The following is a 144,179-nucleotide window of genomic DNA, read 5'->3' as shown; positions in this document are numbered from 1 at the left end:
GGAAACTCATTATTTTTTGTTTGTATGTAAATTAGAGTCAGGATCAACATCCTGTTGTCTGTGAGTAACTAGGGAACATTTTCTTAATCTGCAGTTTCTTTAGAAATTGATTTACTTGTTCAAAATAGTGGTTAGCTTCTTCTGGCCATTCTTATCAATCTGTTGTAGCTATAGCTATAGTTAGAGAAACCCAGAGTAAGCTAACTTCTGTTATGTCAACTATTCGATTAGTTACCCTTGGAAAGATCTTCCATTGCATCTAATACAAATCTGATGATCAGTTGAATTAGGTTCATGGTACCCAATATGTAATCATTATTAGTACATTTAGCGCTAAGTTGTAGCATTGCTCAATTAAATCTGCCTGATTGTTCCACCTTGGATATGCTTCCCTATAAATCTGTTGTCCACTGTCGGATCAATTTAGGATAAAAGTCTTGCTACAATAAATTTTCCCCTTTCTTGAATGACTCTTATATTTAGGTTAGGTTATACTGTGGTCTATTTTTTTTTGCATGTTGAGAATTGGATACGAGATTTCTACTGACTGTTCACTTTGGATATGCTGTATTTAAATCTGTTGTCCATCGATAGAACAGTTTGTACTACTCGTCCCATTCGACATTTTTTTTATTAGAATTTATCTGAATTATGAAATTTAGCAAAGGGTTATAATAAACCTTAACTATGTATGTTGGTACCATACGTGATATATTGGTCATTAAGACAACCCCATTTACATGACTCATAATTTGCGGTTAGGTATAATCGATCGAGTCAGCTGTAAGTGTGAATAAGTTAGTCGTCGTATAGGTTATATTAAGTTTTGTATTCGAATATTGTGGTTATGGTGTTCTTGTTGACTATAATTTGGGGTTTTATAAAAATCTACTAAATCAACTGGAACACAATTTAGTCTTTAGGATATATGTCACAGAGTACTGGTCCTACGAGTTTGGACGATGTCCTACGATAGGTTAGTTTAGAGTAGTGAAGTATTTTTAGGTTAGTACTATATTTTTGCTATTTGGTTTGTTCACGCCTGTGTTGGATCCCACAGTGTGTGACTTTTCCTCTATGAATACTTTTATTGAGTATTTATAAGTACATATGAAAAAATTGTTCATACGATCAATTTTTTTTCCGAGTAATGGGGGAATGTAACGATGACTGCCATCGTTACGATAATATTATATTTATTCCTATAAGCCACCTAACAAGTATGCAACCAGTTATGCGTTCGTGCTTAGAACGGGTTACCTAAATTTGGGACCAAATACAATATAAGGTTGGTAACAAGTTGGGGAATTCTGGTCTTAGCGGGTGGCTGTACGGCTTCCGACGGAGGGGCATATCATATCGCCAGCGGAGCGGATTGTCACTTGAATTTCCAATCTCGTTGGATGAACCCATAACTTCTTCCATGGCCATTGTTTAAAGAATACTAGTTTTTGGTTAAAATATTCGTTTATAGCAGAGCAGTTTACGTTGGAAGGAATTATTATTTTGTTTTGGATTTTTGGAGTGAAAAGAAGAGTTTTGTTTCCAATATTTTTTTGAAAAGTAATGGCCATGGAAGAAAGAAGATAAGATAGGAAATTAAGTCAACCAATACTTTAGTTTGCCTTTATGGAATGAAACATTATTTTGGGGAATTCTTTTGGATGTAAATTGGATGGGTTTTTTTTTGGTTCTTTGGAATAGCAGTTGTGTTTTTTGTTGATACTGGGAAAGTACCTCCTTGTCATACCTTCCTTTGGTTGAGGATCTCCCAAGGATTGAGGGAAAACGGAGGATACCTTATTTGGCGTTCCCACCATCAGCTTCACAGGGTTTGAAGAAGCAACACGCCTACGTTGTAGCTACAGGTTTTTATAATAAAAAAATTGCATGTCATTTGTTCTAATAATATTTTTCAATTACTATTCTTTGTGTCAATAACTTAAAAATAAGCTCTCTAATGATAATATATCTTCATTTTTCATTAAAAATATAGTTAACATAGTAATATTCAACATTGTTAACAAATTTAATCTTTTCACAGTTCATACCCTTTTTAAAATAGTTGGGGATTATGACCTATGACGATGTTGTGCACAATATCTAGCGTAGATTCTCTTATTTAATAATATTTATTCCATTTGTCAGGTATTGTAGTCAGGTTGTCACCTCCGATCAGATTCGGGATTGTCAGCCAATATTAATCCTCATTCATAGTCAGTTTGTATATACATAGGTAGATCAATAATTAACTGTCTTTGTAATAAATTCAACACATTTTTTTTCTTACTGTAAAAGCTGCGTTGCAGACAGGAGCGTACTAGCCTAGTACGTCAGGAATTAGCTAGTTTGTATAAAATTGTATATAGGGGTTATAGGTATTTTTTTTCATTAAATTTGTTGGTTGTACATATATGTTTTATTTTCCTACCATTTTAATAGTATTAGTTAGGTACAGCAATATAGGTCACGTGGAGAAGAAAATATTCAATTCTTCCCTGGCGCCCTTATACGTTCTCAGTAATATCTTCTTGGTCAGTAGTTCCTTTTTTTCATTTCTTTCCTTATTTTAATTTAGTTTCTTAACACTCCAGTACTTCATTAGGTACCGTCTTATTTCGGGCGTGCAAATACGATCCTCTCCTGAGTCCACTTGATACAGTCTCTTAAATATCCAGCTAGCCTAGTTTCAGGAAACTTAAATAACTGAGTAATTACCCCTTTGAAGCTATATCTATTCTGCCATAACACAACCTCGATTTTGTTACATAATATAGCCGTCTCTGGAACTGTGTCCACACACTTTACTTGAAGCTACGGTCACTAGCTTAACGCATCTTTCAACTGCCTGTGTATGGCACGGCAAAATATCTATACTCATAACAGGCTTGAAGTCATTGCTCACATACTGTTTTATCTCTTCATAAGTCAATGTTCTTAGCAGTAGAGGGGAGTCAGTGTACTGGTGTTCCATTTGATAACTTCCTAATACTATTTAGCTTCAAAGTTTAAGTTTGGTGGTTTAAAGATTCCGAGAGAGTCACTTTCAGATATTGCTTGCTTTTCCTTCATGATAGACCTAAAGCCCAGCTCTCGGATATGGTTTGTGTCATCAGTTACCATAGCCAAAAGTAAATTTTCGGGATGGGCAAAGTAACCATTCCGTTGTAAAACGGGATCAACAACTTGAAGAAGCTCTTCTGGTGAGTACCTTGAATATTCAATGATTTTGTAATCATGTCTAGGCCCATCTGTGAATTTGTGGTTTATTTTTGAAAAAACATTTGAGAATGAATGTGACAATCTCTCTCAGATTTTCAGAAGGATTGGACACACTGATGAAGAAACCCAAAACTCGGTTTGCAGTAGTAAGCCATCTTGAATGTGACGTTGGGATAGGATCACGTACCCACTACAAAGTCTTCTGAACAGTGTCCTGACTTGATGACTTCTGATATCTCAAGCAAGTACAATTATTGGTGCTTGCTAAGAATACGCTTGTCAACTTTTGTAATCTCACAATCAATAGGATTAAAATCAATAAGTGGTAGTCTTTCACAATCAGGTAGGGCCTTTCCAATTGGTCCTGAATATCCTATTGGGCCTGTTGTATTTTCATCTAAGTGTTGGAAAAGGTGGTGGAATGGCAGTTAGTTGTAATGAAGAGGACAAATACTCCATTGTAGAGGTATTCCCACATGTATCTTTATTTGTGGCAGCGCGCGCTTCGCTGGCATTCGTCACTTTCGCCTCGTCTCTCGGTAGTCTGCTATTTTTGACGAAGCTCTGCGACCGAATTCCACTTGAATATCAAAATTGATATTATACGCTTGGATTTTAAATATATTATTGTAATTAAATTAAACTATACCATCTCTAAAAGTCGTATGATTAAATTGTACCAAACAGTCAAACTTTGAAATTTTGCAAAAACTACTAATTTTACTGATTTTGTATTAAGTTGCGCGACCGGAAGATATGAAACAAATGTATAATAAGTGCATTTATATTGATTTTACATACTTTTAGTAGTTAATTCATGGTATAGGAACGCAATTAAACCAGCTGGCCTGTTAAAACAATATATGAAAAATTCAGGTTTTTCACAATTTCTGCTAACTTCGATGGTATTGCGCGACCGGAAGACAAATTAATAAAAAAATAATAATTAGTGCTTTTTTCAAGTCTATACCAATGGCAACTTTTGTGCACTGTAGCGATCTGAAAAAAAATAAAAATTTTTTCGAACCACTCTATTACTGGTATTTTTTCGTCGACTGGTTTTGAGACTTCCTGCCAAGAAAATTCCTTCTGTTATCTTCTGTGGTATAGTTACAAAATCTCCGTAATATGTTCCGATTTCAAAATAAAATTTTTCACACCTTCTCGGTATTATTATCGTGTAAATTTCTCCCATTGATAGCATTTCCAAATCTCTTCTCATTCCTTCTACATGCAACGATAATTTTAAAGTTTCGTAATTTATTGTAGCAAAATATTGGGATATAAAATCGCTTCCAATGACTCCATCAACTTTATCTGTAAAACTTTTCATAACTTCAAATTCCTGTGTCAATGTTATCTTCTTTGAGTCATATAATATTTCTAGGTCGCACAATAAAGTTCCGCTTATGAATATAGTTTTTCCCGTAACACCTTGTAAGCTGATCCGTCTGTTTTTGTTTATGTCCGTGTAGTTATTATCTAAACATTCTTTAAATAAAACGCTGACTGTTGCGCCAGTGTTAATTAATATTTTTTTGCGTTTTCCTCGGTAATAAACATTAATATAATTTAATCCACTTGCTGTGGAATTATCTGCCTCCATTCGATGGGACACGACAAAAAATCTACTTCTTGTATTGTGCTTCTGTGTGGCTGCTCCTGGCAGGGCTGCCCATGTGGCTGCGAAATATGCTCCTGATGAATTTCTGTCGCTGGGGTTTCTACCTTGCTTCTTCTTCTTCTTCTTGACTGGCTTTACAACTCGGGGTGAGACTTCGCCGCATCCAATATGGCCCTCCATCGTCTGCGATCTTGCGCTTCGATTTGCCATTGTTGTACCCCAATCCTAGATAGATCGGTTTCAACATCATCCTTCCATCTTTTTCTGGGACGGCCCACTGATCTTCTACCGTCTGGTCTCTCGAAGAACACTGTCTTTAGCACTCTATCTTCCTCTGATCTTACTACATGACCTGCCCATCTGATCCGATTAGCTTTTATATGTCTGACGATGTTTTCAGTACCATATAGAGTCACCAATTCAGCATTGCGGCGCCTTCTCCACTCTCCTGTTAATTTATCTCTTTGAGGACCAAATATCATTCCGAGGACTTTCGTTTCAAATATCAGCAATTTATTTATTTCTCGCTGATGTAGTGTCCATGTTTCACTCCCATATGTAACAACTGGGCGAATAATTGACATGTACAGTCTTAATTTAGATTGTCTTTTCAGCAGCTTATATCTTAATAAGGATTTTAGGGAGTATAATGCTCTAGTTCCCGCAGCTATTCTTGCTGAGACCTCTTTTTCTATGTGATTGTCCTTTGTGATTACTGCTCCCAGATATTTAAACTCTTTTACTACTTCAAAGTTGTGGTCATTAATAGTTACGTTCTGCCTAACTTTTGGTCTTGGATTTTTGGTCACCAGCATATATTTCGTCTTCTCTTCATTTATTCGAAGGCCCAGGTTACCTGTTTCCTCCTCGAGCTGTGAAAACACCTCTCTTACGTCTCTTGTAGAATGAGCGACTGAATCTAGATCATCGGCAAAGGTCAACAATAGTTTTAATCCTCGATTTGCGAATCCCCCTGTTAGTTCAGACGATATTTTACTTATTGCGTATTCTAAAGCCAAATTGAATAGCAATGGTGATAAAAGGTCTCCTTGTCTAAGCCCTGATGTTATATTAAATGGCATCGATGTTCTGTTTCCTATCTTTACCTGTGCATATGAGTCTGCCACGCACATTTGAGTGAGCTGCACTAATTTTCTTGGTATTTCCATTTCTAGCATTGCTAGCCATAGTCTGCTTCTTTTTATCGAGTCATATGCTTGCTGGAAATCTACGAAGATTTGGTCTACATCTCGTTTGAATTCCCAGTTTTTTTCTAATATTTGTCGGATGGTAAAGTTTTGATCTATTGTTGACCTTCCACTTCGAAAGCCGCATTGGTAGTCGCCTAGAATATCTTCCGAATACGGAGTGAGTCTCTTTAGTAAGATAATTGATATAATCTTATACGCTGTACTAATAAGCGATATGCCTCTGTAGTTTCGGAATTGCTCTTTATTTCCCTTCTTATGTATGGGTATTATAACGCTTCCATTCCATTCTCTAGGCATTTTCTGCTGTTGCCATACTCTGAGAATAATGTCATACAATTTTTGATGTAAAACGTTTCCTCCTTTTTTTATCAATTCTCCATTTATACCATCATTTCCTGGTGCTTTGTGATCTTTAAGAGATGCTATTGCATTCTTTACTTCTTGGAGTGTTGGTGGTGGTATTTCCACATCTGCAGAATGAAATGTAGTCTCTGATTCCTCCATCTCACTTTCAATATTTAGTAAATTCCGAAAGTATTCATTCCATCTCTCTACGATTTCTACCTTGCGACCAATTATTATTATTTCTCCCTCGTTGAACGTGTCCTGTTCCTCTGTTTCTTTGAGACCTGTCTCTGTTATGATATTGTCTTATTTCGTTTCCATTTGCATTCCTATTATTATATGTCTTGTTACCTTCTTTTCTTCTGTCAAAACTATTTTTGTACCCGTTTGTTGTAATTCTTCTTCCGCCTCTATAGTTTTTATTCATGTGGTTCATTCCTGCGGTTTCCGTTCGAGTTAGCGATTCTTCGTTCTTTGCGCTTGTGATCGCTTCCGCTAAGGTGCTAAAGTTCTTGGCTGTCATTATTGTATTTATCTCGTCATTTTTTAAACCGTTAGTAAACACGCTTATTGCGATTTGTTCGTTTACTTTGGCCAGCATTTTTTCTGCATCTCTGTTTTCATCTGCTTGTGCTATTGTTAATTTTGCTATGAGGTCCTCTACACTTCTTCCAAATTTTTCTATTGACCTTTTCGCTTGTTTTGTTTTACTAAAAACTTTTCTTTAATATCGGTTATTAGTACAGCGTTTGAGACGTAACTAGTTTTCAGTTCGTAATTTTGCTGCTTGCGTTAGTTTCACTTTCAGCAAGTACTTTGTTAATTGCGGTTTTCCCTCATTATCTAAAAATTCATCATACACTTCAATTGCGTCTATGAATGCTCTAATTGATTCTTCGGTGTTCCCTATGTGAGGGATCAGGTTCCCTGCTGTGGTCAGTTCGAATTTCTCTCTCGTCTTGTCGTTGTTGTTATGTTCAACTTGTTTTTTCCGTAGTTCTGTTTGGATCTTTTTGATTTTTTCTCCAATTTTTGCAATAATATTTGCAATAAATTTGTCTTCTGCTGCCTGACAGCTGTCAACTTTGTATACTTTATGCACCGTCTTAAATTGTTCCGTGATAATTCTGAGTTTTTCCACCCATTTATCTGTGATTAGCTTATTTTTCCTTCGTTCTATAGTGTCTTTTGTGAGATTCCTATTTAATATAGTCATATCTTCCAGAATACGTTGAAATCTTTCATCGAACATAAATTTGGCTTGGCCTGACCACGTTACTCAATAGTATATGGCCTATTGTCTCGAAGTTGCAATTGCCTACTTCGTAAAGCTTTTCATTGCCGTTAAGTATATCAAATAAAACAAAATATAACATATAAAATGTTATAATAAACTATATATGTAGGACAATAACAGAATCAATAATATTGGATAACCGTCAATATTTAAAATGTGAGTAAATTAGTAAGAAAATTAAAAAAAAAAATCAAAATTTCAATATTAAAATTAAAGAAAAAGTAGTCATCAAACTTATTTCATAAGTAGTTAAACTGTATTGTATTAAAAATAAAAATGACTCACGAATATGGGCACATGTGTCTATGCGTTTGGTCCTGGAATCTGGGCGTCTAACCTCAGCATTTCCATTGGCTTAGATACTTCTTGTCGAAGCTGCTTCTTCCATTTTCGCCGGTTTCTTCCTTTCCGGTTTTCGCCGGTTTCAGTTGTCACACCTCCGCTGTTGCCTGCTTGGTTTCTGAAGAACTGTTCCTTCCTCTTTTTCTTTATTCTGGTTGTTCCCCATCTTAAGTGTAGAGCTGCCTACCTCAATCTATATGCGAATCAGAAAACTCCATTCTTTAACTTAAGGCCGGATCGCCATGTGAAGTTGGGGTTGCTAGACGAAGACACTACCCCGAAAAAACAAACTTAATCTTTTTCCATAAACTTTATTTTTATATAATTAAATGTACAATTGAATTACGTAGCACTTGAGATAGGTCGGGGTAACCCATTGCCCCGGTAACTAGATCTCCTGACTACGCGCGTGAGAGCGTAACAACAACAACACCATCTCAGGTACACGACTTTCCTATTTATTTCTGTTATATTTAAAAACAGTGCCAATATGTATGACCATATATGGTGAGGTACTATAAGTGTATTATACGTATTATAATGACGTGTGCTTTCCTTGCAGTCTTTCAAATGAGTTCAATACTTTGAATTTTGTTACTGTCATAATAAATTATAAAAATTGCAATTATAATATTATGACCTTATTTTTATAACAAAGGAATTAGGAAAATTTCGTGAGGGTTGTCGTGTACCATCACAGGACTTAATAGTGATTGAACTAAAACTCTTTACATATATGTTCCTTTAACAAAAATGCTTAGTGTTACTTGCTATGATGTAACAGATTTTATTTTAAAACAAATAAAAAAAACCTTACGAAACCACGTTTAGGCACTAAGCCTCTTCAAGAATGGGATTTATTGGGTGGGGATAAGACTCGAGTTTATGTTATGTCGCGCCTTCCTAGTCCTAGTTTCTCTTCTTTTTTTGTTCTTCTTTAACCAAGCCTACCCTTAAATTACAAGCTCTATGGATAACAAACGTTCCCAAATAAGTAATGATACCTAGGAGCTGGCATCATTGTGTAATGAGATTGGGAGACCAAAGAAACCCAGTCTACCCTTGTCCTTGAAATTTAGTGAGCCCTCTTAAGAAGTATACGAGAGTGCTCAATGTATTATTTATTAGTTGTACTATGTATATGTTTTGGTAAATTAATTTTAATTGCGAGTTATATTTGATAATGTTATTTTTGATGTGGCCCTTTTTACGGATTTTAATAAATGTACCTTTTATAAAGGATTTTGCTTGTTTTTGGGATTGTTTATTAATACGTTGTTGTTAGGTTGTTGGTAAATCAAAGTTTTAGGGTGTTCAGTAAGGTATATTCTAACTCTTAACTGTCTTAGCTTTGATTTACTCTACTTGCCTGCTAACTTTCTTGTTTAAAGTTTATTGAAATATTTAGAGTATTTTTTTTTTCGACGTGTACCCTAGTTTACGCTGATACCGACTCATTTCTTCTTCTTCCTTTAGCGCCTATTTGTTTCGAAGATTGGTAATCACTCTGGCTATAACTATTTTATTAATTTATGCTTCAAATAGATTAGTTGTTGTTGTGGAGAACCATTTCATCAGGTTCCGACTCATTTCTAGCATTTCTGCTGGATTACTGTATCTTTTCCAGCACATTACATGTCAATTTTACTCTATAACCGTAGTACGTCAAGCATTTTTCACACCCTCATTTTCACTGCATTAGCAGTTTTATTTCTTCCCTTTCTATTAGAGAGTCTCTTATCATGTTGTTAGTGCTGCAAAAACATTTACTTTAAAGGATTGCTGACTCTACTCAAACAGAGTACTCTCCCCGTACACTTATTCCCTTTTCAATGATTTTCTCCTTTTTACATACATATATTACCGTAAGCGGCAAAATAAACAGTACAGAAATGCGTATGTTAATTATTTATATGGGAAATGCGTATTGTAACGATAAGCGTTCTAATCATTACTAAATGGTATGCAACCAATTATACAGCTAGTTGTTTGAAGTGTTGCGTTGATTTTTGGTACGACTTGATGGAATATCTGGTAACATTGGAATTGTTAAGTTGACAATCTGTCAAGGAATTTCCGCCGAACGTGGTTGACAGAAGTGAAAGACTTGACTCTTTCGAAGGGTTTGGTGGAAAGAACATCTCCAATGACCGGTGATTTTAGAATATAATTTATGTTGGAAATTGTTTTAGTTAGAAGTTGTGTTTTGGTTTTTGGTGAAATTTAGGAAAGGAGTTTCGTTGGTTTTACAGGATCACGGGTCATTGGAGAAGAAGAAAAAGGAAATTGAGTCACAATGTTGGTTAATTTTTTTAATGGAAAAATACTAATTTTGGGAATTTTTTTTGACGAGTTTTGGGATTAATCTATTAATGGTTTTGGATAAATGGAATACGTGTTGATTTTACTGTGCTAGACTTGTACCTCCTTGTTGCCGACAAGCATTTCTTCCCAGGGTTGGTTAAACTGGAAATTAACTGGTCTTATCCACCGTCAGATTGACCGTCAGGTTGCGAGGATCTAGGCCTCACTCCTGGAGGAGTGACATGTTTTTTTTTGTATAATTAAATTTGCATGTCAATCCTTTTCATAATATTTTCCCAACTTTAATATTTTTTTGTCAATAACTTTTGAATAAATAACATAAATAATAATATAAATTCACTTTTCTAAAACATATTTTCACTTTCACTTTGTAATATTCATTATTTTTCGATAAATTAATCTGTTCACCGTTCGTATCATTAGTCTGAGGTTATAGACCCATCTGTATAGTTATTGTGCACAATAGACTCTGGTCTATTCCCTTGTTTCACTTATTAATTCATTTCGCTTATTAGATATTGTACTTAGGTTTATCCCTTTAGGTCAGATACGAAATAGTCAACCGATACTGTAACCAATATCAATATTATATTTTTGTTCAGGTACATAACTTGTGATTCCAAATAACTGTCTTGATCTAATTAATTAAATTTTTTGTTTTATTTTCCACGGTAAATCTCATTGTCGACAGGAGCGTACTCTTCTAGTACGGCAGATACTGGGTAGATTGTATAAATTTATATATAGAGGTATAGGTATATTTGATTAAATTTGGTTGTACATACTTATATGTTTTATTATCCTACCATTTCTAGTATCTATAAAATAAGTATTAGTTAGGTGCAGCAATATAAGTCACTCGGCGAAGCATTCATTAAATACTTCCCTGGCGCCCTCAACCGTTCTCCGTAATATCTTCTCGGTTAGTAGTTCTCTTTCTTTTCATTACTCCTTATATTAATTTATTTTCTTTAACATTCAAGTACTTCATTAGGTACAGTCTTATTAGGGCATGCAAATTGGCCTAATCCTCCCCTGAGCCCTACTGATAAAGTCTCTTAAATATCCAGCTAGCCTAGCTTCATAAAACTTTAATAACATAATTAAAATACCCCTGCAAAGATTATATCTATTCTGTTATAGTATGCCTTAAACTTGTATGTGTCATGCGACGTAACGTACGTATGTTTCCGAACTTTTTCCGCCACTTTTTAACATATTATATTATATAGTCTCACCATATTTTTGATTTTTAATGTTTTTTTTTTATTTTGCTTCATGTAATTATTCATATAAATATGCCATGCAACAAGACGATGTTGTTACATTTTTAGATTGGAAAAGGTCGCTGGTAAATACTAAAGACATTTTAATAATGTAGAACTAAGGCTACCATGTTTTTCCTTGATTCGTTTTTACGAGAATCTAGGAAATATATACATAGTAACTTTCGACAAATCCCTCAATGCCAGGAGAAGGTTAATGAAACCTGCGCGTCATCTAATATCTGGAATTTTGTTGTCTTTGGTATTTTATAGATTGAGCGATCATGACTGAGTATAAAGGGATCATCATCCAGTCTCAAAAGTTCACTGCTTTCCTGCTGAAATAAGCCTCTTCCTTGTGGTCCTTAACCCATCTATCTTGAACCGCTCTCATCGAGTTTTTATTTAGCCTTCTCAAAACGTCAGTCCATCTTGCAGATGGTCAACCTCCGCTTCTCTTGTCTTCCCTTGGTCCCCATTACAATGACCTCTTTGTCCATCACCTGCCTTCATGTTAGTCCAGCTATCCTTGGGATGGAGTCAGTCACCTTGATTCTTCTCTTGATTTATTAGTTTTTATTTTGTGTCGCAGAGTTATTCCTAACATGGATCGATCCCTTCTTCTTTGTGGACTCTCAGTTTAGTAGCTGAGGCTTTTGTTAAGGTAAGTGCTTCTGCTCCGTGTGTCAGCACTAGGAGGACACATTGATCAAATACTTTTCTCTTAAGTCATGTGAGTAGCTCACTTTTAAAAGTTTTTCTCAGTTTTCCAAATGCTGCCCACCCAAGACCGATTTTTATTTTCAGTAGGGATGGGAAAAATAGCAGTATTTGGTTTTTCCGGTTATTTTTGGTCATAAGTTACAAAATAATGAATTCATAGAAGGACTGGGGAAGTTGTTTATATAGTACGGGGTCCGTATGTTAATTCACCCTCGTGTATTTGCAGAAAACTGATATAAGCTAATATAAAAGCAACTATAAGCTAGATAGCTAGTACATATTAAATTATACTTTAAAGCTAGTATTGGCTGGACGATAAACACGGATTTGGCTAATACAGTGATGAGCGCGCTAATAACGGGCAAAATAGCGCAAAAGATGGAAAACATAATACATTGCGAAACAAAAAGAGATGAAACTAGTAGGGGTGGAAATGATCGTTATAAACGTATAAATTAACATTACAATACATAGTTTCCCACCTTTAGACGTCTGTAACAGGAGTATTTTATAAAATTCTACTGCCACAGTGACAGTTGTCGTACTTCTCTGATGCGTCTAAAGGTGGGAGACTATGTAATATAATGTTAATTTATATGTTTATAACGATTATTTCCATCTCCACTAATTTCATTTTTTTTATTTCGCAATGTATTATGTTTTCCATCTTTTGCGTTATTTTGCCGGTTATTAGCGCGCTCATCACTACATAAATCGAATGTCTTTTATCAGCGTGCCAAAATTGTGAATATGTAACTGTAAATGTAGAGCACAAAGCTAATTAATTGATTGGTTGACTTACCTGTTAAGGAGGGACAATCATAATTGTCCTATCTTACATTTCGAACATTTGTACTTATGGTAGTGGTCTTTTCGGGCCGCTGATCACAGTTTAAAGAAGCAGAAGAAGAAAAAGAAGATTATTAAGCTTCTTGACAAGTGACGACCGCGCATCACTGTTTTTTTTTATTTTATTTTTATCGCACAAGACATGGGTGGGTTCAAAAGAATCAATGGGGGGGAGCGTACAAATGTTCGAAATGTAAGATAGGACAATTATGATTGTCCCTCCTTAACAGGTAAGTCAACCAATCAATTAATTGTCCTTCACATAACATTACGAACATTTGTACTTATGGTAGGCTGTTGAAAGATTAAACAATATTGTGCGATAAATAAACAAAAGTACATTGCAATCCAAAAATGAATAGTACTTAGCAAATTTTTTTTTTTAGAAACTTTACACAAAATTTATACATATACCTAACTAACATATTAGAGCAATTATTAATTAAGATTCATGTTTATATTTTAATTATATGAGATGTGTACCTTCAACCAGGTACAAATAAAAATAATAAGAAAATTAATGATCTTACTAATATTAGTAACCTAAATATGTAATATAATTACAAAATGGATAACAAAAATAAACCAACCAAGAAGCATACAATTACATGGACTCACCAGACAATACGGTTTTGCAAAGAGTCCGTAACCTTTTGCTAGAGGTTTATTATAAAAAATATTGAATACTTGAGAATTTTCTGTCCATCTCGCCGTCTCTCTAATATCTTCTATAATCCAGTTCTAACTCCCGCTGAGGTAGATGCATGTCTGACACTATACACTTTAAAAATATTAGTGTCTATATTTTTAATTTTAAAAAATGTTATATCCATCTACTCAACGCCTGGGTAGATGTTGCTTTATACGTCTCTTTTTTTTTAGTTATAAACAAATTGTCTTCTGATTGAGGACGAATGTTTTAGAAATCTCTAAACACTCTCAACTGTGTTTTTTGTTTTAAATAGGTTGATATTTGTTTATTTACTATTATTATTATTTTTTGGGGAAGTCTTTATCGTATGTTATATCAGAATGTCAATTTTATCTTGATCCATGAAAATATTCTGAATTTTTAGTAGGTACAGGGTTTGCAACCTCTGAGCTGAAGTGAGTGCAATCAACATTACAAGTTTGTAAGTAAGATCTTTCAGGGAAAGGCTTGTGAGACGAAATAATGTTTCTAAATAAAGTAATACTGGTAGAGGGTCCCAAGTTAATTGACATTTGGGCAATTAAGGTTTGAGGTTATATATACATTTGTAAAAAAAAATTTAAAAATGTTTTTATAATTTTCTAGGATATCTTTTATCAACGCCAATGCAGCACTGTGAATGTTTATACGAGCTATAATTATAATCCTGTTCTACGATAGACTTAATAAAATTAAAATTTGATAATTCATAAGCAAAATGGTCATTATTTTATACTAAACCGTCACCATCTCCTGAAAACTGTATCATACAGATTTAGTGATTTGTTGTAATAGATGGGATGGAATCCTCAGGAATGCCTTTTCTTAAAAAAAAGCTTGCCTGACAAGAATATGGAAACCCAAAGGATGTCCTGGCTATAAAAGCCCAAAAAAGTTCTAGATTAAATTTTTATCAGGTCCATAATTTTCTTTTTGTTTGTGTAAGGTGTGGTGGTCAAAGGTTGTGTACCAAGGCTGAAAAACATAAAATTTAAATCCATGCCAATCTAGAGTTAAGGCATTGGCTTTCTCTGATCCGGGGTCAGTGTTCCAAATTACAAACCTTGCACATTTTTTTTTAGGATATGTGGCAAACATATCGATTTCTGGAATAAGAAGCTGCTGAAAAATTATAGTAACACAATTATCACTTAAAGAATACCTACTCTGTTTCTATTTTTAAAGATCTTTATTCCGAGCTAGCAAAAGCACTTTTTTTTACTGTTATAGATGCAAAAATAATTTTTAAATTCCTATTTTTACAGCATTATTAAACTTATCTGCAAATGTTGAGTACTGTACACTACCAATCTTGTTAATGCAAGACACAGCTGTTGCGTTATTTATTCCTAGCAAAATGTTACAATTCCTATATTCGTTGAAAAAAGGATTTCAAACCACTATATGCTGCTAGTAACTGAAGTACATTTATATGTAGTTGTTGTTCATGACTCCAAAAACCATGAGTTTTGTTATCAATGCAGCATACCCGCCATGCTAAAAGATATATGCATCGCAAAATATTTCAAGTTCATAATTGGATTATTTTATATTTTGCTCACTAATTGGTATGTTATTTAACCACCAATTGTAATCGTTTTTAAGTATTTAGGTATGGTCATTTTAGTGTTATAACTATTAGTTTAAGAAAGAGCAAGCTACTTTTCTTTTTTATTTATTTTTTTTTTAGTATAATTTTCCATATTTAATTTCCATAAATGGACGAACTGTTACAAACTGACCGATTAAGGCTGCAAATGATCTTATTTTACATGTACTTTTATTTTTGATGTTCTGAATACTATTAGATATTTTTTTTTGTCAGCAGGTGCAATATATATCAGGTTCGAATCAAACGTAAAACCAAGAAAAGTTATATTTTGTCTGGGTGAAAGTATACTTTTCTTTCTTTTATTTTATTTATAGTAAATCCCAAGCAGAAAAAACATAGAAAATGTTTAAACAATATTTTCTTTACATTTTAAATATGATTTTGAAATTGGTAAATGGTCATCTAAAAAATTGACAAAAGTAAAGCCTCCTCTTATTAGATTATTTAGGGCTGGTTTTAAAGTTTTTGTAAATATAAAAGCCGAGATATTATTCAAACCAAACGATAAACAGTTTAATTAATATAAAAAAGTTCTGTACTCAAATTTTAAATAATTTTTAGAATTTTAATGAACAGGAATAGCAAAATAGACAACTTTTAAATCTATTTTTGCCATAACCCTTGAAAATGAGCTTGAGGACTGACCTATTATAGTCTCCCAGCTTAAAACATGTGGCTTCTATAAAGCAATTTAATTGTTTTAAATTCAAAACAAAATCTCTGATTTCCATCCTTTTTGGGCACAAAAAACTACGAAGAAAGAAATTGTCCTTTTGTATGTGAAGAAGGAGAAATAGCTCCCTTTTCAAGTAATTTTTTTTTATAAGTCATACGATCAGTTTAAGTCTATCAGAACTATTGGTGCACTCTCTTCAGAGGGCGTTGTTTTAAATGAAATATTAAAACCTTAGACCCAACTTAAAACTTTCTTATCTGAAGTAATCCCTTTCCATATTTTAATACAGTTAGCCATATTACCCTATTAATTTTTATTGACCTTTAGTATGACATCCTGGTTGTTCTCATTTGCTTTTGGTACTGCTGTCTGTTCGATTGTTTGTATCTCGATGCTAGTAGAGGGTGATTTGATTACTGACTTTGTCCAAATCTTGGTCTGCTCAAGGTTGGATTGAAGTTTAAACGCTGCTGATTAAAGTTGCTAGATTCTGAAAGAACTCTTGATGGATGCTGAGTGGAAACAGCAGATTGGCTTTGTGGTACAGTCTTTGGATAAACAGTGGTCTTTTGTGGCTTCGTAATAGAGATGGCTTAATAAAGCTGATTTTGTATCTTTAATATTTTTGACAAAACGAAACAAAAATTTATTGTAAGTACACTTACTAACTTTGTAATATCAAGGTAGATGATAAAAATCAATGCAGAATGTGCAAAAAATAGTTAAATATATTTTATTCTATTCTAAACTTCTGGGCTATTATAAGTAACTCTGCGAAATAGGAGCGGCTCAAAATAAAGATTTTTTGTGCTACTAAAAAAAAAGTACCCTTTTCTAGTTTTATTGTTTGAGGACAAACCAAACAAAAATTTAATGTAAACAGTACTACCCTCGTAATATGAAATCTAGGCAAAATGTGCACAAAGTAGTTGAATAAATACATTTTATTGTATTCTAAACTTCTGGGCTACATTAAAGTACCTCGGAGAAATAGAAGCAGATAAAATAATCATAAAGATTGTCTGGGCTGCTAAAAAGTACCCTCTGCTGTAATTTTATTGTTTGAAGACAAACCAAACAAAAAACTTGGTGTAATTAAACTTGCTTTTAATCTTAAATCGAAGTAGAATTTACAAAAGTAGGGAAATAAATATAATTATATTGTATTCCAAACTGCTGGGCTACTCTAATATACCTCTGAGAAATAGAAGCAGATAAAATGATCATAAAGATTGTCTAGGCTACTAGAAAGTACCTCTGCTCTAGTTTTATTGTTTGAACACAAAACCAAACAAATAATTTAGTGCAAGTAAACTTGCTTGTAACGTGAAATCGAAGTAAAATTTACAAAAGCAGTTAAATTAATATATTTTGTTCTATTCTAAACTTCTGAACTACTGTAGAGTACCTCTGAAAAATAGAGGTAGGTCAAATAATCATAAAGATTTTTTGGTCTGCTTAAAAGCACCCCTGTTCTAATTTTATTGGTAAACCCTTTATTTTATTCTATTTTAAACCTTTGGGCTATAATTTTATTGCTAAACCCCTAATAATTTAGTCTGTATTACTTTGGGCTACCTTAAGTTGCCCTTATTGACACAAACAATATAAATTTTTGCATAATATCATATCTGTCGGACATTTTGCTACAAAATAAACATTAATAGGAAAATCAGTGCAGTGTGGCAACATAGCGCCTGTTACATCTCTGTGTGTTTTGACAAATACTATTGACGTTTTAAGTATTTCCAATAGGGAAGAAGGCGAGATATAGTAACTATGACAACAGAGAAAATATATTCATAACAACAAAAAAGGACTCCATGTTTGAATTTGATTAAAATTGTCATTTCGTAAATACTAAATATTTATAGTTCGATCTATTCACACATAATTTAATTTATCTAACATAAAATAATTAAAAAATATCTCATAAATAACTTGGTCTTTTGGGATAAAACGCAAAAATATCATATAAATACCTTAACTCTACCAGTTTCTGTTGCAAATTTTCATATTTCCGCCTCTTTCGGGATACATAATTATTCTCCGATGACTTTTGTGGTATTTTAAACACTTTCTAATAATTTTTATAAAACTATTTGGAAAACACTTGTGATCAGTACACGCACAGAAAAAACCGTGATGCGCGGTCGTCACTTGTCAAGAAGCTTAATAATTTTCTTTTTCTTCTTCTGCTTCTTTAAACTGTGATCAGCGGCCCGAAAAGACCACTACCATAAGTACAAATGTTCGAAATGTTATGTGAAGGACAATGATAATTAGCCAGAAAAAAAAAACAGAATGTCGACTCTACGTCAATCAAAGCACAATAAAAAGAATGATGAACTACAGCTAGCTCGGCACCATAAAACTAATGAAGAATGGATGTTTTCTGTTCTTTTTACGTTGTTAAATCTTTAATCTTGAACGAAGATATGTACAGAACATTGGACGCATTTGAGATGTTGCCATATCGGAAAGTACTTAAGATCTCGGAAGTCCTCAGTAGGGATGGCGGTTGTTGAAAAAACACTCGTTTTCGTTTACCTATACCGGTTTTTTTTGTGCCTACGGTTTAACCTGACGGTTATCAAACGCTCAAACCTTTGATAACCGTCAGGTTAAACCTTAGGTTTAAATTTGTTTGCGTTAGATAAAAAAACTTTACTAACCATCACCCAACAGCTCAATGTCAGGAATGTCCCCCTGGCCGTGAGTGAATGGATATTCAGTATGCTGTCAAATAGAACAATAAGCATAAATGTAGAAGACGTTTTGGTTAGGGGGATGGTTACGAGGGGATGTCCACAGGTGGATGTGCTATCACCACTCCTCTGGAACATAGTGTTGGATACCCTGGTCGACCAACTCAGCAAAAACGGTTTCTACACAATAGCCTATGCAGACGATATAACCGTCTTGCAAAGCGGTAAGTTTGAGAACACACTATGCGAGAGATTACATGTTGCTCTCAGACTAATAGAAACATGATGTAGGGAACACTCAATGTATACAAATCCAAAAAAGACATAGATGGTCCTCTTCACCAGAAAAAGAAGGAGCACGGGCTTAATACCTTCTAGGATTCTAAACTGCAGTCTGAACTTCTCTGAAGAGGTGAAGTGCCTTGGTATTACCCTTGACAGGAAGTTAACATGGAACGCTCACTTAGATAGTAGAGCTAAAAGAGCATGTATTGCCTATGAACAGTTTCGGCGAACGGTCTTTGACCCAGGCTGGTCGCCTGGATCTACACTACTGTCATTAGGCCAATGCGAACTTATCATTGCTTGGTTACCAAAAGTTCTACAGGTAACAGCGATCAACAAACTAAACCATATTCAACGGATGGCTTGTCTAAATGTAACAGGTGCCATGAAAACAACACCAACTACTGCAATGGAGTTGCTCATTGGCATTACCCCTTTAGACGTATATGTCAGAGAGGTGGCGCTGATGACGATGATGAGATTACGCTCAGCGGGTGCAAACCTTGATGTAGGAATGGGACAAGTGAGATGTCGTTTCTAATGGGGTGAGCTGGAGGCACTGCCCCAGCTACATGCGGGCCATGGATGCGACTAAACCTACGTTTGTCTTCGACACACCCTACAAAATCGAAACGAGGCAACATAGGGAGTCAAACGTGGGAAATGCATATTGCATCTACACCGATGGCTCCAAAACGGAAGAAAGCTCAGGATGCGGAATATACTCCAGATCACTGAACCTTAGTATAAAATGGGGTATGGGCAAAAATGCCAGCGTGGTTCAGATTGAAATGGCTGGTATCTCCATAGCCGCAAAAGAGATAATCGGGAAAGGTATAGCCGGCAAAACTATAATAATCTGCACAGACAGCAGACAAGCGCTACTAACCCTGAACAGACCACGTGTCATAAATCACGGCTACTAATGGAATGTCATGAATCACTAGGACAAGCTTCAGATGGTAACAATATCATTCTGAGGTGGGTTAAAGGACACAACGGAAATAAAGGCAACCGCATTGCTGACCAGCTAGCTAGGAAGGCAGCAGGCCTAAGATTCTTAGGACCTGGTTATCTTTTTGGCTGGTCAACTGCAACAATCGCGGAAATTGTCAAATGTCACTCCCACACGCAAACCGTGAAAAGATGGGAAGAAGGGCCATGACGTAGACTTGCCAATGTAACACTAAGGAACCTTGGGAAGTCAGCATCAGAAAAGTACTTGAGAATGACCAGAAAAACCTACGCTTGACAGTTGGTTTTTTAACTGGTCATTGTCAACTAAGAAAACACCTCCACATACTGGGGCTAGTAGACACCTATCTATGCAGGAGGTGTGAACGAAATGACGAAACTGTCGAGCATGTCCTATGTGAATGTCCGGAGTTATCGTCAATACGAGGGTATGCATTCGGCGAGCCTTGGCCTGCACCTGCCGATATAGGGGAGATGTCACCAGATGATTTGTCCACCTTCCTGGAAATGACAGGATGGATGATGAACTAAGGACGACAACCCCCTAGGAAGATATACAATGGGTTAATTGTGGCCTAAGTGCTGTGGTAATTGACTCACACTCCCTATTCTACAGATAGAGAACCTGAAGGTTATAACTGGTCAAAAAAACCGGTTATTCCAAAAACCGAAATTTGGTTTTTTTAGTCATACCCAATACCCAATAGGTTATATTTACATTGCGCTTTAGCTTCCGATACTCTATTTGAATCGATATTAGTCTTTATCAGTATAGAAATCAGTCATCAGTGTTGTCAAATCGGTTTCAGTCAGCTTAAAATTTCTCATTTGCGCGTGGGTGCGAAAAATTTTCCATTTTTTGGGTAAATTCATTATTTTTTCCACTTATCCGGTTTTTCACCGGTTATTACTTTTAAAAACCGTTTATTTTAGAGAAAAAAAAAACGGTTTTAGGTTATAACCGGTAGGATTTTCCCATCCCTAGTCCTCAGAATAATGAGGAATAACCGAGAACACCATCAAATCTCGAAAGCTACAATATTTCGGACACATTCTGAAAGATATATCCAGATATACCCTGCTACAAGCCATCCTGAACGTTTATGTATCTATTATCGCAAACTAAAGTGAAATGTATATTTAACATTCTAACATAATGGGTATCGAACAAAAAACCGAACACCGGATTTTGGAATAACCGGTTTTTTGACCGGTTATAACGGCCAAGTTAAACCGTAAGTAAAAAATACGGTATAACCGTAAACTGGTGTTTTGTAAACAACCGTCATCCCTACTTTACAGATTATTACGGCCAATCATAATTTCATGTTCTAGGTATTTATATTTATCTACATCGGTTAGGTAAACAACATAATATGATATAATATGTAGTGTGCTAAAATTAGCACATAAAATTAGCACAGTTAATATCTGGATATACGGGATACAGTTTAATACAAAATATACGTGCGTACGGCCTACGCTCGTGTAGATATTTGATACAATGTGCCGATAGTGTCGGCTGAAATTGTAACCATTTATGAAGTAGGATTTTCTCAGTTTATACCCGTTCATTCCATAACCAATTTAATGCTACAATGAACTATAATAACAGCTCGTCACGTATACTTTTTTCGATAGAATAATAATATTAAGTGATTTATGTGATCACTTTCCCAATGGCGTGGAAGAAATTTGTAATGGGCTTTTGCATACCAAATTTATTCGGCAATTTCATATCATATAAGTATTATTGTAGGGTGAGAAATTGCAGGTCTGTTTTTAGAGCTTTTATGTTGTATGACACTAAAAACTTAGTTTCGTATGGAAATAAAGTTGTAAACTTTAGTTTAGTAGTAGTTTTGATGTATCAAGAATATGTACAGGGTGTCCCCGAAAATAGTGCATTACTTTAAGGTATGGATATAGTACACAATTTAGAACTAAAAAGTCCTATGGCATTTTTTTCTAAGGTTAAGCGTTTCCAAAAATATATATTGTTCTCCATATAAGTGAATTTTCTGTTTCAGAAAATTAAATAATCTGGCAATGTCGTACAAAAACTCGTTTGTGACTTAAGAGTTTTAACATAATCGAACCCCTTGTTTGTTTACTACGATTTTAAGATTGCTGACGTCGGAAATGTACCCACCTGCAAAATAATTATTCGTTGCTTTAATAATGGGGCATTTGCCATTATCTGAATTATTTAAGGTTTTGGATTAAGGCTCGAAGTTCTACGTAAATTATTACTTTTACTTAACCTTTATCTTTTAACTAAACTAGTGTTATGCATTTATTAAGATTTAAAGGTGTTTAATGGCAAGGACTTTAACTGAATTACATAGTTTACAGTGGAAATTAAATACAACAGACAACGTTTAATAATTCTAAGTTAGTTTTTAACACTACGCTAGAACTATCAGTAATTTGTTTATTTGTGATCTAAAAACTTAACAATAATTATTATAATAATTGTTGTCGATTCCAGTTGTTAGTAATGTCATAGTTAACTGAATTATGTCGGATAGTTTCCGCAGATGTCCCCAAAAAGAAAAATCCAGTAGCTACATTGAAATCGGAACTTCGTGGTGGCCACAGAATTGGTCCATTTCTATTAATTCAACGACGGGGATAACTGGTATCCAGAAGGTTTTCCACAGGTCTGGTAAAATATACTGGAGCTCGGTCGTAAAGAAACCAAATTTCACGGAGTGTTTGTAAAGGCACGTCTTCAAGAAGTACCGGCAAAACATTTTGCAAAAAATTATGATATACCTCTCCATTTAGTATTTTGGGTAATTCATATGGTCCTTTCAAATGATTGTTAATTATTCCTGCCCATAAATTTATGCTAAATTTTCGTTGAAAATTTGTCCTACATATTAAATTAGGGTTCTCGTCACTCCATATGTGGCAATTATGATAATTATACACACCATTTCTCGTGAAACATGCTTCATCCGCGCATAACACTTTAGATGAAATTAAATTCAAATGTTCCAACCTATCTCGTAGTGATGAAAAGAATTACCTACCCTTTACAAAGTAACGGATATAATATTTGTCCAATACTCAAAGTACATACCTACCGATTCCTGGTTGTTAGGAATACTAGTTCTTTTAGTACAGAATAAAACTAATAAATTATGCGAAATATCCGGATGTCGGTAATATTAAACAATACAAATTCTTGTTTTGTTTGATGCTGAGGTTTAATATAAACAATAAAGACGCGTGAAGAAATGGATTTCGGTTTCGTTGATATTTACATTTTATTATTTTACTACTGACTATTTTTTAATTGTGATTGGTTATCTTTAGATTTTTGTATTGTACGTAGTTTCCAGATTTCAATTTGCATACCAAAACGTATTTTTGTTTTTTAATCAAACGGTTGAATTTAGAAATAAATGGTATAGGACTTTTTTGCGCTACATGGTACCTTCTACCTATACTACCTATACGTTTAAGAAACGCACTATTTCCGGGAATACCCTGTATATTGGTATTGTAAAAACAACTAAGTTACAAAGGCGGGGGCCAACTGACGAAATGTTTTATTGGTTTCATAAGAGTATACTTATCGTAATAATTACGATAAGATTAGCTACTTATTATCTTAAACACAATTCAGCGATAATCAAGTGTCTTTTCAGTACTGATTTCTGATTATTAAAAAATGACTAAGGGCCGGTTGTTCGAACGCTAATCAACAATGATCATTATCAAATATTTAATTACTATCACAACTGTCAATGTCAACTTGGGTTGGGTTGCTGAAAACCTAATTATTGATTACAATTATGAAATTAGTTAATCAATTATGTTAATAATTGTTATGTTAATTGATTAACTAATCTCATAATTATAAATAATTATGTTTTCAGCAACCCAACCAAAGTTGATATTGACAGTTGTGACAGTAATTAAATATTTCATAGTGATCATTGTTGATTAGCGTTCGAACAACCGGCCCATGTATTCTCATTTTTCGTTTGTCATTAGTTGCTATAAAAGCTATAGATCAAGATCCTAGGGCCCCAGATATATTTTCTCATAAATATGTGTAGAATAACGTAGTGTATGTATGTACGTTTATACTTTTTGTAGAAAATGTACGTTTTTTAGAGGTATTATTATTTGTAAAGAGAAAAGCCCCTCAACAGACGTTTATCAAAAATAACGCTATAACATTTTTTATCGAAAAATTACTATCTTCAATATTTTTTTTATTTAACTTAATGCCTCGACAACTTATGGCCACTGGCATCATACACTGGATTTATCCAGTCAGTTACCTAGTGTAATGTGTAGTGTGTGTTGACTAAATGTCTTGTTACTTACCAAATTCGACGTCATTGTCTTTGCAAAGAGATGCTAATTGTATCCCAACGTCTGCGGTTCCTCCGGTGAGTACCGATCCCACAAGAATAGAAACATTTTCATTTATTAATTTGTAATCAATGAAAAATTCTCCACCAAGGTGATATTCGAACTCACAATATGTAGGTCCAAAGGTAGGCGTTCTTACTATTTAGCCACAGAGGGGGCAATATTTTAAAAATTGGCCAAAATACAGAAAATTAAAATCCATGAAAAAGTATAGGTATAAAATGTTTTGCAGACAATCTACGTTTTTAAAAATTTAGCAATTATAAGTCAAAAAGCACACAAAACAGAGGCTACAATAATTGATTAAAACATGATGCTTTAAAATGTTTTGTTATCGAGAAATAACTAACTTTTATTTTCAAGATTTGTCAAATGTACAGCACAAATCAAAAGTTATAGTCCATGAGAAAATGATAATACCTGTACAATTTTTTGTAGAAAATCTTCCTTTTTGTAGTTTATGCGATCTCTGAAAGGAAAAGAAATTAAGCAGGCTGAAGATCATTAAAAAATTACGCTCTAACGTTTTTTTTTTGAGAATTTACCATTACTGATGCTTCTGTGATTTATAGTTCATCGGAGGCTATAGTTCATCAAAAACTAATATTTTTAAAAATTGGCAAAATCACAGCAGAAAATCAAAGCCTATAACGTAAAAAAATTTACAGATGATCCCAAATCCTTTTTTCAGTACGTCATTAATTTTGACGTCATATAAGGTTTTAAGAATGTTGCGAATCACTGCATGACTTTTAATTTAAATCTGACAGTTGCCAGAATATTTATATATTTGTTATATAAATATTTGCCAAAATATTAATATTTAAAATATTTTATGGAAAAAATTAATAAATATAGAATACAAACTGTAGGTACAATGTCAGAATATATGTACCCATGATATAAAATATTTATATTTAATCGTTGACAACTTTCTAACCTAGAATTACAATTGCCATTTTGTCCGTTAAAATTGTGAAACCTAGTATCACGATGGAATACTTTTGTTTCAAATTATCTTTATTCGCATCATGGATTGGTTACCTATTTAGAGTAATGTAATTGTCAACCAATTATACATCTATAAGTATAAGTAGCTTTATATGTATGAAAATACCCTTCAACGAATACATAATTTTCGAAGTTCTATGTATAATAATCACGGACGTACGTTTTTTTGTCACTTAGAGCATTGATTATAGACACGGAGTTTCCGTGTCTATAATCAATGCTTAGAGCTTAATGCGTTAGAGCGAATCCGACAAACTATAAAGCACTTAAAAAAAGGGATTGGGATGCTCTGTAGTATACAACTCTTTGTAAGAAATCCATGTATTCTATAATATATACGATTTATCACAGGAAAATCAATTCAATAGAGATTACTGTGTATAAAAATATTACAATTTAACAAATTAAGATATCAATCGAAGTAGCACAGAAAACGACAATAAATATCGTTCCCATACCACCGGATTGATAAGAGGTGGAATACTTTCTTTGGTTACAACCTCCCGAGATTTTCAAAAATTATAAATCATACAGGATGCCGAGAAAATTAAAATAAGAGAATTTAAAATAATTCACAACCAATCTGCTCAGCGTGGTAAAAGTTCCAACAAGAAAGATTCCTTAGTACTCAACAAAAGAGTAAATGAATTAAAATGTATAAACATTTTCAATTTCTTTGCAACACTAAAATGCAGGAGCTGCATAATACTCTGGTTCAGCGTTTCCCAAATGGTGGGCCGCGAGCCGGTACCGGGCCAAGGAAGCAAAATGACGGGTCGTCTCGCCATCGCATGGAAAAGGAATCCATTTACAATGGACGTAGAATGCAAGACAGGACTTCCGGATTTAGATATTGAGTCAGTAATTAAAGTATCGTGTGATAGAGCACTCAAAGATATATTTGACAAAATAACACAGATAGATTTTTGGCTGTCTTGCCTGCAAGGAGTACCCAGTTTTAACAGAAAAAGCGATAAAGTTTCTAATTCCTTTTATTACGACCTATAAGTGGGAGGCAGGGTTGTCAACACTGGTTTTCCTCAAAAATATTTCCCTTAAACGTGAAATTTTTAATTAACCAGAACAACTGCATACTTCTCATTAATAAAGTATTTGATTTTTATTTTGTTTTTTTATATTGTTGTTTGAGCTAATGATTCTTTATTAAATTATATAAAACTAATAAATATTTAAATACGTTTTCTTGTACACTTACACCAGGGTAGGCAAAAAAATTAGTGGGTCACGAAAGATAAAGACAAAAATAACCGGGCCATGGAAAAATAACTTTGGGAAACGCTGCTCTGCTTAAATCGGAGAGTACAGGAAAAGTCTATACCGGTTTCAGAGGTTTTTCCTCCTCATCAGTAGTCCCATATCCTCTTCTATCCGATTTCCCCAGGTTACGTTGGCCCTTCCGAATTCCAAAGAACGAAATGTCGCGGATGTACTAGAGCCATCTACTGAAAAACAAAGTAAGTTATCAATCGAAGTAGCAGAGAAAACGACAATAAATATCGTTCCCATACCACCAGATTGACAACAGGTGGAATACTTTCTTTGATTACAACCTCACGAGATTTTCAAAAATTATAAATCATACAGGATGCCGAGGAAATTAAGATGGGAGAATTTTTAATAATTCACAACTCATCTGCTCAGCGTGGTAAAAGTTCCAACAAGAAAGATTCCTTAGTACTCAACAAAAGAGTAAATGAATTAAAATGTAAAAACATTTTCAATTTCTTTGCCACACGAAAATTCAGCAGCTGCATAATACTCTGGTTAAATCAGAGAGTGGAGGAATAGTCTATACCGGTTACGCAGGTTTTTCCTCCTCATCAGTAGTCCCATATCCTCTTCTCTCCGATTTCCGCAGGTATCATACTTTGACCTGTTGTCAATCTGGTGGTATGGGAACGATTTTTTATTTGTCGTTTTCTTCTATTTTCTTCTATTGATAACTTACTTTGTTTTTCGGTAGATGGCTCTAGTACATCCGCGACATTTCGTTCTTTGCAATTCGGAAGGGCCCAAAGTATGATACCTGGGAAAATCGGAGAGAAGAGGATATGGGACTACCGATGGCGAGGAAAAAGCTCCGAAACCGGTATAGACTCTTCCTGCACTTTGTGATTTAACCAGAGTATTATGCAGCTGCTGCATTTTCGTGTTGCAAAGAAATTGAAAATGTTTATATACATTACAATTTAACATTTTTTATCCAGAATTTATCATTATATGTATATTTTTTATTCGTCTTAAAAAGTACAGAATTGTAGTTGTAAAATTAAAGTAAAAAAACGCTACGTAAGGTAAACTATTCTTAAAATTCAAAATATTATTTTTCAAATACTTTCCATAAAATTGTTCAACACCAGTGGCGTAGCTGACAGGCCCGCAGGGCCCGCAAGGCGGGGGGACCCGGCGTTAGGAGGGGCCCCTTAAAGCCGTCAAGCTTAATACCTCTACTTTATTTAAATTGGGGACCAAAACATATTTTCCTGATAAGCACCAAAATAGGGAATTTGGAAGGAAGTAATAAAGCGGGTAATTGACGTAACTCTTACTCTTTCCGGGTGCAATTTAGAGTTGCGTGGACAGGTTGGTAGTTTAGATGAAAGTAAATCCCAGAAAGTTAATAATTTCTGTCGGTGGTTCTTTATTAGCTAAATATTATCCTGTTTTAGCTAAATTAATTGATAAAAACAATACCTTAAACAAATTACTTGAGCTCCCAAATACAAAACGAAGTTATAAATTTGCTGGCTTGTTGGAGAACTGAAAACAAATCGATTAATTTATTTAAAAAAAATTATTTTATTCAATAATTCTTAATACCACTCAAGATACTTCAAAACACGATCAGCTTAGTTTTATTTTTCGGTATGTAAAAATATCTTGCGATGAAAATAATTTACCTTCCAAATCAGAAGTGCAGAAGGTCCTGTAAATGAAATTTTAAAATTTATACAATCAAAGCACCTTTCCGTACACAACTCTAGAGGAAAGGGGGCAATTATGAGTGGTGTATATTCATGTGTACCAAAGCGCGTAACTGACATTGAAAAAACAGTCTCCTATGTTCATTGTGCATCCTATAATCTGAACCTAGTGTTGAATGATGCCGTTGCTGGTGTATATCAGTTGTTTTTTTACGATATAATTAAGATATTGTATGTTTTTTTAGTGCAAGTATTAAAAGCTGGGATTTACTAAGTATTATGACTTTGGATTCATCGCGTTTGCCAACACGAAAAGGTTATGTGAAAACCGGTTGTTATCCAGACATGATGCTCTTATGACTTTGCGTCGAGCTTTCTGACAAGTAATGAAATCGTTAACGAAAATTTCATTGCTATCAAAAAACTATGAAAAATTAAAAGCTAATGCATTATTAGAGCACATGAATAGTTTTGAATTTGCCGTTCACATTACTATTCAATCTAAAATACTTAACTTTATTCATCGAACATCAAAACTTTTGCATTCTGAAATAACAATCCTTCAACTTTTTGAAAAAACTCGTGGATATAACCAAAAAACGGAGCACTTTTTGGGGGAAAATTAATTACAACTTTTTTAAAGTGTTTAAAAAAGGTTTATTTTTGTTTTTTTAAAAAAACTTCTAACATTAAAAGTAAGTGAGTTACGCTGAAAATACTGTTGGTCGCTTTTATTTTTTGGTAAAAAAAAAATGGCGAAAATCATCCCTTAATTAGCTTCTCAAATAAAATTAATCATTACCGCTTTACAAGTTGCTTTACTTATGTATTGTTTATATTATCTATAAGTTTCATTGGTTCAAAGTGCTCAGTTTTGAAAAAAATTGGGTTTAAAATAAAACATTTTTTTTAATTTTGAAAAAAATCGTAATTGTTTATGGAATTAACTTAAAAACAATTAGGAATACCAAAAATCTCAAAGAGTAATAAAATATACGTTTTGCTTTTCTGAATATTTTTGTTTTTTTTTTCTTGTTAGACAAAAATTGGTTATGCTATGGCTGTTCAAAATTTGCCTAAACTCGTGATTAGTTACTCGTTCAAGCCATTTTAACTACAGCTTTTTCAAAACGAAGCACTTTGAACCGATGAAACTTACAGATCATATAAATAATACATAGACAAAGTAACTTGTGAAGTGGTAATATTAAAATTTATATGTGATGCCAATTACGGGGGCCCACAAAAATTGTCGCGGGGGGGCCCGCCAATATTCAGCTACGCCACTGTTCAACACTATATTTTCAAACAAAAACAACCAGAAACAGGTAGAATTTTCCGAGAAGTTGATCTAAATCACACCTTGTGAATCCCAGAAAATGGTAAACATCATCTATCCGGCCGATTGGACAGTCTTCGCCCTCTTCAGAGCACGTTCGCGAGGTGACCTCCACTGGATCAACCGTTTCTTGGCCTCTCGTGTGTTCCAGCATAACCATGTTTTATCGTCGGTTATAAAACAACGTGAAAACTCCTTTGCATTACGCTTAAACAGCATTAGACACTGCTCTGAATTGGTCTGATGGTGGCGATTATTGGCCGGAGTGGGAAAATGCGACAACCATCGCGTCGACAGCTTTCTTATACCCAAAAGGTCATGCAGGATATGTCCCAGGCGATTTTTCGAGATGTCTACCATCTTAACTATCTCGTGCATCTTTAGTCGGCGGTCTGCCAATACAAGATCGTGGATTTCTTTTACGTTACCCTCCGTAGTAGCCGTTTTCGGAACACCTGGACGTGACTTATCAAAAACCGACGTGCAACCCCGTTGAAACTCGTTAAACCAATTTCTGAAGATCGCTGTCGAAGGAGAAGAGTAATCATACATAGCATCTAAGTGCTATTTGATTTCGCTGCAGTATTTCCCTTCCAAAAATAAGAGTCTGATCGCCGACCGATATTGCTTTTCTTTCATTTTTCTAAAATTTCAAGGCACGCCCGAGTACACATAAGGTCAAAACAAAACTACTAGTCCTATTCGGCTGAGATTTTGACAGGTCTTCTTCAAAAATGTTTTACACGATAGTGGATTTTACTTGCGATAGTAGCGCCATCGGCCGGAGAGGCTAACTTCTTATCGGACCACCCACGTAGGTTTTCTAAAGGTATCCTAAGACTAAGACAGTTAATTGGTGATCTCTGACCTAAACGATAAACTGATGATTTTTAAATGCTAAATGAAAACTGGATGAGAGATACGCAATATAGATGGTGTTGGAAAAACGAGGAAGCGGTCTATGTTTAGCAGTAGACTTTTGAGACTGGATGAAGATGAACTCACCAATATATTTTATATTACCAATGGAGATGAGTTCATCAAAGTCTCCGTTCTTGATTTATGTTTCATGCTCGTTTACCATGAAATTTGATGGTCTTGCAGTTTCTCCCACGTAGAAATTATTGCATTCACATGGTATTTTGAAGATGTAATTTTTTAATTCTTTCTTGTGAGTGTATGTGGAGTGCTTTGTTGATTTGTTGTTTTTTTTTTAATCTTGTATAATTTCTTTGTTAGCAGATTTTTTCTTCATGAAATGCATTTTCATTGGAGCAGATCCTTTGGGCTCTATCATAAATAGGAATTTGATAATTTCGTTCTTGAAATTTATGTTATAACAGCAGATCCAATAAGATGTAAATTGGAGCTGGAAAGTCAGATAATAGAACAAGTGATGGAGTTTAAATTCCTAGGCATCACACTATCTAGCTACGAAGGTCTGAAACAGAATTGCCTGAATAACACAATATGGAAAAATAAAAATATCCGAAAAGAAATGAAATGCAAAATTTACAAAACAGTCATCAGACCAATAATGACATAGGCGGCAGAAACACGACCCGACACAGAAAGGACAAAAATATTGCTTGAAACAGCGGAGATGAAAACCCTTCGAAAAATCGATGGTAAAACTCTATGGGACAGAGCAAGAAGTACAGATATACGACGGAGATGCAAGGTTGATAACATTATTAACTGGATAAGAAACAGAAAGCCGAATGACAAGAAATAGAGTAGTAAGGATAGCGAGAGACCGTTCCCCAATAGGAAGACGATCAGTGGGAAGACCACGAAAAAGGTGGAACGACAACTTACTGGAGGCACATTGAAAAAACAGATAAAGTCATGTCTATACAAAAAGAAGAAGAAGATGAAGAAAAATTTATGTTGTGGTTGAAGTGGAAATTTAAATAAATGTGTTGGTGTGGGTTACTTTTTGTAAATTTTGGTTGTATATACTGTGACTTCTTTTGTGATTAGCACACCCACACTTCTTGTTCTGAATCATTTCTTGGAGTTTTATTCCTAAACTATGCAGTTCTAAACATATGCAGATAAATAACCATCAAAGGAATAGGGTAGGTAAAAATATGCAAAACTTAAACAAGCCAAAAAAATTGACAATTTTAAGGCGACTTAGGTTTAATAAAAGAAACAACTACAATGCAATAGTAAAATTATTATTAATGTTTATAATTTAGGCATTTACATTGACAGCTAATATACACTCTCTAATAACAATAATAGGTACAATATATTTATCATTAATTTGTAAGGACAGATTTATATTTCCGAGTTTCTTGTTCCGATTGCGGATAAAACTGTGTAAAATGAAAACGCAACTTTTATTACCTAAAATTAAAAAAAAAATAATGTATACCTAACATTAATGTACTCCGCAAAACCCACTTTTTACATTCCAAAACTTTATTTTATATTAGAATGCTCTCATTTGATAAATTTCTCCTAGTTTGCTGTACAAATAATAAATGTTAGTTCATAGGTATGGTATGTCTCTTGTGACAGCTTCCATAAGCCAATTCCGTCCTAAGAGGCCGGGAATGTCTGCTTTTTCCTTAGAGCCACAGAAGATCAGGCACAGATGGAGTCACAGTTTCAGTTGGTGCGAATATTTCCTTTGGATCTGTTATCTTGATTTCTGATAAACCTTGAGGTTTTTCCTTTTAAAATGAATTAGTTAATTAGCTCCCTGCCTTCCATAAACCTCAGGCGCGGGTTTTTTTTTATCCGAGGAATTGATTGCTTAGAAGCTACTGCATGTTTTGGTGCAATACAAGAAATGCCACATATGACGTGAAAAGTGTGGTATTCGTCAATTTTATGTACGCTAAAATCAGCGTTAGCGTACACCTGCTGTGTAAAGCCCGGCAGGTCAATTTTCTGCCGATCGCCTGCGAATGCTGACACTTCCAGGCGAACAGCTCTATATAGGATGAAAAAACCCAAAGAATGAAACTATTTCAACCTATTTTCTTGAGCCGTACTTTTTGTAGAGAAAACGGCCAACCCTGCAAGGAATGGTGATACCAACTATCTGGGCCTTACTGCCGCTACAAGACTTTGAGCAAGCGCGTTGCTTATCTGGAAGTGTCAGCAATCGCAGGCGATCCGCAGAAAATTGATCAGCCGTGCTTTACACAACAGCTGTACGAAAACGCTGATTTTAACTCTTTCTATGCCAGGCCTTAATTTGCATGTTGGTCCCTCAACCGCAAAGGTTTTTTCATGCTTAGACTCCCATTGCCTTATATATACGTCGCATATAAATAAAAAAATAAATGACTAAAACATGTTCTTTAATGGGTTTTTTTAACCAACTTAAACGTTTTCTTTTCAAAAGTATTCATCAGGCAGCAAAACCAACTTGAAAAAATATAACTAACTTTTCTACGTTTTCTTTTGTGTGGTACTCCTTAACCCTCCGTTACTCGCACACGGTGTGGGAGACCGGGCCTGTAAATAAATTCCTGTAACTCTGCTTGTAGTGGGGATTTTGAATGGCTACTTCGTATTCCTCTTCAGTGGTCAATCAACTGTGGGTAAAGTCAGTTCGCAGTGTAAAAAATAGTACTGTCCTTTTGTTATTACGCAACACGGTCCCGTACACCGTGTGCGAGTATTTGTGCACCAATTTTTGTGTTTGGATCACACATCGATATTTTTAATTAGTAAGGTAATTTAAGACCTTTTCCTTATTTTCAATGTTTATAGATTAGTTTATTTATATTTATATATATAAATATAAATATATAACTTACCCAGAACCATCAGAATGAGGTTTAGGGAGATATGTGGTTTACCAACAGAACAAGTACCAGTCGTAACACCAGGAACTTCAGATCGCTGTGCTGTTTGTGATTGGAAGAAAAATAGAAAAACAAAGTTTTACTGCCAAATATGCTCAAAATATCTGTGTTTGGAACACCATTGTTCCAATGAATGTGACACCATTGTGTATTTCATGTTTTAAAAACGTTAATTAATTTTTATAACTTTTTTTGTTACTACAATTACTCTTTATTTTTAATTTTTTTGTGTATTGAATTAAGATCTAAAGTTCTTAGTAAACAAATTTAACCATATTCAATTTTTTTTCACTTCCAAAGTTTTTGTATATACATATAAATGGATAACAATGAAAATTATTAAATTTTTGATTAAAGTAATATAATGTGAACACAAACGCATATCTACAAAATTATATGATCATATATTCATTAAATAATTTAATCGTACACAATTTTGCAAAAAAAAATAATTTTAAAACACTGCTGACCCATATTTTTGGACCCGGTCTCCTGCACCGTGCGCGAGTATCCGATCACAAAAAGTTGGCGCGAGTAACGAAAGGTTAAAACATGACACTACGCAAAGGCCGACTCCGCATATTGCACACATGTATCTCGATTCGCTTCTTTTTTTCTGGTATTTTCTGTGGCTAAAAACGCTTCACCTTCTAGCAGCTACCTATAAGCGTTGCCACCAGTGCTGCAATATAGCATAGATCTAAAATATGTGAACAAATATATACGGCAATGGGTCCGCATGACCTGTCTTAGGTGCCAACATTTTGAGGCTTTGGGAACAATAATCTAACATTTTCGGACATATTTCTACGGCATTGGGACACCAATGAGTCTAAAATTTTATAAGCAACGCATATTTTCGGCTTTGGTAAATTGAGACCATAACGCCGTGAACGTATATATAAGGCGGCTGAGAATACAAACCCACTTTTTTAAAAACTTATAATGTTATGAGGCTGGTAAATAGACCCCACTTTAATGAAATTGTTCCAATCTCAGGTTCTATAGGTGCTGGTTCGCTGAGAAAGGTAATTAGCTGATACCACTAAAAGTACCAGCGAGACTGCTTCCAAAAGGGATAAATTTAGAGCAATGAATTATGATAAGATAAGAATTTAACACATTTATTCTAAATCAAACAATGAAATTAAAGAGAAGTGAAAAATATATACATATATAAATAATTCTTCCTCTGTATGAAAAAGAAGAAGAAGATATATACGTATAAATAAAATAATATGTACCTAAAAATAAATAATTATGAACAGTAAACAAAAATGACAGATTTTATAAACTAAATCTAATGAAAATGTCCGAACGAAAACTACGAGAAAAACTACGGTATTGTATCTAAACTTACATAAATGTTCCGCGCACTAAAATAGTCCGTTGACCGATATGTCTTTATATTATGAGCTCATAAATATAAATAATGTCCTTACCTCCAACTTAATACCACTTGTCTAGGTATGACGAGAATTTCCACTCAAATTTTGCTACGAATCAGATGACCAAATTTACGATTACTAAATACTTAACGGGAGAGACTCTGGGTATTTGTATCTTCTATTTAATTATCCTTTATATTATTATGTGGAGAGAAACACAAATATTTGTCTCTTTTGGGGTTATTTTTCTAATTTCTTTCTTGAACGAGATGATCTGATAATTACGGGAGATGAATTTTCTTTATATTGTCACTTTGACGTTTTTGGGTTTTTTTTACGTGACAGAATCATATTTTTGACGTCACTAGAGATGGGAAATGCCGCATATGTACAATAATATAAATAAGGAACGTACTTCTTTGAATTTTGTGAATATTTTGTGAGAGTTTCGAACATATTGGCCGGCCTTGACAAGGCGATGTCTTGTCAAAATGTCTAAATAAATTAATAAGCTAAAAAACAAGAACAAAAAAAATCTCAAAGGACCAGATCCCAGATGGATCAGAATGTAACCGTAAACTAAATCTTATACTACTGTGTAACAATGCTAAAATCTAAAATTGAATCTTATTACCTCTATCACTAATATGACTGGACTATCATGTCCTGGGCTATGGCATTCCAACTTCCATGAGTTTGGAATCATCAATCGGGAGAAGTGAAACACGTGTAATGGGCCTAACATACTCCCCGGATGAAGTTTTAACTTTAATAGATCGGACTAATCCATCCTTACCGGGATATGTCTCAATCACACGACCAAGTCGCCAACAAAGGGGAGGCGAATCGTCGTCGCGTAAGATAACTAGATCATTAATCTGTATATTTTTAACAGGTTTACACCATTTAGCTATATGAAAGTTATCATTCGAAACTGTTATATTATTAATCATTTTGAGAGCTTCACCTTTAAGATATGACTTTAAATAAATAAAACGTTGTACATCGGTAATTTCATTATTATTTATAATAAGGGCAGAAAATAAATCGAAAAAATTTGACCATTGACTAGGGTCACCAGAGAAATATTGAATAGAAATATTGGGTAACTTTACACTAGGTGCCGTACTTGTCTTATTATTGACTAGTACTTGAGTTGAATCTATTACGGCTCTGTGCTTCTGAGGATTCATCTTCTCAGCTAGACGAGCTGATAACTCAGAAAACAAATCCTCCTGAAGGGACCTGTCCACAGGTTTTTGTGTGTCAGGTGTAGCTAAATCTATTATATCTTGATTTACCGAAAATTTATCAAAGGCATCTTTTAACAGTGACATTTTATTTTCTACAATGAATAAATTAGTTTCCGATTTTAATTTACTATTAACCCATTTCTGAATTCTGGTCATAGACGCTTTCGCGGATTTGCAATTTTCCTTGGCCGTTTTAATATCCATTCTTAAAGTTCAGAGAAGTACCTTCTTTAGAATAAATGTGTTAATTTATAATAAGAGAAACAAAGAAACTTAATAAAATGAGAGAGAAAAATTAATATGATATTTAATGAGTTAAATTAATAGCAAAATAAGCAAATCACCAATATCTATTCAGATCCGGCTCGAAGGACCATGTTATGAGGCTGGTAAATAGACCCCACTTTAACGAAATTGTTCCAATCTCAGGTTCTATAGGTGCTGGTTCGCTGAGAAAGGTAATTAGCTGATACCACTAAAAGTACCAGCGAGACTGCTTCCAAAAGGGATAAATTTAGAGCAATGAATTATGATAAGATAAGAATTTAACACATTTATTCTAAATCAAACAATGAAATTAAAGAGAAGTGAAAAATATATACATATATAAATAATTCTTCCTCTGTATGAAAAAGAAGAAGAAGATATATACGTATAAATAAAATAATATGTACCTAAAAATAAATAATTATGAACAGTAAACAAAAATGACAGATTTTATAAACTAAATCTAATGAAAATGTCCGAACGAAAACTACGAGAAAAACTACGGTATTGTATCTAAACTTACATAAATGTTCCGCGCACTAAAATAGTCCGTTGACCGATATGTCTTTATATTATGAGCTCATAAATATAAATAATGTCCTTACCTCCAACTTAATACCACTTGCCTAGGTATGACGAGAATTTCCACTCAAATTTTGCTACGAATCAGATGACCAAATTTACGATTACTAAATACTTAACGGGAGAGACTCTGGGTACTTGTATCTTCTATTTAATTATCCTTTATATTATTATGTGGAGAGAAACACAAATATTTGTCTCTTTTGGGGTTATTTTTCTAATTTCTTTCTTGAACCAGATGATCTGCTAATTACGGGAGATGAATTTTCTTTATATTGTCACTTTGACGTTTTTGGGTTTTTTTTTACGTGACAGAATCATATTTTTGACGTCACTAGAGATGGGAAATGCCGCATATGTACAATAATATAAATAAGGAACGTACTTCTTTGAATTTTGTGAATATTTTGTGAGAGTTTCGAACATATAATATATGCAGCGTTGGGACAGAAACGGTTAACGTACATACAGTCGACGAATACCACACTTTTTACGTCATGGGTGACATTTCTTGTATTGCACCAAAATATGCAATAGCTCCTAACCAATCCACTCCTCGGCTAAAAACTAAACCCGCACCTGAGGTTTATGGAAGTCAGAGAGCTGTTTAACTAATATATTTTGAAAGGACAAAACCTCAAGGTTTATCAGAAATCAAGACCCGAAGGGAATGTTCACACCAACTGAAACTGTGGCTCCATCTGTGCCTGATCTTCTGTGGCTCTAAGGGAAAAGCAGAGACATTCTCGGTATTATAGGATGGAATGGATTCATGGAAGCTGTGAGAAGAGACATACCATATATATTCATATTATGAACTAACATTTATTATTTGTACAAAAAACTAGGAGAAATTTATCAAATGACAGTATTCTAATAAAAACTAAAGTTTTGGAATGTAAAAAGTGGGTTTTGCCGAGACCGTTAAAAATTGGAAATTTTCAACTTAAACTTTAGACCGAACGGTTTGTCTGATAAAAAAAGTAAATAGTGATATTTGTAGATAATTTTAAGTACTTTAATTTCTATTAACAGACTATTTACGAAAAGTTAATAGTTTTCGAGATTTGGGCAAAAAAGCGGAAAATAGCTGAAATTTTTCGATTTTTTCGCGATTTTGTCAATGTTCCGGCAAGAAATTTTGTCCGCAAACCTCATATTCAGATTTAGCAGCCCAAAATCTATATATAATGAAAGAAATCAGAACTACCCCAAAACTTTCCCACTAGGGAGCTCGTAGAGTACAAATTCACTGAATCAAAACGTGGCTCAATCTTTAAGTTTACTACGTTGCTGTGACGATACAAAACAGTTATTTATATATATCATATTTTGAAGCTGACATGACAGCTCCAGCAGAAAAATCATATCATGAATTTAGTATTAGGTATAATACAATAACAATTATTATTATTAAGAAAAAATATATACGTATTATAATAGTTTATTTAAGACAGGATATTTTGGTACTACTTTGAGTTTTTTGAAAATTTATAAAGAAAAAAAGAAGGAAACTTTGGTAACAAAATTGTTTTGTTTACACAGATCCAACGAATGATAATTTGTTATTCTGCAGATAGGAACTATTTGTGATAAGCAGTTCAAGTAGACTAAAAAACCGTGACAATTTAACACGTATTTGTGATAAATTTACGCACTAAAATCTTTTACAAACCAGTGCGCATTTCAAAATCAAACCTCTTGTAATGCACACATGTGTGAAAGCAAATATGCTCCGCCGTTCCCGTGCCTATTTCAAAACTACCCTGTCTTGAAATGAACACGGAAACGTAAATACGCGTCCTGTTCACTGGTGCGTCGAATTTGTAGCAAAACCTCGAAGCTGGTTCTCGATGTCCGATGGAGTTCCACAGACAGATCGTTGCCACTAAATCGAGGATTCCAGATCAGAAGCGTACTGGTATATAAGGGAGAATTTGCGTGGAACGGTTTATAGTTGTGATTTTAATACCCTGGACTAAATTTGTCGAATAAATAATTAATAGTAGAAATTAGATATAAAATTATAAATAATTATATTATATAAAATTAAATTAGGTTAATAAAATAAAAATGTTCAGCATATTTATTCAATTGCAATGCGAAGTCAAAACTGTCTTAATTTTTACTTAGTCCAGACAGCGCAACTAGCACTCTTATCGACGATTTAGCCACTTTTTAGTGGCTCCTAAGGGCATGCATAGGTTGCTATCGCTGCCCTAAGTTTAAATTTTTGACTCTATTAGTTCCCGCATTGCAACTGACGTGATGGTAGTAGGTGTCTAGCTGCATCTGCTAAATAAATTTCAAAGTTTTCATCCTAATATAAATGTTTAAAATTATTTTTAAAAGATATTTTATTATTTTTAAAGGATATCATTTTCCTGGTAACACCCCAATGGCTTCTAAAATTGGCAAGCCATTCCCTCTTATCTTCCTCGCTTCAGCATCCATCTGGCTCGCAAATTTTAGAAGCCATTGAGGTGTTACCAGGTAAATGGTCCAATAAGTTTTCAATTAAATATCTTTTAAAAATATTTTTTAATATTTCTATTAGGATGAAAACTTTGACTATTATTTAGCAGATACCGCTAGGCACCTACTACCATCACGTCAGTTACAATGCGAGTCGAAAATTTAAACTTAGGGCAGAGATAGCAACCTATGCATGCCCTTAGGAGCCACTAAAAAGTGGCGAAATCGTCGATAAGAGTGCTAGTTGCGCTATCTGAACTATGTAATAATTACGAGAGTTTTGGCTTCGCATTGCAACTGAATAAAAATGGTATATATTTTTATTTTATATTAGTATTACTCTTTAAGTAACATAGGTCCATTTTCCGTTGGAATTTACCACGCTAAATGGACGGGGTCGTGAATTGCAAATTTTAGAATACCCTCTTGTCTTCTTCGCTTCAGCATCCATCTGGCTTACAAATTTTAGAAGCCATGGAGGTGTTACCGGAAAATGATCCGATAAGTTTTCAATTAAATATATTTAAAAAAATATTTTTAATATTTCTATTAGGATAAAAACTTTGACTTTATAGGTTTTTAGTATAAAAATGTATTATAAATCGTTGTAAGTAGTATTGTAGAATAAATAATAAGTGTGTGTAAAAACGTTAAAAATGAAGAATATAAATTAAGTGTATTCAATTAAATTATAAAATAAGGTGTTAAAAATATAATAAAATAAAGAACTCATTGCAGTTTTAGGCTTATTAATTATTATTATGTTTATGTATTAAGTTGGGTATATACACTCGTGTAATGATACTTATTAAGACTTTTTTATAAGAATAATACCTTTAAAAATGACTCCATATTTAAATCGTACAATCCATATGCATTAAATTGAGGTATTCTTTGTGCATGAATTAACACAAATATAATATCCTTCACCTTCACTAGATTGTTTTCAAGATTTCCCCAGTTGTTGCTGAATATATAATCAGGTAACAAAGCTGCCTAAAAAAATTAACCGTACAATAATAATTAATGATATTCAGAGTTATATTTTTCTATTTAGTTTCAAAAATTTAAACTGATATTGCATTCCCTTTTCTCAACTTGCTATTAGTGGAGTCACTGAAGGTGGACATGAGCTATTACCTCCGATTTCGTTCAACCTCCATCGATTTGCATGAAAATTGGTGAGTGGTTAGAGGACATCTCAAGAAACAAAGGTGACATGGTGCTAACTTGCGCTTTTACCCTGGGGGTGGATGCCACCCCTTCTCGGGGTGAAAATTATATTATTAAAAATAATCCCATAATAAGATAGGGGGACAAATTCTTAGCAAAATTTGTTACATAAAGTTATTAAAGTAAATCAAAACTTTTTGAATTATTTAACATAAAAAATTTTAATTTTTCGTAAGAAAAATGCATGTTTTTAACCGATTTTTCATAGATAACTCAAAAACTATAAGTTTTTACAAAAAGTTATTATTACCAAAATTGAAGCTAATAAAAAATTAAACAAACTCGTTACTAAAAAACCTTTTGATTTTAACTAAAAGTGAGTTATAGGTAATTGAATGCATATTTTTTTAGACGAGTACCCAAATCTAAGTATTCAAGCTTAAATTACGGAAAATAATGCATTTTATAACATAAATTTATTAAACATTTGTGAAGTACTTAAGGCTATGGGTACATAATTCGCAAATATTTTACGGCTATCCCTACCTTTTCTGTCTTTACATGGCAAATTACGTGTAGTAAAATTCACACTGGTATGGATATGTACATATTACTAGAATGTCATTCTACTTGACAATGTCATAACTAGCTTAAACAGATGGCTTTTGAATGTTCTTGGATAACTGTTATTTTTTTGTATCATTGCAAATTATTAATTCAGTTAATAAATGTGGTAATTTTTTCACTAGTTATGTATTCAGTGATTGTAATAATTTATATGTACCTACAACAAAAACTAATACTCAATCAAGAAAAGAGGAAAAGTGTTGAAGTGATTTTTTAATAATATATTGTTACTATGGAACGCTAACAATTTTGAACATCTTTAACAAAAAAATACTTGGATCACAGAATATATCTTGATGTATTATCTGCTTCTATCTTCCATAAATAATACACAATAAATAACTTTTTATAAAGTTCACCTCTTAAATAAATTATTTATCAAATACACTATATATCAATATTATTTAATCAACAACTAAAAATATTCCCGATTCATGTTAAATAATTATTTAAAATTGTCACTGATTGTCAGTGTCTGATTGACAATATTCTATTCGACTAAGTGCGTTGTATGACAAAGGTAGATTTGGAAAATATTATCACGGATATTGTGTTCATTTTTTTCGAATCCTGAAAAAAACCAATAAATATTTTTGAAAAACCTAAACGCAGAATGAAAGACTAAATTATTACCAAGGGCCGAAAGTCCCTTAGAATAAATAAAAAGTTTATTTTGAATCAGATATTTGAAATTAAAAATAACACTAAATTTTCTCTTAGATTTCACCCCTGTAACTTATTACAATAAACATTATAGAAGTTCTCAGGGACTTTCGGCCCTCGCTAATAACGTAGTCTTTCATTCTGCGTTTAAATTTTTAAAAAATACTTATTAGTTTTCTCAGGATTCGAAAAAAATGAATCCCCATATGAATAGCATTTCAGCCAAAAAAACGTACCGATCCTCTTAATAGTATATTAAGTATGGAGAACGGTAAGGGTTTTATACCGATGGAAGACAATTGTTTGGAGGAGGAGCGGCGCGACGACTCCAATTATTGTCTGAGATCGGTTACCCTTAACGTTCGACATGCTTATAACGTTTTTTGCACGATTGATACCATTATAAATTATAAAATTAAACATTTTCGTCATATTGACTAGTTTCATTCATTTTATCAAGATAGATACTTTGGTTGTTAGGTAGTAACTAGGGTGCATAACAACAATGGAGAATTGAGTTTTTATTTAGTTGTCAATAATTTTAAGTAAAATTTTGATTATTATAAATTAAAAACCCGTGTTGAGCTGCCCCCCCCCCCCCACTTGCAAAAATTAAAAAACAAATAGCCCTGATTTATGAGCTATTTATGAGCTCTCATATTCCGCAAACTAAAAATTTTGAGCTCGTTCCACTGAGCAGGAATTTAATACCCTAGTGGGGGGGCTGAGTCCCCCACTACTTAAAAATAGGAATATTGAATCGGTTTTTGCGGCAGAATTACGAGCTATTTATGAGCTCTTGAAATTATATAGTTTCGATTTTTGAGCTCATCCCCTTCACCCCCAAACAACCCTTTAATTGATTTAACTGAAGAGAAAGATGCTGAGAAAACTTAAAATATATCGTATTGCGGATAAAATTCCTATAGCTTATATACTCTAAGACTAAACTATTAAATCAAGGGCATTTCGATTATTGAGCTACAACTCCTTCGCAAGAAAACCACCCTATCTTCCCGGCTTAAGAGAAAGTTGTACTTAAAATGCGTTAAACTAATTATTTGGCGACTACATATCATTTAATAATTTATAAGCTTCCAAATTACGCGCATTTAGATCAGTAAATTGCAATTTATTTTGTATAGTGCAGTCACTGAAGGTAAAAATCAACGATTACCTTCAAGTTCGGTGAACCTTCATCGATTTTCACAAAAATTGTTCAGTGGTTAGAGGATACGTCAAGAAACAAAGGTGACATGGTACCACCTTGCGCCTTTACCCTGAGGGTGGATACCGCCCCTTCTCGGGGGTGAAAATTATTTTATAAAAAATAACTGCACAAATCAATAAAAGAACAAATTAAAAGCAAAATTTATTATATAAAGTTAATAAAATAAGTCAATACTTTTTAAGTTATTAAAGATCAAAGATTTTAATTATTTGTGAAAAAAATGCATGTTTTGAAGAGGTTTTTTGTAAATCACTGAAAAACTGTAAGTTTTTACAAAAAAGTTAATAGTAGTTTAATTCGTATAGCTTATATTCTAAGAATAAACTCTAAAATCACGCGCCTTTCGATTATTGAACTACAACCCCTTCGCAAGAAAACCATCCTATATTCCCGGCTTAAGAGAGGGTTGTATTTAAAATAATTTAAATTAATTATTTGTCGACTATATATTGTTTAATAATTTATGAGTTCGCAAAATATACGCATCTCAATTATTGAATTGCCATTTTCTTTCTATAGTGCAGTCACTGAAGGTAAAAATCAACTATGACCTTCGATTTCGGTAAATCTCCATTCATTTTTACGAAAATTCGTGAGCGGATTTTGATACTATCAACTTTTTCTGGATCTTATTTTTGATGGGTATTTCTAAGTACTTTGACAAGTATTTAGTACCTAAGTGTTATAAAATGCATCTTTCTCCCGTTATTTAAGCTTGAACCCTTAGATTTGAACAGTCGCGGAAAAAAATATACATTTAATTACCAATAACTTACTTTAAATTAACATTAAAGGTTTTTCAAGTAAGCAATTTATTATATTTTTTATCAGCTTCAATTTTAGTGATGAAAACTTTTATGTAAAAACTTACAGTTTTTGAGTCATTTATGAAAAATCGCTCTAAAGCATGCATTTTCTTTCCAAAAATTAAAATATTTGATCTTTAATAACTCAAAAAGTATTGATTTATTTTAATCACATTATATAACAAATTTTGCTTAAAATTTGTCCCTCTCTCGATTTGTGGGGTTATTTTTAATAAAGTAATTTTCACTCCCGAGAAGGGGTGACATATACCCCAGGCTAAAACCCCAAGTTGTTATTGTCAATTCGTGAAAATAAATGGAGATTTACCGAAATCGAAGGTAATAGTTGATTTTTACCTTCAGTGACTGCACTATAGAAAGAAAATGGCAATTCAATAATTGAGATGCGTATATTTTGCAAGCTAATAAATTATTAAACGATATGTAGTCGCCAAATAATCAATTTAAATTATTTTAAGAACAACTCTCTCTTAAGCCGGGAAAATGGGGTCGTTTTCTTGCGAAGGAATTGTAGCTATATAATCGAAAGGTGCGTGATTTAAGAGTTTATTCTTAGAATATAAGCTATACGAATTAAACTACTATTAACTTTTTTGTAAAAACTTACAGTTTTTCAGTGATTTACAAAAAACCTCTTCAAAACATGCATTTTTTTCACAAATAATTAAAATCTTTGATCTTTAATAACTTAAAAAGTATTGACTTATTTTATTAACTTTATATAATAAATTTTGCTTTTAATTTGTTCTTTTATTGATTTGTTCAGTTATTTTTTATAAAATAATTTTCACCCCCGAGAAGGGGCGGTATCCACCCTCAGGGTAAAGGCGCAAGGTGGTACCATGTCACCTTTGTTTCTTGACGTATCCTCTAACCACTGAACAATTTTTGTGAAAATCGATGAAGGTTCACCGAACTTGAAGGTAATCGTTGATTTTTACCTTCAGTGACTGCACTATACAAAATAAATTGCAATTTACTGATCTAAATGCGCGTAATTTGGAAGCTTATAAATTATTAAATGATATGTAGTCGCCAAATAATTAGTTTAACGCATTTTAAGTACAACTTTCTCTTAAGCCTGGAAGATAGGGTGGTTCTCTTGCGAAGGGGTTGTAGCTCAATAATCGAAATGCCCTTGATTTAATAGTTTATTCTTAAAGTATATAAGCTATAGGAATTATATCCGCAATAAGATATATTTTAAGTTTTCTCAGCATCTTTCTCTAAGTTAAATCAATTAAAGGGTTGTTTTGGGGTGAAGGGGATGAGCTCAAAAATCGAAACTATATAATTTCAAGAGCTTATAAATAGCTCGTAATTCTGCCGCAAAAACCGATTCAATATTCCTATTTTAAAGTAGTGGGGGGGGGGCTGACTCAGGGTATTAAATTCCTGCTCAGTGGAACGAGCTCAAAATTTTTAGTTTGCGGAATATGAGAGCTCATAAATAGCTCATAAATCAGGGCTATTTTTTTTTAATTTGTGCAAGTGGGGGGGGGCAGCTCAACACGGGTAAATTAAAATATGAGCGAAAGTGAATTTGAAGAAATTGAACGGGCTTGGGAAGAAGGGTGTTCCGCAATTATTCCCGAAAAATCCAAAATCCGTTATCAAAATACCTACCAAAGTTTTAAAAAATGGTGCGAAGGCAAGAAGTTAAGAATCGAAGGAAAGACTCTATTGGCATATTTTGTTCAAAGACATATGCAGTTGAGAGCTTCTGGAAGCCTCTGGGCAGAATATTCAATGATTAAATCCACCGTTTTTCTTTATGATGGCATTAATATTTCCAAGTTTTCAACTTTGACCGCGTATTTGAAGAGAAAAAATGTTGGCTATAGGCCTAAGAAAGCGAGCATTTTTACACGGGAGCAATTTGAAAAATTTCTGATGGAAGCACCGGATGAAGAATTTCTAGTTCACAAGGTAATATAAGCTAGTTTAGGTAAAAGAAATACTCTAACGAAGATTTTTTCATAATTTGTAGGTCGCAATGATATTGGGAATATCTGGTGCCTGTAGAAGAGAAGAATTATATAATATTACTATGAATTACATCCAACAAACCGATGGTTTAATGATTGTCAAAGTACCCAATACAAAAAGGAGCATCCAGCGTACTTTTACAGTCGTTAATAAACCAGACGATAAAATTCCATATTTAGAAATTCTGCAAAAGTATATAAAACTTCGTCCATTACAAATAAAATTAAATCATTTGTTCTTAAGATACGCCAAAGGAAAATGTTGTGCTCAAGTAATAGGGAAAGGGACAATCGGAGGCTGGCCTTCTCAAATTGCCAAATTCTTAAATTTGCCTAATCCCGAGAACTATACTGGCCATTCGTTCAGGAGGACATCAGCAACGCTTTTGGCTAATAAAGGTGTTGATGTCCTCGGATTAAAGCGTCATGGAGATTGGCGTTCATCGACAGTGGCAGAAAGCTATGTAGAAGATTCTCTTCAAAATAAAATAAATTTTGCCGAAAAAATATTGTGCAATACTAGTAATACTACTAGTGTATGCGATTCTGCAGCAGTTTCTGTTAGAAGTGAAACCACAGCCCAAACAAGTGGGATTTCATTAAATAATTTAACAAATTGTACCATAAGTTTCAATATTAATAAATAATTCGTTAGTTTTCTTTATTCTTTCAAAAATAAATTAAAATTAAGAGATTTTTTAACTCGACGGTAAGTGAATTACTTACCGTCGAAATGGAGTACTTACCGTCGAGTTGGATTACTTACCGTCGAGTTGCTAGTAAATGTCACCTACTGACGTAAAATATGTCACGGTAAACAGTCAAAAATGATCAATCGTGCAAAAAAATATCTATCAAATGAGATACCGAACATTACCAATAGCATTAAAATTTATGCTCCAAAATTTTTTCAAACTTTATCTTTTAAAAATTCTTCCAAAAAATGTTACCGTTTCTTTAATAACTCCGTTAATTTTTAAGATATTAGGTTCACCTAAAAACGATTTGAAAGGTAACTCCAAATTATATTAAAACGCGTTGAACTTAATCTTTCAAACCCCTTACTTTTTTAAAAATAAAAGAATAAATGGCCACGGTTACATGGTTCTCGCAGCAAAATTTAAATTTTAAACGTTTCTATCTCGGTTATTTTTCACCCTACAGAAATTGTAAAAAAGGTATAGTATTTGATATAGAAAAAACTAAAATTTGGTTATTAAACATTTTTTACGTATATTGAGTATTTTTATAGTTATTATCAAAAGAAAATGAAAAAGATGATAATTTTAAAATTCTGATTTTTTTAAATTATACCTTTTTTTTTCAAAAATATGCATTCTAAACCGGTGAAAATTGATAAAATCATTACTTATGCTAATACAAAGAAATTTTTGTAAGGATTACTATAAATTTTAATTTTTGTGGAAATGGCGTACCTGTTTTATTTTTCACTTTTTCCTAAAAAATTCGAAGGGGTTCTCTTAGTTTCATCATAACTTGCTTAATTTTGATGCTATTATCTTCTTCTGGACCTCATTTGTTAGGTATTCTAAAGTACTTTGATAAGTGTTTAACAGGAATATTTTATAAAATGCATCGTTTTCCCGTTATTTAAGCTTGAATTCCTTAGATTTGAATACTTATCGAAAAAAATATGCATTCAATTACCTGTAACTCACTTTGAATTAACATTAGTTTAGTACTTTGAGTGAATACTGTATTTAGTTTTTTATTGTCTTCAATTTTTGGAAGAATAGCTTTTTTGTAAAAGCTAATAGTTTTTGGGTTATACGTGAAAAACAGCTTTAAAACATGCATTACGAAAAAATAAAATTTTTGATCTTTAATAACTCAAAAAGTATTGATTTATGTTAATACCTTAATGTAACAAATTTTGCTTAGAATTTGTCCCTCTATCGATTTATGGTATTATTTTTAATAAAATAATTTTCACCCAAGAAAAGGTGTGGCATCCACCCCCAGAGTAAAAGCGCAAGTTTGCATAATGTCACCTTTGTTCCTTGAGGTATCCTCTAACTGCTCACCAATTTTCACGAAAATCGATGGAGGTTCGACGAAATCGTAGGTAAAAACCTTCTGTGACTGCACTATACATACAATTAATAAATAAATTCGAATGGCGCTAAGACAAGTCAAACTTATATTATAAACTGGTCTAGTATGTTTAGTGTCTGTACTAACGCCGTCTATAATAATAAAAGAAATGATTTTCACTATTTAGGGAGAATTGTTGTTTGAATAAATTGTTCATTCTTAATAAATTGACAGATTTTACCACCAAGTTTTAAAATAATGAAGATTTATTAAATAAGTTTTTGTTTCGTAACTTAATTGAGATATAGCCACTTGTTAAAGAAATGCTAGAGGTCAAGCTAAATATAAAGTATTTTCTGCAAATTCAAAAAAAGTATTGTCTACAGACATGATGTGACCACTGATTTGACAAAGTATTTTTATTTCTGATGTGTATGTACCTAGGCTACATAACATAATATAACGTGTATTATTTAATTTTGTATTAAGTTAGCAATAAACTAACTTAAATTTTTCCTTTTTTTTTGTTTTTAATAAAATATAGTGTTACTTCTAAGATAAAACACGTCCGTGGATATTCTTCTAATCCGTGGACAACAAGAATCCAAGGAGGTCACGTCCACGCGCGTGACGAAAAACACGTTACTATCAATCTACACATTACATTTTTGAGATTACAAAATGTTTTTACTGTGGTATAAAATCAGCTTTGTATATTTTAGTTACAGTGTGGTCATCACATCTAAATCTAAAATTACACTTTCGTTTTTAGGGTCCACAGATGTGGCAAGAGGTTTTCCCGAAACAGATTTCACCAAACAAATAATATTTATACGCAAAATGCCTGCTGAAATAATTTAACTGATGAGTTTAACAATTTGTTTGGATTTATGCTTGCCTCGCCATCTGTTAAACATTTATGGCAATTTAATAAGTGCGCAAATTTTTAAATGTATTATGTTGGTCCACGGATATGACAAATATTTTGTGAAAAGCTTTAAACCTATATAAATTCATAGCTAATCCTTTCTTTCTTTCTTCCCTTCCTGCAAGCATTTCCATATAATTTTTCTTTCTATATAGTCGAATGCTGCCCTTAGATCTATGAATGCTAGAATGAGCTTTCCCCCTGAATCAATACTTCTCTCTATTATATTTCTAATGATGTGAATGTTATCGTTTGTCTGTCTTTCTGGTCTAAACGCTGCTTGTTCTTCTCCCAGTTCTTTTTCTACCTCTTGTCTTAGCCTCTTCTCTACTATTTATATATTTAACGTAGATAAAACAGTAGCATTAGCAGATCAGTATCGTTGATTCCGTAAAGTTTCTTGGTATTTTTTTAAATAGCAACCTTAAATGGTCCCTTCATATTGATGTGTTAAGCAAGAAACTATCCTCAGCTTGCTTTGCAATAAGATCTGTTTCGAAGGAAATGAATTTAGCCTCTTCCAAAATAACATATTTTTCTTTGTTCGAGTCCCATCTTCGATATGGTCTTCCTTTTTGCGGTTGTGGTACAGCTGCCCAATCCGACGTTATTTTTAAATTACCAAAAAGAGCAATAAGATATATGTTTGGCCTCAGAAGAACAACACATTGCAGAAGCTACTTCAAAGATCACAGGTTTCTAACACTACCTTCTTTATATATTTTAGAAACTGTTTTCTTAATTCGTAAACATCTACATGTCTTTCCAGCAAGACCTAGACATGACTATTCCACCAGAAATTCTACCTTTGATATCTATTTACCAATCCCGTCCAGTGAGTTAGTAAAGAAATCTATATTATATTCTGCAAAAAGCTATACAACCATCTCCCTCTAAAACTTAAATCTGCAACATCTTTCCCCAAGTTCCGTAAAATGACAAAAGCCTATTTATCTGAAAGACCATTATTCAATAGCAGAGTTTCTTAACCAATAACTAAGAAATTGCGGTATTCTTATGTATAAGTAGAATCAACAGGAAACAGTAGCGATCAACAGGTAGCAAAAACGCGTTCCAAAGTTGCGGCTGTAATTTTGAATATTTTTTCGAGATATTTGGCACACGTATTCGTAATATAATAGCTACTTGTTGATCGCTAATGTTTCCTCTTAATTGTATATTTGAGTGTCATATGCAGCAGCTTAACTTATTAAATTTCTTAAGGTAGATGACGCAATTTGCAATTTTTTTTTTAAATTTTGCAATAGATTGTTACTGATTTTTATTTCATTTTTTTATGTTTTATTTATATTGACGATTTATCTAATTTCAGTAAATTGTATTTGTTATTGTTTTTATTTATGATTCTTGTAAGCTTTGTCTATAAAATTGTTAAATTTTTCATGGCAATAACGCATATTTCTATTCTATTCTATTTTCGTGTATATTTTAAAACATACCGATGATAAACATATTGCTCTACAATTTTCGCAGTTGACGTGTTCTCCCTTTTTGTATATTGGCACTATAAGGTTACTTTGCCGGTCTTTTGGGCTTTGCTGCTTTTCCCATGCCTCTTTGCATATTTTCAACAACCAATTTTTCGCAAGACGAAGACCAAGACTAAGACGGCCTAATTTTAGCAAGACCAAGACCAAGACTTACCGTGCAAGACTTGTAAGTCCGAGCAAGAACAAAACTAAGCCTGCGAGAGTCTTGCGTCTTGCAGTTAGAACTGAGGGTCGTTTTAGGTAGTATAAAAGTTCGGCTATATTATTAGATACTTTATGAGAAACTAAAAAATTGTAAAAAAAAAATTGAAAATTGGATTTATGTGCATTACGAACAATACCATAAACATACATAGCGAATCAAAATATCCATTAAAAAAACACTTCACACATTTGACATGTACTCAGAGGTTATTATTATAATGTAAAAATAAAATATTTTGTACATTCTTTCCCAGCAGCCGAATTCTTCGCTCTGAAATTAATTGTCCAGATTTTCAGAATAGTCGTCTTCTAATCATAACACAAAATTCCTGCGCTGCGACGCCTACAGTAATATCGAATATCGTATACAAACTTTTTAAAAATGTTTAGCTATAGAAAATAGACTTAATAAGTATAATAAGTAATTAATTTTTTTCATTATTAGTTTTCTAGGAATCCAAACACCAGAAATATTATCGGTATAAATGTTTATAGTAAGGCTATTATGTATTTTTTATGCTGACTGTGCTATGAGGTCACTCGGCTAAACAAAATTTGCCGAAACAGCGCGGCTATTATTTAAAAGTATCATAAGATAATGATTCGAGACAAAAGTACAGATAATGCTGGATATCGTGTAAACAAAATACCGAAATATTATTTTAACGATATACACTTCTCCAAGAAATTAACGCACCACCTTAAAACAGGTCATTTTTAGTGTCTCAAATTTCCTAAACCTCTTGTCCGATTTAAGTTATTTTTTTTTAATATGTTGTCTTATTTTTCATAATTATTGCTGTAATAATATTATTGCTAGACAAGTCAATTTTACTTTTCTAACCAGCCATGTTTTTCATCAATACAGGATGTTTTTAAATAAGTATGGCAATCTTTAATGGGTGATTCTGCACGAAAAAGTAATGACAGTTTGCTTAATAAGCGTTTACTTTATAAATGCTTCGTTTCCCAAATAGGGGGTGTTGAAATTATTCTTACAAACTGACGAAATATTTTTTGCGCTAAAACCGGTTGAGATATTCAAATGAAATTTTGTGGGTTTTGAGAGGTAGTTTTAACTTAGTTAGTTAGAACATAGGTAGGTATCACTTAGATCGTGGGTTCAAACCCCACCCGGTGTCAGTTGTTTAGGTATTTATTAATTTGGCTAGTCTTTACTGTGGCTATGATATTCAAGCTTAAAATGTACCTCTCTGTTACGTTGTTCTAAGATATGTAATAGGCTAATGGGCAACTGCGGGACTTGCAAGACTCTTGCTGCAAGACCAAGACCAAGACCAAGACCGGGAGCGCAATACCAAGACCAAGACCAAGACCAGGTGTACTGGCGCAAGACTAAGACCAAGATTGTCTAAGTCTCGTTTTGGTCTTTCATTTGGGCAACAATATAATATACAGTCGGAAAAATGAAAGAATACCCATGAACGATTATATCAATCATATAAGATAAATAATAATCTATCTCTCTCGTTTGTAATTTATAGAAAAGGGACAGCAAATACAAAATATGTGATTGATATGATCGTTCATGGGTATTCTTTCATTTTTCCGACTGTATGTTTTATCACATACTGTTTTATTGTTTTTGTACTACAAAGAGAGATGAAATATTAACAATAGTCAAAGAGTTCTACGCAGAGTTATACAAATCAGAAATAAAGATGACAATACGCAACTTCCAATTACAGTAAAAACTGGGGTATTAAATCAAGGATCAGATTTAATGCCCGATATAACAAAATCAGAAATCAAAGTGGCTCTGAAGAAAATGAAAACTAGTTAAACCCCAGGCGAAGTTGGAATAGTATCAGAAGCACTAAAAATTGGAGGAAATGTACTACTTGAAAAAATTAAACTACTTTTCAATATCTGCCTTCACAACGCCAATATTCCAACTGACTGGAACAACGCTACTATGATTCTATTACACAAATCAGGAGACAAAGCCAATTTAGAGAATTACAGACCGATTAGCTTCCTCAGCCATTTATATAAGTTATTTACGCGAATAATAGTTAAGAAAATGGAAAGAAAGTTAGAGACTTATCAACCAAGAGAACAGGCAGGATTCCGAAAAAGTTACGAAACAAATAACCATCTACAAAGTATTTAAACCCTAATAGAGAAAGTAGTGGAATACAGTTAACCTCTAGTTCTGGTTTTTATCGATTTTCACAAAGCCTTTGACACAGTTGAGCTTAGCAACATATTACAGGCGCTTAAAGAATGCAGGCTACATTATAGGTATACAAAATTATTATACAAAATATACTTAGAGGCAACAACCACCGTCAAATTACATACTAACAGTAATCGCATAAAAATAGAACGGGGGGTTAGACAAGGAGGCCCAATCTCACCTAAACTTTTTAATACGGTCTTAGAACATGCTTTCAAGAGTTTGGATTGGATGACAAAGGGAATAAAAATAGATGGTGAATACCTAAACAACTTACGTTTCGCCGATGGTATAGTCATAGTAGCTGAGGACCTAGGTATGGCAAGAGAGATGGTACAGGAACTCGTTGTGGCTACAGAAATTGTAGGTTTACATATAAACATCTCGAAAACAAAAACAATGACAAATTTGGTACCCAACCAGAACATCAGTATTGGTGGGAAGAAATAGAACTCATAGATAGATATAAATACCTGGGACATGAAATTACGATTGGTAGGGATAACCAGACTCATGAACTGAAGAGAAGAATCGGTCTTGGGTGGGCAGCATTTGGAAAACTCAGAGAAACTTTTAAAAGTGAGTTGCCACATGCCTAAAGAAAAAGGTATTTGATCAGTGCGTCCTCCCAGTCTTGACGTATGGATCAGAAACACGTACCTTAACTAAAGCCTCGGCTACCAAACTAAGAGTCACGCCTAGAAGAATGGAGCGGTCAATGTTAGGAATAACTCTGCGTGACAAAATCAGAAACGAAGAAATCAGGTGAAGAATAAAGGTGACTATCGAAAGGATAGCCAGGTTGAAATGGAGATGGGCAGGACACATAGCCAGAATGACAGATGGGCGATGGACAAAGGGGTTATTAGAATGGAGGCCAAGGGAAGACAAGAGAAGCTTCGGTCGACCGCCTACAAGATGGACTGACGACTTAAGAAAGCTAAATAAAAACTGGATGAAAGCGGCGCAGGATAGATGGAGTTGGAAACGAGGGGAGGAGGCTTGTGTTCAGCAGTGGACTTTTGAGATTGAATGAATGAATAAGACATTTTAAATGACGCGTTCCGTAAGCTCTGTGTGTATTTAAAAAAATCGTCGATTACTGCGTTAAACCAACATTGATGACGTAATGTCCAACAGAGATATAAGGAAATTGATGGCCATTTAAAAATTGCAATTGATGTGTTTTAATATTTTTCTAAGTGGTCTCTTTCTGATATTTATAATAAATTAATTTCATACTTTTGCATCATATTATATAAATACATAATTTTGGTTAACCCTGTAGAAAAAAATATTCGAATAATATTATGTCTTTGCATAGGCAATTAAAAGACCTTTCAAATGAGGTATCTTGTGACCTCGGTCTTTGTTTAAAAAAATCGTAGATTATGTAATTAAGCCAAACCTGATGGCACTATACCCAACACATAATATTTATATACAGGGTGTCCCAAAACTAGTGGAACGGTCGAATATTTCGCGAAATAAATATCGAATCGAAAAACTGAAAAATACGTATTCAATAATGTTTAAAAGAATATCCAATGGCACCAAACACGATCCCCCATTCCACCTTCTGGAGGCAGGGTAGGGGTAACTTTAAAATCTTAAATAGAAACTCCAAATTTTTATTACAGATTTGGGTTCCTTACGTAAAAGTAAGCAACTTTTATTTGAGCTTTTTTTTCAAATTGTGAATAGATGGCGCTATAATCGGAAAAAACGATTTATCGTGATACCATAGCGATGGCTTAGTGTGAAAACCTCGTATCTCATTAAATTACAATTTTACAGGAGAGGCAAAAAACTGATTTTCTGCATAAGATAACCTAAAAACAAAAATTACGTTACTTATTTTTAATTCCAGCACATTGAGACAAATATCTTATATTGGCCCAGAGGTAAAAGCGTTAAATGTCGCTATTAAATTGGAAATACAAATATTAACTATGAAAAACACGTAAATATTCTTGCAGTATATAGAGCCTTTACCCAAGTAACTATGATAACCTCGTATATCTTGATATACGTATTTTTCATCTCAAATGAGGTTGTGTTTATTATTATTTACGAGGTTTTCATTTTTCATAGCTTATTGCACACCTCCAAATACTAGGTCGATACAATACAAATTTTTTGATTTAAGGTTCATAAAATGTTTCTATATGCCGGACTACATTTTGTTGTTCACAAAAAACACTTCTCCAAGTAGAATCTCTCAAACAAACACTTCAAATTAAGTACCAAATTATTGGTTATATTATATACGTGGTATTCACACTAAATAAAGAGAGCAATTGATATACGTGGTTTCTTTTTTCGGCTGCAGAAAATAGTCTAGTGTAATTGGATTTTTTGTAACAGTTGTAAATGCTGAGATACAAGGTTTTCAAACTAAAACCACCACAATGTCATTTTCGAAAAAATTGAGATACGAGGTTTTCACACTAAGCCATCGATAGGTAAATTATAGAAATGATCTAATATCTCGAGAAATACAGTTTCAAATGGAAATCCAAAAAATACCTATTTAATATTTTTCAAAAAATTATCGAATAACACCAAAGATGACCCTCCACCCCACCCGCTTGAGGTTGGGTGGGGGATAACTTTAAAATCTTAACCCGGGAGCAGTCGCGCTCACTTCTGTAACGTAAGTAGTCGCGCGTAGAGAAAAAATCTCATAATATAGATTTAAATAAGAATTTAAATCAAATTTCGATTTTATAATATTTTTATTTACTTGTCACGTTAAAAATATCTATTTCTAACAATTTTAAAGCTAATTAGTTCTCACCAAAGCCATATTTTTTACAAAAAAAATTAAAACAAAAATTTTGCTCATTACTACCATCTTCTTCAAGGCACTTAGGAAGCGTTCAAGTATTACGTAACGCGATTTTTGAAGATTTTTAACCCCCCCCCCCCTAACCCACTCTTATGGGATTTTAACTATTGCGTAACGCAATTTTTGAAGATTTTTGACCCCCCCCTGCGTTACGTAATACTTGAACGCTCCCTTACTATTGGAAATCAATGTTGAAAAATTGTCCATCAAGTTATCACAGAAAAGAATAAAATGTGAGATTTTTTCCCACGGCGCTCCCAGGTTAAATTGGAACCCTAATTTTTTATTGCAGATTTGGATTTATCGTAAAAAATTAAGCAACATTTATTCAAAACATTTTTTAGAATTGTTGATAGATGGCGCTATAATTGGTTCGTCATATAAGGTTCCGTCGGGTACCGAGGCTTTATATCGGTTCTTTTAGTCTTGTTACTTTTACAATCCGCGAAAACAGGACCTGAGACATCTAAAATGAAACGACTACTAGAAACAACAGAGATGAAAATACTGCGAAGAATATCAGGGAAAAGTCTGTTGGATAGGGAGAGACGTGAAAACATAAGAAAATCATGCAATGTAGACGACATAAATAGATGGGTGCAATGTAGAACACATTAGTAGAATGGCAGAGGATAGGATAGTACGAATAGCACGAGATAAGTCAAAAAAATGGACGAAGAAATATTGGCAGATCAAGAAAAAGATGGTGCGATAACTTAAATCATTTAGCAGGCTAATATTGAAGAAGAAACAGGCTTTAAAGCTGCAGTGGTGTTATAAAGTCCTGCATCACCCAAGCGCCTTATAGTTTTTGAGGTTTAACACAAGTTTTTGTATATCTTCGCTAATTCAATTTAAGCTTGTGCTTGTAATTAGCATTAGCGGTATGGTGTACTTACTAATGTTTTTTTAATTACTAGCTCAAAATTCTACAGAAAAGAATAAAATAATCTGATTTAAGGGATTTCCCATAATCGGAGAAAATTATATGGTGATTATTAAGTCGTTAAAGTACTATTAAATTGAATCTTAATGACAAATTTGCCACATATTTTGACTATATAAACGCTGTAGTTGCCCTAACACATTTATTAGCTCTTTGATTTTTGATAAAAAGGTCAAAATGTCATCCCAGACCAAACAAACTAAATTATCGAACGAAAAGCGTTTTGAAATTATTTTTTTCCATAAAAACGACAAATCTAGTAGCGAAATACCATCCGCAGTAAACTGTAATCAATCCACAGTAATTATAGTCATTAAGAAGTATGCTGAACAAGGAAAAATCGACGACAGACCGCGTATTTGGTAAGGTGATGCAGGACTTTTTAACACCACTGTACTTACAAGAAGGAAGAAGAAGAAGAAGAAGTGCCATATATCAACAATTCTAAAAAATGTTTCGAATAAGTGTTACTGCAATACTGCAATAAAAAACGGGGGTTCGTATATAAGATTTTAGGGTTACCTCCCACCCCACCTACAGTGTATGGAGTGGGATGTCGTGTTTGGTGTCATTCGATAGATTTTTGAAAAATATTAAACAGGTGTTATTTAGTTTTTCATTTGAAAGTGTATTTATTGGGGTATTAGAGCGTTTATATAATATTTACCTATGGTATCAGAATAAATCGATTTTTCCGATTATAGCGTCATCTTCTCAGGGTTCGAAAAAATGTCTCAAATAAAAGTTGTTTACTTTCATGTAACAAATCCAAATCTGCAATAAAAACAGGGGGTTTCTATGTAAAATTTTAAAGTTACCCCACCTCTAGGGGGTTGAGTGAGGGGTCGTGTTTAGTGTCATTCGATAGATATTTAACAATTATTGAACATGTATTTTTCAGTTTTTCGATCTGATGTTTATTTCGAGAAATATTGTACCGTTCCGCTACTTTTGGGACACCCTATATATTAGAAATTTGTGGCCGTTCAAAAATTAAAACTAAAGTGTTTTAAATTTTTTTTAGTGGTCTGTTTCTGAAATAATGAACGTACATATTCCATACATTGGAAGATCTAAATCTAAAGTGTTTTAAAAAATGGATAGACACTTAAAATAAATAAACAGTCAACAAAATATTAGAGCCATTCGTTAAAACAACAAAACGGACTAAAAACAAACTAACAAGGGTAGATTTAATTGCACGGCATCGTATTCCCATAAGCAAGCAGGACCGAAATGAGAAATAATTTTATCTTAAATAGACAGAAATATGAAGTCGACTATTACACGTTCCACAATATTTATGCGAAAAATTACTTAGGGTCCTACTATGTGGAAATACAGTCAATTTGTGAAATTTTAATAAATGTTTCTCCTAGTACTTGTAATTTTGGATTAATTTCAGCTTTTGTAAAATCTCTACTGGATAAAAATTTCCTTGGAGAGGTGGTTGTATGCAATCAGCAGCATTTTCAATCCAGCTGGAGTTTTGTAAGATTGGCTTAAATCCAGCTGGATCCAGCGCGGATGCAGCACAATGTGCAATCAAAATAAAACACGATTTTAATGTTTTTTATCTGTATTCTTAATTTCTGATGAAACACAAAACAACAGAAACATGAATTATTTAGTTTTTTGGAAGTAAGACCTTAAAAACATATTATCTATCACACTATTCACACCTACTTCGCACTGAACTGCACATATAGCCGGTTGCGGAGAAAGCCCTTTCGGCCTCTATGCTGGTCGGTCTTAAGGTCATCGAATAGTCATAGACCATGGACAAATGATCGCCTTTCACTCCTTATCATAAACGACCCTTTCCTTCTCCAAAATCTTTTCGTAATCCTTAAGGGAAACAGTTTTTTTTTGGTTATAAGAGTTTTCTTTTTTTCGTTTCAATTTAATCTCAAGTTCTTGTTCCAAATTAAAATTCACGGACTCCGGATTAGTTGGCCCATCTTCTTCCATTACATCCTCTTGCACTAGTTTCATGACTTGTTTATTTATACCGCTCAACAAATTATTGACCTCTTCTCGCATTGCATTCTTTTTCGACATGGGGAAATATCTAGGATTGTTTAGTCCTTCGTAATACTTTTTTGGATTTTGTAACTACACTAATGTACCTGTAATTTCACAGAGGCTCCGTTCCGCGATTCTGTTGCGTAATGCTTCAGATGGATCGGCACTAAGGCTAGCGTTCTGCCTATTTAGTTTGTCTAAGGCAAACTTCATGGTTGTGTCGGCCGTTATCAAAGTGGAGGACTATTCTGCAAGGAGCTGCTACAGCCAGTTTCACCGGATAAAAAGTGGCGATCAACTCACTGATTATTGACCGCTCGCCAGCAGAAAATATTATCGCAGAATCAATGTCTATTCTTTTTCTCTAGAAAGCATAAAAGATGACGCACTGAAAGATGTCTAGACATCTTCCAGTGCGTCACAATTTTTCGATTTCTCTCTAACGCATTACATTGTATGTGACAGGAAAACTCACGTTTGTGATTACAGACATTTATAACATTTATTCTAGTTTTCGATAGATGGCGCTATAATCGAAAAAAATTATTTACGAATTATATAATATATCTACGAATATAATCTGTACAATTTATAAGACTGTACAAATCAAAGAAAGTACCATTTTATAAATGTCATAAACACAATTGATTTGTTTTTATGCCAAATTGCAAATAAAATGTGACAACTGTCAGATTTAACTAAAATGTCATGTTAGAATAAATATTAAAAATGTATATTATCACGGACTTACCTTTTTTTCTATCATTTGTGACGCACTGAAAAATGCTCATGAAAAGAAGCATATCAACGCTTTATCAATGCAAACTTTTAGGCCATAGAAACTTTCCATAATATACTGAGCTACTGCTAGCGCTATAGAGTAGCAAGTTGCCTACTGAAGGCTTTGAATAAAGAGGCTAATAAAGACATTAACTAACTTATTTCGAATTTGACACGTTTGCGGATCCGCGCTGCTGGATCCAGCATGTAAAAAAAGCGCTCGATCCAGCTGGATAACTGGATGCTGGTGCTCTAGATGGTTGTTTAATTATTACTTCTTATATTGCAGGAGATAATCGATTAGTATATCAAGGGTTAGTAGAAATTGTTTTCAACTCTACGAACTCCAAGAAGAAATGACTTCTGATGTTTTCATATATTGTTTGAAGCAATTGACACGAACGATCAATTTCGTCGTGGTGGGATTGGTCCGTACTCTGGAGGGACTGCTTACTCAACACGCACACTACACATTACACTATAATCTGATATGCGGAAGCAACTGTATCTTGTCAATGGCCCTAGTTGTCAATAAATTTATCGACTGTGTCGTTCTAATAACTCGTAAACCACAAAAATTGGAAAATGAATTTTTTGCAGATTTTAATAATGTAAAACTAAACTCGCATGTTCAAAAAAGCCTTGTAAGCCATACTTCATTACTTATATTATTAAATAGGTTTCTAATAGCGCGCATCCGCATTGCTGAGCGTATGAATACCAATAGTTTTTCTTGTCTCCTGAAAAATCGTGATTTTGGGGTTACGAGGTAATAGAAAGACACATACGTTATGCTAAATAGAAATAATTGTCGTTGTATGAAGAATACGATTAAACATTCAAATTAAAAATCGTTACGTAACAGTAACTGGAGAGAAAATAAACTCCTTGATTTTTAATTAGCAAAGAAATAAAGATACTCAGAAAAAAAGATACTCAAAAGAACTTTTTTCTTCTTCTTTAAGTACCGCGCCCAAATTTTAGGGTAGCTTCCATGACAATTTGCCTGTATCGTTTTCGATCTTGTGCGGCATGTAATAGTTGATTTTCTGATAAGCCAATCCATTGAAGGTTTCGGAACCATGAATATTTCTTCCTACCAATTCCGCGTTTTACGTCGATTTTTAAATCGAGTATTCATTGCAGTATTCTGTATCTGCTACCTCTCATTATATTCCCCAGATATTAGAGTTTTCTCTTTTTTCATCTACATTAAAAGTCACCTTCGCATTGACCTACTTTGTTTAAGACTTCTCTGTCTGAAGTGTATTGAACCCATGATATTCTGAGCATTCTACGATATGACCACATCTCGAAGTCTTCTAATTTGTTCATCATGTTAAGTTTCATGACCCAGGTTTCACATCCTTATAGTAATACAAGATATCTGGTAAATTACACTTGCTCTAGTTCCTTCTAGTCTCTTCATTATCCCTCGTCTATGATCGAATAGACTCGTCTGCTCAGATGGTGGTTTAATTGGTTTAGTATGGCTCTATTGTTAAGTCAGTGTGCTTCACAAGAGATATTCTTTCATTGCACGACCACCGTGTATAATATTATTTAGCATTATTTTATATTGTAGCATTATTTTATTGTGTATTTGCAACATGAATCGTGCAAAGATAATTTTAGCACTTGCAGAACAATAAAATAAAAGTCTTCCTCTTTACGTGCCATCTCTTTATTGAACGAGTCTGATATTACAAGCACAGGGATCGAAGCGAGAGAGGCGAGTAACAGACGAGTTCGATAAAGAGTTTTTACTGACGTGGTGCATACAAAATTTTATTGTCAATCATAAAAAACATTAACACTAACGAAAAAAAGAATGTGTGTACTTTGTAAGCACGTAAGAAGTTATATTTCTATTATTATGATTTCAACGAAATAAGTATATTTTAAACAGTTTAATTGTATTTTTGTTTAAAAATTAGACTAATTTTAATACGTAAAATAAAATACCAAAACTTAAACATAACGTTTAATAGTTACGTCATTGTTTATGAAGTATACCCTCCCGCAGTTGCTTTTCCCATGATGAATCGTAGAAAATTTAAATAAATATATTTACTAACAAATTATCAGTGAATATCTATCACTGTCCTATATATAATCGAATTAACAAAAACAGAATTTCATACTTTATTTGCATTAATACATAACTTATAGTCGAGGAAATGAAGCATTTTGGCTCGCAATTTTTTCGTCCAGCATGGATTTACTTGAAATGTTCACAGAAGGTAGGGAATAGTCCAAGGATCATTTTCTATATTATGCCGCTGTACGCTAAAACCTTGGGGGTGGTTGCCACCCCATCTCGGGGCGGGAATTTTTTTTTACATTTTAACTATGTAAGTCGATTTAAAAAGTGATTATAAGAACAAAATGTTTTTTACATTTTCTTCGTAAAACTTATATTTTTCGAGTTAATCGCGCTTGAAAGTAACAGTTTTTCGATGAAAAAATCGACTTTTTAAAAGGGTTTTTTGAGAATACCTCGAAAAATATGCATTTAATCAAAAAAACTGTAGATATCAAAATTGTATCTTTTAGTAACACAAACCAAATTATTTTTCTGTAATATCGCTAATACCAATAAAAATCGAGATACGGCATGTTAAAATTAGCTTTTTTCGTCAAATGCATAATTTGAAATATTCAAAGTAAAATAACGGAAAAACTTTGCATTTTTAGAGAAAAACTTAAATAATCTTTTTTCAAGTATAGAGTTAGGCCTTTCAAAAAAAATAATAAAAAGTTTCTAGTCTGTAAAGTAAGCGACTTATGATCAAAAAAAGTTCGGTACCTGCTTTTCTCTATGAAAAATCAGTGACAACAACCCCCTAACTACCCTCCTGATTAAAAATTGGTCTTCACCTGTTTGTAATTCCTTTTATGTTTGTTTTATCAATACACCCAAGAAGTTTGACCTATTTAAAAGGCCTAATTTTAGAAAAATTGGAGTTTAAAGAAAAATTAGTTTTTTGGAATTTCCCATTTTTCACCTTTTACTTCAAAATATCTCCGAAAATACTGGAGATACGAAAAAAATGATAGATTACCAAATTGTAGTTTGTTTAACAACTAAAATTCTCTTGTGCATAGATTTTCATTACAGTGAACAGTTAGCGAGATATAGCTGTTTAAAACCTCTATTTACGAGCAAACACCCCCTTATTCGAGCCCTATAAACCCACCCTAATTAAAAACTGAGGGATCTTACGGAATTTAGTTTACACATTCTTATTACTCTTCAAAAATCCTACAAAGTTATTTTTGAAAAATCTTTTCACCGCCAAAAATGAAGGAGCTATGTTTATAAAACGAATTTTTTTTTCGAAAAATTCGGATAGTCCCCTTATGGATAATTTTCAATGTATGTATAATACCACAGAACCGGTTCGTATACTGGAAGGTGACTAAAAAGCTATTTGTATTTGTACATATTTGTAAATTCGTATTTTTGTGTAAATAAATGTTTTTGTAATTGTTTAATTCTACTTTTTTTCCGTATACACTTATTAAAATATCTGCTTATAAAAACTGTAAGTTATTAAGGGTGGTTTTTAAGGGTTGAAATTTTACGATATTATATCCTAAAGTATAAAACAATCATTATTTTACCAATCAAAACCAAATTTTACCCATATTAAAGTATACAATGTTTTTATATAATTTTTGAAAATAAGGGGTTCTTTACACCCCTAAAAATATTCAACGCCCTTAAGCATGATATAGAATATAAAGTAAAGGGTGAGATGATCCTAATCCCAAATTTTTGTGTAAATCGATGCAAGCCGAAGTTATTCTTGTAAGATAAGTTTTTTTATATTTAGCTCCAACAAGGGTGGTTTTAAGGATTGAAATATTATGATAGTATATCTTAAAGCATAAAACATTCATTATTTACCTAATAAGAACAAAAAATTGCGAGGTTTTGCCATTTTTTCAGCTTCATTTCCTCGACTATTAAAAGATTTAGGAATTTTTTAAATTTTAGACGAAATAAAAATTTCGTATGAGAGTAATGAAAGAATGCTTCTGAATGAGGGCGGTTTCGATGTTTAATCGATAGTTCTGTTGTTATCAATATTGAATACCTAATTACTATAATTATTACTCAATCTGTAAAGTTTTGATTTATATTTAATGAATATAATTGAACATAAGTAAATTTTTTAAATGAATTTTTTTGTAAATTGAAAAAAACGGTCATTCACCTATCCAGCGATATAAAGTTTTTTAAAATGGGTTGTCAAATTACTGAGTAATTAATTTTTAGAATGAGAGGTGCAACGTGGATATCACATAACTAAATAACACAACTAAGCAGATTGATATGTTACGTAATTTCCACATTGCATCTCTCATTTTAAAAATTAATTGCTGAGTCATTTGACAACTGACTTTAAAAAGCTTTTTATCGTAAGATAGATAAATGACCGTTCCTTCAATTTACAAAAAAAATATACTGGGTGTTTCAATAAAAAAAGTCAACAACGTTTTTTTTTTCGAAAATCCGCCATTTTTTATTTAAAAGCGATATAAAAAAATCAATCCATTCCAACAAAACTTTTACTAAAATAAAACATTACAGCGAAAACCGCATATTTCTATCTTGAGTCGTTTAGAAGTTATAGGCAGTTACATTGGGAAAAAATATATAAATGGACACCCGGTATTTCTAATAATTAAAGTAAATACATTTTAAGTTCACTCAAATAAATAATTTATTACTGCCATCGACAACTTACATTCAATCTGAGTTAATTTGATTAATAATCGCGGCAGGTAAAGTAAAATTCTTCATTCAGTAGGTACAATAAAGTATTACTTTACTGCCGGCAAATGGCGGCAAATGAGTGCAATAATGAATGACTTTAATGAAGGTTGGCGATAATATTTATTTATGTACCAAGTCAGTAAAGTTACTCTTTATCGAACGAGTCTGATATTATGAGCAGAGCGAGCATATCGAGCGAGGCGAATAACAGACGAGTTCGATAAAGAGTCTTTAGTGACGTGGTGCATACAAAATTTTATCGCATTTTATATTGGTTTTAACACTTAGGTACTTACAATTTACAATTTAAGAACTGTTTAAATTATAAACGTCATAATAATTTTATTACAGTGATGACACATAACTTTTGCAAAATGGTTGCTTTGGATGTTTTATCGATAGTTATCAATATTGGATAATTACTAAATTGGTAAAGTTTTAATTTATTTTATATGAATACAATTGAAAAATGCTACATAATTTCACTTTTTGACATAAACTTAATTGATAATATCGCAAATTGTGTACAATATTTTTAAATAACTAAAGTAACTTCGTAACTCAAAATAAATTCGTAAAATAAGTACCTCAAATAAATTAATAATCGATTACTGCCATCGACCACTTACATTCAATCTCGATTAATCGCGGCAGGTAAAGTAAAATTCTTCTTTTAGTACAATAAAATGTTACTTTACTGCCGCAAATGAGGGCAAATTATTACAATAACGAATGACTTTAGTGACGGTTGGCGATAATAATATATTGTGCAACAAGTGCAGAAAGGTACTAATTTCTCACGAGTTTGAAAAGTTGCGGTACGAGCGCAAGCGAGTGCCGCAATTCAAACGAGTGAGAAATTACCTTTCTGCACGTGTTGCACACTATACTTTTTCTACAAGCACAGTTTTTCCTAAAAATAAAAATCACAATTTCCAAACGACGATTAATTATAATAGGTACCTATGTGATAAATTTAAAACTGTATTTAATTAATACCTACTAATCAATTTAAATTCCTTATACCTAAATAAATTGCACAGAAATAAGTTAAAAAATTAATGCACTGTCTTAATTTGTTTAAATTTAAACAATTATTACACATTATTGACATTATATTTATGCAGTCACGGATTTACACAAAACCTACTTCATTCGACGTCTCTTGCACAGGTTGCTAAATCCTTATTGGTTATTTGATAATTATAAAATGTTTAACAAGAATAAAATTGTAAAATAAAACAGTTGTAACATCCATAATTTAGTTTCTATGCTATAGTTAAATATAATAATTGTCTTATAGGTTATATATTTGTCTAAAGTTTAACCACGGATGTGATGTAAACAGAATATAACGTTACTCAGAATGCGGTAGTCCACGGATGTAAACAGAATATAACGTTACTCAGAATGGGGTAGTCAACTGTGCAGAAAAGAACTTTGCGGCACAGAAACGTCACTTTGCGGCACAGAAACGTCACTTTTCTGCACACTAATGTCAAATATCTTATACTGTGAGAAAATATCAAGTTTGCTAACATAAAACCGTGCAGAAAAGTGCACTTTGAATAGTGGTTGTAGAAAAAATATATTTTCGGCACGGTATGTCAATGGATTAGGGTTAAATTGTATAAAATAATTGTATGATTTTTATTATCGGTACATGTCGGTACATAAAATTAAACAATCGTTACAAGAATTAGATTTCTAAATTGTTTATACTGAAACCAGTTTTTAAGCTGAAAGTCGAAATGTCAGACTATTTTAATTGCATTTTTGGATAATTCCTAAAAAAACATAGTGATTGAAAAGCGAAATATTACCAGGAAATAGCTTTAGAACTACGCAAATTTTAAATTATTTTCACCTAAAGTCCATTCACTAGATCCATTCGCTGTTTTCCTCATTTTGTTTATAAACATACGAAGCGAGTCGCTGGCTACGTATTGTATCCAGAACAATTTCAGCCAACTAGCAATATCTGCATTGGAAACTTTCCCATTGCACACGATACCGATCTGATTAGTGCACACCAAGACCGGTTTTTTATGGCAGTTTTGGGATTTTATTTCAAAATATCGTCATTAGTTGAAAACTTTATTAGCTAGCAGTATCTATTGATACGCTAGGGACGGTTGACATCGAAGTTATTTAAAAAAAATTGGACTTTCACAAATTCTTATAGAAACCAATATATACTATATTGGTTGTATAGCATTTTACCCCTTTCCGTATCATATTGTGGCAATCTTTCTCTCTTAAATTTCTTTCCGACATCACCATGGAGTAGCCTTTATCCATGTAGTTGCTGGTCTTCCTCGTTTTCGTTTTTCGGTGGGGGTCCATACTAACACTTTTTGGGGATTCTCCTTCCGTCCATTCATCTTACGTGTCCGTACCATACTAGCTGTTGTGTTTCCATGTCATCTAAATGGGTCTATCCCAAAATCCCGACAGTCAAAATCCCGACGGCCAGAAGCCCGACACGCCAAAATCCCGACAGGCCAGAATCCCGACCAATTAAAAATCCTGTCAGATTTTCAAAACTATAATACATAGTTTTCATCTATTTTTGTTACGTTACAGTATTATTTTAAACATGGAATTTATTTATATTATTTATATTTAGTTAATTATACTAATATCACCTACATACTTGGAAATAAATTAAAACTGATTAATTCGCGAAGAATTTTTCCATTATTGTTTTCACTAATTTTGAAGAAATGTGGAAACTTTGAATTATCAACGTCCGTCCGTCTGTCAGTCCTTCCGCAAACCCAACTCATCCATCATTATACCAGGTAGAATTTGAGGTGTCAAATGAAAGATTATAATCCAAGGATGGTACTAAAGGTGAGAAATTTGACCTATCATGTCTGTGCGTCTGTCCGTCCGACCGCGAATATAACTTCTTTGTCATTATACCAGGTAGAATGGCAAATGAGGTGTCAAATGAAAGCTTAGATGGATCCTATGTACTATGTTTTGAAAACCTGACAGGATTTTTATTTGTCGGGATTCTGGCTTTTCGGGATTTTGGTGTGTCAGGATTCTGGCCTGTCGGAATCCTGACCTGTCGGGATTCTGGCTTGTCGGGATTTGTCCGTCGGGATTTTGGCTGTCAGGATTTTGGCTGTCGGGATTTTGGGCGGCACCGCATCTAAAGACATGTCATCTCGATCTCGATTACACCGATCTGAATTTTTTTTTCTATGTGTCAAGAGGGGGTTTGGGCCGATTCAGAAATGGTGTAGTTTGTGACATTTGACCAGCCATGACCAGCACAAGTCTGGGTAGGTAAAACAGAGTATATTTTTTGTATAAATGCTATTTTAGCTTTAGCTATGTTCTTTAAAGGTAAAATATTGCAAAACCTCTAAATTTTAAAAAACCGCTTTGATTGACATGAAATTTGGCATACACATAGTTAACAAGTTCAAGAATAAAAGTGATATTGTGCCGATGTGTGCTTTTGCGTAGGGGTGAGTTTCGCCCCCTTTTGGGGGTGAACAATATATGTTCGAAATAAGTCCGGAAATGGATAAAATGACTAATTCTAAGCAACATTTGTTTTATAAAATTTGTTCACCAAAATAATAATTTTCGAGTTATTTGCGTGCGAATATGTTAATTTTTCTACAAAATAACGCCGTTTTCAGATGGATTTTCGCAAATAACTCAAAAAGTAAGTATTTGGTAGAGAAAAAATTTTTATCAAAAATATAGCACGTAAAAAAATGAAAAACATAGTGTATATATTAGGTCACTGTGCCTAGTAGAAGCAGAGTTATAGCTAATGAAATGGGTTCATATTCGTCAAATTCCAAATCAAATATTTTAACGTGCCATAACCAAAAAACGAAGCGCTTTTTTGGGGAAAACTCATTTTAAATTTTTTAAAGTTTATAAAGAAAATGCTTATTTTTGTTTTAAAAAAAAATTTAGCATTAAAATAGTAAAGTACTTACGCTCAAAATAAAGTTGGTCCCTTTTTTTTGGTAAGAAATCAGGAAAATCACCCCCTAATTAGCATTTCAAATAAACTTACTTGTTACCACTTCACAAGTTTTTTACTCGCGTAGGTATTGATCATATGATCTGTAAGTTTCATCGGTTCATAGTCCTTACTTTTGAAAGAGCTGTAGTTAAAAGGGCTTGAACTAGTCACTTATCACGAATGTATGAAAATTTAGAAACACCGAATCTTAACCAATTTTTGTTTTACAGAAAAACAAAAAAGTACAAAATATTCAAGAAAGTAAAGCTGACTTTTTTATTGTTTAAGGTTTTTGGTATCTCTAACAATTTTTAAGTTATTTTGAAAAAAGCATTTTTTTCAAAATTAATTTTTTTAAAAATTTTACTTTAAAACCAATTTTTTTCAAAAATAAGCACTTTGAATCGATAAAACTTACAGATCATATAAACACAACATAAGTAAAGTAATTTGTGAAGCGGTAACAACTAATTTCATTTAAGTTGCTAGTTGGGGGATGATCTTCCTGATTTTTTTTTGCCAAAACAAAAGGGACGAACTTTATTTTGAGCGTAACTGGCTTACATTTGATACTAGAATTTTTTTTTGAAAAAACAAAAATAAAGTTTTTTAAACACTTTAAAAAATTTTTAATGTGTTTTTCCCAAGAATGCTTCATTATTTGGATATTTCACATTGAATTATTTTATTTGGAATTTTTCGAATATGAACCTATTTTTCATTAGCTGTAACTCTACTTTTCTAGGTATAGAGACCTAATATATACACCGTTTTCACTTTTTGATAGGCTATAGTTTTGCTCAGAATATTTTTTCGACAAAATGTTTATGTTTTGAGTTATTTGCGAAAAACCGTCTAAAAACATGGTTATTTTGTTGAAAAATTAACATATTCACTTGCAAATAATTCGAAAAGTATTGATTTGGTGAAAAAACTCTATAGAACAAAAGTTGCTCAAAATCAGTCAGTTTATCCATTTCGGGACTTATCTTGGACATATATTTTTCACCCCCGAGATGGGATGAAACTCACCCCCAAGGCAAAATCACACATCGGCACCATATAACCTTTTTTTTGATATGTTAGTTATGCGTATGCCAAATTTAATGTCAATCCAAGTGGTTCTTTAAAATTTACAGCAAAAACCGTGAAAGAATGTACTACTTTTAAATCGTGCCTAAGTGGTAAGGATCGGACATACACACGGCTCAGTAATATCAAAATCTGAAAAATTTAACTTTGAAAATTTTGGTGTGTCGGTTTAGATAATAATAATTTTTTTTATAATAACTAAGAGTTGTTTTATCTATCACAGATTTATTATTATTTATATGAAGGATAAGTATGTCTCTTTTCAATTTAATTTATACGTTTGTCTACTTGCGGCATGCCGTCTTTCGACCGACCTTGTGATTTTTAAAAACGTGCCCGGTCGATGGTTAATAAATAGGTACATTTTAAGAAACAAAAACAAATCGTATACTTACTTGATTATACAAAATAGTTCCTAGAATACAATCAATAAGGAGCTGCATCGTAAATCCAATTATATATACAAGGCTGATAGTAATTTCTGTAGGTGAAATGCCATTCTGTTGGAATATAAAAAACATTAGTTCATGCTATGATGTGCTCAGCTAGGAAAAATCACACAAAAATGTCAGAGAAACATTTTCCTACAAGGAGAAAGCAGCAGCTCTGATATAGCTTTAAAAAAATTTCAGTACTAAGTATTCTAATGCCTAACTAAGTTTTCCTAGAAACAAGAGTTAACGTTTAATAAATTACAACCTCCTCAATATTTATCCTTATTGTAACCCTTTTCAGACATAGGCCTCTTTTCTGAATCCCAGTAGTCAATAAATACTTTGACTACTGTAGTCTGTTTTGACTTTTTTGCCTTTTCTATTGTATTATCTTCAAGAGCCTAAATTATTTTTCTCTCTCTTTTATTTCCACGGTAGCCATAATTTTAACTTTAGGTCGAGCGCATCGAATTTATTGTGTGAATTAAATAATTCAATATTTGATGTGCCTACGAGTGACGTTCATCAACAAAGAAGGGGGCTATAGTAGCTTCCTAACTCTCCCCGTCTGAAATATAGCCACTATTCTAGTTTTCGTAGGGCAGTGTCGATCACAAGCAGTGTCCTCTGAATGAGTTGCGCCCGATTACGTGATTGTCTCCAATCTAAAATATTTAAAACAATCATATAGAACAAGTAGAAATTTCGTTTGTACAATGGTATAAAAAGTTTACTGAAAAACTATTAAAAAGTCATCTAAAAGGATTCGCAAAACGTTTTAGATCTAGATTAGATCATCTTCAGTGCCTAAACGAAGTATTTCCACTTTAGAATGAATGCAAAAGATTAAACTTATGACTAGTTACAGAAAAATGTGGATAATACTTACGTTCTGCTTACTAGATGAAACTAGCAAGCTTATAACATAGGTGACATCGAGAAATATGATTTACATATTGATAGTCTGATGTTAGTAGCGACTCTAAGTCGATGTTAAAAGATTACTTTAGTGCTCAAAGGGCAACATGATTCACTGCTCGATAAGAACGTGTGGCTCTTGCTAGTTCAATGGACACAGACCAACAAGAGTATAGGAAATAACAATCTATTTATCAGAGAGAAATGACATGACAAGACAGGTAGTCAATTTTTGGTTATGAATTCAAAAGTAGTGTAGTTTATGAATTTAAATTATTAGTTAAGCTGAATGGATGTTAATAACTGTATTAAAGTGGAAAGAGGAAAAATACTTAAATGTAAGCCAATTATAGACGGAAAAAATATAATACATAGTACTGTTGTAAAAAATGAAAAAATAATGTAGGGGAGTGCAATTAGAACGAAAAGATACCATGTTTCGGAAAAAATCAAACAAGGTTATATTTTTCTAAGACTTTTTTGTTAGTTTATAAATATGTTAAAGTAAAAAGTTCTACTCACAAATTTCGCCGCTAATTGTTAATTAATTGTTTAAACAATAACAATTGTTTTGTATAAATAATGTTAAGAGTATGGGTGAATTCAACATTTTATTTTGATAAAAAATGTTTTTATTTTAGTTTTGATTATGCTGAACCCGAATCTGACATTACAATTTAAAAATTCAAAATGGCGGATTCAAAATGGCTGATTTTCTCCTAAAAATCCTCAAAAAGTAGTTGTAAAATCCGAATTTTTTTTATAAAACGTGTTTGTTTACATATATGTGGATATTTTTGACTTTTTGAGAGGCTGCTGAACCTGAATCAAATTTTGATAATTTAAATTATAAAATGGCAGATCAAAAATGGCGGATAACTTAAAAAATAGTTGTAAAATCATAATTTCTTTACAAAATGTATTTATTTCTACATATATTTATTTTTGAGAGCTTTGATAAACCTAACTTAAATTTTAACATTTTAAACTATAAAATGGCGGATCCAAAATGCGGATTTTCTAAAAAGAACATAAAAAAGAACATCTTTCTAAAACACTTATTGTCTTTATTTTTAAAAGGTTGTTGAATCTGAATTAGAGATTAAAAATTTAAATTTCAAAATGGCGGATCGAAAATGGCGGATATTTAAATGAAAAACAAGTAGAATCCAATCAAACCAATATGGAATTTTATTCAAAAAAAAAGATAAACAAATAATTTTCACAATAATATTAAAAATTAAAATGTATTAGAAAGAATATTTAAAAAAAAACAAATTTTCGATTAGAAGGATATAATTACATATTGGAACATATTTTTAATTCGAAACCACTTTCCTTAATAATAATTTTTGATATTGTGAAATATAAAGGTACTTTACTCTTGAGTGAAATTCATATTTTTTGACATAGCTCGTATAAAATTAACGAAATTTGATATTTGATGCTTGTATCTTATGCTATCAGAGTATTTTATAAAGAATAACTGATTTTTCATAAAACTGATATTAAAAAAGTTATCAATAGGTTCCTAGTTACGCAGACATACTGTATAAGAGCTAAAAAAATTTTTGTTGAACATTTACTATCGTTAAAGCTTATTATTAAATGTATTTTAGGTAATTTTTACAGAAAAAAGTTTTGATCACTCTGTATATACATTTTTTCGGCTGGTAATTTTCGGTTTTTGTATTACATTTTTGTTATCTTTCTTAGTTTTCTCAAAAAGAAATTGTTCATTTCAGTTTTAAACTAAAATAATTCAGTGTTTTTTAAAGATTACATCCCAGGCTTTAAAAAAATAGTAAAGAATTTGTATTAGATTTATTCAAACTTGAGTAATACCGTCTTAGATTGGTGGGAATTCTGTAAAACTAAGAAGTTTTCAAAAATTACATTTTTGAGACATCGTGTTATTTGAATTAAATTTTTGAGATTTTTTTTGAATGAAACATCGTTTAGTAAGATGATTGAGAGGTAACTTGTGCAAATTTGAGTGTTTTATAAGTAAAATTGTATTAGTTACACATTTTTAAATCATTTTTAAACAAAATTCATGTAAGGCTAACTTTCCGCCCACACCGTACTTATTATGTCCATATATTTTATTTATTTTTATTGCAACCATAAGATAGCTTATTTCATCTTCTTTCATGTCCAATTTGTAAAATTTCTTTTGGTCGATAAGTTAAAAAATTACATTAAAAAACTCAACCGTGCACTTCTTCCAACGCTAGTTTACAGTGCGCCAAGGTGTGTGAGAAGGGTGACTTTAGCGTTATAAATAAAAAATTACAGAAGCTAGAGATTTAATTTTAGAAAAATCTTTATATAAGATTTTTTTTGTAAAATTTTCTGAATTTTTCAATGGTCAAGTCAGTTTTTTTCTAAAAATTATATTTTCGGAGTTATTTAAAAAAAATCTAACTTCGTTGTTCATTTTTTTAATAAAAAATGAAGCACCCAGTTCCCGAGTAGAACTTTTTGATATGTTGTTTATTAAACATTTCTTAATGAAATTACAAAAGGTTTTTTCTTGTTTGATTTTTTCCGAAGTGAAAATCTAAATGCACTCCCCTAATGTTGGTTGCCAAATATTGTGGTTGTAATGGTTGACAACAAAAAATAATTTTTTTATAAATTAGCTGATTATTTGAATTAGTGAACTAATAATTTTAAATATATAGATGGTACTGGAGTGAATAATAATACAGTTATTAACATCCATTTAGCTTAACTAATAATTTAAATTCATAAATTACACTATTTTTAAATTTCTTCTCTCTGATAAATAGATTGTCATCTCCAATACTCTTGTTGGTCTGTGTCCATTGAAATGGCAAGAACCACACGTTCTTATCGAGTAGTGAATCATGTTGCTCTTTGAGCACTAAATTTATCTTTTAAAATTGACTTAGAGTCGCTACTACCATTAGATTTCCAACATGTAAATCATATTTCTCGATGTCACCTATTTTATAAGGTTGCTAATTTCATCTACTAAGCAGAACGTAAGTATTATCCAAATTTTTCTTTAACTAGTCATAATTTTAACCTTTTGCATTCACTCTAACGTGGAAATACTTCGTTCTAGGCACTGAAGATGATCTGATCTAGATCGAAAACGTTTTTCGAATCCTTTTGGATGACTTTTTAATAGTTTTTCAATAAACTTTTTATACCATTGTACAAACGAAGTTTTTACTTGTTCTGTATGATTTTTAATTATGGTATACAGCCAGCTACCGGGATTTTCCCATTGAATTTAAAAAAAATTTCAAAATATTTTTTATTTACCTATCATCATCATCATTCAACCCGGATCTATCCACTGCTAGACATAGCTCTCGCTATCTGACGTATTCTCCCTTTTTGTATAATTGGCCTTATAAGATTCATTTGCGAGTCTTTTGGGATATATTATTTTTTTATGTCCCTTTGAATATTTTCCATAACCAGTTTATCCCTCTTTCTCCCATGTACTTTACCATTTTCGAGTATATGTCATCACCCCTTCCAGCTTTACCTGGTTTTATGTTTGATACTTACTATTTTACTTCTTCCGTTTGTGTTATCTTAATATGTTTCATTTCTATCGTCTATTTTTTCACATCTTTGTGAAAAGATGTGAAATTTTCTCTATGTAACTAATTTTATAAATATTTGGGTCATTGCAATAAAAGTTACATCTGTTCACATTATCTTACTTTGAAATTAATAATTTATATTAAGTGTGGTTAGACACTTGCCACTTGCCATAGAACAGCGTAACCAAAAACTATAATAACTTATATGACTTTTGAGTCGGTTTTTTACTCTCAAATATATTTTGATTTGTGTATTGTGAGCCACATTGTATCCATATTAACGTATTTTATTCATTAAATCTAAAGCAAAGCACGGTACCTATTCTATTACATTATATTTTAAAATATTAAGATAGAGTCCCTATGTATAACATAATTTATGAAGCTACTTACTAAATAAGTTATCCGAAGGATGCCAAAACAAATAGCACATATGCTATAGGCCAACTGGCACAGTTCCAGTGGATTCAAGGTTTTATTTATCGTGTTTGTGTATCTGGAAATGGTATAGGGAAAATATTAGACAAAATGGCGTTAAACGTAATAGACCAAGAGCCGTATAGGAAAAATTTGCTAATCAATTTATACAGTGATGAGTGCGCTAATAACCGGCAAACTAACGGAAAGGACTGAAAACATATAGACAAGGCGAAAACGGCGGGTTCTTTGGAGAAAATACTCCCATGAGATTTTTTTGCATAATCACATTCGTGAGACATTCCAGAATAAGATTCAAAAGTCTCCTACGCGAAAAGTGGTCCAAATTTTTTTCAACAATTTTCTTTAATCAAATTGCAAAAAATCAATATTTGTGGCCCGGAAATTTTTTTTAGGTTTTTTGGACTATTCTGGATAAAAAAAGGTCTCTTATAATAATATAATATAATAATATAATAATAATAATAATAACAATAATAATAATAAGTCTCAAATATCACTGAAGAAGTCTCAAATATCATCAAAGAGCTTCATAACTGGAAATCTCCTGGACCAGACGGAGTTCAAAACTTTTGGCTTAAGAAGTTCTCGAGTGCTCATGAATGCTTATCAACACTAATTAATCATGTTATTTCTAATCCGCAGGATATTCCATCATTCCTAACTCAGGGAACCACTTATTTAATACCGAAGGATCAAAATAACACCCAAGATCCAGCAAAATACCGCCCAATTACTTGCCTTCCAACTTTGTATAAATTGGTCACATCCTGTGTAGCCCGGCGTATCTACCAACACTGTGCTCTGAACAATATCATAGAGCCTCAACAGAAAGGATGCGCTAAGGGTTCCATGGGTTGCAAAGAACAACTTATCATCGACTCAGTCATTTCTAATCAAGCATATTCCAAAAAGAGGAATCTATTTACTGCTTTTATTGATTACAAGAAGGCCTTTGATTCAGTGCCGCATGAATGGCTTATAGATATTTTGAGAATATATAAAGTCGATGATAATATAGTGACCTTTTTACAACATATAATGACAGGGTGGAAAACTAGAATTCACCACCAAATACCTGGTGAAAGTAACATCGAAACTGAAAATATCGTAATCAGCCGGGGCCTGTTTCAAGGAGATCCGTTGAGTCCTCTGTGGTTCTGTCTAGCTATGAACCCACTATCTCAGCTATTGAACTCCTCAGATGCAGGTTTTAGCATCAAAAATAACAACAATGTGGTGGCGAAGCTTAATCATTTATTGTACATGGATGATTTGAAATTAATGGCTTCCACTCGAAACCAACTCGACGAGATGCTAAAAACTGTAGAAACTTTTTCTAATGATATTAACATGCACTTCGGACTAGATAAGTGTCGTATTTTAAATATAGTCAGAGGAAAAGTACAGCCCGGAGGATTCGATATGCAAAATGGCCAGAACATCGAGGCCATGGGTGAAAACGATATGTATAAATATCTTGGAGTAAAGCAAGCGAGGAAAATTGACCATAAACAAATGAAAACAGAGATAACTACTGAGTTTATACGAAGGGTAAAACAGCTGCTTCGCTCACACCTTAACAGTAGAAATTTGTTTAAGGCACTAAACACCTACGCATGTTCCGCGCTTAGCTACTCATTTGGTATTATTAAGTGGACAAAAACAGATATAGAGGCTCTTCAGCGAAAAGTACGAACACACCTCACAAAGGCACAAAAACACCATCCTAAAAGTGCAGTAGAAAGAACAACATTACCACGGAATCTAGGAGGAAGAGGACTTATGGATATAGGTGAGCAATTAGATAAACAAATTGCTAATTTAAGAACTTATTTTCAGATGCAGGCTGAGACATCTAATCTACATCGCGCTATCTGCGCAGTAGATGACACAACACCGATCAAACTGAGGGAACCAGAAATGCGCATAAACCACCTTACTAAGGACGAAAAAGTGCGCGCCTGGATGGGTAAACCTCTGCACGGGCGACATCCCAATGAGGTCAGCCAAGATTATGTCGACAATATAGCGTCGAACTACTGGTTGACATCAGGAAAGATGTTCCCTGAGACGGAGGGTTCATTACTGGCCATTCAGGATCAGGTTATACCAACCAGAAATTACTTGAAATATATCATCAAAGACCCTCAGATTCAAAACGACAGATGCCGATATGGATGTCAAGCCCAAGAAACCATCCAACATCTTACAGGGGGCTGCCAGGCATTTGCTGCAACTGAATACAAGGAACGGCATGACGCAGTGGGAAAAATCCTTCATCAAGAGATAGCTATCAAGCTGGGACTTCTCCAAACAGACCATCTCCCGTATTATCAATACGTCCCTGAGAGTATGCTTGAGGATGGCAACTACAAGCTATACTGGGACCGCACTGTGCTCACAGACCAAACAGTGGCACATAATAGACCAGATCTCGTACTAGTTAATAAATTAACAAGACAAACAACACTAATTGATGTGGCGATACCTAACAACAATAATCTACGTAGTAAATTTACTGAAAAGATCGCCAAGTACAGAGATCTAGAAATTCAAATACGAAGGCAATGGAGAATGCAAAGTACCCAGACGATACCGATTATTATGTCTACTACTGGAGTCATTCCGAAGACCCTCCCCAAAAGCATAAAAAAGATGGTTCTTAATGAACATTTTTATAAGACCATGCAGAAAGCAGTACTACTCGCAACGGCCAGATGTGTACGAAAATTTTTGGGAGATACACCTGCATACCAAGTCACCTAGGGCTCGATAACACGGAAAGAGTCCCACCAGAGCTCAATCCTTTTGATACCGTAGGTATCTGGGATGAGTCAATTTTCCCCTTAGAGGGAGTGTGAGCCGTATGGCTAAATCTGGATAATAATAATAATAAGCGTTTTCCTGTGGGAGATTTTTGTCGGTTATTCTATCAGGCGCGGCCCCCTGCGAATGGGGGATGATCTCTGGGTATTTGTAGCGCCAATACCCAGAGAGTAGCAGGGATACTTGCCGTGGAACAAAAACTGACACCTGGCAGTAGGTATAAAATGCACACCCATGAGAATGAAGATAAATAATTTATGTTTAGGATCGCTGCCTGGGGATCGCCAGGGCACGTCTGGAGCCGGCGCTGGACGTGACAGAATGCGGGACGTCGGTGGCAGGGTGTTGAGGAGGCGGGCCCCTGTCATACAATCAGCTACAGCTCAACCACAACCACAACCACAAGCGAGCCAAACAACAACAAGAGCTCCACCCGCCGAAGGTGCTGCGCTGGATCATCAGCCGGCGCTCACTCAAGCGGGACGACCGAGGCAGCGCATGAAATGGACTGTGTCCATTAATGAAAACATTTTGCGCTTCTATTACAAGGTGACAAACCTCGGCCAAGAAACAATCGGCTACCGACAACAGCTGTATGCCAAATTTTGCAGGTCATACCCAGATATTCAAGTATCGGAGCAAAGAGTATCAGATCAATACCGGGTAATCATAAGGAACAACCTTACCCCAGAGACTAGACGCAATTCGATCAAAAGCGAAGTCGAACGGGAGATTAATAACCAAGAACAAGTTTTAGATCAAGTCCCTAATGAAATCCTCAATGAGCAGATTCCTGGGATTCCCATGCCAGAAACTCAACCAGATAATACACAGCAGGAAAACGACGAGTTGCGCGATAGTCTAGTAAACGAAATGGCTCGTGCCGTACAAGAGTTTAATGGCACAAACCCACTTAGCAGACCACCTCTACCACGAATAAACTCTTGTAAGAAACTAGGTGCTCTGTTACAAATTGTGAACACTGAAGCCCTACCCAACTATGTCGTAGAAGCTCACACGTTGCAGCTGAGTACTGTGCAGCAACAGCAATTGCTAATGTAATGGGTGTTAAGATCAGAACACGACGGGGTACTAATAACGAAAGAACTGGTAACAGAATTGTACCCTGGGAAAAAAGACTGCTCGGAAAGATCGAATTGCTACGTAGGGATATTGGTATAGTCACAGAATACATACGAGGTGTAACAAGTAGAAAAGTCATCAGGAGAGCTGAAAAAATAATGCTGACTACCGCAAGACACTCAAGATATGATCCAGAAAACAACACAGTCCATCAGTGTCTGGATACATTAAAACAAATGCTCTCCGTTTATTCAGGACGACTAAGGAGGTACAAAGTTAGTAACAACCGCAAAAGCGACAATGTTATTTTTGAAAGTTCTGAAAAGGCGTTCTATCGAAAACTCAATTCCACTGTAGAACGTGTCGATAAGACTTACCCAAGCCAAGAAGAAATTCATGAGTTTTGGGGAAATCAACTTTCCACGCCAGCTGCTCTTAACAACAATGCTGGATGGATAGAAAATACGACAGAGAACGGCCAACACTACATTACCACCCTTTACGAACCCTTAACTACTGAAGAAGTCTCAAATACCATCAAAGAGCTTCATAACTGGAAATCTCCTGGACCAGACGGAGTTCAAAACTTTTGGCTCAAGAAGTTTTGGAGTGTTTATGAACGCTTATCAACATTAATTAATCATGTTATTTCTAATCCGCAGGATATACCATCATTCCTAACTCAGGGAACCACTTATTTAATTCCGAAGGATCAAAATAACACCCAAGATCCAGCCAAATACCGCCCAATTACTTGTCTTGCAACTTTGTATAAATTGGTCACATCCTGTGTAGCCCGGCGTATCTACCAACACTGTGCTCTGAACAATATCATAGAGCCCCTCAACAAAAAGGATGCCCTAAGGGTTCCATGGGTTGCAAAGAACAACTCAGTCATTTCTAACCAGGCATATTCCAAAAAGAGGAATCTTTTTACTGCCTTCATTGATTACAAGAAGGCATTTGATTCAGTGCCGCATGAATGGCTTATAGATATATTGAGAATATATAAAGTCGATGATAATTTAGTGATCTTTTTAGAGCAAATAGTGACGGAGTGGAAGACTAGAATTCACCTTCAAATACCTGTTAAAAATAACATCGAAACTGAAAATATCGCAATCAGCCGGGGCCTGTTTCAAGGAGATGATTCGTTGAGTCCACTGTGGTTCTGTCTAGCTATGAACCCACTATCTCAGCTATTGAACTCCACGGACGCAGGTTTTAGCATCAAAAATAACAACAATGTGGTGGCGAAGCTTAATCATTTATTGTATATGGATGATTTGACATTAATGGCTTCCACTCGAAACCAACTCGATGAGATGCTAAAAACGTAGAAACTTTTTGTAATGACATTAGTATGCACTTCGGACTAGACACATATTTTAAATATGGTCAGAGGAAAAGTACAGCCCGGAGGATTCGATATGCAAAATGGCTATAATATCGAGGCCATGGGTGAAAAAGATATGTATAAATATCTTGGAGTACAGCAAGCGCGGAAAATTGACCATAAACAAATGAAAACAGAGATAACTACTGAGTTTATACGAAGGGTAAAACAGCTTCTTCGCTCACACCTTAATAGTAGAAATTTGTTTAAGGCACTAAACACCTACGCATGTTCCGCGCTTAGCTATTCATATTGTTAAGTGGACAAAGACGGACATAGAAAATCTTCAGCGAAAAGTAAGAACGCACCTCACAAAGGCACAAAAACACCATCCAAAAAGTGCAGTAGAACGAACGACATTACCACGGAATTTAGGAGGAAGAGGACTTATGGATATAGGTGAGCAATTAGACAAACAAATTGCTAATTTAAGATCTAATTTTCAGATGCAGGCTGAAACATCTACTCTACATCGCGCTATCTGCGCAGTAGATGACACAACACCGATAAAACTGAGGGAAGCAGAACTGCGCATAAACCACCTTACTAAGGACGAAAAGTGGGCGCCTGTACGGGTAAATCTCTGCACGGGCGATATCCCAATGAGGTCAGCCAAGATTATGTCGACAATATAGCGTCGAACTACTGGTTGACATCAATAAAGATGTTCCCTGAAACGGAGGGTTCATTACTGGCCATTCAGGATCAGGTTATACCAACCAGAAATTACCTGAAATATATCATCAAATACCCTCATGTTCAAAACGACAGATGCCGATATGGATATCAAGCCCAAGAAACCATCCAACATCTTACAGGGGGCTGCCAGGCATTTGCTGCAACTGAGTACAAGGAACGGCATGACGCAGTGGGGAAAATCCTTCATCAGGAGATAGCTATCAAGCTGGGACTTCTCCAAACCGACCATCTCCCATATTATCAACACGTCCCTGAGAGTATGCTTGAGGATGGCAACTACAAGCTATACTGGGACCGCACTGTGCTCACAGACCAAACAGTGGCGCATAATGGACCAGATCTCGTATTAGTCAGTAATTTAACGAGACAAACAACCCTTATTGATGTGGCGATTCCTAACAACAATAATCTACGTACTAAATTTACTGAAAAGATCGCCAAGTACAGAGATCTGGAAATTCAAATACGGAGACAATGGAGAATGCAAAGTACCCAGACGATACCAATTATTATGTCTACTACTGGAGTCATTCCGAAGACCCTCCCCAAAAGCATAAAAAAGATGGGTCTTAATGAACATTTTTATAAGACCATGCAGAAAGCAGTACTACTCGCAACGGCCAGATGTGTACGAAAATTTTTGGGAGATACACCTGCATACCAAGTCACCTAGGGCTCTATAACACGGAAAGAGTCCCACCAGAGCTCAATCCTTTTGATACCGTAGGTATCTGGGATGAGTCAATTTTCCCCTTAGATGGAGTGTGAGCCGTATGGCTAAATCTGGATAAGCATTTTAAAATTGAAAAAAACGAAAAATTTCGATTTTCAAGGCTTAATAACTCGGTTAAAAGTTATTACTATGAAAGTCAGAAAGTGACTAAATCAAAGTTTAAAGCCCCCCTACAAGATCCTGAAGAAATTTTTGTCATTATTTGATTACTAAGCTGTTAATTTTAAGTAAAAATAATGAGCGCCATGCACATATTAGGCGGTCGTCCATGACGAGTGCGAAAGAGATGCCGTTCAGGCAGTCCAATGGCACATCTCACTCGCACTCACATTTATAGCCGCGTCAATACGATCTTACCGCTCATTATTAATAAATAAAAATAAGAACTTAGTAATAAATGAATGACACAAATTTCTTCAGGACCGTGAAGGGGGGGGGAGCTTAATTAGTGACTTTCTGACTTTCATAATAATAATCTTTAACCGAGTTATTAAGTCTTAAAAATGGCCATTTTCGCGTTTTTCAAATTTTAAATTGATTATAACTCGAACACGATCAACTTTAGAGAAAAAATACAAGAGACCTTTTCTGTCCAGAATGGTCCGAAAAATCTAAAAAGAAAAAAATTGTCCGGGCCAAAAATATTGATTTTTGCAATTTGAGTAAAAAAATTGTTGAAAAAAATTGGACGAATTTTGGCGTGGGCGACTTTTTAAAGCTTATTCTGGGGTGTCTCACGAATGCAAAAAAATGTCATGGGAATATTTCTTCCAACGAACCCGCCGTTTTCGCCTTGCCTAATAATACATAAAGTAATAAAAAGATGAATGAAAATGGAACTGTTATGAAACTATAAATTTACAAAAATAAAATAAAATTTTTACTTTTAATTCAGCTGCAATGCGAAGGCAAAACAATCTTACTTTTCAATTAGACTACGGAGCGCAGTCCAGTCCTCTGTATCGCGATTTTCGGCTCTTATTGGAGCCTCATCGGAAAGAACGTAGGCCTGTTCTCCCTTATAAATTTACAATTATGTTGATAGTTTTCCACCTTTAGACGTATCGTAGTTAAACTGTCACAGGAAAATTAAAAAAAAATTAAAAAATAAGCGACGTTTTATTTTAGAATTAACTATTTTGATAAGGAAATAAGCCACAATTAAATTTAAAATAGTTATTTATGTACCAAGTTAGTAAAGTTACTCTTTATCGAACGAGTCTAATATTATGAGCAGAGTGAGCTTAGCGAGCGAGGCGAATAACAGACGAGTTCGACAAAGAGTATTTACTGACGTGGTGCATACAAAATTTTATCGCCAAAAATTTGATATTGGTTTAACACTTACTTATAATTTTACAATTGAAGATTTTTTTGAATTTTAGACGTAATAAAAATTTCATGACAGTTATGACAGATGAGTTTTGCATGATGGCCGCTTTCGATTTTTAATCGATAGTTATCAGTATTGAATAATTACTAAATCGGTAAAGTTTTGATTTATTTCATATGAATGCATATTTACACAATAAGTACTACAGAATTTCACTTCTTGACGTAAAAATTAACAATGTTTTAAATTCTGTAGATATTTTTAATAATTAAAGTAAATAAATTGTAAGCTAACTCAAATAAATAATCGATTACTGCCATCGACTACTTATATTCAAACTCGATTAATCGTGGCAGGTAAAGACTTCTTTCAGTACAATAAAGTGTTACTTTACTGCCACAAATGAGGGCAAATGTGTACAATAATGAACGACTTTGGTGACCGTTGGCGATAAAATACTTTTATTTAGTGACGCCAACCGTCACTAAAGTCATTCATTATTGTGCTCATTTGCCCTCATTTGCGGCAGTAAAGTAACACTTTATTGTACTGAAAGAAGAATTTTACTTTACCTGCCGCGACTAATGAAATTAACTAATATTGAATGTAAGTGGTCAATGGCAGTAATCGATTATTTATTTGTGTGAATTTAAAATTTATTTACTTTAATTAATAAAAATATTGTACAAAATTTAGGTTAATAAATTAAATTTATGTCAAAAAGTGGAATTCTGTATTATTTTGCCACTATATTCATACAAAATAAATCAAAACTTTACAAATTTAGTAATTAGGTATTCAATATTATATTAACAACAACTATCAATAATTAAACATTTAAACCGCCCATGCAAAGGCATTCTGTCATTATTGTCATTGTCATACACAATTTTTGTTGCGTCTAAAATTTATAAAGTTCTTAAATCTTTTAAATTAGGTACTACTTGGTACTACCTACTAATGCAAATAATGTGTGAAATTGTGTTTTTGGTAATTCGATTATATATAGGATGGTGATATATATTTATTGATAATTTGTTAGTAAATATGTTTTTTATTTAGATTGTCTACGATTCATCAAGAGAAAAGCAACTGCGCAAATATACAGGGTGTAACAAAAATACAGGTCATAAATTAAATCACCTATTCTGGGACCAAAAATTGTTCGAATGAACCTACTAACTCACCTTAGTACAAATATGCACATAGAAAAAGTTACAGCCCTTTGAAGTTAGAAAATGAAAATCGATTTTTCCAATATATCGAAAACTAAAAACTATTAGAGATTTTTATTGAAAATGGACATGTGACATTTTTATGGGAGGAATATCTTAAAGAAAAATTATAGTGAAATTTGTGCACCCCATAAAAATTTTATTGGGGTTTTGTTCCCTTAAACCCACCCAAACTTTTGTGTACGTTCCAATTAAATTATTATTGTGATACTATTAGTTAAATTCAATATTTTTAAAACTTTTTTGGTTCTTAATATTTTTTCGAGAAGGCAGTTTTTATCGAGTTGCGGCTTCTTTTCTAATATGTTTACATAGAGATTTTACGGGGGTTTTGTTCCTTTAAACCTCCCAAATGGTTGTGTACGTTCCAATTAAACTATTACTCCGATACCATTAGTTAAACACAGTGTTTTTAAAACTTTTTTGCTTCTTTGTATTTTTTCGATAAGGCACCTTTTATCGAGATGTGGCTTCTTTTTTAATATGGTTCAAAATATACCTAAAAATGTAAATCATAAATAAATTTTCCTATTATTATCAAGTCTGCATAATCGTACTTGGCCATATACAAATATGTGGTGGTTTTGAAAAATATGCAAAATATCTCGATAAATACTGACTTTTCGAAAAAGTACTGAGAGGCAAAGAAGTTTTTAAAGCATTGTGTTTAACTAATGGTACTACAATAATAATTAAATTGGAACGTAAACAAGAGTTTGGGGGGGGGGGGGTTTAAAGAACAAAACCCCCATAATATTTTTATGGGGTGTCTAAATTTCACTTAAATTTTTTCTTAAGATACTACTGCCATAAGAATGCCACATGTTCATTTTCAATAAAATATCTCCAATAGTTTTCGATATATTGGAAAAAATCGACTTTCATTTTGTAGCTTCAAAGGGCTGTAACTTTTTTTATGTGCACATTTGTACAAGGGTAAGTTAGGTTCAGTGGAACTATTTTTGGTCCCAAAATATGTGATTAAATTTATGACCTGTATTTTTGTTACACCCTGTATACAGTTCATAAACAGTGACGTAACTAACGATATTTTTAATTTTCGGTAGATATTATTTTAAGAAAATTAGTTATTTAAATAAAAATACAATTAAATTGTTTAAAATATATTTATTTCGTTGAAATCATAATAATATAAGTATAACTTCTTACGTGCGTACAAAATACTCACACTCTTTTGTCATTAGAAGGATGTAATTAAGTAAGTATTAAGTAAGTGTTAATGTTTTTTCAGCAAGATTCGCATAACTCAGAGGGCTATGGAGCGCCAGATGTTGGGTGTCTCCCTGAGGGACCGAATCCCAAACGAAGAAATACGTCGTAGAACAAAAACAGCGGACGCCGTCGAAAGAATCGCGTCGCTCAAGTGGAATTGGGCAGGACACGTCGCCAGATTGTCAGACAATCGATGGACAAAACGTATTGCCGAGTGGAGGCCACGAGAAGAAGCACTACGGAGCAGAGGACGACCACCAACCAGATGGGCTGACGATCTGAAGCGTATCGCAACGTTGTCGGCAACTGGATGCAATGGCGGCATCGTGTCGGCATCGTGAAGTTGTCGGCAACTGGATGCAAGGCGCACAAAACATAGAAAGATGGAAAGAGCTGAGGGAGACCTATGTCCAGCAGTGGACGCGTACGGGTTGATGATGATGAATGTTTTTTATGATTGGCCATAAAATTTTGTATGCACCACGTCAGTAAAGACTCTTTATCGAATTAGTCTGTTACTCGCCTCGCTCGCTTCGCTCCCTCTACTCGCAATATCAGACTCGTTCGATAAAGAGTAACTTTACTGATTTGGTACATAAATAACTATTATTAACGTTTTTAATTTATTTAAATAATTTAAATAATTTTATTTACTATGGAATATCTAACACGAGAATTTTACTGTCACCGTTGCATGTGGTTGTCTTTTAAATACAAATCACATGCTACGATTTTTTTATGACGGATATTCTTAAGTTGGAGTTGATTTCATGTAATCGAATAAACTATCTTTCATTAAAGACGTTCCAGGAACGCAACTCATAAAAATATTGGCAATATGTAGTCTTCTACTATATACCTAATAAGTCTTCTACTTTAAAATGACATTATGTATAATATATTTTTTTTATAAAAATATTTTTTTTTAATAAAAAAAATATAAAATAATTTTTTTGATAAAATTGTGGCTTATTTCCCAGTAAAAATAATTGATAAAAATGCCACAAGGAAATAGCTTCAGAACGACATTATGTATGTCTGAATTGCCGATATAAATGAGTCAGATTAAATAAATTATTAGAAGAATGTTTGTTAAGTAACAACATATTTGTCTAACTTTTGGATGACCAAGGGAGGTAAATTTGGACCCCAGCGTATGTTTTTCTTTAATAAATTCAAAAGTCTTTTCAATTTTTAAGTCATTATTTTTTATTCGACTATAATATCATTCTAGATATCCTCATGTTTTGAAATGAAAAAAATTCCCTTTATTTTACGAATAAAAAATATATTCTGAACTCTGAAGTTGATGTTTAGTAAAATACCGTCTATTAGCGGTGCCTGTTATGTACGAATCATGACATTCCTGTCTGCTACAGTTAGTCATTGTCATTATTATTATTTCCTGGCGTATATTATTATAGTTTCTTAGTATCTTGTGTAAGATATGGCCCGCAAATATATTACTGAGGTTGAGCTACAGAAAACTGTTACTGCTAGCGATTTTTATGATGATATAGAAGATGAAATAGTATCGGAAAACGAGGATGTATTGTTAGATAAAGATTTAAATACTGAAAACATTCATTTTAGGTAATTTTTGACCTGGAGCCATTTTTTACCACCGTTGGTCATCCTTGTAACAAAAAAAGGTTGGTCGTCGGAAGGTTAATTTAGTAATATTTTGTATTTTGACAACGGCATCCGGTTTGGACGTCGAAACGTTAATACAATTATTTTTTCAATTTAATTGTGGCTTATTTCTCAATCATAATAGTTAGTTTTAAGGTTCTAATATTTAAGTTATATACGCTGTGAGCTCGTACGTAGAGGGGATATTTACAAATTCGCGAGCGCCAGTAGTGGCAAGTCTGTAAACGTTTACCGGAAATTTGACATGAATGTCAAAGTGATTAATTTAAAATTGAAATTAAAAACATTAATTATAAAAAATATTAGTTGGTCAAAGCTGTGGTATATATTTTTACCTTAAATATACTTACGTTTTAAATGCTGAATTTAAGTTTTTTTAATGTTCCGTAATATGTAATTATAAATTAATCTGCGCCATCTACACGATAATTGTGAAAGTATCCGAAGTAAGAAATTTATATTTTATCAATAGAACGTCAAAATGATTAGCAAAATCTTAAAAAAATCGATTACAATTTAATTACTTTTTTGCGTTGTAAATATTAAGCGATAACAATTAAATAATAAATTTAAAAATTACCGGTGAAAGTTGAATTAGTAATCCGCCAGGAGCGACACCAGCGAAGCTCAGAGCGTATACTCTTAAGGCTGATTTAGGTTACATCGGGACGTGGACAGCACGCCGCGCAGAACAATAGAAATCGCACGTCCTCGGCACTTCCCGGTCTTCCCCGTTCCGTCGTAACATAAATCAGCCAATGCTTTTCATATAGGACGATCCCTCAACGTGCCCCGTCCCGTCCACGTCCCCGTTGTAACATAAATCTGGGTTTATGGTGCCTAAAATAATTAGCAATTATTTTCCACTCGGCTCTTAGTCTATAAAGATTCTCTAATATTATTTTACTTGTAATTGCTAAATGTTACAGTTAGAAATGAGAAAAGACGATTTAAACGACACAATAAAGATACAGAAGGCAATATATGGATTAAAATGACATTTATTTAGAGGTTGTTTTATTCTGGACGAAAAATATTTAATTTTGTTTTTTTGTTTTTTCAATCTGTAGAGGTTGTGCTCTTTCGCCATTAATTTGGTTTCTATATTCCATCAATGCGATGGCTAGGTTTATGTCTAAGTTCTCCATTCACGCACATTATACAGCACAAAAGATAGAAAATCGACTCAATCCGAATAGATAGCACTTTTACATCGAACATCGATACTAGCATCGAAGGAAAATTTGGAGTTTGATATATTCTCGTAGAGGCATGAACAAGCATCATGGACGGAGATTTTATTCCGCGAAGCCCTAGACACCCTATTCGTTGTCTAAGTTCTTATCCAGAGGTGCAAGGGTGTCAACTGTGACGTAAATATTTGTTTTATTGACTAAAAAAGGCATTTGATATTTAATCATTTACAATCCCGACTCTCACGCATCTTCCTAGGTCGTACCAAACATGTTCAATTGGGCTTAAGCCTGGGCTGACTGCTGGCCAATCGAGAACTTAAATATCAAAGCAAAACATCAGCAATATATTACTGCAATCGTCCATCTTCAATTAAAGCTGCGATTTGAGCTGCTTGTTCTGACGTTAAATTACTTATTTTTTTCTAAGAATGCACCTCCTCATTGAAAAATCAAGCAGACATAGAGCATAGATCAAATTCTCGAACGCCAATATCCAAAATAAATATTATTTTTTATCAACTTTTTTTTCCGCAAAAACAGGCTTTAATTTAAAATGTTATGGGTTTGTAGACCCCTAGAGGAGACAATAGACGACTATTATAACATTCTGCTAAATATTAAAAATTAATTTTAAAATTTTTTGTTTTAAAATTTATGCAATATTTTTTGTGATTAGTGTATTTCACAACATCAAAAATTGTTATTATGAAAGGTTGTTTAAAATTAAAAACGATGTTTCAATATGGAATTACACACATCCTTCTAATTAAAATATTGTAAATTTTAAAGGTACTTAACTAGGTATTAAACGAAATTCATATTTTTTAACATACCTTGTATAAAATTGATAAAATGTGATAACTGATGGTTGCATATTAGATTTTAGACCATTTGATGCAGAGTATGGTTCCAAAAAATTTTTTAACATTTAGTATTTTTCAACTTTGTTATTAACCCGGCATTGGTCGCCATATGAGATTTTCTCTCACGGTTTCAGAATATTGCATACAACTTTTTTCCTGGTAAATTACACATGATGTATTTCCTTTTAGGCTCCTAAATATTATACTTCCTCTACAATCGAATAGACTCGTCTCCTCAGAAGGTGGTTCAGTTGACTTAGTATGGCCCGGTTAAGTTTGTGCGCTTCAGATGAGATATTCTCTCATCGCGAAACCATCATGTCTGTATAATATTATTTAGCATGATTTTATAGCATTATTTTAAATTGTAGGATTATTTTATTTTGTATTTGCAATATGAATCATGCAATGATAGTATTAGAACTTGCCTTGTTGCAGGACAATAAAATAAAGGTACTAGTAAAAATTTTAAATTTATATTGAAATATTAAATTTAGAATTATTTCTAAATTTTTAGATTAGATTAAAGTGTACAAGCGCATCAGCAGTCACAATGTATAAAGCTTATATTATTATTATCTTTAATAAGTTTAAAATTAATTTTGAAAATTGTACTTCGTAAAAAAGGCAAAAGTTGAATATGTAAGACAAAATCTCATGCACCACCATTCACGTAAAAGCGAACCTAGCAACTAATGCCAGGTTAAGTATATTTTAGGTAATTTGTATAGATTATTTCATTCGTAGGAGATTCTGATTAATAGAAAGCTACAAAATAGTTATTTTTCTACGGCCGTGCTAAAAGAGCCACTTTCACGCACGCATTTCGTTTCCGAAAGTTGCACTTTACCGCACGGCGTGCGTGAAAGTACATTTTCCCGCACAGCGTGCGGGAAAGTAAAATACCTTATAATATGGCAATATAATGTATACATGCAATAAACTAATATTTAGATATTATTTACCAATTTATTTCAAATTTATATTATTGTGTTCATGCTTTAATGAAATTAGCGAGATAGTTCGATTAAATAAAATTATTTTGACACAATATTTAAAAGTCAGATCATTAGAAAATAATTACAATGGTTTTGAATCGTCGTCATGGAAACCAATATCGTCGTGGTAACCCATTATATTGAAAGTTTGGTTTTGACAACCTTGTCAAAAAATTAGTTTGTGTATTTTCATTTCTAAGTAAAAATTGATATGACTCTATTTTTTGTGGCTTTTTTCTAAACGTACGGCCCTAGAAAAAATATTGTTCCTAACTCATCCGGAAAGTGTTTTCCCCGCACTCGACTGCTTGCCCGAACTCCGCTATCGCGTCGTTCGGGTCAACGCCAGTCTCGTGCGTGAAAGTATCACTTTCCGCACTAGTTAGGAAAATAACTATTTCAACGGCTCAACTTTCACGCACGAGACTGTCGTTGAGCCGAACGACGCGATAGCGGGGTTCGGGCAAGCAGTCGAGTGCGTGGAAGACACTCTCCGCATGAGTTAGGAACAATATTTTTTCTAGAGCCGTACGTTTGGAAAAAAGCCACAAAAAATAGAGTTATATCATTTTTTATTTAAAAGTGAAAATACACAAATTAATTCTTTGACACTGTTGTCAATACCAAACTTTTAATATAATGGATTACCACGACAACGATATTAGTTTCCATGACGATGATACAAAACCATTGTAATTGTCTACTGATCTGACTTTTAAATATTATGTCAAAATAATTTTATTTCATTGAATTATCAGTAGTAATTGCACAAGAGCTATAAAATTATTGAATTTTTCCCGAGTGTCACTTTGGCAGTTTTAATTTCACGAGCCGAAGGCGAGTGAAATTATGTCAAAGTGTCACGAGGGCAAAAATTCTATATTAATTTTAGAGTTCGAGTGCAATTTGTTGAGTGCATTATTTCATGAATAAAACTGTTCAAAACCAAAATTTTATTGTAATTTATATATATATATATATATATATATATATATATATATATATATATATATATATATATATATATATATATATATATATATATATATATATATATATATATACATCCCGCTATTAAATTGGCATCTTTTCACGTTGCAGTCATTTGGCATCACCTAGAAATGCTATCATTTTCTAGGTATAATCCGTGAATGTTCGCTTAGTACACTTCTTTAAGCTTGGCACCGTTGTCGGATTTTCAGTAATCCGATTTATTTATATATTTTATTCCTTACACTATAACGACAATTTGACCCCCGTAGGTCAAAAACATTGCTTAAACATCACTTTGGCAACAACAGGATGTTGCCAAGATATACATTTTTACGGAAAAGACAGTACCTAGTTAGATACATAATATCGATCGCTTCACGTTACAAGTCTTCCACTCGCACTCAGGTAAAAACCAGTTGTAGGCTCTTTTGTCTGAACGGGTCCCTGAATGAGTTTAATAATTCACTTTTATTGTGTATTTTGTTTCGTTTAGTTGAAATATCAGATTTTGTTTGTAACGAATTTCATAATAGATATTTAAATTATTTTTTTGTTAACAAAAACAAATTTTAAAGTTTGACATTTGAAAAATTAATTTTATATTGCCATTTTCATGACATGGTCAATGGTTAATTGCATTTATAATAATTTAATGGGTCATTGCGAAACAATATACAGTGCGTCCATAAAGTAACGCATAAATTCATTATTTCACAAACCGGACACTTTCAGGAAAAATACCGAAACAGGTCGATTTTTATTTTTAAATTACAATTTATTGGCATACATATCATACTAGTGACGTCATCCATCTGGGCGTGATGACGTAATCGTTGATTTTTTAAATAAGAATAAAGGGCATGTAATAGCTCATTTGAAAGGGTATGTAATTCTCTATTCAATAATATAATTGTTAATATAATTATTTATACAGGGTGTCCAAAAAATGTTATTTAAATTAAATTAATTGGTATAAAAAGATGAATGTATGTAATTTGTTTAATTCTAAATATATTTTATTGGTGCCAGCAAACATAAAAATGTTTTATTTAAAACCTAAATATTGATTTTCGCTTAAGCGTAATCTTAAACTTCCAAGAGGCAGGTGGATGGCAGCTCTAACATTTAATTTTCTGACAAAAGTAAAACGAATTTTGAATTAAATAAGTTACATACATTTTTCTTTTTGTCTCAATTAATTTAATTAAAGAATTCTTTTTGGACACCCTGTATATATAATTATGTTATTGTTTGTATTAGTAAATAGAGAATTAAATACCCTTTCAAATGAGCTATCACATGACCCCTATTCTCATTTAAAAAATTAATCGATTACGTTATCAAGCCCAGATGGATGACATCACTAGTATGATATGTAATATGCCAAAAAATTGTAATTTAAAAATAAAAATCGACCTGTTTCGAAAATTTTCCTTAAAGTCGCCGGTTTACGAAATAATGAAATTATGCGTTACTTTATGGAAGCACTGTATGTTACAATGTGTAAATTTTTCAGGAAACGTAAAAATCTTTCCATTAGTAGTTAGAGATTCTGATAGTAATACTATATTTTATATAAGTATTATGGGTTATAAATGCATCTATTAGGTCTGGATCCCGCGTATGAAAAAAAAGTTGATTAATAGCAAGCTGAAAATTTGTTAATAGCTTAAGGGTGTTTAGTCGGATAAACTTTTATATATGGGAACACTGGAACAGGGGCAGTTTTAATTGTGAAACAGGTTGAAAATTTGGAACGGTCACACCACGAAAACGGCACATTTATTTTGTCCGACATAACAGACTTAAACTCTCCGAATAGAGATTAAACTCTCATGCAAAAATTAGACTGCTATTTATCACCTGTCATAATTCCTGTCATTTGACATATTCTACATGCTCTACTCATTAAAAGGCCCATTTGGTGATAAATAGCAGTCTAATTTTTGCATGAGAGTTTAATCTCTGTTCGAAGAGTTTAAGTCTGTTCTGTCGGACAAAATACATGTGCCGTTTTCGTGGTGTGACCGTTTCAAATTTTTAACCTGTTCCAAAATTAAAACTGCCCCTGTTCCAGTGTTCCCATATATCAAAGTTTATCCGACTAGACACCCTTAAGCTATTAACAAATTTTCAGCTTGCTATTAATCAACTTTTTTTTCATACGCGGGATCCAGACCTATATCTGAAAGACCAAAAAAGTTTAAATGTTGCTTATTTTTTTGATATTATGTTTTAAAGTTTGTGGACTTATGTTGTTTTCGAAATGAAACCATAATTGGTAAAGTTTTTTCTTTATTCTCAACAAGAAACAGTCATAATACGGACAACGCACACATCTTATGGAAAATATAATGTCACTCAAATTCAATAAAATTTATACGAATAGATCCGTTTTAATTTACCGATCAAATCTTATCATTGCGCCAACTCTTAATTATGATTAATTACGGCGCAAATTGCAATTAAAGTTTATCGAAATCACATTTTTGGAGTCCATAAAGTGTTAAAAGTGTTAAAGTTACAATCATTATTGCTCCGAGTGCTATTCATAAGAGCTTAAATCCCGCTGGGCCTAAGCGGATTAGTGAAACTAATCCGCTGATTTATGGAGTACCGAAAATCTGGGTAGTTTAAAATATTTTTTCTCTCTCTAACTTATGTACCTACCCATTTGATTTCAGATTTATTTGTATCAATTTCTGCTCTTATTTTTGAAAATAGAGAGTTGGCGCAATGATAAGATTTGATCGGTAAATTAAAACGGATCTATTCGTATAAATTTTATTGAATTTGAGTGACATTATATTTTCCATAAGATGTGTGCGTTGTTTTCGAAATGAAACCATAATTGGTGAAGTTTTTTCTTTATTCTCAACAAGAAACAGTCATAATACGTAGAAATTTATACTAAATTTAAAATCCAGATTCAGTAGAAATAAACAAACCAAGACACGTTAAATGCTACTAGGAGCACTCCCGAATCATAAATATTTACAATGTATTGTTATATTTCTATTTGATATGAAAATTAAATTTTGATGGTTGTAAACAGGATTCAATTTAATATAAAATATTTTCAATTTTCTCAACCACGGGCATATAAATTTAGAACACCCTGTATACAACAAATTGTTATATTTAATTTTAAGAAGTGATTAGACGGAACTCGGGACAGTGCGCTTAAAATAAACAAAGTGAATGACGCGTACCATTATCGTTCTTCTCGGAAGGTCGATCATTAGCCTATGCTAAATAAAACTCAGTGAAATAGATGATAGTTCATTATCGTTTTTCGCGGAAGGTTTCGATCATTAGCCTATGCTAAATAAGACTCATTTGAAAGAGAGAATAGGTCATTAAAATTTGTAAATAGTAGAAAGTGATTTTAGAATGGGAATTAAATATTTTCTTTTGAAATCCATTAAGCATATTTAGAAAGATTAAAAATTGGTTTTTGAGGAATACTGAGAATGAGAGTTGGTGGTGGAAGGTTGATTTGTGAATCTGGAAGGGATATTGAGAAAGTAGGTGAATGAATGACAAAGTGGGATCAGAATGTTTTGAGCTGTCGAGAAGTGAAGTCGAATAGTAGACGGTAGTGTTCGAGGAGTGAGAAAGCCGGTAGTTCCGTGAGTGTGGAGTATCTATCGTGGAACGAGAAGTAGGCCAGGTCGAGAGTAAAAGAACCTCCTTGAGCCCAGAGTGTCCCGGGAGCTGATAGCAGTTTCGAAAAAGGTAGAACACAGCATCACGACAAAAGCAGGAACGAGAGCTATTCGAGCTAGTTTTTCAAAGGAGAACATCACTGGAAGCCAGGACGAGGTTTGACCGCAGCCAAGGATAGCAGGAAAGGGTTTTGTGTGAGGACATTTTCAGTTCACCAGGAAAAGGTCAGTCTCATTTGTTTGGACATGAATGTATGGGTTTTTCGTATTAAATTCCACATAAAAAATTGAATAACATAATCAATAATATCAGAAAAGCTTCATCAAACTTAAATAGAGTTGTCCCTAATAACTCCTAATAGTTAAATGTTAATAAAAACTTTCAATAGAAAACCAAAAGGAAATAAAATTCCCAGTTGTAAATGTTATGTTTAAGAATAATAAGAAATAGCAAGTATTAAGCATTGATTGCCTTTTGAATAAAATAAAAAATATTTTGATTATAATTGTAACCCATATTTGTATTTTTTTTTACTCTTTTCTTTTCTATCCCGATTAGGAACCATTAAGAAATATTCAGAAGCCACGAAAGTAAGTAATTAATTTATAATTCGCCCTGAGATTGAAAACATATTGATATGTGATCTGGTTAATTAATTAGATTAGTATTAATACATTGATTAAATTAAGTGACATATAAGAATATTATCTCATATCAATAATCAAGATCACATCAGTATATACATTGTAAATTCCAAGTCATGATTTCCAAAGTTTACACATTGTAAATTATGATTCGGGAGTGCTCCTAGTATCATTTAACGTGTCTTGGTTTGTTTATTTCTACTGCATCTTTACTGTTTCTGTTAACTAATCTAAACGTAGAGATATTTTTTGAGATTCTTTAACTCTTTCAATGCTGGGGTTTGTCACATCCCACCTGTCTGTTAGTGGCAAAAAAGTTCACCTGTCGGATGCCGGGTTAAAACATGACAAATTAGATGTGGAATGAAAGCTTATAACCCAAAGATGGTACTAAAGGTGAGAAATTTGGCCTCCGACTTCAGGATAAAGAGTTGCAACCCGAAGTATTGTTCTAAATTCGCAGAAATAGTACAAACTATGTATTACTCGACGCGCCTTAGAAAGACGAGAACAAATATTTATGCCTGTCCGGTTTTATGCCTGTCTGTCCGTCCGTCTGTCAGATATAATCACAGAGGTTGAATGAAAGATTATAACCCATAGATGGTACTAGCGATTAGAAATTTGACGCGCATTAGAAAAATGAGAACAAAGAAATACTTTTTTTAGTTTTACACCACTTCCGGTTAAAATGGTGTACCCGGAAGTGACACACATAGTCACAGAAAAATATACTTGATCAATTTACGTGTATTAAGAGGTCGAAACCGAATTTTTTTAATTCTGGTTTTGATGTCATATGCGGTTAAAAAATTGTCTGGAAGTGGAAGAAACCAGTTTAATAGTTGTCCCCTTCGAGTAGCGAAAAATAAACAATACTTTGTAAAAACATTCAACATTGGTTGATATTCCGCTGTTTTCATATTATTTATTGACCTAAGTTTTTGTAAAATGCACTAGTCTTTTTTAAAGATATCATTGGACAATTTACTCACTGTTTTTGGATTTTACAAAATCGCTTGGATTGGCATGAAATTTGACATAAGCATAGCTAACATGTCAAAGAAAAAAGTGATATTGTGCCAGTGTGTGCTTTTTTCTGGGGATGAGTACCACCCCCTTCTCGAGTGTGAAAAAATATAGGTAAAAATATGTCCGTAAGTGGATAAACTAATTAAATTCCTTGTATTTTTTGTTTTTAGATGGTTTTTCGTAAATAAATCAAAAAGTAAGTATTTGATCGAAAAAACTATTCTTAGCAAATATAAAGCTTATAAAACAGTAAAAAAAATTATGTATGTATGAAGTCTGGACACACAATAAAAACAGAGTTGGAGCTGAACAACAGTTGGTTCTTATTCGTCGAATTCCAAATCGACTAGTTCAACGTAAAATATCCAAAAAATAACGCACTTTTCGGGGAAAACTCGCCACAAATTTTTTAAAGTGTTTAAAAAAGTTTTATTTTTGTTATTTAAAAAGTATCTATTCTATCACCATCAGCATCAAAAGTAAGTTACGCTTTAAATAAAATATGTCCCTTTTTTTGCTAAAAGAAATCGTGAAAATCACCACCTAATTAGCATTCCATATGAAATTAATAGTTACCGCCCTAGTTAATTTACTTATATTATACTGTTTATATGATCTATAAGATTTATTGGCAAGAAATGCTTATTAAAAAAAATTGGTTTTAAAATAAAAAAATTTTAATTTTGAAAAAAAATGCCTTGGTTTAAAATAACTTAAACATTAGTGATACTAAATATCTCAAAGAGTAAAAAATGTACATATCACATAAACAATACATAAGTAAATTAGGCGGTGATTTTTACATTTTTTTAACAAAAAAGAGACTTCATTTTGATGCTAACTAACTTTTGATGCTAGAAACGTTTATAAAAATACAAATAAAACTTTTTAGACATTTTATAACAGTTGTAAGTCATGAGTTTTTCCCGAAAAGTGCTTCGTTTTATGGTTATTTCATGTTAAAATATTCGATTTGTATTTTGACGAAGTAGAACCTGCTTTTCATTAATGTGATACAGTAGCGATCAACAGGTAGCCAAAACGCGTTCCAAGATTGCGGCTGTAATTTTGAATATTTTTTCGAGATATTTGGCACACGTATTCGTAATATAATAAAGAATGGCGGTACAGAGCCGAATTTGAAAAATATATTAATATGTGGAAATTACTCTGTAATTAAATATAATATTAAAAAAACGAGCCTGTACCGCCATTAAGAAGAACAAAAAAATACACTTTCTTCAAATAAACTTTTTATCCGATGCCTAGATTTTGTGTCATTTTGGAACTACTAATGAAATACAAAATTTTAGTAGTTCCAAAATGACACAAAATCTAGGCATCGGATAAAAAAGTTCATTTGAAGAAAGTGTATTTTTTTGTTCTTCTTAATGGCGGTACAGGCTCGTTTTTTAAATATTGTATTTAATTACAGAGTAATTTCCACATATTCATATATTTTTCAAATTGGGCTCTGTACCGCCATTCTTTATTATATTACGAATACGTGTGCCAAATATCTCGAAAAAATATTCAAAATTACAGCCGCAATCTTGGAACGCGTTTTCGCTACCTGTTGATCGCTACTGTTTCCTCTTAACTACAACTCTACTTTTACAGGGTCTACAGACTTCATACATACACCATTGTTTTCACTTTTTTATACGCTATATTTTTGCTAAGAATATTTTTCGTTAAAATACTTTTTGAGTTTTTTTCTAAAACCGTCTAAAAACGTGACTTTTTTGTTGAAAAACGAACATAATATATTCACTTGCAAATAACTCAAACAGTATGTTAAGAAAAAATCTATAGAACAAAAACTAGCTTAGAATTACTCAGTTTATCCACTTTAGGACTTATTTTGAATGTATGTCTTTTCACATTATAAAAGTGGTTGTACTAACTCCCAAGGCAAAAGCACACGTCGGCACAATATCACTTTTTCTTTGACCTGTCAGCTATGTGCATACCCAATTTCATGTCAATCCAAGCGGTTGTTTAAAATTCGGAGGTTTTGCAATATTTACCGTGAGTGGATGGACTACAGATATATGTATATTAGATAAAAATTATAGTCTCAGCGAATCTTTGAAATATCTCCATTCCTTTGAAATGTTACATTTTTTAAGCCTTGAGGGAGTAGGCGCAAAATTATGACCAATGCTATTTAAATGCATTCAGTTTATTCGAATCCTGAGAAAACTAATAAGAATTTTGGAAAAATTTAAACGCAGAATGAAAGATTACATTATAACCGAGGGCGAAACTCTCTAAAAACTTTTATGTTTATATTGATAAGTGAAAGGGTGAAAAAAAAAGAAAATTTAGTGTGATTTTTTATTTCAAATATTTAATTCAAAAGAAATTTTTGTTTATTCTATTCTTTTTGACATGAGGCTGTATTTGATTTCTCTATGTCATTGTATGCTATTGGTTAGTTCCTATCATTTCAGCCGACGTACGTCACGATTGGATCAATAGGGCCGAACATACATAACTAAGGCCCTTTTGGCATGATGCTGTATTATTTTGAAGTCGATACAGCCTGAATATTTTTTTTTATTTTTTTACGTTCTATGTGATTAAAAAAATTAAGAATCACCGCAATTTTAGCCCACCACCCCCTTCCCCTTTCCCCACATCAAAAAATGTCAATTTTTCGATTTTATTTTTTTTTTAAGTTGGTTTGCAAATAAATTATAAATTACAAAAAATTCACACGCACAGCTGAGGCTTTTACAAAACATATATTTTTATGGACCCGAAGGTCGAGTGTACATAACCTCAATGTTTTTTGTTTTTTTAATAGGTACGTATAACTTTTTTTGGCGATGGCTGCATGTCTAATTTTTTTGCGTTTTGTGAATTTTATCAAAATCTGTATTTCTGACTTTTTTCAGATTTATTCGTAAGGTGCGCCATCTTCAAAAATCCGGAAAACTGGTTTTTTCGGTAGTTTTTTGGGATTTTCTCCATTTTATATACTTCAAAATAGACTAACTCAAGGTTTTTTATAGGTTACGTATATATAATTTGAAATAACTGAGTTTTTAGGGATATTCAAAAATTGTGTAAAACACCTAAACCCCCCAAAAACTATGTTTTTTCAAATTCTTAAAAGTTTCTTAATTCTTTCGTACCCCATGAAGTTAAATTACAAAGCCATTAAAATATAACTAGAGGTGATTCATACCTACTTACCATCTCAATTGAATGCAATCATCGGCAAAGCCATCTTTTAGTGTCATTGTGTCATCCCCAAAAATCTACCTGGGTCTTAAAATGCAGGTATGCATACTTGTTCCGTTATAACTCTTATCTTTTAAAATTTTATAGTAAAAGCATTTCTATAGCTATAGTGAGTTTATTGCCCTACCTCTTTATGTGGCTTAATGATTTGGATTGTAAACACAGATAAGAAAGGGTGTGATAGACCAGAGAAATTAGCAAATAAATGGCCTCTTTCGTGACATCCGTTGATACAGGTATCTAAGAACTGCTTATGGCATTAGGGTAAATTTAGTTACAACAGTATCCAATATAAAAATTATGCAAAAAATCAAACGTACTTTTTAACTTATAAACAATATATAAACAATTAAAGATCGCTATTTGATTGTAAATATTAAAGGTGGAGACCGGTATGCTGTATGGAAAGGTGATACAATTTTACTGAAGAGCATAGAAAATTCTTTAAAATGAGTGTTTGGAAAGTTCTTTTTGTTAATTTGTTGCTTAGTTATTGGGAAAATAGCTTCAAAAGTCGATTTTTTGAAAATAATTAATAACTTTTCTAAAAATACACTAAAAGCTTTATTTTCACGTAAGTAAAGGAACAATATTAGAAGTATTCAGCCGTTAAAATTTCAAGAAGTTTTACCTAATAGTTATTGCAAAATTGAAATTGTTTATCCCAAAAAGCTTCTATCTACAGCGTTATTATGCATAAACTATTAGGTCAACATAAATTCTAAAGACATCAAACCAAAGAGAAAGGTTCAATTTATCAAATTAGATCAAGTCTTGAATAAAAAGTTTATAATAAATATTATAAATAATTATAAAATAATTTTGAAAAAGTAGTGTTATTTTAAGCTTATTCGCGAACTCAAGCGAGGGTGCTGCCGCTTATTTTGAACTAGAGGAATTGGGATGAAGATTTAAACAAAACATCCGTTAACCTATATATCAATGTCGATTGAATGCTTGTCTGGTGTGTTCATTTAATGAATGATTTATTTATATTAATTAATTACATCAATAAAAATATTAATTATATCAAAATGCATTATCCCAATTACATCGGCCATTTTCATGCAACTGCACTGCCACCTATAGTCGATTGAGTTCGCGAATAAACAATTAAAATAACAACCGCATTAACATGTGGGAATTAACTAATTTTGATGGGAAATAAGCCACAATTTTACTAAAAAAAATGGTTTTATTTTGACAACGACACCCGATTTGAGCGTCGAAACGTTAATAAAATCAGTTTTTTTAGTAAAATTGTGGCTTATTTCCCATCAAAACTAGTTAATTCCAAAAATGCCACAAGAAAATAGCTTCAGAACAACAACACGTAGGAAGTTAATTTTTTTTATTCGACATGTTGGTATTCTTATAGAAACTGAAACAAAAATTTAATGCCCTACAACCCTTAAAACCCGAGTTAGCCACTTTTTTCAAAAATTCACCGGGGCTTTGTTTATAAATATTAGAAAATTTGAAAAGCAACATTTAAACGAATGAAAGAGCATGTTTATACAAAAAAAAATTAAAACGATTCTTTTAAAAACGAGCCGTCCATGATGCGCCAAAAGTGAAGAGTTTAAAAGTAAAGCGATTCTTACCCTCTTGATTTTATTATCAAAAACTTAATTCACAACTACACATTTATAAAAGGCGCAATACCTCCGGTAAGATTTAGGTACAAAATTAACAAAACCCAAAAAAAATATATAATACAATATTCCAGTTACCCGTCGTTTGTCACCATTAATCCCTTTATCCTAAAGATAAATAACAGTTTGTCGACGAAAATTCCATTCGATCAAATGTTCGTCGATGAATTGTCCATTCGATGAATTGTGCATTCGACCAACTGTTTGTCGACCAACTGTTGTCGACCAATTTTCCGTCGACGAAGTGTTCTCGACCAGCTTTCCGACACCGGATTTGGGTGTCATTGTATTCTGTTGGTTAATTCCTACCATTTTAGCCACCGTACGTCATGATTGGAAAAATAGCAGCGAATATACGTAACTAAGGCCCTTTCAATATTTTACTGTAATTGATTTTTCTGTGTCATTGTATTCTGTTGACTGATTCCTATCATTTGAGCCGCCGTACGACACGTTTGGACCAATGGGAGTGAAGATACGTAACTAATACCTAACAAGAGGTTTACTCAAACTTCTTTTTTGTACTTATACCACTCGGTAAAAGTACAAAAAAAAGTTTGGGTAAACTTTTGCACAACTGTGTAAATACTAACGAAAAATCTAAAATATTAAAAAAAATTAGTGGAATCCGTTAATCTGTTCTCGAAAAAATTAGCTATGAAAATGAGCATAATTTTCTATATCCCTAACTTTTGACGAGCAGTTTAGCTTAAATGGGGAAAAGCGGTAAGCTTAGACCAAACACCAGTAGGAGGCATTCAATTAATTGAGGAAAAAAATTAAATGGATAACAATATTTATTTCAGTTACACAAAAGGCATTGTCCCGCTAGAATGTTTGAAATCACAATTAATAGTCCTACAAAAAAGACAGGCGTTTAAAAGTGATAAGACCATTGAACAATAAGCCTGTGAGCTACCTTTTAAACACATTCTTAAAAATAATCCATAACACAATTAAAAAAAGGTTTGTTAAGAAATTCTTTTATAGACTTCAGAAATTCAACAACTTCTCCTGATTATGTTTAAAAAACGTACGGAATGCACTAAATGAAAAAAAAATAAAAGAAAAAGATTTATCATACCGTTATACTATAATATATCCTTACGTTGAATATTTGATGCTTCTCTGTGGAGTATAAAACGGACAGTTGTGTTTTTCCCGTGATCTGCCTTGTTTAGTCTTCTTTGTCGTTTTATTCGTTAAATCCTATCCTCTTAAGTCACAGCGTCAGAAAGCAGTGGGTATATGCAGTGAACGGGAGGCCTATGTCGAACAGTGAACGTTGGGGCCCTTTCGCGTTTATCATATGTAGAGAAGTCGCTTGTCAAAAACTGGACGTATGTAATCGTATTCTATTTGTTAAATACTCTCACATAATATGTCATACCATGTGCGTTAATCCATTTTATTTCTACAATTTTAAAGTGTTATTACATGCCGTCATTTTCATTTGTCTACACCATCGTATTCTGCCAGTTAAATCCCATCGTTTCAGGCGCTGTACGTCACGATTGAACCAATAGGACCGAAGATACATAACTAAGGCCCTTTTGACCTGCTGCTTGTTTGATTTTTCTGTGTCATTGTCTTCTATGATGCCTAAGGCATATTTATGACATGTCTTATTTTTAAAGAAAACAAGTAATTGGACTTCGTAAGTCCTAGGTTTTCACCCAAAGTAATCGAAAGTAGAATTGGAAGTCGATATTTGAATTCTTCGTGTAACTTTGCGTGGATTGATATACAAATTTACTAATTTTGAGTCATTTTTACTAAACTGTTTACACAGAAATAACTCTAAAGATTCAAACCTTTCAATACGCTTCGATTTATGTGTTCGTATACTATTTCTGAGTCTATTGGGACCGTGCAAGTTCGGCAAAACGACACCTGGTTTCTACGCTCTGCAACTTTATTCGCACTTTTAATTATATTGGCCAATTATATTAGTCCTGGTTACTGGATAATTGTCAAGGCCATAATCCAAAAAAAATAATAAGAAGAAAAAATAAGATTCAGGTTATGTTATTAAAACGTAAACAATTGTATGTAGTAAATAAAATTAGTTATTAAAATGCAGTACTGCAAGCAAAATACAATTAATTTAATTTGCCTTCATATAATAATTGCATATAATATCAATATTGCAGAGCAACATATAATTTTTCTTCTTCAATGACAGTAGGTATGTACGTCAATTTGACAATTTCAATGGACAATATGAATTATTTAAGAAAGTTGCAATATTTCTCCGCTATTCGCGCACGATCGTTTCTCGTATCCGTTCCAAGTACTTGCACACCGCGAATAATGGCATTTCCGGTTATAACTTTTTAAGCGGAAATTACGTAAAAACCAAAATTTTACATTTGTTCTCATCTTGCTAAGCCACGTTGAATAATATATCACTTATTCTCTTTCGGCAACTTTAAAATAGTAAATACTTACGGTTGCAACTCTAAAACCGGAACTCCGACGTCAAATTTCTCATCTTTAATAATACCATCCTTAAGTTAAAAGCTTTCATTCGACACCCGATTTGTCATTCTATCTGTATTAATAACGGAGGAGTTGTATTCGCGGATGGACAGACATACGGACAGACAGCCTAGGTAAAATTTTTCATCTTTAATACCATGCTTGAACTATAAGCTATCATTTGGCACCTCATTTGCCATTATACCTGGTATAATGACGGAGGATTTATACTCGCGGTCGGAGGGATCGACGGACAGACAGCCTAGGTCAAATTTTTCACCTTTAGTATCATCCTTGGATTATAAGCTTTCATTTGACACCTCATTTGTCATTCTACCTGGTATATTGACGGAGGAGCTATATTCGCGGTCGGACGGACCGACGGTCAGACAGCGTAAGTCAAATTTCTCACCTTTAGTACCATCCTTGGATTATAAGCTTTCATTTGACACCTCTTTTGTCATTCTACCTGGTATAGTAGAGGAGTTATATTCGCGGTCGGACGGACCGACGGACAGACAGCCCAAGTCAAATTTCTCACCTTTAATACCATCCTTGGATTATAAGCTTTCATTTGACATCTCATTTGTCATTCTACCTGGTATAATGACGGAGGAGCTATATTCGCGGTCGGACGGACAAACGGACAGACAGCCTAAGTCAAATTTCTCACTTTTAGTACCATCCTTGGATTATAAGCTTTCTTTTGACACCTCATTTTTCATTCTACCTGGTATAATGACGGAGGAGTTATATTCGCGGTCGGACGGACCGACGTCTCACCTTTAGTACCATACTTCGATTATAAGCTTTCATTTGACATCTCATTTGTCATTCTACCTGGTATAATGACGGAGGAGCTATATTCGGGGTCGGACTGACCGACGCGACGGACAGACAGCCTAAGTCAAATTTCTCACCTTTAGTACCATCTTTGGATTATAAGCTTTCATTTGACACCTCATTTGTCATTCTACCTGGTATATTGACGGAGGAGCTATATTCGCGGTCGGACGGACCGACGGTCAGACAGCGTAAGTCAAATTTCTCACCTTTAGTACCATCCTTGGATTATAAGCTTTCATTTGACACCTCTTTTGTCATTCTACCTGGTATAGTAGAGGAGTTATATTCGCGGTCGGACGGACCGACGGACAGACAGCCCAAGTTAAATTTCTCACCTTTAATACCATCCTTGGATTATAAGCTTTCATTTGACATCTCATTTGTCATTCTACCTGGTATAATGACGGAGGAGCTATATTCGCGGTCGGACGGACAGACGGACAGACAGCCTAAGTCAAATTTCTCACTTTTAGTACCATCCTTGGATTATAAGCTTTCTTTTGACACCTCATTTTTCATTCTACCTGGTATAATGACGGAGGAGTTATATTCGCGGTCGGACGGACCGACGTCTCACCTTTAGTACCATACTTCGATTATAAGCTTTCATTTGACATCTCATTTGTCATTCTACCTGGTATAATGACGGAGGAGCTATATTCGGGGTCGGACTGACCGACGCGACGGACAGACAGCCTAAGTCAAATTTCTCACCTTTAGTACCATCTTTGGTTATAAGCTTTCATTTGACACCTCATTTGTCATTCTACCTGGTATAATGACGGAGGAGTTATATTCGCGGTCGGACGGACCGACAGCCTAAGTCAAATGTCTCACCTTTAGTACCATCCTTGGATTATAAGCTTCTATTTGACACCTCATTTGTCATTCTACCTGGTATAATGACGGAGGAGCTATATTCGCGGTCGGTCGGACCGACGGACAGACAGCCTAAGTCAAATTTCTCACCTTTAGTACCATCCTTGGATTATAAGCTTTCATTTGACACCTCATTTGTCATTCTACCTGGTATAATGACGGAGGAGTTATATTTGCGGTCGGACAGACCGAAGGACAGAAAGTTTAAGTCAAATATCTCACCTTTAGTACCATCCTTGGATTATACGCTTTCATTTGACACCTCATTTGTCATTCTACCTGGTATAATGACGTAAGAGTTATATTCGCGGTCGGACAGACCGACGGACAGATAGTTTAGGTCAAATTTCTCACCTTTAGTACCATCCTTGGATTATAAGCTTTCACATTTTTTCAAAATTGGGTGAAAACAACTTGATGCCAGAATGATTTGTTGATGAAAATAATATATACATTCTCAAATTGCCTATTTTTCGTTGTGGATAATATTGTATTCAACAGTGATGCCAAATTTCTGATGCCAAAATGATTGATAATGAAAGTGGGATATACGTTTTCATGTATATAGCGGCAGCGACAAAACGGTAAAACACTGAACTAAATGTATATAATATTTTCACTGTGCCATCATTTTGAACTCAAACATTTTATGGAATAAACTTATATAAGTCAGTAAGGAATAAACAAAGAAAGCTGATATATTAAAGTAACATCAAGGAATCAAATCTCTAACTACAGAGTTGATTAGACTTCTGCTAACAAGTACAGGAAAAAAGTTATTAAGGTAGTGTAAAGTGGCATCGATATACAGATGCCACTTTGCAAGACGATGCCAAATTGATGGTAAATGCATAATGTATAGATGCCAAATTGATAGTAGGATTTATATATATATATATATATATATATATATATATATATGGATAGCGCTTATCTAAAAGGTACCAAGCGCCAAATTGCCATTTCTGACTTAATTACATTAACTGGCCGATAATATTAAACTTTGTTTATCTAAAAAGTCCCAAGCACCAACTAAACGTCAGAGACCTCTTTTGGCAAAGGTTACCAAGTTGCGTGTTATGAATTATAGGACTCTGTTGATCTCTAAACGGATCCAAGCGACGAAAGTTTTATCATGTCGCATGTCGCTTGGATTCCTTTTGACATTCTTCATTTCAATCATTTGGTTTTCTTTTGATTAACGTGTTTTCGTAAAGTCCTTCTGATAATCATCATCTTTAAGAAGTGCTGAAATATATAAAATGATGAAAGAAGCTGATGAGTCTGATTTGACTCTACAGACCAAGAACAAGATGATGAACAAGAAGACGAACCACAACACCACACTCGTCTAACAGGTCGACTAAAGAAAGGGGGATTTGCAAAATATCCCGGACAGTCTTTTAAATCCAGAAAAAAAATTAAAAGACGGTAACAAAAAACACTACACACTGAAAGGAATATTGAAGGAACAAAAACATATATCGACTTTCAGTGTAAATGTACATTAAAATGTAATGAAGCTTAATTAATGTTGACAGGTTATTAAAAAAAGGTTATAATTGAATGGTACTAACAACTTATTAATGTTCTGTTATTTAATAAAAGGATCCAAGTAAACAGTAGTTTTATATAAAAAGATCCAAATCCTAAAATTAGTATTTAAACAGATTCATATACATTATTTAGATTTTATCAAAAAAGAACCAAGCGCCATTTCATACTACAAAAAAGAGAAAAACTATTTTATTATATTTTGTTATAGAAGACAAATATCTAAACTCAATCTTTCCCCTAAAAAAATTGAGAAACCTAAAAAATGATAAAATGCCGATTTTTAAAACTGATAAATCTTTAATCTTAATTTACTCAAAACTGCAAAATGGCTGTTGGTACCTTTTTGATAAGCGCTATCCAATATATATATATATATATATATATATATATATATATATATATATATATATATATATATATATAGATATATAAGTACCAATTAGTGAAATTAAACACACAGTTGTTATAAATATTTATTTGACGGTTGAAAGTCATCATTTTTATAATTTTTAAAACATTTGTCATTAATGTCACTGAATGTATTTTTTCGTAGCAACGAAGGGCATCTGACGTAATATGCTTAACGACGGGAGATTATCAAAAATTATCACCTTAATTTGCATATGTGTAGCTTTCTATTGGTCAGAATCTCCTATGAATGAAATAATCGCGCTAATTTCATTAAAACATGAAGACAATAAGATAAATTTGAAATAAATTAGTAAATAATATCAAAATATTAGTTTATTGTATGTATGTATGTATAATATATTATAATGCCATATTACAAGGTATTTTACTTTCAAGCACGCCATGCGGAAGAGTGCAACTTTCGGAAACGAAATGCGTGCGTGAAAGGGGCTCTTTTAGCATGGCCGTAGAAAAATAATTTTTGATAATATCCCGTCATCAAGCATTACGTCAGATGCCTTTCGTTACTACGCAAAAATAAACATCCAGTGACATTAATGACAATTATGTTTTACAACTGGTCACTGTCACAGAGAACACCAAGAAACAGGTTTAGCAAATATTTTGGTGAAGATATCAATAAAATATTAGTTAAAATGATTTAATACCTACACCCAAAATGGTAGATAGTCTGAAGATTCTACATAAAATGATTTAAAAAGAGAGTTTAATTCAAGAAATAAAAATCTCAGCGAATTACACTCGACCTCTAAACTTATTATCGAGTTGTTGCCCTCGTGATACTTTGACATAATTTCACTCCCCTTCCGGTAGTGAAATTAAAACTGTCAAAATGTCACTCGGGAAATAAATCGATAATTTTAGAGTTCTCTTTCAATTACTACTGGAAATTTTTTAAAACTTTGTGTAAACCTTTTTTATTGATATTTTTCGGTTTTCACATTGCATTTTTTATTGTTCTTAGTTTTCTCAAAAATAAGTTGTTTATTTCATTTTCAGAGTAAAATAATTCAGTACATTCTAATAGTAAGGTATCCGAATATAGGTCGACCTGTACCCACCTGCTTGCCCGATGAAACATTTTTTTAATTAAATTTCATACATAGACAAATATTTCTAGCATGAGATGCCTATCAAAATCGTGTCGTAACTATCCTTAATGGGTGGCAGAAGGGGTTGAAATCAATACTCCAAACACATTTTTTCTAAAGTATGGTAGAATTACTTTACTTTTAAATTAAATAGGCATATTGAGTACAGTTCATAGATTACTCAAGCAAACATTTAAAGAAAAATACTGAAAAACACGCCAACGGTGGTAAATTTTTGAAAGACACCTCACAATATAATCAATTTTGCGTTGGACATCAGAACTCATCGTTGGATCATGGTAAACAAAAAATTCAAATATATTTTATTAGCTTATGAGTTTCTCAACCTAACGCTGTTTTCTAAACGACGTAACGAGTTTTTTTAATTCTATCTCATTGTTACTTTTGTTATCACTCAGAAGTCTAAACAAAGATTTTTTTGCAAAAAAGTGAAAATCAACATATTTATTATTGTTAATAAAAAATAAATATAAAACAAAAAATATCTCGACAGCATTACTTCAAGAAATGCCTAAAAAATATATATATACAAAATTCTAGGTGAGCTAGACAAGTAGTTTTCGAGTTACAATGTCTACAGCCTGAAAAAAAAACAGTTTTGAGAAAAACGCGTTTAAAGTATTGTCAAATTGTATTTTCAATTTCTTTTTTTGTCTGTCAAATGGTAAAGTGAGGCACACTGGAATATGTTCTTAAATCGCGGAGTAACTTACAAAAGAAAACAAGAACAGCTGTTGATCGTTTCAAACTACGCTGAAGCGCGCTGGCACGAACTTGCTGCAAAGTGAGTCGAAGGTAGGGAGGTAGGGAGATAGTATTGAATAGCTCTATCACAGTATATAGAGGTTACACAGTAAAATCACTCTTCTGTCGGCGCTTTGATCTCAGGAAGTAATACCGGCAGTACGCAATTGGTAATTCACCAGAGGTGGATGCGGGTTTTCCCTGTTAAAAGCCGTACGTTTAGCGACCGTATGCGAGAGTGGGGCAAAAGCGACTGCCAACATTGCGCGGTCGCCATGCGCGACTACAGATTTTACTTCCAATTTTTCGGAGAGTGGTTCTACTGTCCCTCTTTATACTGCTATGTTCGACTTGATTTGCAGCAGGTTTGCGCCAGCACTCCTGAACGTAGTGAACAACGGTCAACAGCTGTTCTCATTTTCTTTTGTAAATTACTCTGCGATTTAAAAAGATATTCTGATGCGCCTCATTTTACGATTTAAAAGACAAAAAAGAAACTAAAAATTAAAGTTAACAATACTTTAAAGGAGTTTTCCTCAAAACTGCTTTTTTCAAAGCCTTTAGGCATTGTAACCCAAAACTACTTGACCGACCCACCTGGACTTTTGTATATATATTTTCTTTAGCCATTTCTTGAGGTAACGCTATTGAGGTATTTTTCGTTGAATTCTTATTTTCTGTTTAGCAATAATAAATATAATAATTTTCACCCTTCTTGGCAAAAAAATCGTTGTTTCGAATTCTGAGCGATATCAAAAAGTCAAAATAACATAAAACTAAAAAAACTCGACAGCGTTACCTCGTGAAACTCATACGCTAATAAAATCTTTTTGAATTGTTTGTTTACCATGAACCATTGATGAGTTCATTCTGATGTCCATCAGAAAATTCATTATATTTTGAGGTGTCTTAAACATTTGCCACCGTTGGCTTATTTTTCAGTATTTTTTCTTGAATTTTTTCCTGAGTAATCTATGAATTGTACTGAATATGCCTATTTAATTTAAAAATAAAATAATTCTACCATACTTTAAAAAAAATGTGTTTGGAATATTGATTTCAAGCCCTTCGGACCCCCTTTAGGATAGAGGTAACCCATGTCATAAATAATGGTCTATATGAGGGTTGTCAAATCAAAGTCGGCAATCTCCCATTTCCATAATTTTTGGAAACCGCGAAAAACTGTAGAAACTAGCAAAATTAATGTAACGCAATAAAACTGATAAGAATAATATAAAATTTGGTTTGTGATCGGATGTCCAGAAGGAGGAGCTTAAAAAATTATTTATTTTCCTTTTTTTAAATATTTTTGTTTGGAGATTGCCGCTTTTGTTTGCAACGCTAGTAGATTGACTCATATGAAAATGATCTATAAGGATTTACCAGTTTTCAAACTGATTAAACATCATTGTGCCGGTTACTTAGTGAAGAAAAATATATTTTGATATTCAACAATAATGTAAAAGCAATTTAAATGCATATCAGGTAAACCAAAATATCCGGAAGATCGGGTATATATTCACAGGTTTCGACAGAGTTCACGACATTCACAGTTGATCACGTCCGAGCGCAACGTGGTTCTTAGTGGCTTGCAGCTGAGATTGCCGTGTTTGGTACGCACTCAGCTATGGATATTGCCGCTTTTGATCCTAACATGAATTTTTCACTACGATTTGTATACAGTTAGCACCGCTTTTGGTTTTTACAAATAGTTTTTCTAACATATAATTAAAAAACGCAACAAATGGCTTCCCTTTGATTTTACACCCCTCATATCTGAAATTTAATAAAAAAAAAATTTTCATCCGGTAAGCAGATGGGTACAAGTCCACCTGACGAGTAGAGGGGTAAAACAAGGAATGTCATATTTTATACATAATGAGATAAACATCACTAAAGGGTTAATTCTTATGATATCGAAAAGCTACTTAGGAGATTCTTAGCAGAATTCTGGCAATTTTTATTTTATAATCTTAATATAATATTAAACTATATTAACTTATTAATTAATAATGCACCAAAAAACTGCTAATATTCCTTATTTTTGTTCAGTGGGGTGCGGACAATCCGGGTTCTCCGCCTGAATACAAATTTTTAGAAAATTTATAGAGATTAATCTTTCTGATTATTGTTTTGAATCGAGAAGCTAGTCGATGGTACTCAGTTTTTGATACGACATGGCGAGAAAATCCAAAATTCATAAAAAAGCCATTCCTTGTTTTTCCCCTGTACTCTCCCTATATTCGGATCTTAGACTGTAAAATTCATATTATCTTAAGCTTTAAAAAATTACTTATAAAATTGTGATATATCTCTCTAAACTTGAGTAATATTCTCTTAAAAGTGGAACTACAATTCTGTAAAACTACAAAGTTTTCAAAAAATACATTTTTTTAGACGTCGTATCATCTGAAAAGTTTTTAGATTTTTTCGAACGAAACGTCGTTTAGTAAGATGTTTGAAAAGTAGTTTGTGCAAGGTTGAAGATTTTATAGGTATAATTGTATTAATAAATAAATACAATTTTTTTAATATTATTCAAATATTTTTAAATAATTTCTAAACGAATTTAATTAAAAATTTTTTCTTTACAATATAACCTTAAATAGTTAATGTTCTTCTTTTATTTCCACTTAGTAAAATTTTATTTGATCAACTCGTTAAAAAATTATATTAAAGTTAGTCAAGCGCGCGCTCAGCTGAACACTGCCAGACAGTGCCCCAATGCTTGTGAGTGGGGTGACTTGCGCGATATAAATAAAGAATTAAAGAGTTTTTCAATGCTCAGGAGAGTTTTTTCTAAAATCTATATTTTCGTAGATATTTGAAAAACAACTACTTTTGCAGTTAATATGTTTAAAAAAAATTAAGCGCCCACTTTTGTAGTAGAACGTTTTGATAATAATAAATATGTTGTTTTTTGTACATTTCTTAGTGAAATTTGAAAAAGTTCTATTAGTTGAGTCACTGAAGGTTTTCACCTCCGATTTCGTTGAACCTCCATCGATGTTCATGAAAATTGGTGAGTAATTAGAGGATACCTCAAGGAACAAAGGTGACATGATGCCAACTTGCTCTTTTACCCTAGGGGTGGATGCCACCCCTTCCCGAGGGTGAAAATTATTTTATTAAAAATAATACCATAAATCGATAGAGGGACAAATTATAAGCAAAATTTGTTATATAAAGTTATTAATATAAATCAATACTTTTTGAGTTATTAAAGACCAAAAATGTTATTTTTTCGTAAAAAAATGCATGTTTTAAATCGGTTTTTCACATATAACTCAAAAACTATAAGCTTTTACAAAATAGTTATTATTCCTGAAATTGGTGATAATAAAAAACTAAGTGCATTACTCACTTAAAGCACTAAACTAATGTTAGTTTAAAGTGAGTTATTGGCAATTGAATGTGTATTTTTTTCGACGAGTACTCAAATCTAAATATTCAAGCTTAAATAACGGGAAAACTATGCAATTTATTAAATATACCTGCTAATTATTTGTCAACGTATTTCGGAATACTTATTAAATGAGCATCAGAACAAGCTAATAGCGTCAAAATTAAGCAAGTTATGATGAAAATAAAAGAACCCTTTCGAATTTTTTAGGAAAAAGTGAAAAATAAAACATACGCCATTACCACAAAAATCAAAATTTATAGTAATCCTTACAAGAACTTCTTTATATTAGCATAAGTAATGATTTCAATAATTTTGACCGATTTAGAATGCCTATTTTTGAAAAAAAGGTATAATTAAAAAAAATCATAATTTGTAAAATTATTGTAATTTTCATATTCTTTTGATAATAACTCCAAAAATACTCAATATACGTAAAAAATGAAATATACCCAAATTTTAGTTTTTTCTGTGACAAATATTTTACTTGGTTTACTATTTCCATGTGATAAAAAATAACCGAGATAGAAACGTTTAAATCTTAAATTTTGCTGTGAAAACCAAGCAACCGGGGCCATTTAACCTTTTATTTTTAAAAAAGTAAGTTGTCTAAAAGATTAAATTCAACGTGGTTAAATATCCCTTGGAATTATCTTTCAAACTGTTTTTAGATAAACCTGATATCGTAAAAATAAATGTAGTTTATAAAAAAAACAATAACATTTTTTGGGAAAAATTTTAAAAGATAAATTTTGAAAAAATTTTGATGCATAAATTTTAATGCTATCAACATGTTCGGGGGCTCATTTGATAGATATTTTTAAGTACTTTGACAAATGTTTAATAAGTTTATGTTATAAAATGCATAATTTTCCGTTATTTCAGCTTGAATACTTAGATTTTTTTATAAAAAAATATATATTCAATTACCTATAACTCACTTTTAGTTAACTTTAAAAGGTTTTTCTAGAAAAAGTTTATTTCACTTTTTATTAGCTTCAATTTTGGTGATAATAACTTTTTGGTAACAACTTATAATTTTTGAGTTATTGATGGAAAATCGGTTAAAAACCTGCATTTTTCTGAAGGAAAATTAAAATCTTTGATCTTCAATAACTCAAAAAGATTTAATTTATTTTAATAACTTTATATAATAAATTTTGCTTAGAATTTGTCCCTCTATCGAATTGTGGGGTTATTTTCAATAAAATAATTTTCACACCTGAGAAGGGGTAGCATCCACCCCCAGGGTAAAAGCGCAAGTTGTCACCATGTCACCTTTGTTCCTTGAGACATCTTCTAACCACTCACCAATTTTCATGCAAATCGATGGAGGTTCAACGAAATCGGAGGTAATAGCTCATATCCACCTTCAGTGACTGCACTATATCTTGTTAGATTTTTCCGTGAGAAAAAACTATATTGACTCCACTACATTTTGTTTAGGTTATTATTAAGTACGCAGATATTTTTTATTAAGGCAGATACATGATTGCTATGTTAGTTCCTCACACAAAATATATGTAATAATCGGCTGCTTGAATGTTTCGCTCTTCGTGGTTTTCCTTCCTATTAACGAGCGATAATTAATTGATTAACCAAAATTAATCATGCAAATTATTTGTTACCTAAAACAATGTGTGTTATTGGAATTGTGAAATGCAACAAACAACAAATTTCACGGGATATAGAATGTTTCAAACCGTGACTAATTTCGAGAAAATAACTTCAAAATTAGTAACTGGTAAATGCATTCCCAAGTATTGACGTCTCTTAATTTATTTATTAGTTGTTAATTTTATGCTGATGCCATCTCGTGTTAGTGATTTTCTCGGCCATAATAATATTATAGTACTTATATTATACAGTATGGTGCAAGCGAAATGCTTAAATTCGTTATTTCGTAAGTCGGCTACTTTAACCTTCGGATCAGCAAGCGGGGGAAATTGTGACACTAGCGTATGTTTTTCTTTAATAAATTCAAAAGTATTTTTAATTTTTAACTCATTATTTTTGTGTTTGACTTTTTTATAACATTTTCTACCATAATATCAATAAATATATTTTTTCATAAATATACCTGCAGATGACAATGGAATGAAACTAAATAAACGTAAAAATATGTTTTTATTAATTTTTTTTTTTATAAACATAAGAAAAAAACGCTGTGACCATATGGTCACACAGGGAGATTACCTATATATACATTATGTATTTACTACTGTGTATGAAAAAGGTCAAAACGTTCAATGCAAAGTCCTAAATTACATTTTTTACACTGTGTACGTATCACAGAAGAACATCCTTCTCCAGCACCAGCACACCTACGTCTTTAGCCGTTAGAAATTTTAACAACAAGATGGTCAATTTTGTTATATCGTAGATTGTTGGACACTCTATTCATGGACAGACTATTACTGCTGTAAGCCAAGTAAAAAGAGGACAATACCACTTTTTACTTCTGATGCCAATTCTGTATAGTGCCACGTCTTCATCCATTCTATCCGTGCCGCCCATGAATGTATTATATTTTGCAATAATCAAAGGCCTTTGTACTTAAATAATTTTCTTCTGTTGTTTAGAGTATCTCTTAACGTAACTTTGAGGATTGATGCCGTAGCAAGTTGATGCAGCTGTAACTACAGCATTATTCAATTATTTCCAAGATATAGACCAAGATAATTCCGTCATTTTTAGATATAACATAATCAACAGAACCTCTAGTTTTAGTAGCCATTACTTTGTTGTCCGGCAAAGGGCAATACTTAGGCAAAGGACAATACGTTGTCCAAAAATATGTTCTGCCCGGTAAGGGATGGTAGCCGGATAAAATTAAAATTCCGAAAAAACATTTTAACTCGTCAATGGAGAGATTTGGACCTGGAAAATTCTTGAACGCAGCATATTTTTTTTATTTCGTGTAAAATATGTTAAAACATATCGTTGTCAAAAATAGTTCGAATAGTTGTAATGAACTCATGTCATAAAATTCATAACTTTCAGATCTATTCTCGTTTTTAAATTTTTATTGTGTATCAAATCTCCCTCCATATATTGCTTGATCTCAGTTTTTTATAGAAATTCTACGTTTTTTATTTTTCCCTTATTTATTTGACTCACTTGTTCAACAGGTTCTGTTGTCTTTATTTCATCCACAGAGTCAGCCTCTCCTTGTTCCATATTTTCATTACGATTTGTTCGAACTTCAACTGACGTTAATAACTGTAGTAGACAAATTGTCAACTAAACCACCACCGTCTTCGTCGCCGGAATCTTCATCCGTATCCTCATGAACATCTGGAGGACAAATAAACACCGATGTTTCATCATTTTCTATATTTTCCAAGTCTATAAAACCACGTCTAAAAAGAAAAACGCAAAACCTATCAAGTATCACATATTATCCCTGTGTGACGTTATGGTCACAAACAAATACTAGAAGCTCTACCGCATTTCATACAATACTTTTGTGATAAATTATATAAATATATCTTAAACATATGTCTCTAGATCCGATTTGTTTAAAAATATTTTTGGCTTGTTTAAAAATAAGATTAAAAAATATTACTTACTCAAAGCGAACGTCCATTTTGATGCTTTCTAGTTGTAACACCATCAAATAATAACTATAACATGGCTTTGCCAGCGAATAGTTCAGGTACCGGTTATGTCATTCGTTAAATAGATATCACTAGTCAGCGTGGTCGTATAGCTAGTTGCATATATCGCTGTATGTGTTAAATATTGTATATTTAAAAGGGGTCATTTAGTGTGACCATACGGTTACGCTAGCAGAAAACGGGTTTATCATTCTAGATATCCTCATATTTTGAAATAAAAAAAATTCCCTATATTTTACGAATAAAAAATATTTTCTGAAGTTGGTGTTTAGTAAAATACCGTCTATTATGTGTAATTCCAAGTAGTTTTACGCTAATGACGTCGACTTTGCAAAGTAACAAGACACTTACTCAACATACACACTACACATGACACTAATATTCGTGTTGTGAGTGGCTGAATGACATAAAGTCCATGCAAAAAAAAAATTAAAAAAAAACTTCATTTTTTGTTAATTATTCCCCCCCCCCCTGGTCATCCGTGTAACAAAAAAAGGTTGGTCATCGGAAGGTTAAGGAAAAATCCTGAAAAATGTCGATTTTTATTAGGTCTTTGATTTTTAGTGCTTTAGTGACTTTTGTTTTGTTTAAATTCATTTTCAGTCCTATTTTAGAAGATTCTGGTAGAAGAAGGTAGCCATTGATGTTTATTCCCTTATATTTCCAATTTAGATTTTTAAAAACGTCCTCCAAGACTAAGGTGAATAGTTTGGGTGATAGAGTGTCTCCCTGTTTAACTCCCCTGTTTAATGGTACAGGGTTTGTGTATTCATTTTCATTTGGGTAGTACGTAGTTGTAGATTGGTTCATAGGTTCTTTTATAAAGTTAATATATCTGTTGTCTATTCTACAATTTTTCATTGCGTTTATTATGGCCGTGTGTTCTATAGTGTCGAAAGCTTTTTCGTAGTCTACAAATGCTATAAAAACGGGATACTTTTATTCGTTACATTTTTCTATTAATATTTTGTGGTTAACAGGTGATCGGAAGTTGAATAGCCTTTTCTAAAACCTGCCTGTTCATATGGTTGGTATTCATCTGGTAGATTGATACCTTTATTAAAGGTTGTGTATCCATCTTTTGCGCGGTCGGCAGATACTTCTTCTACAGATTGGTGATTTTTCCCTTATCGTTATTTTGTCCACACGTATCTCCCTTAGGGATGGGCTCTAGCCGAGCTGAGCCGAGCCGAGCTTTTGATAAGCATGAGCTGGGCTGGAAATTTCGAGCCGAGCTCGAGATATAAGCTCGGCTTAAACTTCGAGCTGCAGGTTGAGCTAGTGGCTCGTGTGGGCTCGGCTCAAAATACTCGAGACGAGCTGAGTGGGGCTCGGCTGGAATGCATTCCATATTTTGCGGACACACAATGCGATTTAATTATTCTCCAACAAAAGTATCAGTCGTAGCAGAAATAAATGAATTGGAAAAAGTATAAAGTATTATTTCAGATATTGACAAGCTCGTTAAGGAAAGCTCGGCTCGTTTCAATTTCAGCTCGGCTCGACATGAAAAAAAATTGAATCGGCTTGAAGCTCAGCTTGCAATAAACAAACCGGCTTAAGCTCGAAGCTTGGCTCCTCAAATGCGCCGAGCCGAGCTAAGCTCGAGCATGCGACCATCCCTAATCTCCCTCATTCTGCTTATATGTTCATTCCTTTCTTTTTTCTATTTAGTGTCCATTCGTTCATACACTGTACGTTACATTTTCTTCTAATGTCTTGTCCCCACTTACTATTTCTCATCAATTTCCATGTAATTCTTCTAAGTACTCTCATCATATTAGCCGTTTCCAGTAGTCCTTGTGTTGTGGCTGTATTTTGTCTTGTATTTAATGCATAATATCTTTGATTAAGTGTTAACATAATGGCGGGTTTAGATATCCGGGCCGTGAACTTCTCGCCGTGTGAGGGCCGCGCGTTCGTGGCGCGGTTAATGTTCGTTAAAATTTTTCATTTTGACGAACCTTCCACAATGCAGAGGAAACTTACGAACCTTTAGTAATTGTAGATAATTAGTATTAAATGTGGGTGCCTACATTGGATCCGTTTTTCTCCGATCAGATCAGATCCGATATCAGCCGACATCGGGAGTAACTTCTCCTATTCTCATCAAGAAGTGTTTGGTTTCATTCCGATTGGTTGCAAGTTGAGTTGCAAGTTGGTTGCAAGTTGGTTGCAAGTTGCAAGTTGGTTGCAAGTTGCAAGTTGGTTGCAAGTTGCAAGTTGGTGGCAAGTTGGTTGTAAGTTGGTTGCAAGCTGGTTGCAAGTTGGAGGTTGCAAGCTAACATGTTTAAATGTATTCAATGTCATCATCTCCTTAACACATCTTCATCGGAACTCACTGTCGGTGGTCGGTGGTCGGAAGTTAACGGAACCAATGTAGACACCCTCGCCGAAAAATCGATCTATATCGGATCTGATCTGATCGGAGAAATACGGATCCTTTTCATCGATTGTCATTTGTTTCGAGCTTATGTCATATGTTGTATAATTTGTGTATAATATTAATATACACGGGTTATGCGACATATTATGACAGAAGCTCGAAAAAAATGACTGTGAATGAAAAGCGCTATGTAGGTGCCGCCTATCGGATCGGATATTATCTGATCTGATCTGATCGGATCGGAGAATAACGGATCCAATGTAGGTGCGGCCTAAGACCAAATGTTTACCTTGTCAAAATCGCAAAAATTCTCGAATTTTAAGGGATTCAGTCCTGAAAATTTTAGGGACTACCTTTTTCGCTTTCCGGTGACACAATTATAATATATCTGCTTGTTCCAACTGCGTTGCTTCACCAGAAACAAAATTAACTTTTCAATTTATGAATGTTTTTCTTATATTGATAACGATTTCCAAAGTGAAAGTCGAAACCTCAAGTAAGCTTAATTTTAAACTCGAATTGTGGCTTATGCCCAAATAAAATAGTAAATCTAATTTTGTATTTCTCACGCCGATAAGAAGACAACAATGAAATGACCTTTTTTTACATTGCTCCGCATGTATATTTTCTATTTTAGCTTCTGTTTCCATTCAGATATCGGCTTTAAGTTGTTTTTTAAATGGTCCTTTGTTGAGGCTCCCACAATAATGATTTTCCACGGTAAACATCAATAAGTTTGATATTTCCTTCCGACCACTCCATTACTAACCAATAATCAACTCAGGCGCCCCAAGACCAACAAACCACTCGCAAACGCGTCCAAATACGTATTTCGAACCATCAAAGCATTTGTTGAAAAGCCGACAGAAGTTAGATTGTGGTGCGCCGTGTGCGAGCCGTTTGTGTGCCACTTGAAAACACGTACTAATCTAACAAACATGCTGCGCGCGAGCGGATCTCACACCGAGCGGAGCGCATATGTATACCCGCCATTATATATCAGAGATTTAGACATCGGTGTGATCTTATCAAAAGTATCTTTACAAATTAAGTTATGCAGTTTCTTCAGGCGACGGCTCAGTTGTTGGTTACAGTATCTCAAGAAGTTAATATATCTAATGTCTATACACGAAAATTAATCGCCAAAAAAGATTCACACACAGCAGCCAGCTTATATTAATCAATGTCCACATATAAGGCGTGTAGAAGCCAAGGGATAAAAGCGCACTTTTAATAGTTTTGAGAAAATCGAGTTTAAACACCTTTCCTAAATTCTACCGCTTGTTTTTCAAAATAGTTTGTCATTGGCTGGTCTTGTTAACTTCATAAACTTTTATATAATAGTACAATTATATCATATTTAAAAAACTTAGCATTTTATAACATAGTATAGAATAAAAAACAGCACTTATACCCACTGTTTTCCAACTAAATACTTGTACTGTACTCTCTACTTGTATCCTTATTCCCCTAAATACAATTTGATCAATAAAACAAATAATTTTTATAAATAAACAAATAAATTAAAAATTTACATAAAAATGCAGAAAGCAGGAAACAACACTAGAAGTAAACTTTATCATATACTATGTATGAAAACTGCAGAAAAATATGAAAACTAAGTTGACAAAAAATTGATTTTAAAATAAAACGGTTCCACAAGTTTGTCACAAATCGCTTACCTCAAAATTTGTGTTCTTTAGGATTTGGTTATGCTTGCAGCCGCAAGGGTGACGATTAATGGACTCCTTCCATGGAACTCCCGATGCACGTGCGACGCCGACGGTATCGTCAAAGATTACAAAAAGTTCGGAATTCGGGAGTACTTCCACCGTTGAAGGTTTTAAGCGAAGTCGTACCTTACGTACTAAAGGTACTTAACGGAGCATGTCATTTTTGATACATGCGTACCTAAAGCGATTTGCGCTTGTGGATGCGTAGAAATTGAAATTGAGCATTTATTTAAATTTGAAGACACGTAAGGTTATTCTGCATCATTTTTACAGGGGACAGACAAAAGTAACTAAATATAATTATTAAATTATCTTAAACTTATTCTATCCGAAATAAATAAATATTAAAATTATAGGCAATATAAAATAAAGAAATAAGGATTCCCGAACAGACTATTTATATTAATAGTCATCTTTGCTATCGAAACAGTTGTCTGGTTCGTCGGGATCTTCCTAAATATTATCCAGAGTGCCTTGATATGTGATTTGTTGTCCTTCCCGTTGTTAGTTAGACAAATTTCTATAGAAGTTAAGCTACTGCATGATTCATATTCCCGGTACAGTACCCTTACGTCGAATCTGCCGATTTGTATATAGATTAACAAAATCCTAGTCTTTCATCCTAACAACCATACATTTTTAACTGGTCTTCATCTCTACCCAGTGTTCTGGTACAAAAATTTCTCTTTCAGTTTTTCTTTCTCTTTTAAGTACACTTGGATCGTGTCAACTCACATTAATTAAAATATGATGCAATGATTCGCGACATTCTTCAAGTCCTATATGACGTCAAAATTAATGACGCACTGCAAATAGGGTTTGGTATAAACTTGAACACATTGTACCACTAATCTAACAACTATTAACGAGTTGGCTGCCAATCGATATACTAACACTTGTTTGGAGGCCAAGGGATATAAGCGTAGATACTTATATCCAAAGGCTGCCAAATAATAAACAAATTATTTTCAGGAGTTAAGTGAAATACCCATAGATGTCACTAGTGGTTTTAAATTCACTTGTGTCATTTGGCTATAACATTAAAATGGGTATTAACTGTCTATTACTGTACTTATCTCCAACTTGAACAAAATTGCACTTATACCCCTTGGCTTATACTGCCGTGCTAAGCCCAAAGGCGGTAACTGATTTTTTATCGAAAATGAGATTTTTGTATTTTTAGGTAGAATAGGGTATTTAGTATATATTTATATAGTCTTTGGAGTTGTAAAAGCATTATATTTTAAATAAAATTGCAATTTTGTTAGCGGTATCTACACTTTTCAGTTAAAATACTAAGCCATTTGGCGGTAAATGTTAAATACTATGGCGTTTTGACGGTATCTGCTACAGTTGCCATCCATATACCTTAGCATATTGCACTTACCGCTAATCTACTTTAAAGAATGCTACGCCTACATTTAGAAACCGCCAAATCGCCTTAGTATTACGTAGTAAATTCGGCCTAACTTTACAAGGTTAAATTATTGTGTTAGTTAAAACAGTTGTGTTAGTAAAAGAAATAATTAGCGAGGATGATGAAAACTTTTTGAGATTATTATATCTATTGAAATGTATTTTCATTTTTATTTATAGTGTTTCAAGGATTAACCAATTATGTTGTCCTAAACAATATGAATCTGCTCCAAGTGGATGATTTATATCTTGAATTAGGCAGTAAGAGATTTTCACATTTAAAAATATTTCTTTTTTTGTTAGGTTTTAAAAACTTAATAATATATCCACACGCTGTCCACAAGCATTTTTAGAAAAAGAGACTTATAATATTTTGTTTTTTTAGAAAATCAAGTAGAGTCGAGTAAAAGTTGTGAAACACTAGGTGAAACCGCTGAAGACAATATTATAGAAAGAGGACAATTTATTGTAAAATAATTACAAGAGGTAAAAAAAAAATTATGTTCAGCCTGTACAGGCGCAGTGTTTGTTTCATACTTAAAGTTTTCTGTAATTAACCCTTTGTTGGTCGTACATGGGATTAGCAGTTCCATTGATTGCATTTTTTTTGTTTAAATACAAGCTATTATCATTGTTTAACTAGACAATATCTAGTAGTCTAGTTATACAATGCTATTATAAATAGGTAAAAAACAATGTGATCATATTTTAATCATAACATATAACTAATTTGTACAATCCAACTAATAAAATATTAAAATTTGCCCTAATTACATTAAGTAATGGTATTTTAATACCCAATAGGATATTGTGAAATACCCAATAATATAACAATGCATAATAATATTAGGGTAGGTGTCGGCTATCATAAAAATGTTAAAGCTCTATAATTACATGTCGTAAATAAATAGCGAACCTTTGTCGCTAAGAATATAAATAGCTGAAAATAGAAAGTGAAAAGTATGGTTTACAATCACATTCACAGTTCAAGAATTCTTTAAAACGCTTAACATCAGCAGAAAACAATCTGAAGGGATTCTGTTTTTTCCTAGTATAAGTACAGTTTCGCCTAAATTATTAGTCGCACTACGCACTATAAAAGATTTTATAAAAAATGTTAATTATGAGGTAATACCATTGTAATACTAAATAGTTTTTTCGGTATGTACCAGACACAAGGTATGTTGTTCGGTTGTCTATTTAATTGTCTATATTGAATCACAAATGGAACATTATTATTAATGAACCAATATGTATTTATTGACTCTTGAAAGAAAACAGATATAACGACAACTAAATATTGTCAATTTGTTGTTGTCATATCGTGGCTCAACAAAATAATAACATTTAATAGTACTTTAATTCTTTCAATTTAATAAACTTTAATACACAGAAAAGCTTTTTATTTCATATCAATCACAACTGTAAACCACACACCGCTAATAGGCTTAGTATTATAGTAAGTTTTGATAAAACGTTTTAGCGTTATCTACTAGGGTGGGTCGAAAATATTGTTTTGCGAATTTCGATTTGTAATAGTGCGGGAAACATGACCTGGGTAGAGACTTAAAAACGTGCATATTTATTTTTTATTTTTATTAACATTAATTACCCGCGCATGACGTTTGAAAATTCGGAAAAATTGTTAAAATTACATTTATTTTATCAGAGTTTATTGTATAAATTACATGGCATAAAATGATATTACATTCTTATATTCAGAGATACACGTAATACAAATAATAATCAATCCAAAATATGAGAATAATCGTGCGCATACTGCGGAGGAAGGAGTGGGGAAAGAGGGCGTAAACTGTCGATCACGTGTCTTTGCCTCACTGCACCTAATGAGTTCCGGGCGAAAGGTCGCGCGCATTTATCTAATTTTTTCGCGATTTTAGGTAGTTTTTGTTAGCTTTGTGACTTTGTGCATCATGGAGATTTCAAATAATACCCGAAAATCCACAAGTTGTCCCATATTTGGTGCTCCGGAAGAAATTAACGAAAATCAACTACCCACTTACAAACAAGTTATAAAATATTACAATTTAGTCAGACATCAACTTAAACTTGAGAACAATTAAGAAAAACAGCCATCCATTAATGAAGTATCTGAAATAGTGTCATCTAAAGTTGAATATTTATGGAGAAAAGCGTCTATTCCTACTGTGTCTCATAATCGTGTGATGAAATTGATAAAAAGTTACCACGCGAAGTGTAAAAATTTAATAAAATCTTTGAAGCGTTTATCAGAAGAAAAAATTCAAGATTTTCATAGAAATTCGGAAAAACCGTTTGATTTGAGTTCATGTAAGTGTAAAGATTTAGAGTTATGCAAATGTTCCAAAGACCAAAAGATTCCTAAGGAAGAACGAGCTTTTTTAATAGATCAGAGAACAGAGAGAAAAATGATTATGGGAACTGTTGATTTATTGACAAGTAAGAGGAAAAGAAAACTGAGTGATAGAAAAATTAAGCTTAAATCCTATTACGATTCTAGCGTTTGTGAACCAGGCCGTTCTCACGAAAATCCTAATACCTCAATAACGTCTGGAAGTAGCGATGAAGAACAAACTTTGCCCTCAAGTTCTCACGAAAATCCTAATACTACAATAACGTCTGAAAGTAGCGATGAAGAACAAACTTTGCCCTCAAGTTCATCAAAACCAGCATCAAAAAAACGTGAAATAACATCTCTCAAGAATTTATCAACTATCTGTGACCGATACGGGATATCCGATAGAGCAGCTGCTGCTGTCGCTTCTGCTGTTTTGCAAGATGTGAAAATCAACAACGAAGTAATCGATAAGTCGAAATTGCGACGAGCGAGACAAAAATTACGAAAAGAAACCTTATCTCAAAGCCAACTAGATACTATTCCTGCCTTATTTTTTGATGGACGAAAAGATAAGACCCTGAAAATTGTTATGAAAGGGGGAAAAATACCGCTCAACATCTGTGGAAGAACATATTTCAATAATTAAAGAACCAGGATCAATTTTTGTCGGATATGTAATTCCAAGCCATGGAACTGCAAAAGGATTGGAGTCTGCTATCTTTCAAACAGTAACAGGTCAACTGAATATGTCTCTAGAGGATACTCTTGCCATAGGTTGTGATGGGATGGTAACTAATACGGGCAAATACGGCGGAGTCATACGGCTCTTAGAAAAGCGTTTACACCGACCACTTCAATGGATCATATGCCTTTTACACTTAAATGAACTGCCCTTAAGACATTTATTTGCAAAACTTGATGGCACCACAACAGGACCTAATACTTATTCAGGTGCTATCGGAAAGTTATTAGATGATTGCGAGAAGCGCTCTGTTGTCGTGTTTGAAAATACAGAAGGTATGTTACCAAACATTTCAAATATAAAAGACCTCAGTTCTGATCAACGTTACCTTTATCATATCACATCTGCCGTCATAAGTGGTAAGTGTCCTTCTGATTTGTCTAATCGCTCTCCGGGAAAAATGTCGCATGCCAGGTGGCTAACAAAGGTCAACAGGATTTTGCGCTTATATGTTTCCATTGAGATACCTACAAACGAACTCAAACAACTCGCTACTTTTGTAGTTAAAGTATATGCTCCTATTTGGTTCGAAATCAAATTAAATCCGACATGTAAAGATGGAGCAAGGCACTTTTGGAAGTTGGTATTTTATTCTCGATATCTTCCGCAAGAATTGAAGAGTGTCGTTGACCCTGTAATAAAGCGAAATGCTTACTTTGCGCACCCAGAGAACTTGCTCTTATCTATGTTATCTGACGAACAAAAACATGTGAGAGAACTTGCCGCTAGACGCATTATAAAGGCAAGGAAACCATCTGAATCCCTTCAGCTTCGAGTCTTTGAAGTGCCTAAGATAGATTTAAACGCTTCGTCTTACATCGATTTGATAGACTGGCAGCAATCTTACTCGCAACCACCTATATTGATCAATGTTCTGGATGAGACTCTTCATTCCCTAGTTGAGTCAGGTGGTGATGATGAAGTCCTTTTTCTGAGGCTACCATGTCATACTCAAGCTGTGGAGCGGGTTGTAAAAACAGTAACAGAGGCATCTATGCAGCTTTGCCACAAAACAGCAAGAGAAGCTTTAATTAAGAATAAAATTATTTCACGAAAGCTTATGCCTAAGTTCGAAAGTAAGAAAGATTTTAACGTGATTTGAAGATTTTTATTTTGTCATATTATTTGTTTATTTTTCTTTCTTTATAATAAAATTTAGTCCAAAAGCACTTTATTTTATTAGTTTACGTTGTTGTTATTCCTATGAGCCACGATAAATCGATTTTCAAACAATTCACAAAAAAACAAAAATTTCAGTTTTTCAAACTCAATGCGCGGGTAGAAGGGGTTAAACTAGAAAAATTATTTTTTCATTGTTTTTCATGAATGGATGTGGGTCACGTTTTTTTTACTATTACAAAACTTATTGGACAATTTTATTTTTTTCCATACAAAAGTGACCCACCCTATTATCTACCTCTTTTTATATAAAACTTTGTTTTAAAATATAATTAATGGTTCCCTTAATAAACTGGGGCATATATCCATGCATTAAATCTATTAGCTAGTCCATAAATCCCTAAAGGGCCAAAATTGTAGCATTCAATTTTGAAATCGATTTTGCCACCATTTTTTAAAATGTTAGTTACCGCCTTTGGGCCTAGCACGGCAGTATAGACGCCTCATATGTAGAATAGCAGTCGGGATTTCCATTTCACTAGGAAAATACAAAAAACATAATTTATATAACAATGTAATAAGGATATTTTAAAATACATTAACTCAAAAACATTTTACTTATAATTTTATCTTTTACGCGTAACTCTCTCTTAAATTTTTAAAAGTGGCATCCATGCCTTATGCTTCATAAATAATAGAACTCCCTTTTTACCTTTGTAGGTAAATAAAATATATCTTAAAAAGAAATAAATGTTAAAATGGAAAATAAAAGCCAACATACACTTAGAGAATGCCACACGTGGCTTATTTTGTGCGCTACCGGAAAGAGTTAAATAATAAAGCTCGATTTACGGCTCACTTGAAATACTGGTAGCATTGCAACTGACAATACCTTGAAAGTACACTCGAGTGATAGTTTAAATGAATGGACGAACAGGACAGGACTTTAATTGTCCCAATCGTAAACATTTATTGGAAAATAGAAGTAAGTAATTAATGAATATTGTGGCCACTATACAGGATGTTTCTAAATAAGTATGACAAATTTTCAGTAATAATTCTACATAAAAAAATAATGACAGATTGCTCTGTAAACATAATATGTCTGCAAATGCTTTGTTTTCGAGATACGGGGCGGTGAAAGCTTTTTTCAAACTGCCAATTTATTTATTACTCCAATACCGATTGAGATATAAAAATGAAATTTGGTAGGTGTTAAGAAATGTTTATTTGACATTTTTGACATACAAATAACAATTTTTTCTATGGATGCTATACAATGTGCAACTTCTCTCACTACTTACATACATTCAAAACGAACAATTTCTCAGGGTGTGGGAAAAGTCGGCCATTGCAGTGAGAAATATTTTTTCTCGCGGGTTCCATACGTAGAATCGCGGTTTCCATGGTAACATGCACAATACAAACACAAATATATTTAATTGATGGATTCGACCGTTACTTGATGGAAGTTCATTTTATCTAACAATAAAAAACGGAAAACGTTTGTTTTCTATACTTCCACAAAATTTATTATATCTAAGTGACTACAGCTGTTTCGGCGGAGTGCCTTTCTCAAGTAATATAGTTTACAATGTGTTTGCCTTTTTAAGTCTTCAACTGAAGAGGTTGAGGAGTGGGGAACTGTTTGTCTCGAGTTGGTCATTCAGAATTATATCTGTATTTTTCAGTTTATTAATTTCCATAGATTCTAAAAAAGATAGCTTTAGGCCTTTATTTTGAATATGTAGAATTTGAAACTCTTCATTGAAGGAATGATTATGATCTAGAAGGTGAAGTGCGTATGTAGAAGTGTCTGTTTTTCTATTGTTGAATGCCCTTTTGTGTTCTGCTATCCGTTTTGACAAACGGATAGCAGAACACAAAAGGGCATTCAACAATAGAAAAACAGACACTTCTACATACGCACTTCACCTTCTAGATCATAATCATTCCTTCAATGAAGAGTTTCAAATTCTACATATTCAAAATAAAGGCCTAAAGCTATCTTTTTTAGAATCTATGGAAATTAATAAACTGAAAAATACAGATATAATTCTGAATGACCAACTCGAGACAAACAGCTCCCCACTCCTCAACCTCTTCAGTTGAAGACTTAAAAAGGCAAACACATTGTAAACTATATACCCCCCTTTTATGGATTTCACCCTAGGCACAGTCAACTGTCAGGGTCTCTCCAAAAAGAGACCCCTCATCAAGAATATCCTGTCGAAGCATAACATCCAGATCCTCGCACTCACAGATACTCTGTCGAAAAACGATCCACACTTCGCAGGATATTCGACCATCCATCGAAACCGCTGTCAGGTTTCACGTGGGAATGGTATTCTCGTGAAACACGGAATACCGCACAACATACACACATTCCCACAAAATTTTCGTCCACCTGATGTGGACTTCCTGGCAATTGACGTGCACATCCCCAACAACGAAACCCTCACGATAGTCTCTTACTACAAACACCCGGATCAACCACTCAACAGGCATTTGCTGGAGTACTTTTCGAGACTCGGCAAGGCTGTGTTGATGGGCGATCTAAATTGTAGACACACACAGTTTGGTGATCATCGTCAAAACCCAGAAGGCATCCGCCTCACGGATTATCTACTAGACCTTCCTATTTCAAGAATCACCAACACTGAATTCACGTTTTTGAACGCCAATGGGGCTTCTATTGTCGACCACATCCTAGTTACTAGTAACATTCTGGATCGGTTCGGGGATAGATGCCACATAGGTGATTCGATAACGTCAGACCACGTACCTCTTCTTGTCGACACCGACATACTCATTCCAAAACAACCAAACCCTCCAAGATCTATAAGAGACTATCGTCACGCTAACTGGACTGAATTCCAAAACTTCATCACACAAAATCTCCCTATGTTAGGCGAACTCGATACTAACGATAGTATCGACACCAGTGCAACCAATATCGAGAACCTCATCACTGAGGCGATCACGCACGCAATTCCACTCAAACAAATAACTTACACATCACCGGCACTTCCACAATACATCATTGCCAAAATTCAACAAAAACGACGTCTTCTACGTCAATACAAGGCCAACAGAAACCCACTAATCAAAACAGAGTACAACCGGATCTGTGCCAGGATAAAGAGGGAGATATCTGTCCTAACGGCTCGCCGATGGGAAGATGCTACCTCAAAACTGGACTACAGAGACGGAGGTAAATTCTGGCAAAAATTCAAAGTCCTAACAAAACAAAAATTATCTCAACCATCTCATCTGTTGGTCAACAATCACATAGTCAATTCCCCAGAAGGGAAAGCCGAAGCATTCAGAAATTCGCTTCAAAACAATTTTCAAACGCCAGATAACCCGAACTTTGATCGCATATTTAAATTCAACACAGAATACATAGTAAATGTTACTCTCAACCACTACATTCCAGTCTATGATCCTATCATGGACCCCCTCACCGACAGGGAAACGGAGAGCTTTTGCCAAATCGGCAAAAACAGCGCTCCCGGACCTGATGGCATCAACCGAAGGTGCCTCAAAAAACTTCCAGAGAGTATCATTCCTCTTCTAACTAAAATATTCAATGCATGTCTCAAAAACAGCCACTTTCCTACTCCTTGGAAAGTGGCCAACACCATCATGCTTTTGAAAAAAGGCAAACCCCCAACCGACGTGGAATCCTATAGACCAATCTCACTAATCAATACTCTGGGTAAAGTTCTTGAGCTAATCCTAAAAGAAAGGCTCAATAACTTTCTCGAAAACCACAATATCATACCAAAATTTCAATATGGATTCCAGTCAGGTAAATCTACTAAACATGCATTAATAGATTTCACTACCAAAGTTACTCAAACCATCAACGATGGTTCAATCGCCATAGCCACATTTCTGGATGTGCAGAAGGCTTTCGACCAGGTCTGGCACGACGGGCTTGTTCGGAAACTTCTGGACATCGGGCTACCATTGCAATTTACCAAAATTGTACACTCCTACCTCCACAACCGTACTGTCAGAGTTAAAATAGGCGATCAAAAGTCCACCCCCTTCACTCCACAAGCTGGAGTTCCCCAGGGTTCAGTCCTAGCGCCGCTGTTGTACATTATCTACAACAGCGACATCACTAACCAAAATATCCCAGGTGCTCGGCTGTTTCTCTATGCGGACGACACGACTCTGCTCTCAACTACCTCTCGATACAACCCAAGACTCCTCTTCAGAAGAGCCCAGGCTCTGTTGGACGGCGTCGGCGAATGGTGTTGTAAGTGGAGAGTCACGCTGAATGCGAACAAAACAACAACAATTGTGTTTCGCGCCCCTTCTGTGTCAAATAGAATCATTTGTAATGATGACGACCAACATCCTCTGAGTCTGTTGGGAGAAAGGCTTGTTGTTAGCCCGACTGTGAACTATTTGGGAGTACTGTTTACCAGGACTCTCAATTGGGACGCAGATCTAAAGGCAACTTTAGATAGGGTAAGGAACAGGGCCAGACTTCTTAACGCTCTCTCGGGAAAAATTGGCAAGACACACAAGAAGACTCTCATTCACACTTACAGGACCTTTATTCGACCCGTCATGGAGTACAAATCATGTATCTACTCTCTTTGCTCAAGACAAAAACAAGAGAGGTTGTTGAGGACAGAGCGGAGAATCTTGCGTAGATGTAACTATGAGCACTGGCGATATCCCTCAAACGAAATCCATAACATCTCGAACACCCCCAAAATCACCGAGAGAATAAACTCTCTGAACAGGAACTTCACAATCAAAGTAATCAACGGCCCCCCTTCCGACACACAAGAATCTCTCAAATGTTCCTGTTCATCTTCCGGCCACGTACTCCACCGAAAGCCCAAACGCAAAAAGATTCATGTACCGTCCGCTCTAATGCAAACATGCATTGACGAACTCCCGGTGGAGTACGAAAACATCCTTGAGGCTACCCCGTTAGCCTACCGTACCCACCTCTAACATTTCCTCTTCCCTACCCCGAACAGGGAGAAGTTGGTTTTTTGCGGTTTCCCAACTTCATTGCACAATTATACCTGTTCGTCCCAAGAAAATAGCCGCAACTATTTTCTCCACTCGAACGCTCACTGTCCACGCTGCGCTCAAAGCCACCTCCTGACCGCCGACGAGGGACGCAGGTTCGCCTGTCGTTGTACAATGGTTTCTAGGGAGACTGGTCGAGAGCAAAGCACGGACAGTACACGTAAATGTCTATGGAACCAACAACAATCCATCAAACTTTCTTCTCTGTTGTCTTCTTAGCCTTCTGGACACCACCGTCCGGCATACCAAGGATCCAAGAACACCAGGACACGGCGCTTGCCCCAGTGTGTTTTTCGGACTGTTTGCTTTTGCTGCCAACACTAAACATTCACCACAAACCCTGAAGAGGACAAAATCCTAAACAGGGACACACATTGTTCGCATTTCTTCTAAAGCATTTTTCTAGACAAGCAAATCAAACAATGAGATGATGATGTAAACTATATTACTTGAGAAAGGCACTCCGCCGAAACAGCTGTAGTCACTTAGATATAATAAATTTTGTGGAAGTATAGAAAACAAAGGTTTTCCGTTTTTTATTGTTAGACAAATATATTTGTCAAATAAAATGTGTCAAATCAAAACTTACGAGGAATTACCTTTCAAAACTGTTTAAATATAACTGGTAACTATAATTTTTAATAAATAAAAGTATATAAATATTAAGAATATTAAATACCTACATATGTATATAATACGTATTTTATTTCAATTTTGGCATATAATCTAGATAATAGCACCTAAATTATTTAATTTTGAAGATTGAACTCTTGACAAAAACGCATCCATAGAAAAAGTACAGTGTACAACAAGTGAGAAAACGACATATTTCTCCCTAGCTTGATTTGCGGCACTCGCCTCGTACCTCGGCTCGTGCCAGCAAACTTCTGCGCTCGTGAGAAATATGTCTTTTTTCTCTCTTGTTGTACAATATACTATTGTATTCATAATTGGCGCGCATATGGATAATGGTCTGAATTTTTTTTAAGAAAAAAATAGCACGAGATACTGAAATATTTTAAATTTAAAATTATTTTTAAATTCCACGTCTAATCTACGATAAAAAATTTCTCCTCTCTTATTTTCATATGATGCACCGATTTTAGCAAAAAAAAACATCAGCTAGTATTTTTCATTGTATTATTACATTTATCAAGAACTATCTATAGTACAATAACACTAAACTAGAACAACAACAGAAAATAACATTAACAAGATTTCAACTAAGCGATAAGCTAGAACAAATGTTCAAAATGACCTCCTTCAGTGGTGACAAGAATGTTATACTCATCATTGGCGCGCGTACGGGTAATGGTCTGAAATTTTTTAAGAAAAAAATAGTATGCCGCTGAATATGTCAAATTAGATAACATTTTTAATTTTTCATAGGTATAACTTGTGACGAAAATATATCTTTCTCTTTTTTCAAATGACATGCCGTTTTTATACAAAAAATATTACACCTTGACGCTTACAAAGTATTCGAGGTAGTTTTCATATGCATAGAAACCTATTTCTGATACTTTGTAAACGTTAAGATGTTTTTTTTTTTTCATAAAAGCGACGCCTCATATTATAAAAAAAAACGTAAGAAAGTCATTTTGTCGTAAACTGAATGGAATTCAAAAATGATTTTTAATTTGAAATATCTCAGTGGAGTACTATTTTTTCATTACAAACATTGATACCATTACCCGTACGCGCGCAAATGATGAATATAAAATTCTTCTGTCACCTCTGAAGGTCATTTTGAACATTTGTTGTAGCTTTGCGCCTAGTTTAAATCACATTAGTGTTATTTTCTGTTATTTTTCTAACTTAGTACTGTTGTATTAGATAGTTTGACAATGTAGATACTCTACTCGTATTAAAAAAAATGAAAAATAAGCGCTAAGATGTTTATTTTTACATAAAAACGGTGCAGCATACAAAAATAAAATAAGAGAGGTTTTTTTATCGTAAATTAAATGAGGAATTCAAAAATAATTTTTAATTAGAAGAATTTGAGTGTCGTACTATTTTTTTTTTCAAAAAATTAAGACCATTACCCCTATGCGCGCCAAAGATGAGTAGAAAATTCTTATTTGTATGTCGAAAAACGCGCAATAACTTCTTATTCAAACCCACCAAATTTCATTTTTATAGCTGAACCGGTATTGGAGCAGAAATAAATTGGCCGTTTGAAAGAAAAATTTCAACACCCGGTATCTCGGAAACGAACCATTTGCGGACATAAGTTTATAAATTAAGGGGATGTAGGTTAGGGTGGGCCGAAAAAAATTTTTATTTTTGAAGTTATACTTCTTTAGGCGCGATTGAGAGTAAAATTTCATAATTCTGCGCGCATGCGCACACAGACAGTATGGCGTTTAGTTGCTAAATATTTCAAGTTATGTACAGTCCGTCTAATTTACTTACCGTTGCACGTCATTATCTACGCCAGAGATCTAAGTTGACATAATTGCCAAAGTATAAAAAAATCCTGAATCCATTTTAAATCAAATAGATCACATTATTATTGTAAACGTGGATTATGCAACAAAACAAATTAATATTCAATGTAAATAAATAAAAACTTAAGAAATAGAGAACAAGAATTAAGTTATAATCATTTACGATTTGCCGTGCAAGCGTTTTTGCACTGCATTGTTTAATTATTAAAAAACGGCTCCGAACTCTTGGGAGAAGCCGATAGGTTTCATTGTATATGTCTACAATAACAACTAAAAAAGTTGTCAGATACCTCGATTATTCCAAGTCGTGATAAAATTAGGTGAAATTTATATTTTTATAGTAGAAAGTCTTTTTATAGTAATAGTAAAGTAAATAATAAAAACAGTAAATATAATAGAACAGATACTTATAGTAAAGAATATAAACAAATATGAAGGGTCATCACCGCAACTGTCAAATAAATGTTACCAATTTATTCTAAAATGTCACCTTCATTAGATTACAGTTACAGTGTGTTCCGAACAAATGTGCTTCATAAAAACGCTTTATAATCCATTTATACAAATTAAATGAAACATATTATTGTGTATTTCTTTAAGTTAACATTAATAGAAATCTTCAAATATTATTTCTACGCGTATATAATAAAATATGTCTAGTGGCTGTAATTCCAGTGTACTCGGCACAATGATTCTATAAAAGAAGACACCTACCGCCAGATATTTCATATTGGTATCATGCGACGTCACAGGCTATGACGCGGATGATGTGCAACGGTTAGTAAATTAGACGAAGTATATCAGTGCAAGAAAAAGCGTGAAAAGAATATATTAGTGTTTTTAGTAAATATATTTATTATAATTTTTGTGTCTTTGGATTTGTCTTCCTCAGGAGTAAGATGAGTATTATTAAAACATTTTATTGTATATTATACTTCACCTTGTCTGTTTGTTACCGTGAATTGTCATTAGGTACGTCCGAACCGATACAGACACAGTCCTCGTAGCGTATTTGGTATAGCATTCGGCCAGAGATCGAGAGGTCTTGAGTTCGAATCCGGAGCAATCCTATACTTTTTTTTATTTTTTTGAAAGCGGTAAGCACAAAATTAGTTTGGCGTTTAAAAAAAATAGAACAAACTGTTTAACGTATATTTATTTTTAAGAAATCATATAATAGAAGCATAACTTCTTACGTGCGTACAAAGTACACACACATTCTTTTTTTTTAAGTTGTAATACCGCGGAAAACTTGCGAATTATAACTAGAAACAAAATAAAAAAAAAATTTTCAAAATCGGTTAATATCTTCCGGTCCCGCATTAGCCTTAAAGTTTGACTATTTTTTAAAAAAACTTCATTTTTCTTATTTTGTGAACATTTTTTTTTATATTTATTTTTTAACGAAATAGTTATTTGTGCGTTGAGATAGACCCTAAGAACATTGTGTTTTAATTTGATTGTGATTACTGGATATCTTCCGGTCCCGCATAAGCTCCAAAATATGCCAAAATATTGGAAATTTACAGTTTTTACGATTTTTTTTTTCTTATGTTTAATTAGTTTTAAATCGTTCCAGTTACGATATTTTTTTAAAAACATTTCTGGTTGCTAAATAAGCCTAATTATACAAGCAGAATTTTTTTAGTTATGACTGAGTGACATAATAGGGATTATAAATAACAACGAGCATAGAACCTTTGAACTTATATCTGTAGTAATATAAAAAAAGTACAATATACAATTATTAGTTAATTGTCTGCATTATTGCCTCTATTTTGTAGCTGAAGAAGGTACTTTGAAATCTGATTTACTGGCGAAGTCTGGCATGGCTGATCGCGACAGTAGAGTACTTCTGATAAATCCGTCTCTAGCTTCAGCGCCACAAACTCTGACCGAAGCTTCCGTCACTAGTTTCACACAACGCTCAACTGCCTGTGTGTGAACTGGGAATTTCTTGTAATTAATGTTCCAGTTAAGGATGGAGTCACTGTTGATGTACGATTTTATCTCTTCATCACTGACCTTGGCCAACAGTGGGGGAGAAGATAAGTCGCAGTTCATCCAGTTGACAATATCTGAGTACTCTTGAGCATCAAAGTTGATTTTCGGCGGTGTGAATGTCCTTACTTTCTTCCTTTTTGAATCTATTTGCCTTGCCTTTAGAATTCGACAAAGTCCGAGCTGTCTTATCAGTTTATTGTCGTCCTCAATCATTGCCAACATCAAATTTTCGGGGTGGGAAAAATAACCATTTCGCTCAATCACTCGGTTTATAGCAGCAAGCAAAGGCTCGGGCAAATATCTCGTTGATTCAATTGCTTGGTAAACAAGCTTTGGACCATCTGTAAAGTTTTTGCTTTTTTTGATAGTAAACCACATTGGCATATACGATTTCAAGATAAACAATACTAGCTCTTGAAGTTCAGGTGAGGGGTTTTCTTCATTTATGTAAAGTCGCAAAGTTCTATTTGCTTTGGTCAACCACCTCGAGTGTGATAAGTGTCCGGGATCTCGTACAGACAAATCCCCTTTACATGTCCCAGATTTTATCGCAGTGGAGATATCAAGTAGGTACTGTTGATCCTTGCTGAGAACCTTTCTGTCTACCTCCGGTATCTGACAATCTATAGACTGGAAGTTAATTACCGGCAGTTTTTGACAGGCAACAAGTTTTTCACCGATTAGTCCTCTTGAAGTACTAGGCCCGGTTGTTTTGCCATCTAGATGTTTAAAGAGGTGCCGGAACGGCAGCTCATTAAAGTGGAGCAGGCAAATTGCCCATTGGACGGGCCTCCTTAAATATAATTCAATTCTTCGAATTATCCCAGTTTTCAACCCCTAAATTCCCTACAATAGGTTTGTGTGAATATAAACGATTACTATTACTTTTAAAAAACAATTAATTATCAAATTCCAAAAATACGAAAAAATGTTGAAATTTCAATATTTCGGCATATTTTAAAGCTTATGCGGGACCGGAAGATATCCAGTAATCACAATCAAATTAAAACACAATGTTCTTAGGGTCTATCTCAACGCATAAATAACTATTACGTTAAAAAATAAATATAAAAAAATTTTTTTCACAAAATAAGAAAGATGAAGTTTTTTTAAAAAATAGTAAAACTTTAAGGCTAATACGGGACCGGAAGATATTAACCGATTTTGAATTTTTTTTTTATTTTGTTTCTAATTATAATTCGCAAGTTTTTCGCGGTATTACAACTTAAAAAAAATTAAAAAAATTTTCGGCCCACCCTAATGTAGGTACGCCGCCGCCGCTGTGTTGATAAAAACAACGCAATTTCATGTGCTCCGTTATTTCATTCGTATTTCGGAAATATCGGGTATTAAAAATTGGAAGATTGAATCGTGAGCAAATAATAAATTACAACAAAGTGCTGGGAGTGTTAGTGACACTAATAATATTCGAGGTAAGCTAAAACAAAAATATCGTGGTGTCTTATCAGTTGGTAGCGATTTATCTACCTGAAAGGTCGACTTGTAGGTGATCGCTGGCGCTAGCAGAGAATGATTGTAACAGAGAATGAAAATTTTCAAAGATTTGACAACTGAATGAAAGCAGAGTTTGGAAGAAGTAAAAGAGATTAGGAGAGAAAGTGAAGTAATGAAAACTAAAATCAGGGTGCTAGAATATAAACTTGAAACTATGGAAAGGAAAGAACGTCGAAATAACATTATAATCACCAGATTTGAAAATGCAAGAGGTACTAAAGAGCTGAGAGAAGAAATAGAGAATTAGTTGCAAACTTTTCTTGAAACAAAGTGTGAGATAAAAGAGATAACGAAACTAGATAATAGAATGTGCAAGTTAGAATTGGGTTCGTATGGGAATAAAGCAGACATAATGAAAAATAAGAACAAGTTAAGACTTATTAAAGGAAGAAAACTTTTTATTGATGATGACTATACGATCCAAGAAAGAGAGTTCAAAAGCAACTAAGAGAATATGCAAATGAACAGAGACAAACGATAATGTTAAAAGTTAAATACCAGAAGATCATTATAAATGATGAAATATGGAAATGGAATATGGAAACTCGCACAATTGAAAAGGAGAGCAACATAGCTAATTCAAAACTAATAAAAGCAGAGGCGGACAAAATGATGACAAATTCGGCAATGAAAACGGAAAAAGAAAGGTAACTGAAAGTTATAGATAAAAAAGGAGAAGTATGCAGAATAGGGACATGGAATGTTAGAGGAATAAGTGGAAAAGAGTTAGAATTAGTAGAAATCCTTAGCAGCACACATTATTCTGCAATAGCCATCACTGAGACAAAAAAGGGAGCTGGTACACAAATAATAGGAGATAGAGATCTATTAATACACAGTGGTATAAAAGAAACTGAATGGGCCAGAGCAGAAGTAGCCTGTTTGATACCCAAAGACAAAGTAAAAGGTATAAGAAATTGGGAGTTCATCAATGAGAGACTGTTGAAAGTATCAATTAATTGTAGTAAAATCGATATTATGACTTTGATTGTAATTTACGCACCTGGAGAAAGTGACAAAGCTAACGACAAAAATTAATTTTGGGAACAACTACAGCAGACAGCAGAAGAATATGAGGGAACACTCATAATGTTGGGAGACTTCAACACTAGAGTGGGAAACGAAAACAAGAACTGGCAAGGAGCTATAGGTAGACACTGAGAACACACAATTAATAAAAATGAGAAAAGATTGCTAGAACTTTGTGTAAATAATGATATAGTTAGGAGCGTGCGGTCCATGGAAGCAAGAGAAGCCTTGCTTCCCTTGGTTTCCGTAGATAATACCGTACCAACTGAGTAAGTAACTGAGATTATTTAAAAAAATTGAACAAACACATAAGCAGAAGCAGGATTTTAAGTTGCATACGAGAATATTTAATTATATAATAGAGGCAGTAAGTAACAAGAAAAGACAAACGTATTTTATTCTATTTTCGTCATACAGTAAATAACAAAGCAATGAAATACTCTTAAGCAGCTCTGCATGCTGTATTTCTAGCTTTCGTTCCGTTAGCGGACCCATAGGCCATGATCGTATTTTTACGTTGGTATTCGGAGTCATGTCGGTAGATAATCTGATTTCAAATTTGCTTCTCCTCAGCCTATGTAAAAACCGCCGGGGTTACACGCAGAGTAGTGAGTTCAAATTTCGGCCATATCTTTCACATATAAGCAATTTTGTCAGCTGCATACAAGGAGCTGTTTTCGTGAATTTAAATGGGATTTACCAGCATTTGATATTGACGGCCAAATAAAGTGTTGGCTATAACTATATCATATAGTTATAGCCAACAGTTTATTTGAGCACTAAGAAATACAAAATATAACAAGAGAATATTTGCCTCAGCAAAATGAAAAGTCAATAATAGACTTCATAATTCTCCCTCGAGAAAAAAGTAGTAAAGTTAAAGATGTCAGAGTGAAAAGAAGCTATGAGAGAGGTGGTGACCATTATTTACTAGAAGGAGTATTCAATAATAACAACAAAGTCAAAGGCCGTAAGCAGATACAAAACAAAAACTATAGCGGAAGAATAAGAACTTATAAGCTGAGAAACTTGCAAACAAGAACTGAGTGCATAGAGAAAACGGAAAAAGAGTTCGCAAGGATTGAAAAGAGAAGAAAAGTTTGCAAAGTACAAATTTGGAAGAAAAGTGGATCCGATATAACTACTATTAGAAACAGCTGGGCAAATTTGCAGGTATACCGGAAGATATAATCATAAAAAGTAGACAAGCTGGTAGAATAACGATATTAAAAAAGAAGTCATAGAAAAGAAAAGGCTATGGAAAATGTACATACAAAAAAGTAATCAAGAGGCCTACAATAAATACAAAGAGAAGCGCAACAAAGTTAAAGTAAGGATGAAACAAGAAAAGCAGAATGCCTGGAAAGAATTTGGAAGAACTATGGAAGAAAATAGTACCGAAAATACAAAATTATTTTATAGAGTCTTAAAGAATATGAGAAGTTAAGGAGTTAAAAGTGAGAAGTAAAATTAAAGGATAAAAGATGGAAATGGAAATAAAATACCTGACGATGAGATCATTATAGAAAGGTGGAGTGAATATTTCAAGAAACTTTTAAACAATGAAAATACAACAGCAGAGAATCGCACACAGATAATAGACGAAACACCTGAAAGAGGGCAAAAAGACGTCCATGAAACTAAAATAAAGATGGAAGAAGTTGAAGATGCACTAGTAAAACTAAATCTTGCTAAAGCAGCAAGGATCGACGAAATATATGCTAAATTATTGAAATATCTTGGACAACAGGGTAAACAAGAATTACATGACAAACTAAATTTAGCGTGGACAATCAAAAAAATCCCAGAGGATTGGAACATTGCAATAATACTGCTTATACACAAAAAGGGAGACACTAAAGATTGCAGTAATCATAGGGGTATATCACTTCTCTACTTACAGTTGAAAATCTATGAAATTATTCTAGAAAAGAAACTACGAGAAATAGTGGAGCCTCGACTGGCAGATATACAAAGTGGATTTAGACCATCACACAGCGTACAAGATCATATATTCACACTAGAGCAAATCACTAAAAAAACACTGTTAAAACACGATACATTTTACCTGTCATATTTAGATATGAAAAGGCGTTTGACATGGTCAATAGAGAAGGAATATGGCAAAGCCTGTTAAACAGGGAAGTAGATGAAGAACTCGTAAGTGTAATAAAGAGTTTGTATGCCAACAAAAAAAAAACAGGTCAGGACAAGTAACCTCATCTCAGGCAAATTTTCTAATAACAACGGGGTTAGACAAGGTGAAGTGCTGAGCCCACTGTTTTTATGTCTGTTATAGATGCAGTTATTAAAAAGTGTTGGAAAAAAACTCAAAAAATGCTCTATAGGGTATAGAAATCTGCAACAAATAAAAAATGAAGCCTGTGCATTTACCGATGATTTTTTTTGTTGCAAGAACTGAAACGACTCTCGCAGATAATATAAGAATCTGGGCAGAAGAACTAAATAACTACAACTGGATAATAAATATGGAGAAAACTAAAGTAATGATAATAGCCAACAAAGAAGCAACTGTAAATATTGAAATCCAAGGGTAAATAATCGAGCAAGTAGACCTCTTAAAGTATGTGGGAATAATGTTAAACAACAATGGTACACAAGTAAATGAAATTGGAAACAGAATAAAATTGACAACGAGAACTTATTATTCACTGTATAGAAATTTTCTAAACAAAAAGGAAATATCGAGTAAAACCAAAATGAGAGTATATAAAACCGTATATGCCAACTACAATATATGCGGCAGAAAACTGGATACTAAATGACAGACAAAGGAAAAGATTACAAGCTACAGAAATGAGATACCTAAGAAAAGTGGTGGGAGCAAGAGGATTAGACAAAAGAAGAAACGAAGATATAAGACATGAATTACAGGTAAAATCGCTCAACAAAAAAGTTGAAGAAAAAATTTAAAATATTCTGGACACATGAGAAGAAAGAGTGGTGGCAGACAAGTGAAAATGACGTGGGAGACCAAAGCAGTGGGTAAAAGAACGAGGGGCAGACCAAGGAAAAAGAACACTGGAACACTAGTGTAAACGAAATACTTAAAAAAAGAGGAACATCGTGGCAAGAAGCAAACGATTTAGCAGAAGTTAGAAAGACGTGACGTAAATTTGCAGAGAGTATCATATAAAGGAAGAAACCTCGACACCTATGGGTAAAAGAGGCAATCGATTATTTTTGCATGTTTATAAATCAAGCTGTCATTATTTTTTCACATAGAATTATCCTTTAAAAACTGTCATACTAATTCAGAAACACCCTGTGTACTTAAAATTATTTGTTATTTATTTGGGTTTATATGACTGCGGACACTAAGTCCATTCGCCAATTTTACTATTTTTTTTTATTTTATTAGTCATTTTTTCGTATCTTATCCTAAAACTAATACTAATATTAATCTCTAATAAACAATTCTACCAATAACTAATTATTTTTGTATTTTTTAAATAATTTTTTATAATATATATTTTTTTTTATTTTTTTTAATGATGTTCTGAGTGTTTCACAGCAAAAACTCCAACATTCTTCTTTAGCCCTCTACTTAATTCGAAAGCTTTTTACTATTGACTGTCCAAGTTCGTCATTCATTTTTATCTACATATTTTTTAATTATTATATTTTTTTTCTTTTTTTTTTTCTTTTAATAATATATAACAATTTACAAGGAATACTTTCTCTACATTTTGCAATTACAATTTAATTAATATCTAAAATATGTTTATACAATAGTCGGTATACCAACTCATTGTTTTCTAATGTTAATAAATAGTTTCAATTAATGGGATGGTGGACATCAGTCAAAGAATACAGTAAATTTAAAAACATATTAACATTATTAGAAATAAGAGAACAGGTCAAAATTTTGTGTTGTATGTTACCCAACTGACCACAAATAAATTGTGGACTATCAGCTAGGTTACGTTTAAATATTTTGTCGACTCCATTTTAGAAAACCAAGGTTTATCTGTTATGTAATAGTTTCTGATTGCTCTGTAAGTATACTCAGAATAATGGATTACTATACTGCGCTCTGGCAATAATAAAAAGAAACTCATCTTAGTATTAAACTATATTCTATATTAAATATACACACACCCAAACTTATATGGAATCATCTGATATTTCTTACTATTCCGTGCAAATTTAAAAAAAAAGCGAACACACGAATATAAACAATATTTATTTTAAAGCAATCCAATAACAAATACATAACAATTAAATAAAACAATAAAGTATTTAACAAACAAATTGGAAGTAGTTGTTTTAAAGTCAATAGCATAAACAATTTCCAAACGAATAATGTTTACTTTTATTTATTTTTTATGTATTTTGTGGTAGTCAGTGTTATCACCTCTAGTCCTTATGCAAGCTTCAGTTTGCGTGGGCATGCTCCTAATCAAATTATTAACATTTTGTTGTGGTAGGTTGCTCCATCCTTTAAGAGCAGCTTGTACTAGCCGTGCGGTGTTTTGTGGATTATCCCAGTGAGCTCTAATTTTTTGTTTAAGCATATCCCCAAATATTCTATAGGATTAAGCTCGGATGAGCAATCAGGCCACTCCAAACAAGGGATACCTTCTGCTTCAATGATGTCTGTAGTCACTCTAATGGTATGTAGAGGTCCATTATCATGCAATAAAATTAAATTTTCTCCTGTTGCACCTCTCCAGAGCCTGACTACAGGTTATCAACATACCTGTGAGTAGTTAAAGTTGATTGGATGAAATTCCTATCCAGAACATTACATTTCCCCTTGTATATTTGTGAACAGATCTGACAGTTTTCGTTCTTGCTTTTCCTCCTCGAACTCTAAGTACACGATTTCGTGGGTCATATGATTTTACACAAATCCTGACTTTTTTTGAAAATAGCTCATTTTGTAAATTCCCAATGTTCCAGTTCTGGTGTTGAAGACACCAATTTAGGCGATCAATCTTGTGCTGCCTGGATATCTCGGGAACCCATAACTGTCTTCTGCTGTATACTTCTTGGTACGAGCTCTTCTTCGTATCGTTTCAACTAAAACAGTTACACCTGTAGCTTCCAAAAGCTGCCTTTGGAGCTGCAGGTGAGAAATGGCTGGGTGTCTTTTAGCTGATTGGACAACTAAACCATCGTGGAGAGCCGTTATTACTTTTGGCAACTTTACCATGCTTAATTTTTAGCTTTCTTAGTTCCTATTTCCTAGCATAGGTTTTGGACAGAACGCCCTGTATTACGCCTAGCTCTACAGCTATGTTCCTCCGAGAACATTACTTTATCCATAAGACCAATAATCTTTCCTCGTTGTAAGTTCTATATCCCCCATGAGGCATATTTTTGTTTTTGGACTCAAAAGTTAGTTTATTTATTTTCGTTCAATTTGTAGCTCAATCAAATAACCTATACCGTAACGGGCTGTACTATCCGATTGTCTTATATGTTTGTTTATTTTTAATAAAAACCTTTAATCTTCGCAACAATAACAAGTTTTTTCAAAAGAAATAAATATTACTTTGAAATACATAGTGATTTCCTATAAGTTTGGGTGTGTGTGTAGATTAAATATAGAAATTTTATAAACTATTTATTGGGAGGTTTATATACACAGGGTGGTGGTGGTTCTAGAAATTAAACTTATTTGCGACTGGTTAACATCATCTTGGTATTTAATTTGGTAATTTTAATTACCAATTTTTGCTAAACGATCTCTAAAAGTATTTGATTAACTTTATATCCAGTCATATATAGGGTGTACCAAAAGTAGGGGAACGGTCGAATATTTCGCGAACTAAACTTCGGATCAAAAATCTGAAAAATACGTTTTTAATCATTTTCAAAAATCTATCCAATGACATCAAACACCAATCCCCACTACACCCCCTGGAGGTGGGGTGGGGGGTAA

The 144,179-nt window shown here is 33.4% G+C and overlaps 1 protein-coding gene across 2 annotated transcripts; it reads right to left on the bottom strand.

Moving 5' to 3' along the window:
• Positions 1-32,014: 32,014 nt before the first annotated feature.
• On the bottom strand, positions 32,015-120,817 carry LOC126889429 (uncharacterized). Of its 2 annotated transcripts, XM_050657734.1 has the most exons (5): positions 120,538-120,806; positions 74,855-74,957; positions 69,918-70,022; positions 40,470-40,631; positions 32,015-32,195 (listed from the first exon to the last, which is right to left on the bottom strand). In XM_050657734.1, exons 3-5 carry the CDS (start codon positions 69,963-69,965, stop codon positions 32,127-32,129), a joined length of 279 nt encoding a protein of 92 aa, XP_050513691.1. In that variant the 5' UTR covers positions 69,966-70,022; positions 74,855-74,957; positions 120,538-120,806; the 3' UTR covers positions 32,015-32,126. The 2 variants fall into 2 exon arrangements, with proteins under 2 accessions (XP_050513691.1, XP_050513692.1); XM_050657735.1 differs by lacking the exon at positions 74,855-74,957 and having other exon boundaries at positions 120,538-120,817.
• Positions 120,818-144,179: the final 23,362 nt, after the last annotated feature.

The sequence above is a fragment of the Diabrotica virgifera genome, chromosome 8 (assembly GCF_917563875.1).
Source record: "Diabrotica virgifera virgifera chromosome 8, PGI_DIABVI_V3a".
Taxonomy (NCBI): domain Eukaryota; kingdom Metazoa; phylum Arthropoda; class Insecta; order Coleoptera; family Chrysomelidae; genus Diabrotica; species Diabrotica virgifera.
The sequence above is the reverse complement of the archived record's forward strand: the minus strand, read 5'-3'. Positions and strand labels throughout refer to the sequence as shown.

Excerpts from the sequence above, each read along its gene's own strand:
- LOC126889429 (XM_050657735.1), bottom strand. The coding sequence starts at position 69,965 with ATGCAGCTCCTTATTGATTGTATTCTAGGAACTATTTTGTATAATCAA. Across the intron at positions 40,632-69,917 it reads GAACTATTTTGTATAATCAA|GCAGCTTTGTTACCTGATTA; the intron begins GTAAGTATACGA and ends TAATTTTTTTAG. Across the intron at positions 32,196-40,469 it reads ATATGGAGTCATTTTTAAAG|GTAATAAAAGTTGCGTTTTC; the intron begins GTATTATTCTTA and ends TTTTAATTTTAG.